Below are 144,179 nucleotides of genomic sequence, written 5' to 3'. Positions count from 1 at the left end.
AACCCCCTTTTATAATATATATATATATATATATATATATATATATATATATATATATATATATATATATATATATATATATATATACAAATATAGTTTTAAAAATATAGCGTTAAACTTGGCTAGTTCCCTGTGGACGAACCGGACTTACTAAAAACTACACTACTGTACGATTAAGTACACTGCCTATAAGTGTTGTAGCAAAGTTTAGGTATATTCACTCTATAAATAAATAAATAATTTGTGTAAAATTTTATCGTATTTAATAGTATTTCGTAATAAAAATATAACTATTTCGTACCCCTCTGCTTTAACATCAAGTATTTTTGGCGCCGCTGCCGGGGAACTTCATAATCGCCGAAAGCGAAACGCTATATAAAAAAATATTTTTTATTAAGTTTTAATTTATTTTTGTAAAAATATAAGTTTTTAAATATTAAAAACAAAAATATAAAAACATAAAAAAAAAACAACTGAACCTGCACGAATTCGACCTGCACCTCAGTTGAATCTGTATCATCCGCACTCGCGGAGCTTTTTGCCAGCTGGGATCCGCACTAGCGGAGATCTCTGACAGGTCAAACATTGGACATCATTAATTACGAAATTAGGGTTAAAATTAATTATTATTAATTAAAATTAGGGTTTTAATTTAATAATTAGTGTAAGTTTAGTTTTAATTAATTTTAAGTTTTAATTAGTTTTATTAATAATAAAACTAATATTTTTATAAAATAAAATTATAAAAATAATATTTTTATAAAAATTGTATTTTTATAACTTTAAGTTTTATCTTTATATTTTGTATCTTTTTATTTGTAATTGTATATTTTTCGCTCGTAATTAGTTTTAAGTTATAGTTTTTGCCATAGTTATTTATATTTCTAGATTTTTAAGTTTTGCCGTAAAATCCCTTAAGTGTTTTTTCTTTAGACTAAGATTTAGGTGCTTTAGAATTTTACGACGTTGTTTATCGCTTTAGTTTTTAATATATTTTAGTACCTTTTTAAGTTATTGCCGTTTTGGATATAGAATTTCTCTAAGCTTTAATACCTTTAGACGCAAGTTTTAATATTTAGTTTTTAGATTTTTAAGTTTCGACGCGCTATTTTCGCTTATTTTCTTATTTTTCGACCTTTTATTTTTCGACATTTTTCGACGCGCTCTTTTTCTTTCTTATTTCTCGACGCTCTAGTTTTTTTATGACATAGAATTTTCTATTTCTTCTCTAAAATTTCTTTAAACTTCGAAAAAAAAAATTATTTTAAGTGGTTAAGTTGATAGACATCCAAAATTTTCTGGTTCGTAGTAATAGTTCTATTTGTTAGTGGCGAGTTGTGGGCTTTCGATTTAAAGGGTCCTGGCTACCTGCTGCATCTATTGGCTATTCGAAACGTGGGTAAAATCAGAAAAGTCTATTAATTTGATAACTTATATAATTTTTATTTTTATAACTAATAGGATATTCAGTGAATGCACCGAGCAAAACGTTCACCACCTTTCACACGTTCACCACCTTTCATACGTTCACCACCTGTAACTCGATCAAGACATCTAGCCAATATTTTCGTCGTTGATTTTTCTTTAGAATCATCATCTAGTCGACCAAGTACTCCAATTCAAATTTCCAATAATCCATTTTTTGAACCCGACCTCACAATTGAGAATCCGGAGGATATTCAGGGACAATTCAGAGATCCTGAACCACTAATCATTCCTCCTGAACCACAAATCACTCATCCAAAGATTGTCGATGAAGAAACCATTAAGTCAGAATCCTCTAGTGATTCAGATTCAACAAATTCAATCATGGAAAATCTGGAACCTCTAAGTATGGAAGACCGAATGAGAGCTAAACGCACTGGCCAAGGTCACGCAATTACTCAACCAGATATTAATGCGCCAGATTATGAAATCAAAGGACAAATCCTACACATGGTAACTAATCAATGCCAATTTAGTAGTGCGTCGAAGGAAGATCCAAACAAACATCTTCGTACCTTTAATAGGATCTGTACTCTATTCAAAATCCGAGAAGTGGAGGATGAACAGATCTATCTCATGTTATTTCCCTGGACTTTAAAGGGAGAAGCTAAAGATTGGTTAGAATCGTTACCTGATGGGCGATTGATACATGGGATGTTTTAGTTGAAAATTTTCTTAAACAATTCTTTCCAGCATCTAAAGCCGTGAGACTTCAAGGAAAAATTGTTACGTTAACACAAAAGCAAAATGAAACTCTATATGAAGCATGGACAAGATTTGGAAAGTTATTGAGAGGATGTCCGCAACATGATTTAGACACTTATTAAATAGTACAAATATTCTACCAAGGATGCGACATCACTACACGAAAAGACATCGATATAGCAGCTGGTGGTTCCATTATGAAGAAAACCGCCATTGAAGCTTACAAAATTATTGATAACACTGCTTCCTGCTCACATGAGTGGCATCAAGAAAAAGATATCGTTAGATCATCTAAAATGGCTAGAGCCGATTCTAGCCATGACTTTGATTCCATTTCTGCAAAGATAGATGCTGTCGAGAGACGAATGGAAAAGATGACTAAGGATATTCACTCAATACGAATTAGTTGTGAGCAGTGTGGAGGACCACATTTGACAAAAGATTGTCTCAGCATTGAACAAACAATGGAACAAAGAGAGAATGTTTCATATATAAACCAAAGGCCTGGAAATAATTATCAGAATAATTATCAACCGCCAAGACCAATTTACAATTAAAACCAGAATTATAACCGAAATGTTCCATACAACAACCAACAAGGTCCTATTAATCAACAAGTATCCAATAATATTTACAATCAGCAAAGACCTATTTTTCAAAATAAACCACCACAAACCGATGATAAAAAGCCAAATTTAGAAGATATGATGTCGAAGCTAGTTGAATCTCAAACTCAATTTTTTACATCTCAGAAACAAACGAATGAACAAAATGCCTAAGCATTTAGAAATCAACAGGCTTCAATTCAAAATCTAGAACAAGAAGTGAGTAACCTAGCAAGGTTGATAGGTGAAAGAAAACCGGGAAGTCTACCTAGTGATACGAATGCTAACCCCCGGAATGAAACAGCTAAAGCCATTACCACGAGAAGTGGTATTACACTTAAACCACCTGAAATACCTGTAATTTCTGATGACGTTATTCCGACTCCACAAGAACCATAATCTGAACAAGAGAAAGAAACAGAACCGGTAGTTGAAAAGGTTAATGAAGATAATACAGTTAAGGCTAAACCTTATGTTAAACCATACCAACCACCACTTCCTTACCCGAGTAAAATGAGAAAAGAAAGACTTGAAGCCGAGCAATCCAAATTCTTGGATATGTTTAAACAAATAAATGTAAATCTTCCTTTCATTGATGTGATTTCAGGAATACCTAGATATGCTAAATTCTTGAAAGATCTAATCACAAATAGAGAGAAAATGGAAGAACTCTCGGCTGTTACTATGAATGCTAATTATTTTGTAGTACTGTTGAATAAGATACCAGAAAAATTATCAGATCCAGGAAGTTTCACAATTCCATGTTTTCTGGGTAGTCTTAGTTTAATAGAAGCATTGGCAGATTTAGGTGCTAGTATAAATCTAATGCCCTATTCACTATACGCTAAACTAGACCTTGGAGAATTGAAACCAACAAGAATAAGCATACAACTAGCCGATCGATCAGTAAAATATCCTAGAGGGATAATGGAAAACATACTAGTTAAAGTTGGAACTTTAGTATTTCCAGTAGATTTTGTTATTCTGGACATGGAAGAAGATTCTCGCATTCCTCTCATATTAGGAAGACCATTCTTAAACACGGCTAAAGCAATAATAGACGTGTTCGATAAGAAACTGACCTTAAGTATAGAGGACGAGAGTGTTACCTTTTCTGTTGATAGAGCTATGCAATAACCGCAATCTGCAGATGATGCATGTTATTACATTCAAACTATAAATTCACATGCAGAATTGTTAGAAGAATTTCCAGAATTACAAGGAACAGGAGAATGTTCTTTAGGAGAAGGAACTGAACCAACTGATGAAGCTAAAATGTTAGCCGCACTCATGGCTAATGATTATGAACCAACAATAGAAGAACTTTAAATGCTAAAAGAAGAAGACAGATATCGATAGAAGAACCACCGACATTAGAGTTAAAGCCACTTCCAAACCATTTGGAATATGCTTATTTATATGGTGAATCTGAATTACCTGTAATAATATCATCTTCTCTTACTGAAAATAAAAAATCTCAACTCATTTCTGTGCTAAAAACTCATAAACCAGCTATTGCATGGAAGATTTATGATATTAAAGGCATAAGTCCTTCGTATTGCACACATAAAATCCTTATGGAAGAAGGTCATAAAACGTATGTGCAATGCCAACGAAGACTAAATCCTAATATGCAAGATGTTGTTAAGAAAGAAATTATTAAACTGCTTGATGCAGGTTTAATTTATCCAATCTCTGATAGTCCATGGGTAAGCCCAGTTCAATGCGTACCTAAGAAGGGTGGCATGACTGTCATCACAAATGAAAAAATGAGCTTATTCCTAAAAGGACTGTAACAGGATAGCGTGTTTGTATAGATTATAGAAAATTAAATGACGCCACCAGAAAAGATCACTTTCCCTTACCTTTCATTGATTAAATGTTGGAAAGGTTAGCCGGAAATAGTTACTATTGTTTTCTTGATGGTTTTTCCGGATACTTTAAAATTCCAATCGCACACGAGGACCAAGAGAAAACCACGTTCACGTACCCTTATGGTACTTTTGCTTACAAATGCATGCCATTTGGACTTTGCAACGCCCCTGCAACCTTTCAAAGGTGCATGATGGCGATTTTTCACGACATGATAGAAGAATGCATGGAAGTTTTTGAAATGTCCCGTTCTTATTGATTAAAAACGTTCCATATTAATTGATTTCGTTGCGAGGTTTTGACCTCTATATGAGACGTTTTTCAAATACTGCATTCATTTTTAAAACAAACCATAACCTTAAAAAGTTTTACGTAGATTATCAAATAATGATAATCTAAAATATCCTGTTTACACACGACCATTACATAATGGTTTACAATACAAATATGTTACATCGAAATCAGTTTCTTGAATGCAGTTTTTACACAATATCGTATAAACATGGACTCCAAATCTTGTCCTTATTTTAGTATGCAACAGCGGAAGCTCTTAATATTCACATGAGAATAAACATGCTTTAAACGTCAACAAAAATGTTGGTGAGTTATAGGTTTAACCTATATATATCAAATCGTAACAATAGACCACAAGATTTCATATTTCAATACACATCCCATACATAGAGATAAAAATCATTCATATGGTGAACACCTGGTAACCAACATTAACAAGATGCATATATAAGAATATCCCCATCATTCCGGGACACCCTTCGGATATGATATAAATTTCGAAGTACTAAAGCATCCGGTACTTTGGATGGGGTTTGTTAGGACCAATAGATCTATCTTTAGGATTCGCGTCAATTAGGGTGTCTGTTCCCTAATTCTTAGATTACCAGACTTAATAAAAAGGGGCATATTCGATTTCGATAATTCAACCATAGAATGTAGTTTCACGTACTTGTGTCTATTTTGTAAATCATTTATAAAACCTGCATGTATTCTCATCCCAAAAATATTAGATTTTAAAAGTGGGACTATAACTCACTTTCACAGATTTTTACTTCGTCGGGAAGTAAGACTTGGCCACTGGTTGATTCACGAACCTATAACAATATATACATATATATCAAAGTATGTTTAAAATATATTTATAACACTTTTAATATATTTTGATGTTTTAAGTTTATTAAGTCAGTTGTCCTCGTTAGTAACCTACAACTAGTTGTCCACAGTTAGATGTACAGAAATAAATCGATAAATATTATCTTGAATCAATCCACGACCCAGTGTATACGTATCTCAGTATTGATCACAACTCAAACTATATATATTTTGGAATCAACCTCAACCCTGTATAGCTAACTCCAACATTCACATATAGAGTGTCTATGGTTGTTCCGAAATATATATAGATGTGTCGACATGATTGGTCGAAACATTGTATACGTGTCTATGGTATCTCAAGATTACATAATATACAATACAAGTTGATTAAGTTATGGTTGGAATAGATTTGTTACCAATTTTCACGTAGCTAAAATGAGAAAAATTATCCAATCTTGTTTTACCCATAACTTCTTCATTTTAAATCCGTTTTGAATGAATCAAATTGCTATGGTTTCATATTGAACTGTATTTTATGAATCTAAATAGAAAAAGTATAGGTTTATAGTCGGAAAAATAAGTTACAAGTCGTTTTTGTAAAGGTAGTCATTTCAGTCGAAAGAACGACGTCTAGATGACCATTTTAGAAAACATACTTCCACTTTGAGTTTAACCATAATTTTTGGATATAGTTTCATGTTCATAATAAAAATCATTTTCTCAAAATAACAACTTTTAAATCAAAGTTTATCATAGTTTTTAATTAACTAACCCAAAACAGCCCGCGGTGTTACTATGACGGCGTAAATCCGGTTTTACGGTGTTTTTCGTGTTTCCAGGTTTTAAATCATTAAGTTAGCATATCATATAGATATAGAACATGTGTTTAGTTAATTTTAAAAGTCAAGTTAGAAGGATTAACTTTTGTTTGCGAACAAGTTTAGAATTAACTAAACTATGTTCTAGTGATTACGAGTTTAAACCTTCGAATAAGATAGTTTTATATATATGAATCGAATGATGTTATGAACATCATTACTACCTCAAGTTTAGTAGGTAAACCTACTGGAAGTGACAAGAAATGATCTAGCTTGAAAGGATCTTGGATGGCTTGAAAGTTCTTGAAGTAGGATCATGACACAAAAACAAGTTCAAGTAAGATTTTTACTCGAATTAAGATAGTTTATAGTTATAGAAATTGAATCAAAGTTTGAATATGAATATTAACTTGAATAAGAAAGATAACCTACTGTATATAACAAAGGTTTCTTGATCTTAGATGATTACTTGGAATGGATTAGAAAGCTTGGAAGTAAATTAGTAAACTTGAAGGGATTTTTAGAGTGTTCTTGAAGTGTTCTTCCTATGATGATTATAGCTTGATTCTTGAAGTGATTTTTGATGAAGATGATGATTAACTACTGGAAAAATACGTTCATAATAGTGTGGGTGTGTTGAGAGAGAATTAGAAAGAGAATTGGAAGTGAAATGGAGTGAATGATGAGTGGTAATTGGTGAGTGTTGAGTGGGGTTAAAAGGAGTTCTAGTTAGTTGACTAGCTCATGGTAGAAGTTAAAATTGATTAGTCATACATGACATAATCAAGAGTGGAATCCCATGCTAGTTCCTATTGGTATATACCCATAGTAAGTACGTTTTGAAGCTGTGTATAATACGGGTAAAAATACGACTAGAATTCTTGATGAAAGAAAAGAATGGGAAAGTAACTGTAACCATTTTTGTTAAGTATGAGTGTTTTGATATATGTCTTAAAGTCTTCCAAAAGTATTTTAATACATCTAAATACACTACATGTATATACATTTTAACTGAGTCGTTAAGTCATCGTTAGTCGTTACATGTAAGTGTTGTTTTGAAACCTTTAAGTTAACGATCTCAATTAATGTTGTTAACCCATTGTTTATTATATCTAATGAGATGTTAAATTATTATATTATCATGATATTATGATATATTAATATATCTTAATATGATATATATACATTTAAATGTCGTTACAACGATAATCGTTACATATATGTCTCGTTTCGAAATCCTTAAGTTAGTAGTCTTGTTTATATGTATATAACTCATTGTTAATATATTTATGGAGATACTTACTTATTATAATCTCATGTTAACCATATGTATATCCATATATATATCGTCATGTCGTTTTTACAAGTTTTAACGTTCGTGAATCGCCGGTCAACTTGGGTGGTCAATTGTCTATATGAAACATATTTCAATTAATCAAGTCTTAACAATTTTGATTGCTTAACATGTTGGAAACATTTAATCATGTAAATATCAATCTCAATTAATATATATAAACATGGAAAAGTTCGGGTCACTACAGTTTTCATGGATGACTTTTCAGTCTTCGGTGATACTTTTGAAACATGTCTAGTCAATCTTGAACGAATGCTTAGTAGATGCGAATAATCAAATCTAGTACTTAATTGGGAGAAATGCCATTTCATGGTTAAAGAAGGCATCGTTCTTGGTCATAAGAATTCAAAAGAAGTAATTGAAGTGGATAGAGCTAAAGTAGATGTAATTGCTAAACTTCCACATCCCACCAATGTTAGAGGAGTTAGGAGTTTTCTAGGGCATGCCGGTTTTTACCGACGTTTCATAAAAGATTTTTCTAAAATTGCCAATCCTATGAATAAACTACCAGAAAAAGATGCTCCATTCATCTTTTCAGATGAATGCATCAAATATTTTAATATTCTTAAAGAAAAACTCACTAATGCGCCGATCATGATAACACCAAATTGGAATCTACCATTTGAACTCATGTGCGATGCAAGTGATTTTGCAATGGGAGCCGTTTTAGGTCAAAGGATTGAAAAACGATTTCAACCTATTTATTATGCTAGAAAGACGTTACAAGGAGTACAAATGAATTACACAACTACTGAAAGAGAACTCCTTGCTATTGTCTTTGCTTTTGACAAATTTTGTTCATATCTCGTTCTTGCTAAAACGGTGGTCTATACCGACCATTCTGCTCTTAGATACCTATTTTCGAAACAAGATGCCAAATCACGATTAATTCGTTGGATCTTACTCTTACAAGAGTTCGATATTGAAATCCGAGATAAAAAGGGAGCAGAAAATCTTGCAGCTGATCATCTTTCTCGTCTTGAAAATCCCGAATTAGAAGTTCTAAATGAATCGACCATACAAGATAACTTTCCTGATGAATATCTATTGAAGATAGATTATAATGAAATTCCATGGTTTGCAGACTATGCAAACTACTTAGTATGTGGATTCCTTGAAAAAGGATTGTCGTACCAAAAACGAAAGAAATTCTTTAGTGATATAAAACACTATTTCTGGGAAGATCCACATTTGTTTAAAAGTTGTCTCGATGAAATAATACGCCGATGTGTATTCGGGGATGAAGCCAGTCAAATCTTAAACCATTGTCCACAGGACCAACAGGAGGGCATTATGGGCCTCAACTCACAGCAAGAAAAGTTTATGATGCTGGGTTCTATTGGCCTACAATTTTCAAAGACGCACACCTTCTTTGCAAATCCTGTGATGCATGTCAAAGGGCCGGAAAAATAAGTCAACGTGATGAAATGCCACAAAATGTCATTTAAGTATGTGAAGTATTTGACGTTTGGGGTATTAACTTTATGGGACCATTTCCAAAATCTCATAATAATCTCTACATTCTCGTTGCCATTGATTATGTATCTAAATGGGCGGAAGCACAAGCTCTCCCAACTAACGATGCACGAGTTGTAGTCAACTTTTTAAAACGTCTTTTTGCTAGGTTCGGAACACCGAAAGCTTTAATAAGTGATCGGGGTACTCATTTTTGTAACAATCAACTTGAGAAAGTTCTCAAAAGATATGGAGTAACTCATAAAATCTCAACCGCTTATCATCCACAAACAAGTGGACAAGTTGAAAATACCAACCGAGCATTGTAGGATCAAATCCGAAGGAATGGTCCATAAAATTGGAGGATGCACTCTGGGCTTTTAGAACAGCCTACAAAACTCCAATTGGAACCACACCTTTTAGACTCGTTTACGAAAAAGCATTTCATCTTCTAGTAGAAATTGAACATAAAGCATTTTGGGCTTTGAAGACATGTAATCTTGATTTACATGAATCCGGACGTCTACAGTTAAGTCAATTAAACGAATTAGAAGAATTAAGACATGAAGCATATGAAAATTCGGTAATCTATAAGGAAAGAACGAAGAAATGGCATGATAAAAGAATCAGAAGTTCAAAAGAATTTAAAGAAGGAGATAGAGTCCTTCTTTTCTATTCCCGATTCAAGTTATTTCCTGGAAAATTGAAATCAAGATGGTCTGGACCATTCATAGTCAAAAGAGTTTTCTCATATGGAACAGTAGAATTAATAAATTCAAATGGGATTGAATTTAAGGTTAATGGTCACAGAGTTAAATATTACATAGATAATCCAATGGAAGTTGAAGATGAAGTTAATCACAATTTCGACACCACAGCTAACTAAGTGTGGGAAAATTTGAATCTTTTTAGGGTAATATGTATTTCTGTTAGAGTTAGATATTCTGTTTTCGTGTAGTTCTCGAGAATGGAATCCGAATGGTCTTTCCCTTGCAGACCCTAAAGAACTAGTCTTCTCCCTCCATTCTGAATTTTTATTTTTTTAGGTTTTACGAGATGAAGAATTCCTTTGATCTGAACCATGGTCTACTACTACACGCTATGATTACCAAACGTAATAATGACACACTCCCGAGTGAAGTGGTATCATTTATAAGAGGAAAAATGGACGAAGTGAGGAAAGAACTCAGAAAAGATCATCATAAGATACATTTTGGAAAAGGAAAATCAAAATCCGCAACAAAAAGATGAGCACGACACCTTGAAAGATGTTATAAATGCGGAAAATGGTCACACGAAGGTAAATGTTCAAACAATCAAACATATTCAAATACTGAATTTGTTACTCTATGCAGAGAAGGACCGTTCATATGTTTAGAAGAAAAGATATTGAAGAATCGAGGTTATGCTTATGTAGCTATGGAGAACCAAATCACACGACTCTCCTATGAGTCGGCTAAAGCAGGTCTCTGAGAATTCTTTCTCATAGGTAAGTATGTACAGTTTTTATTTTATTTTATTGCTTTTAATCTTTTGATAATAAATGCTAAATTGTTCGCTATAAAGTATTAAATTGGTATTCAATAAAATTAGGTATGCGAAACCGAAATTATTAATATCATACAAAAATTTATTACATCACTGCGAAATTTACCGTTTATTCTTAAGGTATAAATATCTTTAATTAATCAACCCAAAATATTTCAAAAATTCGTCAGGAGTAAAACTAGGTTATGGAACCGAAATTACTTTACCGAAAAGAGGGGCGTATATTTTTGTTAATATTTGATTGATTAAAGTGGGATAAAAGACCAAAAAGATTTTTTATTTTTTTTTATTTTTACATTAAACTACTATTAAATTAATATATAAATATTAAATTATTAATGTAAATTTAAAAAAAAAACAATATATTTAAGTTTGTAAATATTTTAAACTATTATTTTTAATATAAGTTTGTAAAATTAAAAATATTAATTATATTTAAATGAATTTTTAATTTTATGCATTTTAAATTTAAGTTTGGTGTGAATTTTTAAAAAAACAAAAATTTACTTTATTTCAGTAAGTTAAAAATATGATTTTTAAAATTCGTCGTGAGTTGAAGACTAGGTCGTTGAACCGAAATTGCTTTACCCGAGGGCGGGACGAGAAATTTTATTATCATTATTTTTAATCTTATTGAATTAAAGTATGCCAAAAACATTAAAAAAATTCAAAAATCTTTGCTTTTAAAACGACGCTTAAAAAGTGACAAATTTTAAAATTTTGTCGAGAGACGGACTAGGACAACGATCTGAAACGCCCTCATTCTTAAAAGAAACAAATTTTTAAAAATTATTAATTTATGTTTTATTAGTTAAAGATTTTAAAAAAAATCACCACTCGCGGTACTTTATAGGGTCCCACATCCGCACTCGCGGAGGTATCAAAATCCAGATGGGTTAACTGGTCGAACAGACCAGTCCCCAACACGCCCACACTCATTTTTTTTGCGAAAAACGCACACAAAACACTCTAAAAATCACGATTTTTCATCGTTAAACATCAATTTTTTTTTGCTAAAATCATGTTGAGAAGGATCTTACCAAGAAGTTTTTCAAGGAGATCGGTAATTTCTACATCTAAACACTCTTTAATTCGGATTTTTAGTGTTCTTGAATAAATTTATACCTAATTTGATTTTGATGATTTCTAGTTTAATTATACTCAAATTGTTTATGTATTATGCTTGTATAACCTAGATTGATGCTATTTAACATGATTAGAAGTCTTAAACTTCAAATTTTGAGTAATCTAGGGTTTGTGTTCTTGAGCAAAATTGGGGCTTTTTGATATAAACGGGTTATGGGCGAATTTTGTTGTTAGTTTATACTAAATTGAGTAGTGTAACATGTTTAGGTTGTAAATGATCAAAACTTTGATCCTAAACATGATTTTTAAGAATTAAAGTGGACTTTTTGAATAAAAAATGCATGAACTCGATTTAATTGATATGAATGCCATTTGGAACTTGTTTAATTGCTAGTAATGATTATTTTGACATGTTATTTGAGATAAAAGCTAAAGAACATTGTATACATTTTCATATATGTTTATTTGTAAAAGTGTAGAATTGTTAATATTGTGAAAATGCATATAAAGTTTAAAATGAATTAAACATGTCATTATAATTGTTTTGGTTTATGATTTTGCTAACACTTATATTTGGATGCACAAAAATTGTGTTTAATGTGTTTTACAGACTGAAAGGGGTGAATCTTCATTAGCATCTCAGGCTCACAATGCTCCTCCTGAGAATGCAGAAGAACAGGAGATTAATGACCAATATAGACAAAATCTACCGCATCAATTCATTTCATATTCAAATATAGAATTGGCAGATTTACATCCTAATTTAAGGTTTGACCGACATTGGATAGATTATCCAAAATACCAGAGAAACTTGCACACCCTTCAGTCTAATGTTGTTGAAGTACCCAGAGTAATAGATTGGGAACCGTTAGAAACAGTGGGATTGGCCGGTCCAATCAGAGAATTACTTACACAAAGGTATGATAATTCTACTTTTAATGATTGGGAACGTTTGTTTAATATACATAGGCATGTATATAGAGAATGGTGTGTGGAATTATTATGTAGTGTTGAAATAAATGATCGGGTAGCTACCTTAACCGATCGTAGTTTTATTAGATTTTTATTAGGAGGTGTGATGCGCCATATGTCTCTATTAGACATGGCTCAGGCTTTGTGTATATATACGCCTGAGGAACTAGCATATACTAATTGTCAAAGGTTGATAGTTAATAGTAGGAGGGTTGATGAAAATTTTGATATGAGTGGAATATGGAGTAGAATGACTAGGCATAACCGATTTCGTGGGGGGAATAACTCTTATACTGATATTGATAGAGCTGAGCTAAGAGTAATCCATAGGTTCTTAGCAAACTCGATTACAAAGCGAGGTAAGAACAAAGAGAAAGTAAATGAGAATGATTTATTTTATCTCATGTGTATTCGAGACCCACAGAGCGCTGTTAGTATACCTTATTGTGTGGGTTATTATTTATCGGCTATGGTTAGGAGTATACGGCCTAATGGTATAATAGGAGGTGGTATATTTGTTACTTTAATTGCTGAGTATCTCGGTGTCGATAGAAATCAAGGGGGATTAATAATTGCAGCACCAGAACCCCGTGATCCAATTGGTTTGAAAGTATATCATGGTGCTAAGGTTTTAAAGAAACGACATAACGCTGTAGCACCATATGACGGCCATCATCCACAGGTCGAAAGAGATTAGCTGCAAGGTAATGCGGGAGGGGGGAATCAGATGACAGAAATACAACTTTTTATGGCTCAACATGAGTATGAAATGGCTAGACAACGAACATTTCAAGATTGGCAGTATCATCAAAACCAAATCATAAGTCATTGTGCACACATAAATGCAAACTACATTGCTACTCCAATGCCCGTATTTCCTCCATGGACTATACAGACCCGACCACAGTACCCTACATATGACCCAGCTCAAGCATTCTACAGCACATACAGCTATGAATGGGATCCCTACTGGCACCATCCTCATCAACTCTAATTTCTTTTATGCCTATTTTTATTTATTTGGTAACTTGTAATTTTATACTTTTAATATTTCTTTTGATACTATAATAGTTTTTATAATTTTCTAAGTTTTATTATTAGATTTTTAATAATTTTTGAATATGGGGTAATATACCCAACTTCAAAAATATGTATATATATGTTTGTAGTTTATCTCATGTGCAAAACAGGGTAAAACAGCGCATTTTTAAAGACTGGCATTAAGTTCAGCAAAAGCAACTAATTTTGACGACAAGATGCAAAATATATGTGAAATAACAACTGCAGGAATGAACAAATGTTGACCACCATTTATCATTCAAAACAAACGCCAATATGATTGGAAACTTTGGTAAAATTTAATCATTTTTCTATGCTAATCACCCTCAATAATTTAAATTGTACTGATTTCTTGCAAATGAGGGCATTGCCAGATCTTAAGTGTGGGAAGGGGTTAAATTATTTCGGATTTTTAAAAAAAATTTGACTTATACACTTGGTTACCATTAAAAATACTAGTAACGCAGTAGTTGTATTAGAATCTAGTGCTCTCTGATAATAAAGAACAACCCTAGTCTTATATACTGACTACCCAATTCTAGTAAAATTTTTCAAAATTTTCAAATAAATTAATTCAAAATCATGTTTATACATATTTATGAACGATAAAACTAGGTGTTAACACCGAAATTATTGTTACCTCGGAAAGGACATAAATTGATAAACAACCCAAAATGTTAGAATTCATTTAAAATGGAATAGAGGAAAATAAAAAGGCAAAGAAAGGAAAATAAAAGCCAAGTGTGAGAAAAATTTACCAAGTTATTTAAAACATGTATCACATATTTTTGTACAAATAATTAAAGATACTTTTGTTTTGGACAATATTAATCTGTTTTACCCAGTTTATTGTAATATAAATGAAATTTAAAAGGAAGTAAAGTCTTCCGAGAAAAAGACACGCGCTTTTTGATTTAGGTCAGGAAGTTGTCGTCCAGACCAGTTGTAGAGTCTACGAAAAACCTTGAAAAGTTTTCTCAAAAATCAGCTGGAAATCCACGGACCTCAGCATCAAACAGGGTCGCCAAGTGGTCAGACTTATCCTAACCATGAGAGGATCTGTCTCGTACAATGGGGGCACCGTGCAAATTATCTTATAAGACTAATGAATCAGATCCCCAGAAAGGATAATCTCCTTAAAGATCAAAAATCAGCTTTTAAGCCTGATATTACTCAATCATTGAGATTGACCTTAAAGATTGAGAATTACAAACTCATGGAATTCAATGATATCTAAACTCGAGCTTGAATGAGAAAATATTTTGACCAAAATTACAAACCGATTTGTTTTCTAAAATCCATTTTTAATGCGTTCATTACCATTGAACGTAAAATTCTAAGAATTCACCGGAATTCATTAGGTCACCTGAACCAAATCAGGTGTCAACCGTAAGAACGGTGGTTGCATAGCATGGTCGAAGACAGGACCTTGTGCCAGACCGAATAATTATAGGGTGATCTTTACTATTGCTCCTACAAAGGATAGTAATTGTATCCGACACGATATAGACCATAATCAAAAGTATGTCATGGGACATTGCCTCAACAGTTGCTTGTTCAACGCTTTCCTTTATAACCGGACGGTAGTTTACCAAAAGGTAATATACGGAGCAAGTATACTGGATGTGTTGCTTTCCTAATACAAGGTTAGCAAGTGGGTGACACAAAACCATAAGTTTTGAGCTAAAAATTTCAAATCTGAAACCCACGTAACCGGTGAAGGATTATTCCGGAAAACTTTTCTAGGATAAAAGCTAGATTGAATTTTCAAAAAGGTCAAATGTTTTTATAAAGATCCAATTTCCTAAAGGATCTAAATTTTCATAGTCATGTGGGACTGTAAACCACAACGTTACTATCATTGTTCATACCGTCGTATTAAAATCACTGATGTACAAAGCGTGAAGAATAAAGAACTGATTCTAGTATTTTTATTTCAAGACTATATTGCTTGAGGACAAGCAACGCTCAAGTGTGGGAATATTTGATAATGCTAAAAACGAACATATATTTCATAGCATTATCCCTCAAGAAAGACAAGCTTTTAGTTGCAATTATTCTATTTACAAGTGATATTCGTTTAAATAATAAAAGGTGAAGACAAAAGACAGATTCGACGAATTAAAGACGCAAACGACAAAAAAGCTAAAAAGTACAAAGTACAATCAAAGTGGTTCAAATTATTGATGAGAAACGTCTAAAAATTACAAAGAGTACAAGCCGTGAAACACAAAGTACAAGATATTAAATTGTACAAAAAGGCGTTCGAAAATTTAGGAACCGAGACATGAATCAACTTTCAGCGCTCGACGCAACGGACCAAAATTTACAAGTCAACTATGCACAAGAATATAAAATTATATATAATTAATTATATATATATATTATATATTATTTTAATCAAAGCAGCCCACGTTGAATTCATTTGGTGAGCTGGATTCCAGACCTCCGCACTCGTAGAGCTTTTATGAAGGAAACATCCGCACTCGCGGAGATCTACAGTGAAATGTGGGGCTATAAAAGGTCGTGCATTCTGATCGATTTTATTCACTCGTTTTCAATCTCTCTCTCACGATATATATATATATATATATATATATATATATATATATATATATATATATATATATATATATATATATATATATATATATATAATTTATAATTTTAATTTTAATTTAAGTTTAATAATAATAAGGTTATAGTGGCGAATGTTGTAAGTGTGTAAGTCAAAATTCTGTCCGTGTAACGCTACGCTATTATTAATCATTGTAAGTTATGTTCAACCTTTTTAAATTAATGTCTCGTAGCTAAGTTATTATTATGCTTATTTAAATCGAAGTAATCGTGATGTTGGGCTAAATATTAAAGACGGGGTAATTGGGCTTTGTACCATAATTGGAGTTTGGACAAAAGAACGACACTTGTGGAAATTAGACTATGGGCTATTAATTGACTTTATATTTGTTTAATTGAATGATAGTTTGTTAATTTAAGTTATGTTCAACCTTTTTAAATTAATGTCTCGTAGCTAAGTTATTATTATGCTTATTTAAATCGAAGTAATCGTGATGTTGGGCTAAATATTAAAGACGGGGTAATTGGGCTTTGTACCATAATTGGAGTTTGGACAAAAGAACGACACTTGTGAAAATTAGACTATGGGCTATTAACGGACTTTATATTTGTTTAATTGAATGATAGTTCGTTAATTTAATATAAAGATTTACAATTGGACGTAATTATAAATAACCACATACACTCGATCGGATACGATGGGCGGGATATTTATAAGTACTAATAATTGTTCATTTAACCGAACACGGGAATGGATTAATAGTTAATGGACTCATTAAAATAGGAGTGAATTATGTACAAGGACACTTGGCGTAATTATTAACAAAGTATTAAAACCTTGTTAAAGTTTAAGTCCCCAATTAGTTGGAATATTTGACTTCGGATATAAGGATAATTTGACGAGGACACTCGCACTTTATATTTATGACTGATGGACTGTTATGGACAAAAACCAAATGGACATATCGAATATTCCAGGACAAAGGACAATTAACCCATGGTAATAAACTAAAATCAATAAGTCAAACATCATGATTACGAAAGTTTAAATAAGCATAATTTCTTTATTTCATATTTTATCGCATTTTTATTTACTGTCATTTTATTTATTGCACTTTTAATTATCGTACTTTTTAATTATCGCAATTTTATTTATCGCACTTTAATTATTGTCATTTACTTTACGCTTTAAATTAAGTTATATTTATTTTTAATATTTTACATTAGGTTTTAAATGCGACTAAAGTTTTAAAAACGAAAAACCGGTCATTAAACGGTAAAAACCCCCTTTTATAATAATAATAATACTACTTATATATATATATATATATATATATATATATATATATATATATATATATATATATATATATATATATATATACAAATATAGTTTTAAAAATATAGCGTTAAACTTGGCTAGTTCCCTGTGGACGAACCGAACTTACTAAAACCTACACTACTGTACGATTAGGTACACTGCCTATAAATGTTGTAGCAAAGTTTAGGTATATCCACTCTATAAATAAATAAATAACTTGTGTAAAATTGTATCGTATTTAATAGTATTTCGTAATAAAAATATAACTATTTCGTACCCCTCTGCTTTAACATCAATATATCATATTAAGATATATTCATACATCATAATATCATGATAATGTAATAATTTAACATCTCATTAGATATAATAAACAATGGGTTAACTACATTAAATGAGATCATTAACTTAAAGGTTTCAAAACAACACTTACATGTAACGACTAACGATGACTTAACGACTCAGTTAAAATATATATACATGTAGTATTTTAAGATGTATTCATACACTTTTGAAAGACTTCAAGACACATATCAGCTCTTAGTAGCCCTTGTGAGTCAGCAAGACATGTGGTAACCATCATTTGACAACTAGCAAGACTTATGAGCATGAAAACAAAAACTAGTAACCTTATATTGACTAAGCATTAGGAATTTTTTTCAAACAACACACACATCACATTTCTTTGATTTTCTAATCCAAATTCTCTCCATCTTAACTCTCTCTAAGCTTAAGAATGTCTATACTTCAGTAATATTGATCATCTAGGTCAATCTAGCTTCAATTACAATCAAGAAACATCATCATTCCAGAACACATCAAGAACACTTCACAAATACTTTCAAGCTTACTAGCTTACTTCCAATCTTGCAAATTCATTTCAAGTGATCATCCAATCTCAAGAAATCTTTGTTATTTATAGTAGGTTATCTTTCTAAATCAATGTAATACTCATACTCAAACTTTGATTCAATTTCTATAACTATAACAATCTTAATTCGAGTGATAATCTTACTTGAACTTGTTTTCATGTCATGATTCTACTTTAAGAACTTTCAAGCCATCCAAGATCCTTTGAAGCTAGATCAATTTTTTTCACTTCTAATAGGTTTACCTGCTAAACTTTAGGTAGTAATGATGTTCATAACATCATTTGATTCATATATATAAAACTATCTTATTCGAAGATTTGAACATGTAATCACTAGAACATAGTTTAGTTAATTCTAAACTTGTTCGCAAACAAAGTTAATCCTTCTAACTTAACTTTTAAAATCAACTAAATACATGTTCTATATCTATATGATATGCTAACTTAATGATTTAAAACCTGAAAATATGAAAAACACCGTAAAACCGGACATACCCTGTCGTAGTGAAACCGGGGGCTATTTTGGGTTAGAAAAATAAAAACTATCTTAATCTTTGAATTAGAAGTTTTTTTTCTGGAAAAATAATATTTCATATGAACATGATACTATATCCAAAAAGCATGGTTAAACACAAAGTTGAAGTATGTTTTTCAAAATGGTCATGAAGATGTCGTTCTTTCGACGGAAATGACTACCTCTTTAAAAAGTGACTTGTAACCTGTATTTCTGACTATAAACTTATAATTTTTCTGTTTATTTTCATAAATTTTAGTTCATTATGAAACCATAGCAACTTGAATCACTCAAAACGGATTTAAAACGAAGAAGTTATGGGTAAAACAAGATTGGAAAATTTTGCTTGTTGTAGCTACGTGAAATTTGTAACAAATCTATACAAATCATAACTTAACTAACTTATATTATAATATACATGTATTCTAACATATATTATGTAATCTTGGGATACCATAGACACGTATACAATGTTTTGACATATCATATCGACCCATCTATATAATATTTGGGAACAACCATAGACACTCTATATGCAGTAATGCTCGAGTTAGCTATACAGGGTTGAGGTTGATTCCAAAATAATATATATACTTTGAGTTGTGATCTAGCCTGAGACTTGTATACACTAGGTCGTGGATTTATTCGAGATAATATATATTGATTTATTTCCGTACATCTAACTGTGGACAACTAGTTGTAGATTACTAACGTTGGACTGCTAACTTAACAAACTTAAATCGTTAAAACGTAATAAAAATGTTGTGAATATATTTCGATCATACTTTGATATATGTATACATTTGTTATAGGTTCGTGAATCAACCCGTGACCAAGTCTTACTTCCCGATGAAGTAAAAATCTGTGAAAGTGAGTTATAGTCCCACTTTTAAAATCTAATATCTTTTGGGATGAGAATACATGCAGTTTTATAAATGTTTTACAAAATAGACACAAGTACGTGAAACTACATTCTATGGTTGAATTTATTAAACCGAATATGCCCCTTTTTAGTCTGGTAATCTAAGAATTAGGGAACAGACACACTAATTGACGCGAATCCTAAAGATAGATCTATGGGCACTAACAAGCCCCAGTCAGAGAATTTGAACTGATTTAGTACTTCGATTTTATCATGTCCGAAGGGAGTCCCGGAATGATGGGGATATTCTATATGCATCTTGTTAATGTCGATTACCAGGTGTTCACCATATGATTGATTTTTATCTCTATGTATGGGATGATGTTTATGAAAAATGGAAATATGAAATCTTGTGGTCTATTATTACAATTTGATAAATATATAGGTTAAACCTATAACTTACCAACATTTTTTGTTGACGTTTAAAGAATGTTTATTCTCAGGTGATTATTAAGAGCTTCCGCTGTTGCATGCTAATTTATGGACAAGAGTTGAAGTCAGCATGCTTGTATAATATTATTTAAAAACTACATTCGAAGATTTAAATTGATGTGTAATATTATTGTAAACCATTATGTAATAATCGTGTGAAAACGCTATATTTTAGATTATCATTATTTGATAATCGTCGTAATATTTTTAAACCTTTATCGATAAAATAAAGGTTATGGTTTGTTTTAAAATCGAATGCAGTCTTTGAAAAACGTCTCATATAGAGGTCAAAACCTTGCAACGAAATCAATTAATATGGAACGTTTATAATCGATATGAGCGGGACATTTCATAGCTTGTATAACGTATAAGCTGTAGTGACCCGAACTTTTCCGAACCTTTCTATGATTATATGATTAATGAAAACTATATTTACATGATTAAATGTTTCTAACATGTTAAGCAATCAAACTTGTTAAGACTTGGTTAATTGAAACAGAAATTTTGTAAACGTCTGATTACCCAGTTTGACCAATGATTCACGAACGCTATAAGTTGTATATGACATGATGATACATAAATGAATAAATATATATGTTTAACATGATATAATGATCATCAAGTATCTCATTAAAAATAGTAACAATAAGTTATATACTTAAAAAGGAGACTATTGACGTATGAAACTCGAAACGATACATATAACGATTATTGTTATAACCACGTCTTACTAAATATATGAATCATATTAATACATTGTTATATTATATATAACATGATAATATGATAATTAAATATATCATTAAGTGTATTAACAATGAACTACATAAGTAAAAACAAGACTACTAACTTAAGGATTTCGAAACGAGACATATATGTAACGATTATCGTTGTAACGACATTTAAATGTATATATCATATTAAGATATATTAATATATCATAATATCATGAAAATATAATAATTTAAAATCTCATTTGATATTATAAACTTTGGGTTAACAACATTTAACAAGATCGTTAACCTAAAGGTCTCAAAACAACACTTACATGTAACGACTAACGATGACTTAACGACTCAGTTAAAATGTATATACATGTAGTGTTTTAATATGTATTCATACACTTTTGAAAGACTTCAAGACACTTATCAAAATATTTCTACTTAACAAAAATGCTTACAATTACATCCTCTTTCAGTTTCATCAACAATTCTACTCGTATGCACCCGTATTCGTACTCGTACAATACACAGCTTTTAGATGTATGTACTATTGGTATATACACTCCAATTATCAGCTCTTAGCAGCCCATGTGTGTCACCTAACATATGTGGGAACCATCATTTGGCAACTAGCATGAAATATCTCATAAAATTACAAAAATATGAGTAATCATTCATGACTTATTTACATGAAAACAAAATTACATATCCTTTATATCTAATCCATACACCAACGACTAAAAACACCTACAAACACTTTCATTCTTCAATTTTCTTCATCTAATTGATCTCTCTCAAGTTCTAACTTCAAGTTCTAAGTGTTCTTCATAAATTCTACAAGTTCTAGTTACATAAAATCAAGAATACTTTCAAGTTTGCTAGCTCACTTCCAATCTTGTAAGGTGATCATCCAACCTCAAGAAATCTTTATTTCTTACAGTAGGTTATCATTCTAATACAAGGTAATAATCATATTCAAACTTTGTTTCAATTTCTATAACTATAACAATCTTATTTCAAGTGATGATCTTACTTGAACTTGTTTTCGTGTCATGATTCTACTTCAAGAACTTCGAGCCATCCAAGGATCCGTTGAAGCTAGATCCATTTTTCTCTTTTCCAGTAGGTTTATCCAAGGAATTTAAGGTAGTAATGATGTTCATAACATCATTCGATTCAAACATAAAAAGCTATCATATTCGAAGTGGTAAACTAGTAATCACTAGAACATAGTTTAGTTAATTCTAAACTTGTTCGCAATAAAGTTAATCCTTCTAACTACACTTTTAAAATCAACTATACACATGATCTATATCTATATGATATGCTAACTTAATTATTTAAAACCCGGAAACACGATAAACACCATAAAACCGGATTTACGCCGTCGTAGTTACAACCGGGGGCTGTTTTGGTTTGGATAATTAAAAACTATGAAAACCTTAGATTTAAAAGCTATACTTCTGAAAAAAATGATTTTTCTTATGAACATGAAACCATATCCAAAAATCATGATTAAACTCAAAGTGAAAGTATGTTTTTCAAAACAGTCATCAAGATGTCGTTCTTTCGACGGAAATGACTACCTCTTTCAAAAATGACTTGTAACTTGTATTTCCGACTATAAACCTATACCTTTTCTGTTTAGTTTCATAAATTCAAGTTCAATACGAAACCGTGGCCGCTTAAATCACTCAAAATGGATTAGAAACGAAGAAATGGCGAGCAAAACAAAATTGGTCAAAACTACTCATTTTAGCTACGTGAAATTTGGTAACAAATCTATTCCAACCATAACTTAATCAACTTGTATTGTATATTATGTAATCTTGAGATACCATAGACACGTATACAATGTTTCGACCAATCATGTCGACATATCTATATATATTTCGGAACAACCATATACACTCTATATGTGAATGTTGGAGTTAGCTAATAAGGGTTGAGGTTGATTCTAAAATATATATAGTTTGAGTTGTGATCAATACTGAGATATGTATACAATGGGTCGTGGATTGATTCAAGATAATATATATCAATTTATTTCTTTACATCTAACTGTGGACAACTTGTTGTAGGTTACTAACGAGGACAGCTGACTTAATAAACTTAAAACATCAAAATGTATTAAAAGTGTTGTAAATATATTTTGAACATACTTTGATATATATGTACATATTTGTTATAGGTTCGTGAATCGACCAGTGGCCAAGTCTTACTTCCCGACGAAGTAAAAAATCTGTGAAAGTGAGTTATAGTCCCACTTTTAAAATCTAATATTTTTGGGATGAGAATACATGCAGGTTTTATAAATGATTTACAAAATAGACACAAGTACGTGAAACTACATTCTATGGTTGAATTATTAAAATCGAATATGCCCCTTTTTATTAAGTCTGGTAATCTAAGAATTAGGGAACAGACACCCTAATTGACGCGAATCCTAAAGATAGATCTATTGGGCCTAAAAAACCCCATCCAAAGTACCGGATGCTTTAGTACTTCGAAATTTATATCATATCCGAAGGGTGTCCCGGAATGATGGGGATATTCTTAAATATGCATCTTGTTAATGTCGGTTACTAGGTGTTCACCATATGAATGATTTTTATCTCTATGTATGGGATGTGTATTGAAATATGAAATCTTGTGGTCTATTATTATGATTTGATAATATATAGGTTAAACCTATAACTCACCAACATTTTTGTTGACGTTTTAAGCATGTTTATTCTCAGGTGATTATTAAGAGCTTCCGCTGTCGCATACTTAAATAAGGACGAGATTTGGAGTCCATGCTTGTATGATATTGTGTAAAAACTGCATTCAAGAAACTTATTTCATTGTAACATATTTGTATTGTAAACCATTATGTAATGGTAGCATGTAAACAGGATATTTTAGATTATCATTATTTGATAATCTACGTAAAGCTTTTTAAACCTTTATTGATGAAATAAAGGTTATGGTTTGTTTTAAAATGAATGCAGTCTTTGAAAAACGTCTCATATAGAGGTCAAAACCTCGCAACGAAATCAATTAATATGGAACGGTTTTAATCAATAAGAACGGGACATTTCAGTTGGTATCCGAGCGTTGGTCTTAGAGAACCAGAATTTTGCATTAGTGTGTCTTATCGAGTTTGTTAGGATGCATTAGTGAGTCTGGACTTTGACCGTGTTTTCTTTAAAAATGATTGCTTAACATTTTTGTTGGAAACTATATATTTTTAACATGTGAATATTATGTGATATATTAATCTCTTAACGCGTTTGATATTATGTGATAGATGTCTACCTCTAGAACAAGTCCCATTGACTCACCTAATAATAATGAAGAGTCAAATGTAAATTGGAATGATTCGTGGACTGATTCACAAGTTCCCGAACAGGAACCGGAAGAAGAGTCGGAACCGGAAGAAGAATCGGAACCGAAAGAAGAATCGGAACCGGAAGAAGAAATAGAACCAGTGGGGGAAATAATAAAACGGTTAAGTAGAAGAAAATCCTCAACCAACCGACCAAAGTTAATTATGGTCAATGGTGTTTCCGCCAAGGAAGCAAAGTATTGGGAGGATTACCAATTCTCCGATGAATCGGATCCCGACAAGGATTCCGATGATGTTATAGAAATTACCCCGACACAATTTAATAAGGCAAAAGAGAACAATAAGGGAAAGGGCATAAAAATAGATAAATTTGATTCCAAACCCGATGAACTTTATATGTATCATCAACACCCGTATTTCTTAAGTTGTGACAATAACCCGGGAACCTCTAAACCACCAGGTTTTTCTAAACCAATGTGGAAAATGACGGCTCGTATTAGGGGAACATCATATATCCCTAGAAACTTGGCAAAACGAACCAAAACCGAAGAAGAAGAAACGAGCGAGTCAGAATAAGATAGTTGTATTCGTGTGGTGTAATATATGTAATATAGTGTGCTTATGCTTTATGATATATGTAAAAATTGCTTGTATTAATAAGTATTTTTGTTTATGAATCTAACTCTTGTCTATTTTACAGTATAAAAACACAAAATGGATAGACAACCCAATATTTTAAGAGACCTACTCGGAGACATGATTGATGAAATCTTGTCTAGAGTCGGTCAGAATTCCTCGGCACAACTATTTAAGGCGAGATCAGTTTGTAAGACATTCGAAGAACATTCCAAGAATGCCTTAATTTATAAAAGGCTTTTGTTCGAAAGATGGGGGATATCACATTGGAAAATCCATAAGTTACGATGTGTTTACTTTGACGCATATATTGCGGGGAACCCAAATGCTATTTTACGCAACGGGTTAAGAAATTATTTTGACTCAATATATCCGAATATAGGACTTCGTGATTTAGAAAAAGTGGCTAACATGCAACATAAAGAAGCATGTTATGCTTACGGGTTAGTAATGTTCGCTTCTCACCAAAGTAAGAACAAGAACATCGGGCTACAACTATTAAACAAAACGTTCCCACAAGTGACGGAGTCGGTAATTGGGGTAAGAAATGATGTTTTTAGGTTATTAAGAGCCTGTTGGTCATTACGTAACCTTCATCCTTTTGACGACATTACAACACATTGTCTTACTATCAGTCACAACGGTTATGTTCCATAAAACCAAGGATGAGAAGTGGTATTAGTAAAACCAGAATGCATGACTTGTTTCTGGACGTATGAATTACGTGTCTTTATTGCCTTTGCTGAACGCCTTATTTATTAACTAGAATTATCTTCGCAACTACTTTGTATCAAAGTTTTATGTGCTATATTTCATGCTATATGTAAAAAAAAAGCGGTATTGTAAGTTTGCAAGTTATTGTATAAAGGTTTGAATATGATAAATTTTTTTTTTTGATTAGTTTTTCATATAGAATTGTAGTAGTTGAAATGGTATGTTAGCTACTAAGTATGAACTTAACAGGTAGGTACTACCAGAATTAAAGAGTATAAAACGCTAATATGAAGAAAGCGCTTTTATAAATAAGTTCATATTACGCTATGAAATACTATTGACTACTCTTGATATTCTATATGATTAACTCGTTTCATTTGACTATTTTGAAGGAAATGGCACCGACTACTCGACACACCTTGAATATGAGCGAAGAGGAATTTTGTGCCTTTCTTACTTCAAACATAGCCGCAGTACAGGCTGCGCTACATACCAACAATAACCTTGGATCTAGCAGTACAGGAAATCGTGTAGGATGCACCTACAAAGAATTCACTGCCTGAAAACCTTTGGAATTTGATGGAACCGAAGGACCGATCGGATTGAAGCGGTGGACCGAGAAGGTCGAATCGGTGTTTGCCATAAGTAAGTGTACTGAAGAGGACAAAGTGAAGTACGCTACGCGTACCTTCACAGGTTCTGCATTAACATGGTGGAATACCTATCTAGAGCAAGTGGGACAAGATGATGCTTACGCACTACCATGGTCAGCATTCAAGCACTTGATGAACGAGAAGTACCGTCCCAGAACCGAGGTCAATAAGCTCAAGATAGAACTTAGAGGGTTACGAACCCAAGGATTTGATATTACCACGTACGAAAGATGATTCACAGAATTATGCCTATTGTGTCCGGGAGCGTTCGAAGATGAGGAAGAGAAGATCGACGCGTTTGTGAAAGGATTACTGGAAAGAATCCAAGAAGATATAAGTTCACACGAGCCCGCCTCCATACAACAGGCATGTAGAATGGCTCACAAACTAGTGAACCAGATTGAGGAAAGAATTAAAGAACATGCGGCTGAAGAGGCCAATGTGAAGCATGTCAAAAGAAAGTGGGAGAAAAATGGTGATAAGAATCACCAATACAACAACAACAGCAATTACAACAATAATCGCAACAACTATCCCAACAATCGCAACATCAATTGCAACTACAACAAACAGACCAACAACAACAACAACAACAACAACAGCAACTATAACAATCATCCCAACAACAATAACAACCGCAACAACAACAATAATCAGAAGCAGCTATGCCAAAGGTGTGAAAAGTATCACTCGGGGTTCTGCACTAAATTTTGCAATAAGTGTAAAAGAAATGGTCATAGCGCGGTGAAGTGTGAGGTCTACGGACCAGGGGTTAACAGAACGAAAGGAACAAATGGTATCGGAACGAGTAATGGTGGATCAAGTAGTGTCGGAGCAAGTTATGCCAATGTAGTTTGTTATAAATGTGGAAAACCGGGCAACATTATTAGAAATTGCCCGAACCAGGAGAACACGAATGGACAAGGCCGCGGAAGAGTTTTCAATATTAATGCGGCAGAGGCACAGGAAGACCCGGAGCTTGTTACGGGTACGTTTCTTATTGACAATAAATCTGCTTACATTTTATTTGATTCGGGTGCGGATAGAAGCTTTATGAGTAGAGATTTTTGTGCTAAATTAAGTTGTCCATTGACGCCGTTGGATAGTAAATTTTTACTCGAATTAGCAAACGGTAAATTAATTTCAGCAGATTATATATGCCGGAATCGAGAAATTAAACTGGGTAGCGAAATATTTAAGATTGATTTGATACCAGTAGAGTTAGGGAGTTTTGATGTAATAGTTGGCATGGACTGGCTGAAGAAGGTGAAAGCAGAGATCGTATGTTATAAAAATGCAATCCGCATTGTACGAGAAGAAGGAGAACCCTTAATGGTGTACGGAGAAAAGGGCAACACGAAGCTACATCTTATTAGTAATTTAAAGGCACAAAAACTAATAAGAAAAGGTTGCTATGCTGTTCTAGCACACGTCGAGAAAGTACAAACTGAAGAAAAGAGCATAAATGATGTTCCCATCGCAAAAGAATTTCCCGATGTATTTCCGAAAGAATTATCGAGAATACCCCCACATCGATCTGTTGAATTTCAAATAGATCTTGTACCAGGAGCTGCACCAATAGCTCGTGCTCCTTACAGATTCGCACCCAGCGAGATGAAAGAACTGCAAAGCCAACTTCAAGAACTATTAGAACGTGGTTTCATTCGACCAAGCACATCACCATAGGGAGATCCTGTTTTGTTTGTCAAGAAGAAAGATGGTACATTTAGGTTGTGTATTGACTACAGAGAGTTGAACAAACTTACCATCAAAAACCGTTATCCACTGCCGAGAATTGACGACTTATTTGATCAACTACAATGCTCGTCGGTTTATTCGAAGATCGATTTACGTTCTGGATATCATCAAATGCGAGTAAAGGAGGATGATATTCCAAAAACTGCTTTTAGGACGCGTTATGGTCATTACGAGTTTATGGTTATGCCGTTGGGATTGACTAACGCACCAGCTGTGTTCATGGACCTTATGAACCGAGTGTGTGGGCCATATCTTGACAAGTTTGTCATTGTTTTCATTGATGACATACTTATTTACTCAAAGAATGACCAAGAACACGGTGAACATTTGAGAAAGGTGTTAGAAGTATTGAGGAAGGAAGAATTGTACGCTAAGTTTTCAAAGTGTGCATTTTGGTTGGAAGAAGTTTAATTCCTCGGTCACATAGTGAACAAAGAAGGTATTAAGGTAGATCCGGCAAAGATAGAAACTGTTGAAAAGTGGGAAACCCCGAAAACTCCGAAACACATACGCCAGTTTTTAGGACTAGCTGGTTACTACAGAAGGTTCATCCAAGACTTTTCCAGAATAGCAAAACCCTTGACTGCATTAACGCATAAAGGGAAGAAATTTGAATGGAAGGATGAACAAGAGAAAGCGTTTCAGTTATTGAAGAAAAAGCTAACGACGGTACCTATATTGTCATTGCCTGAAGGGAATGATGATTTTGTGATTTATTGTGACGCATCAAAGCAATGTCTCGGTTGTGTATTAATGCAATGAACGAAGGTGATTGCTTATGCGTCTAGACAAATGAAGATTCACGAACAAAATTATACGACGCATGATTTGGAATTAGGCGCGGTTGTTTTTGCATTAAATACTTGGAGGCACTACTTATATGGGGTCAAAAGTATTATATATACCGACCACAAAAGTCTTCAACACATATTTAATCAGAAACAACTGAATATGAGGCAGCGTAGGTGGATTGAATTGTTGAATGATTACGACTTTGAGATTCGTTACCACCCGGGAAAGGCAAATGTGGTAGCCGACGCCTTGAGCAGGAAGGACAGAGAACCCATTCGAGTAAAATCTATGAATATAATGATTCACAATAATATTACTACTCAAATAAAGGAGGCGCAACAAAGAGTTTTAAAAGAGGGAAATTTAAAGGATGAAATACCCAAAGGATCGGAGAAGCATCTTAATATTCGGGAAGACGGAACCCGGTATAGGGCTGAAAGGATTTGGGTACCAAAATTTGGAGATATGAGAGAAATGGTACTTAGAGAAGCTCATAAAACCAGATATTCAATACATCCTGGAACGGGGAAGATGTACAAGGATCTCAAGAAACATTTTTTGTGGCCGGGTATGAAAGCCGATGTTGCTAAATACGTAGGAGAATGTTTGACGTGTTCTAAGGTCAAAGCTGAGCATCAGAAACCATCAGGTCTACTTCAACAACCCGAAATCCCGGAATGGAAATGGGAAAACATTACCATGGATTTCATCACTAAATTGCCAAGGACTGCAAGTGGTTTTGATACTATTTGGGTAATAGTTGATCGTCTCACCAAATCAGCACACTTCCTGCCAATAAGAGGAGATGACAAGATGGAGAAGCTAGCACGACTGTATTTGAAGGAAGTCGTCTCCAGACATGGAATACCAATCTCTATTATCTCTGATAGGGATGGCAGATTTATTTCAAGATTCTGGCAGACATTACAGCAAGCATTAGGAACTCGTCTAGACATGAGTACTGCCTATCATCCACAAACTGATGGGAAGAGTGAAAGGACGATACAAACACTTGAAGACATGCTACGAGCATGTGTTATTGATTTCAGAAACATTTGGGATCGACATCTACCGTTAGCAGAATTTTCCTACAACAATAGCTACCATTCAAGCATTGAGATGGCTCTGTTTGAAGCACTTTATGGTAGAAAGTGCAGGTCTCTGATTTGTTGGAGTGAAGTGAGGGATAGACAGATTACGGGTCCGGAGATAATACAAGAAACTACTGAGAAGATCATCCAAATTCAACAACGGTTGAAAACCGCCCAAAGTCGACAAAAGAGCTACGCCGACATTAAAAGAAAAGATATAGAATTTGAAATTGGAGAGATGGTCATGCTTAAGGTTGCAAGTTGGAAAGGTGTTGTTCAATTTGGTAAACGAGGGAAATTAAATCCAAGGTATATTGGACCATTCAACAACTCGAGGCTGTACATAACACTTTCCACGTCTCGAATTTGAAGAAATGTTTTGCTAAAGAATATCTCACTTTTCCGTTGGACAAAATCCAAAACAATGAAAAACTTCAATTCATTGAAGAACCCGTTGAAATAATGGATCGTGAGGTTAAGAGACTTAAACAAAACAAGATACCGATTGTTAAGGTTCGATGGAATGCTCGTAGAGGACCCGAGTTCACCTGGGAACGAGAAGATCAGATGAAGAAGAAGTACCCGCACTTATTTCCCGAAGATGAGCCAACACCTGCAATCGTTTAAAATTTCGGGACGAAATTTATTTAACGGGTAGGTACTGTAGTGACCCGAACTTTTCCGAACCTTTCTATGATTATATGTTTAATGAAAACTATATTTACATGATTAAATGTTTCCAACATGTTAAGCAATCAAATTTGGTTAATTGAAACGGAAATTTTGTACACGTCTGATTACCCAGTTTGACCAATGATTCACGAATGCTATAAGTTGTATATGACATGATGATACATAAATGAATAAATATATATGTTTAACATGATATAATGATCATCAAGTATCTCATTAAAAATAGTAACAATAAGTTATATACTTAAAAAGGAGACTATTGACATATGAAACTCGAAACGATACATATAACGATTATCGTTATAACCACGTCTTACTAAATATATATGAATCATATTAATACATTGTTATATTATATATAACATGATAATATGATAATTAAATATATCATTAAGTGTATTAACAATGAACTACATAAGTAAAAACAAGACTACTAACTTAAGGATTTCGAAACGAGACATATATGTAACGATTATCGTTGTAACGACATTTAAATGTATATAACATATTAAGATATATTAATATATCATAATATCATGATAATATAATAAATTAAAATCTCATTTGATATTATAAACTTTGGGTTAACAACATTTAACAAGATCGTTAACCTAAAGGTCTCAAAACAACACTTACATGTAACGACTAACGATGACTTAACGACTCAGTTAAAATGTATATACATGTAGTGTTTTAATATATATTCATACACTTTTGAAAGACTTCAATACACTTATCAAAATATTTCTACTTAACAAAAATGCTTACAATTACATCCTCGTTCAGTTTCATCAACAATTCTACTCGTATGCACCCGTATTCGTACTCGTACAATACACAGCTTTTAGATGTATGTACTATTGGTATATACACTCCAATGATCAGCTCTTAGCAGCCCATGTTAGTCACCTAACATATGTGGGAACCATCATTTGGCAACTAGCATGAAATATCTCATAAAATTACAAAAATATGAGTAATCATTCATGACTTATTTACATGAAAACAAAATTACATATCCTTTATATCTAATCCATACATCAACGACCAAAAACACCTACAAACACTTTCATTCTTCAATTTTCTTCATCTAATTGATCTCTCTCAAGTTCTAACTTCAAGTTCTAAGTGTTCTTCATAAATTCTACAAGTTCTAGTTACATAAAATCAAGAATACTTTCAAGTTTGCTAGCTCACTTCCAATCTTGTAAGGTGATCATCCAACCTCAAGAAATCTTTGTTTCTTACAGTAGGTTATCATTCTAATACAAGGTAATAATAATATTCAAACTTTAGTTCAATTTATATAACTATAACAATCTTATTTCAAGTGATGATCTTACTTGAACTTGTTTTCGTGTCATGATTCTGCTTCAAGAACTTCGAGCCATCCAAGGATCCGTTGAAGCTAGATCCATTTTTCTCTTTTTCAGTAGGTTTATCCAAGGAACTTAAGGTAGTAATGATGTTCATAACATCATTCGATTCATACATAAAAAGCTATCATATTCGAAGTGGTAAACTAGTAATCACTAGAACATAGTTTAGTTAATTCTAAACTTGTTCGCAAATAAAGTTAATCCTTCTAACTACACTTTTAAAATCAACTATACACATGATCTATATCTATATGATATGCTAACTTAATGATTTAAAACCCGGAAACACGATAAACACCATAAAACCGGATTTACGCCGTCGTAGTTACAACCGGGGGCTGTTTTGGTTTGGATAATTAAAAACTATGAAAAACTTTGATTTAAAAGCTATACTTCTGGAAAAATGATTTTTCTTATGAACATGAAACCATATCCAAAAATCATGGTTAAACTCAAAGTGAAAGTATGTTTTTCAAAACAGTCATCAAGATGACGTTCTTTCGACGGAAATGACTACCTCTTTCAAAAACGACTTGTAACTTGTATTTCCGACTATAAACCTATACCTTTTATATTTAGTTTCATAAATTCAAGTTCAATATGAAACCGTGGCCGCTTAAATCACTCAAAATGGATTAGAAACGAAGAAATGGCGAGCAAAACAAAATTGGTAAAAACTACTCATTTTAGCTACGTGAAAATTGGTAACAAATCTATTCCAACCATAACTTAATCAACTTGTATTGTATATTATGTAATCTTCAGATACCATAGACACGTATACAATGTTTCGACCTATCATGTCGACACATCTATATATATTTCGGAACAACCATAGACACTCTATATGTGAATGTTGGAGTTAGCAATACAGGGTTGAGGTTGATTCCAAAATATATATAGTTTGAGTTGTGATCAATACTGAGATATGTATACACTGGGTCGTGGATTGATTCAAGATAATATATATTGATTTATTTCTGTACATCTAACTATGGACAACTAGTTGTATGTTACTAACGAGGACAGCTGACTTAATAAACTTAAAACATCAAAATGTATTAAAAGTGTTGTAAATATATTTTGAACATACTTTGATATATATGTACATATTTGTTATAGGTTCGTGAATCGACCAGTGGCCAAGTCTTACTTCCTGACGAAGTAAAAAATCTGTGAAAGTGAGTTATAGTCCCACTTTTAAAATCTAATATTTTTGGGATGAGAATACATGCAGGTTTTATAAATGATTTACAAAATAGACACAAGTACGTGAAACTACATTCTATGGTTGAATTATCGAAATCGAATATGCCCGTTTTTATTAAGTCTGGTAATCTAAGAATTAGGGAACAGACACCTTAATTGACTAGAATCCTCAAGATAGATCTATTGGGCCTAACAAACCCCATCCAAAGTACCGGATGCTTTAGTACTTCGAAATTTATATCATATCTGAAGGGTGTCCCGGAATGATGGGGATATTCTTAAATATGCATCTTGTTAATGTCGATTACTAGGTGTTCACCATATGAATGATTTTTATCTCTATGTATGGGATGTGTATTGAAATATGAAATCTTGTGGTCTATTATTATGATTTGATAATATATAGGTTAAACCTATAACTCACCAACATTTTTGTTGACGTTTTAAGCATGTTTATTCTCATGTGATTATTAAGAGCTTCTGCTGTCGCATACTTAAATAAGGACGAGATTTGGAGTCCATGCTTGTATGATATTGTGTAAAAACTGCATTCAAGAAACTTATTTCGTTGTAACATATTTGTATTGTAAACCATTATGTAATGGTCGCATGTAAACAGGATATTTTAGATTATCATTATTTGATAATCTACGTAAAGCTTTTTAAACCTTTATTAATGAAATAAAGGTTATGGTTTGTTTTAAAATGAATGCAGTCTTTGAAAAACGTCTCATATAGAGGTCAAAACCTCGCAACGAAATCAATTAATATGGAACATTTTTAATCAATAAGAACGGGATATTTCATAAGCAAACAGAGGAAGACTTCTAGGATACTGAGAATAAACACGCTTAAAAGTGTCAACACAAAGGTTGGTGAGTTCATAGTTTTAATTGTAGCGACCCCGACAAATCGTCAAGTGACGGCGTCGACTACGTAGGTCCCATTACGTGGTCATAAGTCTTTAAAACAGACGTTTGACCCAAAATATGTCGCATCCATTCAAGTGTAAAGATTGTTTCAAAGTTTACAAAGATAATTGAACACAAGTTAAGTTACAACGTTATAAGTACAAATGAAAACTATGCGACACAGTTTAAATAAGTTCAAAAAATGCTCCAAAATGCATGTATACTCGACATCCAAGCAAGTATCAAAAGAGTGCGGAAGCATGTATCACTAAGCATTCAAAACCTGAGAAAACATAGAAGAATCTGTCAACGAAAACGTTGGTGAAATCATAGGTTTAGTAAGTATTAAACGTTGTTTTTGAACCACAAGATTTTGTATTTCCATAACGTAGATTATCCAAATCATTTGCATTCCAAAAGTGTTGTTATACGCGAGCACTCAATTATCAAAACTTAACCAATGTTACCTCATCACACAGTGCTAGAACCCATACTAAAACACAAAAATATATTTCATCCGCATAACGGTAGCGAACCGTCCGAATGAGGGTTTGTTAAACCCGTATGGCCACACAATATAAGTTCTCGCTTACACCCTGCAAGTGTAACTAATGATAATCGAATTGAGGCATTTTTGTTCTAACTCGCACGTGGAATGTTTGTTTTCACACTTGTGTTCAAAACATAAAAGTAAGTAGTACAAGATGTAACAAAGTATATGTTTTCTCAGCCCACGATTTAAAAGTATAAAAGTTGTTGAAAAGGTGGGACTATGATCTCACCTTGAGCGCGAGAGTTAATAAAGTACTTCAACAAGTAAACGCGTGCAAAGACAAAGCTAGTCTTGACCTAAACATATAGGTTATATCAATATCGGTAAGCACAAACGGTCAAAGATGTTCAATTAGTCCTATGGCTCGTTACGACTCGATTATATTAACATGTGAATCAACTAGTCAAGTTTCATGCAAGTTACAAGTAATTAATCATGTTAGAAAGGTTGCATAAGTATTTGGTTAAGTTTGACAAAAAGTCAAACTTGGTCGGGTCAAAGTCAACGAAAAAGTCAACATGTTCGGGTCGGGTCCCGGACTATTTTTCTATGCTAATTATTCATATACAAGTATATTAGAACAAGTTTCATGTGAATCGGAGGTCGGTAGCTAGTCAAACATTTCACGTGAAATGGGACAAAGAGGTCAGAATCTGACCAGGCCAATCCGCGCGCCGCGCGGGGATGGGGCGCGCCGCGCCACCATCTGGGCAGAGAATTCTGGTCAGTTTTTCAAAGTATGCACGAACCAAAACCTTTTCCAACCCAACTCTTGACCCGCAAACACTTATAATGCCTATCATATATCGTTGGAAAGGTATTTTGACGAGGAATACAACTAAGCACATTTCATCAATCAAACTTCCACTTACAACAACCAAAAACCGTAATTAAACATTCATAATCAAAGTTCAAGTTCCAAAAACGCATTTTATGATTCGGGCAACCAATTTACATGTATGTTATGCCGTTTCGAAGGTAATCAAACACACATTGCAACAAAACACTTAACAACAATATCTCATAGCATTTGGCGCATCAAAAGTTCATGTAAAGCTCATCAAACCCTAATCCAAGTTCACAAAATCATTAATCATGTTCTTGGAGTTTCCTTAATCAACCTATACATCAAAACGAAGCTAATGATACTAGTAACACTTTTAAAACATGCACTTTAACAATCTAACAACATTTGATCATCCAAAATCAAGAATTTAGCAAGTAATTTTCATATTGAACTAGTTACACCAAAAACAACGAATCGAGCATACAAATTACATACACGACATCACAATGAGCCATAGACACTAATTAACAACATTTCAAGTCAAAAACACGAATTTAGAGAAATCTAGAGTTTTAGAAATGTTACCCAAACTTGATGATATTGGTATCAAAATGTAGAGGATGAAGAGAGGATCACGAAAATGTAATTTGTTTTGATGTTTGCTTCTCCAATCGGATTTAGATGATGATTTTATGTTTGAGGGTTTTGAGTTCAAAAATGGGAAGTAGAGAGAAAGAGGAGCATGAAGGTGGGAGGTGGAGATGAAATGAATGGGTGTGGTAAGTGGGTTGACTAGTTGACCTAGTCAACTAGTTTGCCCATTTGGCAATCTCGGTCCCTCGAGTTTCAAAGCGGGTGCGGGAATTAACCCAACGAATATTTTAAAAACGTTCGAGTAACGGATGACTTTATAATTAGATAACGAGAATATTATGAACGTTAGTTAACGAAAGATACAAATTTGAATAACGAAAGATATTATATAAAAAAAAAAGACGGTGTTAAAATAAATTTAACGGAAAATCACGGGATGTTACATTATCCACACCTCAAAAGAAATTTCGTCCCGAAATTTAGTTGGAAGTAATAGTCGATGTCTCTTACTCGAGACCTAGTGTAGTAACTCTACGAATGATTGAAGGTACTTTCTTAGACATTCCACGAATCCGGATAGTCGGGGTGTTACGTTGTATTAGGGCTTGGTTTTACGATCCACAAGTTCAGCCGGTTTTTCCTATGAGGAGGAGTTTGTCATCAATAGTTGGTGCATCTAGAAGGATTGCACGTTCCTGTTCCGCAGGACACGTTTCTAAGTTTGTTACACGAAATGTAGGGTAAACGGAAACTTAATTGAGTCGGCCGTTCTAAATGGTAGGAAGCGGCTCTAATACGCCCCAAGGTTTCAAAAGGTTCAATATTGCGGATATAACCTTCCTCGATTTCCCAAAATGAATTACACCTTTCCAAGGTGCGGTTTCTCAATATTACGCGGTTACACACTGGGATTTGTGAGGTTTTCCTCTAAGTTTGGTATAACTCTTTTGGGCGACTACGGGTCGTCTCGAGCCCTTCTCGGACTTGGATTATCTCAATTGTTGTTTCTTGGATGAGTTAAGATTCGGTGTTTTGTTTGCCACATGCTTTGGTCCAACGAATAGGGGTATGACATTAGCGGTCATATAGGGTTTCGAAAAGTGCGTGTGAACACACGAGTGGTAACTACTGTTGTAAGAGGGATCTACTAAAAGCGACCATGCAAGTTTGAAACATGTCTTTCGAAGACGTAAATTGTTCGTTTGTTCGGTTCGTCTGTTTGTGGGTGGTACGCGGTACTCATGTCTAAGCGGGTCTCCAAGGTTTCTTGTAAAACTAGAAGTGAAACGAGTATTTTGATACGGGATAATTGACAAGGATACACCGTGTTGGAATAAAATCTCTTAAGATATGTTTGAACGAGTCAGTTAGGGTTCACAAAAAAAATGTTCGTTAGGACTATTCACCCTCGTGGCGAATACTAATGTAATGTGAGGAGTTTCTCTATCCATGGAGAAATGTTACAAGGAGTTTCAAACGGAAATGCGAGCGATAAAGATAGGAGTGAAATGAGGACTGAGAATAGGATGAGCTTACATCTCGAGGTTGCCATAACGCGCCTCTAGTTGTCGAAAATTGAAGTCTGGAAGAGAAACAAGATAGTACACGTAATTGTATAGTTCGGGGTTGAATAATAATTGGCCGATTATCAGAAACACAAGGACGTTAAGTCAAAGAAGAGTGAAGTATCGTTGGATTGTGTGTTATCTTAAATCCCAGTAATATCAGACAGTAACGGTGAAATAACAGAGGTATGTGTGTGGTACGTGATGACGAGAAAGTTGATCGGATCTACAGTTTAGTATTCGAATTCTTCGTGCAAAATAACGAATTTTAGTTACGTTAATTTTGAGTCGAGAGAGTATGCCTTTCGGCGTTCAAGTAGAAATATTTCCATGTTTGAGTTCCATCTAGTGCTATACGAATTTAGCTAGGAAGGTTTGTGTGAAGAATCACGTTCAAGGCTCAGTCATGAAGAGGTTTAAAGTTTTCCCTTAGTGAGTTAACGAGTTTAAAAGTTGTGTGACACCGTGTGATACCGTTCTGTAACACCCCAGCTTAACATGACCACAATATTGTCCGCTTTGCCCGCAGGCGCACGGCTTTTTCTTGGCGATAACACACGAGAAAAGTCAGAAATGAATCTTCGGTAACAACCGGTGAGATCTAATATTTTTACGAATATAAGTCTGAGTTGGGAGAGTTTCCTGATTACATGTGGCTTGATTTCGAGATTGATTGTAATGCCTTGACCATTAACATCATGGTCTAGAAAATTGGACTTCGTTCAACAGAAATTCTCACTCGGAGAATTTGGTATAGAGTTGCTCTTTTCTCAAAAGTTCGAGCGTAAGATGGTGATGTTGTTCGTTTTCCTTCTTTACTTAAATAAGTTAAGATGTCATCCATAAATACGATAACAGATTTGTCTAGATAAGTTGCATACGTGGTTTAGGAGGTTCATGAATACGGACGGAGTCCTAAATAAATCAAACGGTACTAAGAGAGATTTACAACTAACGTTGCGAGTTCGGAAAAATGGCTTAGGAGACATCGTCTCACTTAACCCCCAATTGATGATAACCGGAACGGAGGTCGATTTGGAACATACGGGATTCGTGCAAATAATCATGAGGTCATGGATGCGAGGGAGAGGGTATCGGTTTCCAACCGAAAATTTCTTAGTTCACAATAATCTATACATAAATGTAGGGCAACAATTTCTCCTTAATGAATAGGTTTTGAGTTCCTTAGTTCTATTGGTGTCGAGTTCAATTTCTTAACGTATATCCTCCGATAATATTTATAGGCACACAATATTTTCCGTCGGTCACTTAAATCGTCTAAGTAGTATCTGGGGGAAAGAGGTGGAATATAAAGAGCACGAGTCAAATCCTTGGTTATAAAACGTCTAACGGTACTCGAATCGAATAAGTATGAAATATACGGTTTGTTGTGAAGAAACGTACCCGTGACTAGTCCATCATCGTCTCGGGCATCCTAGGTGTCGATGTTGTAAGTTCAACGGCGCGCGTTGGTTTTTGCTTTATTCTTTGGGCATTCATTCCTAAAATGACCCGATTGGCCACATTTGTAGCAAATACTCGGCTTTGGTGCGTCGGGCCCCTTTTGAGTGACGGGGGCGGTACTTCCACAATACTTGGCAATATGACCACTACCTTGGCACCGATGGCAAATTAGCTTGCCACATTCACCAAAATGATGCTTGTGGCATTTGTTGCAAAAAGGTCGTGTCCCGGCATAACTTTTCTTGCCGACGGGGGTGAGAGGTTCCTTGGAAAAGTTGTTGTTGCAGTTACTCGATTGGGGGGCTTCCCATTTTCTTTTGTTGTCACCCGAGTCATCCTCGGCTTTAGGTGTCGGCACTTCAATCTCGTCTACCGTTTCGATCAATTGACGGGCCATATTCAGGGCCTCTTGGTGATTACTGGGTTTGGATGACATTACTCCTTGTTTGATGCTCTTGGGAAGACCATCCATGTAAAGTTCAACCCTTAGAGGTTCGGGGGTCACGAGGTTTGGGCACATCAAGGATAGCTCAGAAAATCGTTGATTATATGCCTTTAGGTCATTCCCGACCGCTTTTAAAGTTCTTAGTTCGTGTTCGAGCTTACGGGTCTCTTCGCGCGGGAAGTATTCGGTGATCATCTTTTTCTTTAAGTCGGCCCATGAGAGTGTGTGAGCTTCATTGATACCCACCGACAGCACATACGTATTCCACCATGTGAGGGCGATACCGGCAAAAGTGTGGGTGGAATATTTGACTTTGTCTTGGTCCCGACAACCGCTTATGCTAAAAACGGCTTCTGTTTGCTCAAACCATCGGGTGAGCACAACCGGTCCTCCGGTCCCATCGAAGGTGTGAGGTTTGCACCCCATGAAAGTTTTGTAGGAGCAACCCTCGTTTGAATTACCGGCTCCATGGTTGTTGTGGTTGTGGTTGTTATTGATGTCGGAGGAGATACTAGCCATAGCCGCACCTATGGCGGTGGCTATCATGCGTTGAAAAGCTTGTTCGGAAGTTTCATTACGTGGTCCGCGACGGGGAGGCATTGTTCCTTCAAGACACAAGAATATCGTTGATTAGTATTCTCAATAATACTAATCATGATAGGGAATGATGATGTACAGAAAATTTTCCTTGACTCGCCTTAAATTCTTTATGTCATAATGTCGGAATGTCCATATGAATCACCGTAATATAATCCCGGAAATTATATTACCCTGATTCTCATGTGCATTTAACATTACCTCATAAAGTCAAGGTGGCGCGTCAACAAAATTTATCAACGTAAGATCAAGATCGAATACGAGTTAGATATGATTGAAGAGTTCGAGTATAAATGCACAAATAGTCAAGTAATTCCTACTTCAGTCTATATGCCGGTTGTAGTCTAGATTCACCTATGTACCCTATGACTCGGGGTGGACACAAATGAACTCTAAATCCCTACAACCAAGGCTCTGATACCACTTGTAGCGACCCCGACAAATCGTCAAGTGACGGCGTCGACTACGTAGGTCCCATTACCTGGTCATAAGTCTTTAAAACAGACGTTTGACCCAAAATATGTCGCATCCATTCAAGTGTAAAGATTGTTTCAAAGTTTAGAAAGATAATTGACCACAAGTTAAGTTACAACGTTATAAGTACAAATGAAAACTATGCGACACAGTTTAAATAAGTTCAAAAGATGCTCCAAAATGCATGTATACTCGACATCCAAGCAAGTATCAAAAGAGTGCGGAAGCATGTATCACTAAGCATTCAAAACCTGAGAAAACATAGAAGAATCTGTCAACGAAAACGTTGGTGAAATCATAGGTTTAGTAAGTATTAAACGTTGTTTTTGAACCACAAGATTTTGTATTTCCATAACGTAGATTATCCAAATCATTTGCATTCCAAAAGTGTTGTTATATGCGAGCACTCAATTATCAAAACTTAACCAACGTTACCTCATCACACAGTGCTAGAACCCACACTAAAACACAAAAATATATTTCATCCGCATAACGGTAGCGAACCGTCCGAATGAGGGTTTGTTAAACCCGTATGGCCACACAATATAAGTTCTCGCTTACACCCTGCAAGTGTAACTAATGATAATCGAATTGAGGCATTTTTGTTCTAACTCGCACGTGGAATGTTTGTTTTCACACTTGTGTTCAAAACATAAAAGTAAGTAGTACAAGATGTAACAAAGTATATGTTTTCTCAGCCCACGATTTAAAAGTATAAAAGTTGTTGAAAAGGTGGGACTATGATCTCACCTTGAGCGCGAGAGTTAATAAAGTACTTCAACAAGTAAACGCGTGCAAAGACAAAGCTAGTCTTGACCTAAACATATAGGTTATATCAATATCGGTAAGCACAAACGGTCAAAGATGTTCAATTAGTCCTATGGCTCGTTACGACTCGATTATATTAACATGTGAATCAACTAGTCAAGTTTCATGCAAGTTACAAGTAATTAATCATGTTAGAAAGGTTGCATAAGTATTTGGTTAAGTTTGACAAAAAGTCAAACTTGGTCGGGTCAAAGTCAACGAAAAAGTCAACATGTTCGGGTCGGGTCCCGGACTATTTTTCTATGCTAATTATTCATATACAAGTATATTAGAACAAGTTTCATGTGAATCGGAGGTCGGTAGCTAGTCAAACATTTCACGTGAAATGGGACAAAGAGGTCAGAATCTGACCAGGCCAATCCGCGCGCCGCGCGGGGATGGGGCGCGCCGCGCCACCATCTGGGCAGAGAATTCTGGTCAGTTTTTCAAAGTATGCACGAACCAAAACCTTTTCCAACCCAACTCTTGACCCGCAAACACTTATAATGCCTATCATATATCGTTGGAAAGGTATTTTGACGAGGAATACAACTAAGCACATTTCATCAATCAAACTTCCACTTACAACAACCAAAAACCGTAATTAAACATTCATAATCAAAGTTCAAGTTCCAAAAACGCATTTTATGATTCGGGCAACCAATTTACATGTATGTTATGCCGTTTCGAAGGTAATCAAACACACATTGCAACAAAACACTTAACAACAATATCTCATAGCATTTGGCGCATCAAAAGTTCATGTAAAGCTCATCAAACCCTAATCCAAGTTCACAAAATCATTAATCATGTTCTTGGAGTTTCCTTAATCAACCTATACATCAAAACGAAGCTAATGATACTAGTAACACTTTTAAAACATGCACTTTAACAATCTAACAACATTTGATCATCCAAAATCAAGAATTTAGCAAGTAATTTTCATATTGAACTAGTTACACCAAAAACAACGAATCGAGCATACAAATTACATACACGACATCACAATGAGCCATAGACACTAATTAACAACATTTCAAGTCAAAAACGCGAATTTAGAGAAATCTAGAGTTTTAGAAATGTTACCCAAACTTGATGATATTGGTATCAAAATGTAGAGGATGAAGAGAGGATCACGAAAATGTAATTTGTTTTGATGTTTGCTTCTCCAATCGGATTTAGATGATGATTTTATGTTTGAGGGTTTTGAGTTCAAAAATGGGAAGTAGAGAGAAAGAGGAGGATGAAGGTGGGAGGTGGAGATGAAATGAATGGGTGTGGTAAGTGGGTTGACTAGTTGACCTAGTCAACTAGTTTGCCCATTTGGCAATCTCGGTCCCTCGAGTTTCAAAGCGGGTGCGGGAATTAACCCAACGAATATTTTAAAAACGTTCGAGTAACGGATGACTTTATAATTAGATAACGAGAATATTATGAACGTTAGTTAACGAAAGATACAAATTTGAATAACGAAAGATATTATATAAAAAAAAAGACGGTGTTAAAATAAATTTAACGGAAAATCACGGGATGTTACATTAATGTTGCGCATAATTTGTATATAAAGGTGGATCACAAGATTTCAGTAGTTTCATCTAAAACGTTTATCAAAATATTCTACGAAATTGAGCACCCTGGTAACTAAACTTTAACGTATATATAATAAGTACCCCTGTTTTAACATACATGCAACCTACATGTACAATACACGCAAACTAACGTGTACTAAACTCAAATAGCATACGTCTGCTTTATAGTTCAGGCTAGGGTCTCTATGCCTGAAACGGAAGGGGATGTCAAGCCCTATGGATCCATATACAACTACTCATACCCACCAGTTCTTATAACCGGCAGTTACTAGTTACCAAAGCTAAGAGATTTTTGGTTCAAACTCGGTGTAGAATTTAGTATGTACTTGTATCCATTGCGTTTAAAATAAAGTGCATGTATTCTCAGTCCAAAAATATAGATTTCAAAAACATTTAAAAAGGGAGCAAATGAAACTCACATATCAATATTGTGGTTCAATATTGCAGGAAAAGTATGCAGACACAACGATGATAACAATCTTAAGTTTGGCTTTTGATTCACGAACAATACCCCGAACAATGCCCATAACCTCCTTAGATAATACCCGTAAATTCTTTAGTTTTAACCCGTTTGAAAATCCATTTTTGAAATCACTCGAACATAACCCCGTCATAGTATTTTATGTATAATACTAATAATAATAATAATTATAATAATAATTATAATAATAATAATAATAATAATAATAATAATAATAATAATAATAATAATAATAATAATAATAATAATAATAATAATATAATAAGATTAATAATAATAATCTTTAATAATAATAATATAAATGAAAATAACAAAATAAATAAATAACTACGGAGTATATATATTTGATAGATAGATGTGTAAATGTATATGGGAATGTTATTGGCCGAAGAGGAGCACATATATACACACATATTCTTTGACAATAAGATAAACGGAGTACTATATATTTAACTTTTTAAACGTATGCAAAAACTTATCATCCACCTAATTTTTGGACAAATTTGACTAACACATAAAACATGATCCGTGATATTTTTAAAAGAAAACATGTTTCGTGGAAGGTCCCCAAGTTTCATGCCCTTCTTTTCTTTTTTTGAAGTTGACATGCAAAACAAAATTTTAGCCCTCTGCATTACGGACGTTTGGACTTTGGATTCACCGTTTTTCGAGTCTGTATGATTTAATTATGATTTTTCTCGTACAGGTGCGCAGATTTCGTGATTTCAATCATTTTAACTTATAGTTTTAAGATACGATGGTGTAGTCTTTTATTTCTCATTAGAAATCTTCATTTTGATTTACACTAAATAAATATGTTAAAAAAAATAAGTAAATACTATGGAGTAATGATGATGAGATGGTGAATATGAATTTAAGGCAAAACCAAACGTACACTTATTCTTTGGATCCTTTTTTTTATATATATAATAATATAATATTAATAATAAATAATTAAGAAAATGAAGACTTCTTAAACGTGTGGACCAATATGTTGGTTGCCACTTTTTGACAAAATTTCAATCTCGTGAGTTATGTTGTTATTTATTGTCTCCGTGTTTGTCACGAACTACTATTTTGGACCTCGTACCAATAATAAATGTCAAAAAGTCTTATAAAGATTCCAAAATTTAGGATAACGTTAAAATGTTTATCCTTTTCATGAAATCTAAGAAACGAATTGTTAAAAGTGGTGCTAGATATTTCTAAAGATTATATTCAGTTTTAAATAAAACTTACAACTCGAAATGTTATATATAAAATTTATAGTTATAAAATTATACTTTTTACAAAAATTAAAGTTTAAAATGGGTTAAGGCTACGGATTAGTTTTTAGTTTTTAAAAAATATGCGCCTCAGACAAGTTGACATGCAATACATTTTTAAATTCACACATACCTACATACTCACTAATTACATATGTATGTTAATTAGTTTAATATGTTGTCTAGACAAAAACATGCACCACTTTTAATTAATACCTCATGTTGTTTTAGATCAACTAGTAAACGTAGTGAAATTTTAATACTTGATTAGTCACAAGTATTATTAAATAAACCTATGAGAAACGAGTGGTAAAAAGTGTACCCATGTCTAAAATACTATATATGTTTGATTTAAGAAAAACGTACCACTCATAATGTAATATATGAAGTTTATAGTTTGTATATAACTAAAAGGATAATTATATTTTTATTAAACTTAAAGTTTTCAAAATCTTTTATTAACTCCCATCTTATAATATATATATATATATATATATATATATATATATATATATATATATATATATATATATATATATATATATATATATATATATATATATATTAGTTTGATATATAATTCGTTGATATAATTGAAAACGAATATTGTTATTATTTAATATACTTGAAAAGTATTTTAATAAAATGCATTATATCGTAACTTATATTATTTTGAAAATAAGTTCATATAATATTTTCATAAATAACTTTTATTTAAAAACAGTTGTTCGCGAATCGTCAGGAAAGTCAAAAAGGTATATGAATATATGAAAACATTTAAAATGCAACACAAAAATTTGCTTGTCTTGTCAGAATTATCAGAGTTTTAATTTGATCGAAATTTCCGGGTCATGACAGTACCTACCCGTTAAAAAAAATTTCGTCCCGAAATTTTATAGAGATCGTCATGGCTAACAATAAAAATGTTTTCATGACGAATATGAGTCGATAAATAGAGTTTTATCATCATTGATTAATATAGATAAAACGATTTGATTATGTGAAGCGTACGAGTGAAGCTGTCATAAAATATTGAGATAGAGATTTATCTTTGGACGTAGTCACGGTAGATTTCTGGATTTCAAGGGATTTAGAGGAAAATTTTCGTAATAAGTTTTGATTCTTCGATAGTTAAGGAAATTAGGATCTTCTTTAGTTAAATGCAATAATCTATTTCGATTGCTCTGTCGGATATTTTACTATAAATCTACTCCCTTCATTTCCTTATTTCCACAGCTCACACTTTCTATTCTTTCTCCCTCAATTCATACTTTAAAGTATTCGTTAATATGCTCCATCTAGTTCTGGTTCTTGATATACTCCTAACTTTCATATATGTCATTCTTCTTTTTCATCTGCCGCCGGAAGAATCTATTCACTTCTATTATACTCTTGATTTTGTAGTGTTTTTAGTTCTCCCGTGTCTTTATATTGCTATACGCATCAATATACACGGTTTGTAATTTCTGGGTTTTTGTTGGGGTTTATATCTTTCCTTATTTTTCGATGTCTCTTCTTCTGTCTTTCTATAATCATTGACATCCACAGTTAATGCTCTCTCCTATTTGCTGCGATTTATACTCTCATTTTTATTCCGTAGCTTCATGCTTTTGTTTTCTCTTCTCAAGTATTGGTCCAGAATTCGTAGGTATGGAGTTTCGAATGATCATAATATACAAAGCAGAAAGGAAAAGTAATAGCACGATTTGATTTGTCAAATTACCAGAATATTCGAAAAAGACCGAATCATCAAGAAAAATATTTTCTTGACATGTTTAGAGGTTAAAAAGAATGAAAGAGTTATGTACCATGGTTCATGATAAGGGTATGATCTATGAAACTTTATCACGTTCCATTAGAAACTCAGCATCACTTACTGTAATATAATCACGTTGATCAAGTGTCATTATATTATACTAACTCATGCATCAACTCCCAACACTACTTCAAAACATTCATATTTTAAACTCGAAGGTTTACAGAATATAGAAACTAAACAGTTTCCTTTATGATGTAATACAGATGACGCAAGAAGATAAATGATTTCAGATAAGGATAGTTATGAAAATATCTTCAGAAATATCGAGGATATTTATAATGAAAGATACGATGATATCTTAGAATTTATAATATCGAAAGGTGATGAAGAATATTTGTCTGCAAAGATTTAGAGTCAGGAGCAAGGTATTCGTTAACGACTTCAGTAGATACTGAATCATTTGAATTCTTTGAAGGCAGGTTTAGTCTTTGTGATTTGTCCACAGCCTCCTTCATGGTTTGCTCAATCCGTTTTTCAGTTCCAAACCTTCTCTTTTTCTGAGCTTTGCCAACACACTATTCTTTATGATCAAACTTTTGGCTGTTAAGATCGTTTACAGTTTTTGCTGCTTCATTAGCATTCAAATTTATCATAACCGAATCGTCGGTTATCAATCCGAGGTGTTTTCAAAAGTTTAAAGGGTTTGCATGAAGATTGTAATTGTCAAGATACATATGATGTTCTAGAATTTTGAATGATACCAATATTTTTCTGGGTTTTATGAATAGAAGTGATGTTCTAGCACAGTTTTGAAGTCAAAGTATAGCTTTGAAAGATGTAAGAATCTAAGAGTGATTTTTTCTGTTAAATCTTGGCTTGGATTCTGATTTTTCAAAATCAGAATATGTAATCAAATTTGAATGCGAATGGTTGTTTTGATTTCTAGGAAAGAATGTATATTGTTGTGAAAGTAGTGAGTATAGTTGATGATTTGCTGAATCAGAATCGAAGAATGTAACATATTATTTGTGAATTTATATACCTCTCGGGTATTACCTACCTGCTAAAAGTTTCACAAGTAATATTTTATACCAGAGAATTTTATTACAGTCTTTATGAAAATATATATATGTATATTTTCTTCAGATGTAATACAGATTTAATGAGTTAATATCATATTAAGCTCATTTAATTTTTAGCTGGATTAGAAATGAATAATCTCTAAAACATTAAAGATTTAATAATCTTCGCGGAGTATTTCACTAATGTAATCAATACTTCATTATTCAATTTTATTGATATTTCCTCAGTGAATCATGTTGGTGCTTATGGAACTCTTGCTAACTTCGCAAGGTACGAATGATGTTTTCTGGAAAGTTTCAAGTACATCGAAAATGAAAGTGTAAAATCAATCATGTATTTGAATAATACACTTGATTTATTATGAAATGGAATCTATTAAGTCGAAGCAGAGATTATAGTTAACGATTGTTAAGTCATTAACGAAGGATGTGCATCATAGCATATTAATAACACGAACTAACCGAGTAGTTAAGATTCACACGTAATAGCTTAGTACGAAAAGACTTATTTTGATCTCAAAATTCATATATATATATATATATATATATATATATATATATATATATATATATATATATATATATATATATATATACATATATATATATATATATAATTTCTTCAGAGGGAATGAGTTAATACTTCATAACTCGTTGATACGATATACGCGTTGTTAATTAGTGATGATGTTTGCGGTGATTATGGATCTGGCGGAACTTGTGATGTTGTAGATGCTGCTGATGCTGACGATGCTGACGGTACTGACGATGCTGGTGATGCTGACGGTAATGTTGATGCTGCTGGTAAAACAGGTCTAGCTTGTAAATCATGCACTATTTCGATCAAGGTTTTATTTCATCATTTATATTCACTCACTCATCTGGTTTACAATTAGACTAGAATAAGTAATCTCTAAAACTTTTAGAAACTACATATTCTCTGCAGAATATTTCTTCGATGAAGTTATGAATCAATACTTCATTGTTTGTTGTTGTTGGTATTCCCTGATATCTATGGTCCGTATGACGTTGATGTTCGAGGTACAGATTGTGATGTTGAGGTGTGGGATGCGGATGTTGTTGTTGGTGGTGATAATGATACTGTTGGTGTTGATGATGGTGATACTGTTGATGCCGGTGATGCTGCTGGTGCTTGTAATCTTTGCACCATATTCTCCAAAGCCACTACCCGAGCGCGAAGCTCGTTGACTTCTTCTACTACACCGGGATGATTGGCGGTTCGGACGAGCGGATGAATAAGATCCAGAATTTAAGATAGTATATAATCATGACGAGATACTCTGTAGATGAAAGAGAAAATGGTATTACGAACAGGTTTGCCGGTATTTGCTTCAGGTTCTTCGCCAATAGGGGAATGTGGTGGATGGAAGGGATCACCTTCTTCTTAACTCCAATGACTAAGTAGGCTACGAACCTATCCCTAATTCATCCAGAATAGGTGATGGCTGATTGGTTGATCCATTCTGGTTACACTATCTTCGGAGTTCAGGTGAATATCCATATCGGAATAGCTGTCGGAGTTTAAGGAATTTGAACTAGATACGTGATCCATCTTGTATAATTAGAGAGATGATTTTTGATATAAAATAGATTATAGAATTTAGATTGGTACTCTTCAATACATAATTTACATATGTATATATAATACCAAAATTTCATAAATCACGGAGGAATTTTCGAAAGATGTCAAGCAAAGTTTATAGTAATAGATATGCTAAGATATGACTACGTCTGTACACTATGTATGCAATAAATGTAGGAAATGTGTGTAGACTTAAGAATAATAAGCATGTAATTTCCGACAAGAAATGATAAGTAAAACTAGGTAAAAACAGATCCGGTCATAGTCCAGACTCACTAATGCATCCTAACAATTACCAGTTAAACACACTAATGCAAATTCTGGTTCCCTATGATCTCAAGCTCTGATACCAACTGTGATGACCCGTCCAAATCCATTTGGACGAATACATCATTCATTGATTTCATAGTGAGGTTTTGACCTCTATATGATACGTTTTGTAAACATTGCATTCTTTTGAAAAGGCACACCATAAATGAATATATAAATTCAAGGTTTTCAAAATCTAATGATTTCTACGTATAGGCAATCACCGTATATAATAGTTTTTAATAATACATCCGTTGACAATACAGTCAAATAAGATACATGGTGATGGTTTTGTGAATGCAAAGTTTTCTCGAATAAAGTATGTATGACTCCATGCACATAGCTTGTATAACGTATAAGCAAACAGCGGAAGACTTCTAGGAACCTGAGAATAAACACGCTTAAAAGTGTCAACACAAAGGTTGGTGAGTTCATAGTTTTAATGTTGCGCATAATTTGTATATAAAGATGGATCACAAGATTTCAGTAGTTTCATCCAAAACATTTATCAAAACGAAATTGAGCACCCTGGTAACTAAACTTTAACGTATATATAATAAGTACCCCAGTTTTAACATACATGCAACCAACATGTACAATACACGCAAACTAACGTGTACTAAACTCAAATAGCATTCGTCCGCTTTATAGTTCAGGCTAGGTTCTCTATGCCTGGAATGGACGGGGATGTCAAGCCATATGGATCCATATACAACTACTTGCGCTCACCAGTTCTTATAACTGGCAGTTACTAGTTACCAAAGCTAAGGGATTTTCGGTTCAAACTCGGTGCAGAATTTAGTATGTACTTGTGTCCATTGCGTTTAAAATAAAGTGCATGTATTCTCAGCCCAAAAATATAGATTTCAAAAGCATTTAAAAAGGGAGCAAATGAAACTCACATATCAATATTGTGGTTCAATATTGCAGGAAAAGTATGCAGACACAACGATGATAACAATCTTAAGTTTGGATTTTAATTCACGAAAAATACCCCGAACAATGCCCATAACCTCCTTAGATAATACCCGTAAATTCCTTAGTTTTAACCCGTTTGAAAACCCATTTTTGAAATCACTCGAACATAACCCCGTCGTAGTATTTTATGTATAATACTACTACTACTACTACTAATAATAATAATAATAATAATAATAATAATAATAATAATAATAATAATAATAATAATAATAATAATAATAATAATAATAATAATAATAATAATAATAATAGTAGTAGTAGTAGTAGTAATAATAATAATAATAATAATAATAATAATAATAATAATAATAATAATAATAATAATAATAATAGTAATAGTAATAGTAATAGTAATAATAATAATAATAATAATAATAATAATAATAATAATAATAATAATAATAATAATAATAATAATAATAATAATAATAATAATAATAATACTAATAATACTAATATAAATATAATAAGATTAATAATAATAATCTTTAATAATAATAATAATATAAATGAAAATAACAAAATAAATAAATAATTACGGAGTATATATATTTGATAGATAGATGTGTAAATGTATATGGGAATGTTATTGGCCGAAGAGGAGCACATATATATACACATATTCTTTGACAATAAGACAAACGTAGTACTATATATTTAACTTTTTAAACGTATGCAAAAACTTATCATCCACCTAATTTTTGGACAAATTTGACTAACACATAAGACATGATCCGTGATATTTTTAAAAGAAAACATGTTTCGTGGAAGGTCCCCACATTTCACGTCCTTCTTTTCTTTTTTTGAAGTTGACATGCAAAACAAAATTTTAGCCCTCTGCGTTAAGGACATTTGGGCTTTGGATTCACCCTTTTTCGAGTCTGTATGATTTACTTATGATTTTTCTCGTGCAGGTGCGCAGATTTCGTGATTTCAATCATTTTAACTTATAGTTTTAATAAGTAATTAAGAAAATGAAGACTTCTTAAACGTGTGGACCAATATGTCGGTTGCCACTTTTTGACAAAATTTCAATCGCGTGAGTTATGTTGTTATTTATTGTCTTCGTGTTTGTCACGGACTACTATTTTATACCCCGTACCAATAATAAATGTCAAAAAGTCTTATAAAAATTCCAAAATTTAGGATATCGTTAAAATGTTTATCCTTTTCATGACATCTAAGAAACGAATTGTTAAAAGTGATTCTAGATATTTCTAAAGATTATATTCGGTTTTAAATAAAACTTACAACTCGAAATGTTATATATAAAATTTATAGTTATAAAATTATACGTTTTACAAAAATTAAAGTTTTAAAATGGGTTAAGGCTACGGATTAGTTTTTAGTTTTTAAAAAAATATGCGCCTCAGACAAGTTGACATGAGCCACATTTTTAAATTCACACATACCTACATACTCACTAATTACATATGTATGTTAATTAGTTTAATATGTTGTCTAGACAAAAACATGCGCCACTTTTAATTAATACCTCGTGTTGTTTTAGATCAACTAGTAAACGTAGTGAAATTTTAATACTTGATTAGTCACAAGTATTATTAAATAAACCTTTGAGAAACGAGTGGTAAAAAGTGTACCCATGTCTAAAATACTATATATGTTTGATTTAAGAAAAACGTACCACTCATAATGTAATATATGAAGTTTATAGTTTGTATATAACTAAAAGGATAATTATATTTTTATTAAACTTAAAGTTTTCAAAATCTTTAATTAACTCCCATCTTATATATATATATATATATATATATATATATATATATATATATATATATATATATATATATATATATATATATATATATATATATATTAGTTTGATATATAATTCGTTGATATAATTGAAAACGAATATTGTTATTATTTAATATATTTAAAAAGTATTTTAATAAAATTCATTATATTTTAACTTATATTATTTTGAAAATAAGTTCATATAATATTTTCATAAATAACTTATATTTAAAAACCGTTGTTCGCGAATCGTCAGGAAAGTCAAAAAGGTATATGAATATATGAAAACATTTAAAATGCAACACAACAATTTTCTTATCTTGTTAGAATTATCAGAGTTTTAATTTGATCAAAATTTTCGGGTCATGACAAACATGCAGCAAGATCATATGGCAGTATAGGTAAGCAGTAACATGCAGCAGTAGTAAGCAGTAACAAGTAAACGAACAAGTTGTAGATTTGTCCTATTAATGAATCCTACTCGGTCTGGTCTAGACTCACTAATGCAACCTAAATCCCTACAACCTAGCTCTGATACCAAATGTGACGCCCTGTACAAAACCATCGTGTACGATTCGTCAACAACAGGATCTTTACACGGTCAAACACTATATGCTGTTTGAAAACTAGTTGCATTCATAAAAAGATAGCGTTTACAAATGATAACATGACACAGAGGTCATTACAAAGCCATTATTCAAATAATATAAGTTGTGAATGCAAGATAAAAGTTTCATGATTGAGACATCTCTAAGTAATGCAGCAGAAATCTAACACAGCAGGTCCATAACAGTAGGTCTATAACACCAAGACAGCAAGTCTATAATACCAAGACAGCAAGTCTAATAGCGGAAGTAACAATGTCTAAGCACCTGAGAAATACACGATTAAAAGTCAACACGAATATTGGTGAGCTATAGTTTGTTTGTTAACAGTAATGTAATGTAGACCACGAGATTTCGTATTCAAAACAATATGAAAAGTATATGCTTATCCGTGGGCACCCGGTAACTAACTTAACGTAATAGTAATAGCCCCTAAAAGTACACTTAGCGAGTGCGTATGTCCTCGAAGTATCAAACACCCGTTAAATGCTAGCGCGACTACCCGAGTGGGGATGTCAAACCCTATGGATCCATATCTAATATTCGAGTTCACCGGTTCAAAAACCAATGATTAAACGTTACCGTGCTAAGGGGAAAGTTTATGCCGTTATATAACCCACACATATGTAAAGTTTAAGTACTCGTGTCAAGTAAGTAAAACATAAAAAACACATGTATTCTCAGTCCCAAAAATAGTATAAATAAAAAGGGAGCTATAACTTACAGTGAATAAGCAGTAAAAGTCGATACGAGGTGAGAAAGAAAGTAAGTCGGTCCGAAAGGTCGTCAACCTAAGTCAAAGGTCACTAGGTCAGTATGTTGTCCCAAAAGGTTTAAAAGTGCATAAATTAAGTTTAAGTGTCATCATCATCATCATTCATCATCATAAAAGCTAAGTATGTTTAACAAGAATAGTGATCGAAACAAAAGGCTGACTTTGGACAGCTGTTACGACCTCTATACAAATTGAAAAGACGCGTAGTCAGTGGCTATGGCTTCGTATGTCAGTCCTCTAACCGCTGACCAATTTCAGAACCTAACTCGTCTTCGTTTGACCGTGGTGACGATTTAAGTGCGAGTAGGTCAGAAATTTCAGCACAACGTTACAAAGGCGTAGTGACTTTAGAATGGCTATAAATCCTAAACCGTAAATCGGATTAAGATGAGTCTTAAATGAAAAGTCATCTACTCAAAACGAAATAACTGATCAGATCCCAAAAACAGTAAACAATTGCTCTGGTGGGTTTCTTGGTGCTTGCCGCTCATCACGGTTCTCATCCTTGATGCTCGTAAGCTTCAAGTGTACAACTCATTGATGGGTTAGCATCACTTTGACCAAGATTCAACCATCAACACACAATATGTTAAGACCAACACTTTGACCAAGATTCAACCATCAACACACAATATGTTAAGACCAAGTAAGAACACAACTCATTTAAGAGTCTTAGATGGATGATGAACCAAAGTTACATCATATCCTTAGTCTTAACACAAATCCAAGTTCTATTTACAACTAAAGCTACACACTTTACTTCAATCAAACAAGTATGAACACAATCTTAATCAAATAAAGTAATGGAACCCTAAGCTAGAGAGCTTGGATCCTTTTCACACAAGTTATGAAATTACAAAGCTAGAAAGCTTGAATCTTTGGTGTTCTTGAAGACCTTGAAGCATAAAGCTTAGATCTTCAAGTTACATGAAGACCACAAACACAAGTTTTGATATTTATAACAAAATAATGATATCACAAGTTAGAAAACTTAGATCCAACAAAAGAAATGAAGACTCAAAGCTAGAAAGCTTGAATCTTGGTTGTTCTTGAAGATCTTGAAGCATAAAGCTTGGATCTTTAAGTTACATGAAGATTACAAACACAAGTTTGAATCTTTATAACAAAATAACAAGATTAAAGCTAAAAGATTTAGATCTACAAAATAGGTGAAGATTCAAAGCTAGAAAGCTTGAATCTTCCATGTTCTTGAAGGATTCAAATCCATGTTTGAATCTACAAGATGTAATCAAGATCAAAAGCTAAAAAGCTTGATCCCTTTGATGATGATGATGATATCGTGGGTGATGAAGGGAGAAGAAGAAGAAAAATCAAAAAATTACACTTTCTAGAAAGAGAAAGAATAAAGAGAGAATTAGAGAGTAAGTGTATGTAAGTTGCAAATGAGATCAAGTGTAAAATGGGTGAAATAAGGCTTGTATTTATAGGTGGTGAGGTGAGGGTGGGGTGGTGGTGGCCGTGATTTTGGAGGGGGGACAAGGGGGACAAACTTTTGCCTTTTGGTTAATGATTGTCTAAAGTTGGTGCTTATGTTAGGATCCCATGCAACATTAAGGATAATGCTTAACAAAAATGCTAGCATGTTCCCTCTAATAAATGGGCATTTGTCTTTCATTATTATGGGTCACTAACTTATTATAATTAGGCTAATTAAATAGTCCACTAGCTAGTGTAGGGTGGGCTAAAGTCCAACAAGGTAAAAAGTCCAATAAGACTAACTAGTGTGCTTTAGTAAATTACTAAGCGTAATTAAGCATCCAAAAATCCAAGTAATTGTTATTATAAAATAAAAATTAGTATTTCGTAGTCATAATATTCCGATTACGACAAAAGTTAAACGTATACACAGTACGCAGTTCGTTTTAAACGTCGAGTGACACTAACAGTCATAAAGGCTTCCGGGGTTCAAGTTAAGTAACCTACGTACTTAAAGGCACGTTTTAATATATAAATGAAAGTAATCAACATGCAGTAAGATCCCAGAGTATAATATAGCTCAGTACGCACAAATACGCAGTTTCGTGAAAACACAAAGCACAAAAGCAAGTCGAAAAAGTCGGGTCGTTACAGATATTTTCATGCTAGAAAATATATTTTATATCAAACTAAACACAAAATGAGAGTTTGGTAAATTTATATACAGTATAATTTTGAAAATGCCTTACGTAAAATTATAAAATGAGTTTTACTAAAAAAATTACATAAAGTTCAAAATCAAATTCCAAAACGAGTTTTAATAAATTATGAATTTGATAAACTCAAACCAAACTCTTGTATAAAGTTATAAATAAAATGAGTTTTATTAGAAACTAAAATTGATCTCAAGTTAGCGCACTCAATATATACATATTAATATAAGATATTAGTTTAAAATTGGACACGCCATGAGTGACTAAAATAGAGATTCTATAAACTCATGACCCACATATAGGATATGATTTATCTAAAGTATATGTATAACATATTGTTGAATGCATGCAACAATTATTATATAAAAATGTTTTGTAAAATTGAAATAATACAAAACATAAAATTCCTTTTAAAATGTAAGTTTATGCCATCCTTTTTGGGACACTCGCTTGTCACTTGTACGTCGTTGTGCAGAGAGCATCAGCTAACCACAATGATCATCTTATGATTACCGAGATGGTGCGTCACGATTTCCATGACAGTCTTGGGCCGAACATCATAGTTTTAAAATAGGACGACTTAATTGGTGCTTCTTGTGGAGAGAGCATCAGCCAAACACAAGAGGCCTAATGCATAGATGGGGTTAAACATACCAGTTGACAATTGTTGTTAAGGATCCCATTAAGATCTAGAAATTGCATTAGACATGCAATTAGTACTCGCTACCTACCTTATTGATTTAAACTTAGTGGAGAGAGCATCAGCCAACCACCCAAGATTAAATATAACTTGGATTTTAGCCTTTAACAGGTTCAATTTTTTTAGAAAAGGGTAATTAATTTATTAATACTAAAAGAACTTTGTTAATTTTGTAGATGTCACCCAATGCAACTACGCCCATTCACCACCTTTCTATAAGATCTATTTTAGAAAAGGAAAAACTCAATGGTACGAACTTCTTAGACTGGTATCGTAATTTGAGAATTGTTCTCAAACGTGAAAAGAAGTCGTATGTACTTGATGGACCCGTTCCCGAGGAACCTCCTGCTAATGCCACTAAGGGCATCAGAGATGCTTGGACTAAGCATACAGATGACTCGACAGAGATAGCTTGCCTTATGCTAGCCACCATGATTCCAGACTTGTAAAAAGGACCTGGAACATCATGATGCTTATGAGATGCTTCAGCAGTTGAAGGACATGTTCCAACAATAAGCTAGGCAACAACACTTTATAACTATCAGAGCGTTACATGCATGCAAGATGGCAGAGGGGAAATCTGTTAGCTCTTATGTTCTGAAAATGAAGAGCTCTATAGATCAGCTTGAGAGGCTTGAATCTTCCATTTGTCCTGAGTTGGCAATAGACTTGATCCTCAACTCACTACCAAAGTTATATGACCAGTTTGTCTTGAACTACAATATGAACAATTGGGAGAAATCTATCTCGGAGTTGCACTTGATGCTTAAGACTGCCGAGAAGAATATTCCATCCAAAACCTCTGAAGTCCTAATGATTAGGGAAGGAAAAGTCAAGAAACCACAAGCCAAAGGCAAAGGCAAAGGTAAAGACAAAGGTAAAGGAAACCTAAAAGTCAAGGCAACCACAAAGGCAAAAAGTGTGTCCCAAAGGATTCTATCAAGAAGAAAGAAAAACTTGCCAAGGATGCCACTTGTTTCCATTGTGGAAAAATTGGTCATTGGAAGCGAAACTGCCCGACTTACCTTGCAGACCTGAAGATTGCAAAGGCTATCAATGCTAGCACCTCAGGTATCTATATGATAAAACTATTTGCTTTTTCTAGTAATTCATGTGTATTTGATACTGGTTATGGAACTCACATTTGTAATAATGTGCAGGGACTAAGAAGAAGTAAGTAGCTGAAATCAGGCGATTTGGTATTGCATGTTGGCAACGGAGCACATGTTGCGGTCGTAGCAATAGGCACTTATGAACTTTTGTTACCAAATGGCATGTATATAATATTAAATAATTGTTACTATGTACCTAGCTTAACTAGGAACATTATTTCAGCTGCACGATTGTATGAATCTGGTTACTCGTATGCTTTTCCTAATGGTAATATTTCGGTTTTCAAGAAAGATGTTTTTTTATTTTGAGGCACGTCCTCACAATGGCATATATGAAGTTGACATACAAGATTCGTCCAATACTATTTCTATCTATAATATAAACACCAAAAGATCTAAGTGTGACATAAATCAAACTTATCTATGGCATTGTCGTTTAGGTCACATAAACAAGAAACACATAACCAAACTCCAATCTGATGAAATTTTGAAATCAACTAACTCCGAGTCATTTGATGTGTGCAAATCTTGTTTAAGCGGAAAGATGACAAAGGCTCCTTTCTCCGGTTCCGGAGAAAGGGGCAAAGGATCTTTTGGGACTTATACATTCCGATGTATGTGGTCCTTTTAGAACTATGTCAAGAAATGGTGAAAAATACTTCATAACATTTACTGACGATTTTAGTAGATTTGGTTATGTTTATTTGTTGAAACATAAACACGAGGCATTTGAAACGTTCACAGTGTATCAAAATGAGGTTCAAAATCAGCTCGGAAAAACGATAAAGGTCCTTCGATCAGATCGAGGAGGTGAGTACTTGTGTCAAGACTTTGACGATCATCTAAAGAATTGTGGAATTATTTCGCAACGCACTCCACCCGGAACACCACAACATAATGGTGTTTCTGAGAGGAGGAACTGAACCCTACTTGAAATGGTTCGATCTATGATAAATCATACTACACTTCCTCCATCCTTCTGGACCTATGCCTTATTATCTGTTGCTCGCATATTAAATATGGTACCAACCAAAAAGGTAAATAAGACACCATACGAGTTATGGCATGGAAAGCTTCCAAATTTTTCTTACTTGAAAGTTTGGGGTTGCGAAGCTCATGTTCGACAAGAAACTTCTAACAAACTTGATCCCAGATCTATCAAGTGCATTTTTGTGAGATACCCAAAGGATTCTATGGGTTGTTATTTCTACAATCCTATTGAGAACAAAGTATTTGTTTCTCGACACGCTACTTTTCTATAAAAGGAGTTTCTTCTTAAAGAAGTAAGTGGGAGTAATGTAGAACTCGAAAAAATTCGAGAACCACAAAATAGCACACCTGAGGTTGGCACTAGCTATCAATAAATCGTTGAAGAACCTGAACAACTGGTTGCTCATGTACCTGAAGTAACACAAGACATTCGTAGATCTAGTAGACCTCGTCATATTCCCGTAAGATATGATGAAGTTTTCTTAGTGGATGAAAGTGAGCCCACTAACTACAAAGATGCTACATCGGATCCTGAATCTAAGAAATGGCATGAAGCCATGAATGCCGAGATGCAGTCCATGTATGACAACGAAGTATGAGACTTAGTTGATCTACCTCCTAACAACAAGCCTGTTAGGAGCAAATGGGTTTTCAAGAAGAAAACTGACATGGATTGAAATGTACACACATTTAAGGCACGACTAGTGGAGAAAGGATTCACTCAAACTCATGGTGTTGACTATGACGAAACGTTCTCTCTAGTAAGCATGCTAAAATCAATTAGAATACTCATTGCCATAGCCGCATATTATGACTATGAGATATGGTAAATGGATGTCAAAACTGCATTCCTTAATGGACACTTAAGTGAAGATGTCTATATGGAACAACCAGAAGGTTTTGTAAATCCTAAGTATCCTAATAAAGTGTGTAATCTTAAGATCCATTTACGGATTAAAGCAAGCATCTAGAAGTTGGAATCTTCATTTTGATGAGAAAATAAAAGAGTTTAATTTTATAAAAAGTGAAGATGAACCATATGTTTACAAAAGAGCTAGTGGGAGCGTAGTAGTATTTTTAATCTTATATGTGGATGATATACTTCTTATTGGAAATGACATCCCAACTTTACAACAAGTGAAGTCTTGGCTTGGGAAGTGCATATATTGACAAGATCCTAAAAAGATTCAAGATGCAAGATTCCAAACGTAGATTTTTACCAATGTCATATGGTACAATATTGAGCAAGTCTCAATGTCCAAGCACAAGTGATGAGCTTAGACGAAAGAATGAAACTCCATATGCTTCTGCAATTGGATCTATTATGTATGTCATGTTATGCACAAGACCAGACGTATCGTATGCTTTGAGCATGACGAGTAGATACCAACAAAATTCCAGTGAAAGCCACTGGATGGCTGTCAAGAACATCCTGAAGTACTTACAAAGGACTAAAGATATGTTCTTGATTTATGAAGGTGTGGAAGAAGATCTTACTGTAAAGTGCTATACAGATGCTAGCTTCCAAACCGATCGAGATGATTCACGATCACAATCAGGGTATATCTTTATCTTGAATAGAGGAGCTGTAACTTGGAAAAGTTCTAAGCAGAAAGTGGTTACATAATCTACTACAGAAGCTGAATACATTGCTGCATCGGAGGCATCACAAGAGGCTGCTTGGATGAAAAATTTATTGCTGATTTAGGGGTTATGCCAAGCATAGAAGACCCTATAGATATATTTTGTGATAATGAGGGTGCTATTACGCAAGCAAAAGAACCTAGGTCATATCACAACACCAAACATATTCTCAGAAGATTCCACTACATACGTGATATAGTGGGAAAAGGAGATGTTTGTATTCGCAAAGTTCACACAGATCAAAACCTTGCTGATCCTTTTACAAAGGCTTTATCACAATCCAAACACGAAGGTCATGCGGCATAGGGCTTCGTTATGCTGGTGAATGGATTGATTTGTAATTTATGTATTTGGATATTTTGGAACATGTAAGCAACATTTATCTTAAATGATATGATATATTTGGATATAGCCATAGTCATTAATATTTGTTGTGTTCTATATTAGTATGTTTAAATCCTTGGATAACCTCATTATTCTAAAACGTCCATAGCCGATCACAATTATGGGAATAATTGTGAATTAAGACTAATGTGAATAAGTAGGTTGACTTTCATGGAGATGAAAATAGGGCAAAGGAGTTGTAGCCAATTTCATATGTGTTTGTTAGAGAACAAACATTGGACCTGACCCGCTTTCAAGATCACTTCATGGATCGATGTCATAAGTGATTCTTGAAAAAGGTAATATCTTTGTATCCTTAGACCTGAGATACATATTAGGTCTTAAGTGTGAGGATTGTTATACTTTGACATAGTCAAACATTGTTCTTTAGTCACGCAATCATAAAAGCTATTGTTAAGTATGACACGAGACACATGAGAGACGTATGTAGTCAATACGGGATTTGTTCCTCTCATTTTCGATGAAAGAATGACATATATGGGCCCCTCAATGATTCGACGTGGTTAATATGTGTAGCCAAGCTCAAACTAAATTGGTGTAATCAATGGTGTTTGAATTATCATTTCAATCTTGATCGAGTAACAGAATGTATGAGCTAATTATGAGATTGATTACTATCCATGTCTCATGCTCAACGAGATGTCAGTAACAAAGGGATAACTGATACCTTACCTATATATTGATTTGAATTTTTAACTTGAGAATCAATGGATGCTCAGAATGACATATTCATGTGTTGTTAGGGGCAGTGGCATGTTGCTAGACGTTTTGTAACATCCCGCATTTTTCCGTTAAATTATTTTAACGACCGTCTTTTTTTTTTAGATAATATCTTCCGTTATCTAAATTCGTAGTTTCCGTTGACTAACGTTCATAATATTTCCGTTACTTAATTATAACATCACTCGTTTACTCGAGCGTTTTCAAAATATTCATTCGGTAAAATCCCGCACCCGCTTCTAAACTCGAGGGACTAAAATTGACACGGGGCAAACTAGTTGACTAGGTCAACTAGTCCACCCCAATCACCACCATTCAATCATCTCCATCTCTCTCTCTTTCTCTCTAGCAAGAACACACACACATTTACCCAATTCAATCATTCATCATCTAAATTCGATCTAGGAGGCCAACATCAAAACAAATTACATATTTGGAATCCTCTCTTCATCCTCTACAATTTGATACCAACTTCATCTCGTTTGGGTAACATTTCTAAAACTCTAGATTTCTCTAAATTCGTGTTTTTGATTTGAAATGGTGTTAGTTAGTGTCTATGGCTCGTGTCTAGCATGAATATATGATTTACTTGCTCGATTTGTTGTTTTGAGTAACTAGTATGAACAATTGAAATGGGTGTGCTTAATCTTTAATTTTGGATGAGTTAATGTTGTTAAATTGTTAAAGTTCATGTTTTAATTGTGTTACTAGTATCACTAGTTTCAATTTGGTGTGTAGGTTGATTTGGAAAAACATCACTAACATGATTATTGATTTTGTGATTCTTGGCTAGGGTTTGATAGCTCTTAAAATGGACTTTTGATGATTTGAATGCCATGAAACATTGTTAGTAAGTGTTTAGTTGTATTGTATGTTTCGTTACCTTCAAAACGGCATATCATATGTATAAATTGGATTCCCGAATCATGAAATGCATTTTGCGAACTTGAGACTTTGATTATGAACATTTACCGATCTCTTGACGAGGTTTTTGTTGTTGTAAATGATAAACTCGATTGATGATATGTGGTTAGTTGTATCCTTTGTCAAAATACCTTCCCGATGATATAGGATACATGTTTTGATTATTTGCGGGTCATAAATTGGGATTGTTTGAGTTTTGGTTCGTGCATTTCTTTGTTGCAGCAAAACAACGCCTGGATACAGATCTGGACGCCGTCCAGATTCTTGGACGCCGTCCAGCCCTTCAGATTTGGACGCCGTCCAGGCCTTCAATACTGGACGCCGTCCAGCCATTTTGGACGCCGTCCAGATGAACTATCAGGGGCTGTCCAAAATTGTCGTTTTTCGTTTAATTCTAACTATGCTACGCACCTCCGATTAACATGAAACTTGACCAACATGCTCATATATGATTTCTAAGCTCAGGAAAATAGTTCGGAACCCGACCCGACCCCGTTGACTTTTTCGTTGACTTTGACCAAGTTTGACTTTTAGTCAAACTTAACAAAACACTTATGCAATCGTTCTAATCTTATTTTATACTTGATTCTTGCATGAAACTTGACAACGTGATTCACATGCTACATGATCGAGTCGTAACGAGCCATAGGACTAATTGAACACATTTCACCCGACCTTGTGTCGTAACCGGTTAATTGATACAACTTATTTGTTTAGGTCAAGGCTAAGCAACTTTCATGCACACGTTTACTTTGTGAAGTACATTTATACTCGTGCACTCGAGGTGAGATCATAGTCCCACCTTTTCAACAACTTTTTATACTTTTAAATTGTGGGCTGAGAAACATATACTTTGTTACATTTTGTACTACTTACTTTTATACTTTGAACACAAGTACAAGGAAAACAAACATTCCACGGCGAGTTAGAACAAAAATCCTCAATTCGATTATCATTAGTTACACTTGCAGGGTGTAAGCGAGAACTTATATTGTGTGGCCATACGGGTTTGACAAACTCTCATTACGGACGGTTCGCTACCGTCTACAGATGAAATATATTTTCGAGAAACAGTGTATGTTCTAACACTATTGTGATGGGGTTCTATGGAAGGAAACGTTAAGTCTTGATAATTGGGTGCTCGCGAACAATACTTTTGGAATGCAAACTATTTTGATAATCAACTATGGGAATACTAAATCTTGTGGTTCAAAAACAACGTTTACAAATACACCTATGATTTCACCAACGTTTTTCGTTGACAGTTTTCTATATGTTTCTCAGGTTCATACTCGGCTACTTGATACATGCTTCCGCACACTTTGATTACTTGCTTGAGGTCAAGCATACATGCATACGCTAGTGATAGCACTTTTGGATTAAACCTTAAAGCATACATACTTACGCTATTTATAGCAACTGTGATTTTCAACTTATATTATGTCGCAAGTTATTTCATTTATACTTTACAATTTTTGTAATCTTAAACTTGTTGTCGAATTGTTTGTAAACTAAACTTTGCAAGTCTTGTACGTTTCAAATGAATGCGACATAATTTTGGTCAAACGAGTCTCATATAGGGACTATGACCACGCAACGGGACCTAAGTAGTCGGCGCCGTCAATGACGATTTAGCCGGGTCGCTACAGATGGTATCAGAGTGTTGGTTGTAGGGAACTAGGATGTGCATTAGTGTGTCTGACAGAGTCGTTGGGACGCATTAGTGAATCTAGACTACAACCGGATAGTTAGCCATTGCATTCTGACATACATTTGCTATAGATAGCACTTACTTGACTACTTGTGCATTATACTTGAATCATTCTTAGGCAAACTTTTTAATGGTACCCAACCTTCATCATACGAACTCGTATTCCGCCACTTTTTGGTAACACACGTGAATTCAAGGTTTATACGCGTACGGATGACCACGACTTCGTTAGTCACTCCAGTTCGGGAATTCTGACTCCTTGGTTGTTATCCACCCCGTCTCAGCTTACTATCCACAAGTGTTGTAAAGTTTCCACCACCACTCTAGATGAGTATCGTCATCACTATTTATCACTACGGTTGCGTACTACTCGTTATCATGACTCGTTACTCTTTTCATACCTAAATACATTATTGTCTGACTCGAACCGCATTGACGTGAACAATCATTTATACACTTCCCTCGGGGAACGCTTCCTTAGAGTTGCAGAAATTCTTTCGATTTAATACGAGTCACGTTTGAGACGTCGTTACATTTTGTTCATATTAGATCTTCACAGTTACACGAACTTGATGTTATGGAGTGATGTGGGAATGGAGGTATGAGTTAGCGTAATATAACGACACTCGATCAACGTGGTTATATTACGGTAAGACATACCAAAGTTCTAATGACACGTGATGGTGGTTAGACTCGATCAACCTAATCACCACCATGTGCCATGTACATGACTTCATCTATTCATGTTTGGACATCTGAAAACTCCGAAAGTACTGACAACAACCATACCGGGGACACACCTTCGAATATTGTCGAACCATATTTATGCTTCCGAATGAATGACAAATTCTTTCAACATCAAACATATGTTACACGTGTATACTATCTCATTTTCGCACAGTTTTATTGGCGAACTTCAATATGTTTGTTATGCTCACATCGAGGTAGAAACTTCTCTCGTATTACACTCGTACTTCCGTATAAGGAAATCTTTGATTCTAAATTTTCAATGGAGAGATAGACTCTTCACGTTATACTAGTACTCGCCTCGAGGGTGAATAGCCCCGACGAACGTTTTCAGAGACCGATGAGAACTTGCTCCGACAAACGTTTTCGGAAACCGATAAATCTTTCGCGGCGTGAAATTCTTGAGAAACAGAAACTTGTTCTAACTAAAGTTTTCAAGTCCTAACAAACTTATTCAAATTTATCTTAAGGAAATGTACCTCGTTTCGGATCGAGATCCTCGTTTCACTTCTAGATTTAAGAGTGCCTTACAAAAGTCTCGGGACCACATTTAGACATGAGTACCGCGTATCATCCACAAACCGATGAACAAAGCACATGTACAATTCAACCTTGAAAACCGTAATACGAATTTGCGTTATCAACTTCAAATTCACTTGAGAAAAGTATTTGCCTTTAGCCGAATTCTAGTACTACAATAATTTTCATTCGAGTATTAACGCCACACCTTTCGAGAACTCGTATAGCCACAATTGTCATTTTCTAAATTGTTGAACCGAAGTAGTTGACATGCAAACTACCGGACCCGGACTCATTCATGAGATAACCGTTATGATCGTTCAAATCCAAGAAAGGCTCAAGGCGGACCGTATTCGCCAAAAGAGCTATGCCGATGTTAGACGTGGACCTCTCGAATTCCAAGTGGGTAACCGCGTAACGTTAAAAGTCGCACCTTAGGAAGGTGCAATCCGTTTCGGGAAACGTAGGAAGCTAAATCCGCGATACACAAAACCTTTTAAAATCCTGGGGCGTTTCGGACTCGTTACTAGCCGTTTAGACTTTTCAACTCATTCGAGTCTCCGTACATCCCACATTCTACGTATCAAACTTAAAGACGTGCCTTGCGAAACCAGGACTTGTTACCCTCTTCGACGAACCTACTATCGATGACAAACTTTCCTTCCTAGGAGAACCGGTTGAAATTTTGAATCATGAAACCAAACTCTGAAACAACGTAAAACCCCGACTGTCAAAGTTCGTTGAAATGCCCGATGAAGTATTTTCACTTATCCGTAGAATGGGCAACGCACGATCTCGATGAAGGAACAACTACTACTACTTTCAACTAAATTTCGGGGACGAAATTTCTTTTAAGGTGTAGGTAATGTAACATCCCGCATTTTTCCGTTAAATTATTTTAACGACCGTCATTTTTTTTAGATAATATCTTCCGTTATCTAAATTCGTAGTTTCCGTTGACTAACGTTCATAATATTTCCGTTACTTAATTATAACATCACTCGTTTACTCGAGCGTTTTCAAAATATTCGTTCGGTAAAATCCCGCACCCGCTTCTAAACTCGAGGGACTAAAATTGACACGGGGAAAACTAGTTGACTAGGTCAACTAGTCCACCCCAATCACCACCATTCAATCATCTCCATCTCTCTCTCTTTCTCTCTAGCAAGAACACACACATTTACCCAATTCAATCATTCATCATCTAAATTCGATCTAGGAGGCCAACATCAAAACAAATTACGTATTTGGAATCCTCTCTTCATCCTCTACAATTTGATACCAACTTCATCTCGTTTGGGTAACATTTCTAAAACTCTAGATTTCTCTAAATTCGTGTTTTTGATTTGAAATGGTGTTAGTTAGTGTCTATGGCTCGGGTCTAGCATGAATATATGATTTACTTGCTCGATTTGTTGTTTTGAGTAACTAGTATGAACAATTGAAATGGGTGTGCTTAATCTTTGATTTTGGATGAGTTAATGTTGTTAAATTGTAAAGTTCATGTTTTAATTGTGTTACTAGTATCACTAGTTTCAATTTGGTGTGTAGGTTGATTTGGAAAAACATCACTAACATGATTATTGATTTTGTGATTCTTGACTAGGGTTTGATAGCTCTTAAAATGGACTTTTGATGATTTGAATGCCATGAAACATTGTTAGTAAGTGTTTAGTTGTATTGTATGTTTCGTTACCTTCAAAACGGCATATCATATGTATAAATTGGATTCCCGAATCATGAAATGCATTTTGCGAACTTGAGACTTTGATTATGAACATTTAACGATCTCTTGACGAGGTTTTTGTTGTTGTAAATGATAAACTCGATTGATGATATGTGGTTAGTTGTATCCTTTGTCAAAATACCTTCCCGATGATATAGGATACATGTTTTGATTATTTGCGGGTCATAAATTGGGATTGTTTGAGTTTTGGTTCGTGCATTTCTTTGTTGCAGCAAAACAGGGCCTGGATACAGATCTGGACGCCGTCCAGATTCTTGGACACCGTCCAGCCCTTCAGATTTGGACGCCTTCCAGCTTTTTGGGCGCCGTCCAGGCCTTCAATATTGGACGCCGTCCAGCCATTTTGGACGCCGTCCAGATGAACTATCAGGGGCTGTCCAAAATTGTCGTTTTTCGTTTAATTCTAACTATGCTACGCACCTCCGATTAACATGAAACTTGACCAACATGCTCATATATGATTTCTAAGCTCAGGAAAATAGTTCGGAACCCGACCCGACCCCGTTGACTTTTTCGTTGACTTTGACCAAGTTTGACTTTTAGTCAAACTTAACAAAACACTTATGCAATCGTTCTAATCTTATTTTATACTTGATTCTTGCATGAAACTTGACAACGTGATTCACATGCTACATGATCGAGTCGTAACGAGCCATAGGACTAATTGAACACATTTCACCCGACCTTGTGTCGTAACCGGTTAATTGATACAACTTATTTGTTTAGGTCAAGGCTAAGCAACTTTCATGCACACGTTTACTTTGTGAAGTACATTTATACTCGTGCACTCGAGGTGAGATCATAGTCCCACCTTTTCAACAACTTTTTATACTTTTAAATTGTGGGCTGAGAAACATATACTTTGTTACATTTTGTACTACTTACTTTTATACTTTGAACACAAGTACAAGGAAAACAAACATTCCACAGCGAGTTAGAACAAAAATCCCCATTTCGATTATCATTAGTTACACTTGCAGGGTGTAAGCGAGAACTTATATTGTGTGGCCATACGGGTTTGACAAACCCTCATTACGGACGGTTCGCTACCGTCTACGGATGAAATATATTTTCGAGAAACAGTGTATGTTCTAACACTATTGTGATGGGGTTCTATGGAAGGAAACGTTAAGTCTTGATAATTGGGTGCTCGCGAACAATACTTTTGGAATGCAAACGATTTTGATAATCAACTATGGGAATACTAAATCTTGTGGTTCAAAAACAACGTTTACAAATACACCTATGATTTCACCAACGTTTTTTGTTGACAGTTTTCTATATGTTTCTCAGGTTCATACTCGGCTACTTGATACATGCTTCCGCACACTTTGATTACTTGCTTGAGGTCAAGCATACATGCATACGCTAGTGATAGCACTTTTGGATTAAACCTTAAAGCATACATACTTACGCTATTTATAACAACTGTGATTTTCAACTTATATTATGTCGCAAGTTATTTCATTTATACTTTACAATTTTTGTAATCTTAAACTTGTTGTCGAATTGTTTGTAAACTAAACTTTGCAAGTCTTGTACGTTTCAAATGAATGCGACATAATTTTGGTCAAACGAGTCTCATATAGGGACTATGACCACGCAACGGGACCTAAGTAGTCGGCGCCGTCAATGTCGATTTAGCCGGGTCGCTACACGTTTACCACTGTCTGTGTTGACATATGTTGAATCTTGTGCAAGTGGGAGATTGTTGATTATTAATGCCCAAGACTAAACTTATGTTTACACTACTAACACATGTGAACCTATAGGGTCACACACATATAGAGCAACTAGATACCAATCATGTATTTAAATGTGATTTAAATATAATCAACCATAATATGTATGATGACATTATTATTTAGATGAAATAAATATGTAAAATGAAGTAACAATATATATACACATATTACATATGCACATCTAGTAATGTTTCAAGTAATATTGAAATGTGTTATATTTGTTTGACAAATATATAAAAATAAGGGCAAGTGTATGTAAGAGATTAAAGTAGGTCATGTCTTATACAAGTCTACACACTAACTTTGTGCGTAGAGATGGTAGTCACATGACCATACTCTTAAGCCATCACCATATGTCTTGTATGCATTATTGGCTATGTATGTGTGTGTAAGTATTTCTTATAAAAGGAGACTTACATACATTTTTGAGTGGTGAACTTACACACATACTTGAAAGAAAACATTCATGTATTCTTTCATCTACTCTCATACAATCAACTTTCAAGTAAACTAATCTTGTTACTAGTTTATGTAAGATAGTTAAAAAGGAGCAAAAAGGAAGAAAGTTGTTCTTCATATTATTTGTTCATTAAAGGTTGATAAGGACTAGCATCCATTTGGTATTGAAACTTTGCTCAAGTGTGGATTTTCAATAGAGGGAGGCTACTTTGGTTCCTACATTCTTAGCATCCATTTTCTACTCAAGTTCTTGTCTTCAAAGGTTGTAGTCTTGAACCCACTCTTTAACATTTTAGTTTTCTTAACATCATGCATTTGGATCCTTGGTTGGGAGTTTTAAAAGGTTTAAAAATTATTGTACATGCTTCCGTTGCTAAATCATTTTAAGTTATTTCTTACGAACCCTTCACTTTGATCTAGGGTTCTGAGAGTTATTGCCTCGGAAGCGCCGCTTCCTCAATGAAAGCACCGCTTTGACTTGTCGGTCTAGAATATTATAAATACAAACATTAGATTTCTCGAACCATATGCAAGTTTAGAGCAACCCTATCCGCTAGGGTCGCGATTTTGGGGGGTTTTAGGGAGTTTTCAAGGCGTTCTTAACACCTTTTAATCATCACGGAACGAGCTATAATCACAAATTCAAGAGATCACCATCCAAGTTCTAGGTTAAATATTTGTCTAAGATGAATTGTATCTTTGGTTTTTTGTTTTGATTTCTAATTTACAAAATGATTATTGGCTAGTTTAGTTATGTTTACTTGAACCAAGTACTTGTTTGTGTTAGGATTAAATTTATTGATTTATCTTATTGTATGATTTAGTGTTTGAATGAAAGAGTCACATGTATCTTAATAGTATATATTCAATTCAATTCAATTGATTGTTATGTTTGTTTTCTTGAATTGACAACTTAATAGTATTCATTTCAACTATGGGAGAATCGATGATTCTTCATTTGTTTTTACTTAAACTTCAGATACTTTTTGCTCAGCATTTGTAAAAATAAATAGTAATTTCTTAAATTTTTATTATCTTTTTAGAGAACTTGGAAAAGAGCAAAACTTGCTTCCACATTTGAGTCAATTGGGTATGTGTCCTTTCTTAAGGCTCTATTAACGTAAGCCAAAATAGGTCACATTGGTTGAAAGTTGCCATTTTGGCCATATGCAGTCTTATGGCATGTCAATTGTTATGTTTGGATGAGAGATTTTAGTTTCAGTTTTTATGAAAAAGCTAGTATTTAATAAATAAAAAAAAATTTGTTTAAAAGAGCTTAAACTTTTTAGATAGAGGGAAAAAGTTTAAAGCTACTAGAACTAGCGTTTGAGGAAAAACTCCTAGCTTTTCCTCATTTAATCCTTTTTTTAACGGTTCCAGCCAGTGGCGATTCCAGGATTAAAATGCAATGGGGTCCCGAATTTTTTTTCGCTACTAATTATATTTAAATGTCATTTTAGTTTTAATTTACTTTCAAAAAACTTCAAACTCAAAAAATATATGGTGTCCGAGTAGTTAAATTTAATAGTGTTTAAAACAATTCGAAAGAAAAACTATAAATTTAAAAAATATATGGATCCTGCGGTTAAATTTAGTGGTGTCACATACAATTTAAAAAGTATTTTCTACTAAAAATTTTCAAACTAGTAGTATCCCGTAACCCCACGTATATACACTTAGAGTCGCCACTGGTTCCAGCTACATCTAAAAAGCTAATAGCTACCAGATATAGCTAAAAGCTACCGGCTAGTTTTGCCAAACATACCCTACACCTAAATGTATCAAACTTCAATCAATTTGCTATTGTATGTAGCGAATAATTTGAATCGTGAATAATAAACCACTTTGTTAAACTATCAAAACTTGCCGTTGTATATATCTAGTGACCTTTATAGGTGGTAAGATGCATACAGTATATTAGCATGTGATTTTTCCCTCTTACATTTGCAAATGCTCTCAGTTAGAGATACTTTTCATACTTTGTCCGAACTGATTTTAGTCAACATACTTGTTTTTGGTTGCATTAGTTGTGTGCTATGATAACGAGAGGATTGCGAATATTGCTGTCGTGAATTTGGCGCAGATGTGATAATGACATCTGAATTATGTCGTAACGGTAAGGTTCTTGTTTTGCATATGTGATCAATTATTCTTTTTTACAAAGTCAAAACTCCGAATTTGTGTATGACCAACTTGCAGGAACTGAACGCTGCTACGAAGCACTCCAAAACCTTAAAAATAAATTTGATATTGTTGTAAATATTCAAGGAGCCGCTTATTGAGCCTGAGATCATTGACGGGGTTGTTAAAGCTTTGAAAGTAAGTTGCAAAACCTAAAACAACCATGTGTTCTTGATAAAAGCCGTTGTTAAACATCATAGCATCACACCCTCGTTTTTATATATCATGATTCATTTTGTTTGTTATAATTAGAATAGACTTTTGAATCCAACATGGATACTTTTTTAAGGATGTTCTCTGCATCTAAAACTGATAGCACAAACTTCGTAGACTTTGAAAGATTTCTAGATATAAGTTCCATCTTCATTATAGGATTTGTTTTTTTTTGTTTTTATTCTTTTGCATTAATTCATATTTCCGTGCATTTTCAGGCGGCTCCTGATGCTGTATTCAGCATTGCTGTCACATCCTTAAAACCAGAAGATGCCTCTGACCCGAATCGAGTGAAATGTGTGGTGGATAATTGTGGCTATGCAATATATTTTTCAAGGGGACTTATCCCATTCAACAAGTAATCATCATGACTACCAACCTACTGTTATTGTTGCGTACATCTAAAGGTGGTAAAATGGGTGGATTGGAAAAGGTGGTAAAGTGGGTGGGTGGGATTATGGGTTTAGGTCCAAACAGGTCATTATCGGCACGGGTTGACCCAAAGCACCTCTTTGTCGTGTTTTTAGTGTGTCAAATATGATTACAAAGTTATATATCAATTAATGATAGTATAGTTCTACCCATTTTACATGTTTTCCTTAAGCTAAATTTCATGCTACTTGCTTGACCCGTTAAAGCTATGGTTAAAACTACAAATTGGTCATATACTTTCACTTTTGTTCTGATGTAGGCTATATACCTGAAAAACTACTAGCAGAGGTGTCTTTGAGCATAGGCAAGATAGGCAACCGGCTAGGGCTCACAAATTTTGAAGGACCCAACATTTTGAATATGTCAATATTTTTCTCAATATATTTAATTAATTCAAATAAAAATTTGTCAATTAAAGTTAAAATATATTTTTTTTAATAGTTAAATACAATGTAAGTAAATAAACAGATAAATAGGAGTATTAGTTTTTTATGCGTAGTAAAAAATTTTAACGTATATGAGAGCCGATTTTTTTCCGTCTAGGGTCTTATATATATATATATATATATATATATATATATATATATATATATATATATATATATATATATATATATATATATATATATATGTGTGTGTGTGTGTGTGTGTGTATGTATATATAAATAATAATTCAAAATATAATTTGAAATATTATATGACATTGTTACTAAAAATTAATAAAATAAAAAAATAGGATATTATAATAATTATTATTTAAAATATATAAATAAAGTATACTAAAAATAAATATTAAATGATTGTAATACTCGTTTGATGTTCCGATTGATATTAATCAAGTTAAATTTTACTTATGTGATTTTTAAAATAAACGGTGATCCGAAACTAAGTTCTATAAATTATAGACTTATTAAAAATAAAAATGTATTTAGGAGCTATTTATAAATTTTAAAACTTTTTACATTTTACCCGGGATCGAGCGCGGACAGTGATTTAATTTTTATCTAATAATTAATGACCAATTTTACACCCTAACAGACTGAAATGAATAAATATAGTTAATTTAAAATATGGGATATTTCGGAAGACTTTACCCGCCACTGATTAATAACAGAGTACGATTTAACACTGCGTGAATTAAAAATATCTAACTCTCACTGTGCTTAATTGATAATAACTTACTGTTTCTAATTGCAATCATGTTTCATTCATTGAATGTGAATGTAAATTATTATTAATATTATATTATTATAATTAATTATTAGATTAAATTTATAAATTATAATTAGATATATCTATCTATATATATATATGCAGTGCATACATAAACATGGATACATGAACACTTATTTTCTTTTATTCCTCCCTTTCTCCTTTACTTTTGCACGATATTATTTCTCTCAAATGCCATTGTGATCTAATGCTGCAACTATTTGAGAGACACCACCACCTTGATCAAAATCACACACATACACTAACCAAAACCCAACTCAACCCTCTTAATTATATTTTGAACCGCCACTTGTTTGATAACTACTATCATTCATCATCACCTTATACCAAACCCACATCGCCATCTTCTATTCGTTGTTGCTACTGCTTATGTTTTCTATTCCTAATTCAAATCACCATCTCCACCACAACCATCAAGAAACTTGCTCCCTTGTTCCTCTCAAACCCACTTCACCTTCATGTTTCTGTTTTCAATGATAACCATCGACAACACCACCAACCAAACCGTAAACCCAACACCACCGAATACTACCATAACAACCACCACTATTGAAACTCATCATCTTGGAAACCCTCACATACTTTCTGTCTTGCGGTTATAAGAAATCACACCCGACACACCACAAACCAAACCCTCCTGCTACGCTTTGCTCGATCACCATCACAAGACAACTATTGAACACTCATTACCTTGTTGCCACTGTTATTCTGTTAATATCACCACAACTGTCACCTGCTACGATTGCCATAAATGCTTCTCTGATGTCTGTTGATCGAAAGGAAACCTGTTGAAGATGTGTGTTGCTGTAACAGTTCGGTCAGAAGCAAAAACCGGCACCCTTCAAAACCACATCCACAAGAACACTTAAACCATTACCTATTTCAACATCCACTAATATGATCACCACCACCGCCATCATAGAATCACCATTTAAACCCCGGAACAACACCACCTTCCTCTTGCTCCGGCTACTGTTCTCGGTTATATATGAGCAAGATCAAAACCCAAATACATCTGCAACACCGAACCCACTTCAAACTCGATCTTTTCTTTTTGTTATTGTTTATGATTTCACCGATACTACTGCAGTTTAAATTTCTGTTTTCTAATCTATTCGAAACCCACACACCTTAAACCTGCAACTACGTGTGTCTGTTGCTACTGCAGAAGTACACATCTGTTTCTATTTCTATTACAGTAACGTGATTGATGATGATGATGATGATTATGATAATGGTGAGGATGATGATAATACATGATAGAGAATGTTAAATAATGATGACGAGTGAATTATGATGATGATAACGATATGAGATGATGACTAGATTCCCACTAATTATGTAAGACATCTGTTTCTTTTAATAATCACAAACTGGAAAAGAACTTGGGCCGTTATGTTTAAACTTAATAGGCCGAGACCCAATTATTATTTCGATTGGGCCAGTGGTTTGTTGTAGTTTCCGTATAAAACACAAACCATATTGCATGGTGAAAGTCACGATAGTAATGTTGATGATTAGGAGGATATCGTATGATGTATATGATGATACATGATAAATAACGATGATGAAGGAACATGTAGATGATAAGATGATGACGAGAGATAGATGAGATATATGAGATAGATGAGTTAGATTACGGATGATGAAAAGATATGATAACAATGGTTAATTGTAGAAGGGGTGATAATTAGTGATGATAATTAGGAGATTAACAATGATATTGTTGAAGATGGTAAACTATTTTGGACACACTCTAAATAATTAAAAACGCGGGTATTAACCGAATAGACTAAACGGTTCAATGGATGAGGAGTGTGTCGTGTTAAAGAGAGGTCTCGAGCCCGGTCCGAAGCATTTTTTTTGAAAAAGCTTTAAAGGTAGTAAATTTATATTTATTATTATTATTATTATTATTATTATTATTATTATTATTATTATTATTATTATTATTATTATTATTATAATTATTATTAATGTTGTTATTATTATGAGCCATAATTATAATTAATATTATTATTACTAATAAAAAAATATAATTGTTGTTATTATTAATACAAGTAACATTATAATTATTATTATTTTATTAGTATTTTATTAAATATTATTATTATTGTTAATATTATCATTATTATAATTATAATTATTACATATATCATAAGTATATCTAAATTATTATTTTAAGATAAAAGAAACATTTATAGATATATATAACAATTGAAATGATATAAAATAACAAATAAAATCACTAATAATATATATATTTATTCGATTACCATTACATGTATTAATATACATGATTGAATATAGGTTCGTGAATCCGAGGCCAACCCTATTTTTGTTCAATGTCGTCATATGTATTTTTACTACAAAATACAGTATGGTGAGTTTCATTTGTTCCCTTTTTAATTGCTTTTGCAATATATATTTTTGGGCTGAGAATACATGCGCTGTTTTTTTTATAAATGTTTACGAAATAGACACAAGTACTTAAAATATATTCTACGTTGAGTTGTACCACTGGCATATTTTCCTGTAGCTTGGTAACTACTATTTACATGTGTATTGTAAACGCGAATCCTGTTGATAGATCTATCGGGCCTGACAACCCCAACCGAACTGGACGACCAGTATTCAACGGTTGCACAGTACTTCGTTTCGGTGACTACACTTGGTACGGTGTAGTGAGATTTCATAATAAAGGGAATATGCGACGTTGATTAAATGTTAAGTATGGTTACCAAGTGCTCAACCACTTAGAATGCTTTACATACACTTGCGAGTGTATTATGTTTATAATTATGAAATCTTGTGGTCTATTGAAACTATTGATAACTGTTGTTACGATAAACCTATGAACTCACCAACCTTTTGGTTGACACTTTTAAGCATGTTTATTCTCAGGTATGAAAGAAATCTTCCGCTGTGCCTTTGCTCATTTAAAAGATATTACATGGAGTTATTCATGGCATACTTAGGACAGTACCTCGCAATGGGACCAGATGTTGAGGACTTCGTCCAGGTGGATAAGGACGGGTCTTTACAGGTGGTATCAGAGCGATGGTCTTAGCGAACCAGGTCTTACATTAGTGTGTCTAACTGATAGTCGTTAGGATGCATTAGTGAGTCTGGACTTTGACCGTGTCTGTGTGTCAAAAGTTTTGCTTAACATTTAGTGTTGAAAATTATTTGCTTATCATCCATAAAGTCTAGACACGTCTTACTGCCTCTATTGCATAGACAGTGTATAGATAAATTCATATCTTAGCGTATCTGTTATTGTTACCTTTGCCTGACAGCTTCCGTAGATTCTTCCGTAACTTATGGGATTTTAGTATTATATATGCATATGTAAATTATGTATTGCAGGGTACTAATCTACATCCTATAATCTATTTCTTATCGAAAATCTTTCATCTACTCGTACGAGATGGATCCCTCAACCAGTTCGAGTCCCTCAGATTTCGATAGCTAATCCGACAGGGATGTTCACCTAAGCTCCTGAAGCGGCGTCACCAGAATGACTCAACCAATCAGTCATCCCCAATTCATCTGATGGGTTCGTAGTCGACTTAATCAATGGAGACACGAAGAAGGCGATCCCTTCCACCAACTGAATTTACCTCTTGGCGATGAACCTGAAGCACTTACCGGCGAACCTGTTCGTAATACTATTTTCTCTCTCATTTCCCGAATATCTCGCCATGATTATATTCTATCTAAAATTCTAAACCTCATTCATCCGCTCGTCCGAACCGACAATCATCCCGGCGTAATAGAAGAAGTTAATGAGCTTTGCGCTCGAGTAGTGGCTCTGGAGAATATGGTGCAAAATGTACCAGCTTCAGCAACATCACCGGCACCAACAGTACCACCAGTAACAGCACCAGTACCATCAACAATCCATGCCTCAACATCTCATCCTATATCTCGAGCATAATCATCATTCTACATGATGTTCTATATCATTTATCTTCGTTCTACATGACGATTATGTAATCTCTAATGTTTTAGAGATTATATATTCTTGTTCTAACAGTAAATCAAATGAGATTAATATCATATTAACTCATTAAATCTATGATTACATCTGAAGAAAATATATATGCAAGTATATTTTCATAAAGATTGTAATTAAAAATTCGTTTGTACAAACTGTTAATGGTGAAAATATTTTAACGGGTAGGTAATACCTGAGGAATATTTAGATTTCACATTAATAAGTTGCACTGTACATTCTTCGACTGATTCAACAGTCAGTCACTATTCTACTTGTATCCATAGATATACGTATCCGTTCACCACAGAATCCATTTTCGTTCAATTTCATATTTGGATTTTGACCTATCAGAATCCAACAAGTGGCATAATGAAGAAAACAGCGCACAAAGTAAAATTTGTTAGAAACAAACGAACTAACTAATTGAAATATTGTTAAGAATCCACGCTAACTGTTCCTAGCTAACTGTTCCTAGCTAACTGGTTACATTTTATTTCTCGCAATTTACATTCTCGCAATTTACATTCTCGCAATTTTATTTATCGTCATTTAATTTCTGTATTTATTTTACGCACTTTAAATAACGGGACACGTATACAAGGTTTCGACATATCATATTGACCCATCTATATATTTATCTTGGAACAACCATAGACACTCTATATGCAAATGACGGAGTTAGCTATACAGGGTTGAGGTTGATTCCAAAATATATATATATATATAGTTTGAGTTGTGATTAATACTGAGACCGGTATACGGGTTACGATACGTATTAATTAATTCGAATATTATATATTAAACTATATATGAATTATTGGACTGTTACTGTGGACTATCGACTGTGGACTATCAAGATTGGACAATTAAAATGAATTAAAATATTGATTATAACATATGAAACTAAATACTTCTTCAAGTTTGCCACTTGATTTCATCTTAAACCTCATTTGAATCTTGACGATTCCAATTCATGTTCACATCTTTCATGATTCTTGAAAACACCTTGATCGAGAGGATGAACCAGCCGCACTTCATCTACGGAAGAAAAGATTTATTCATTTAGTTATGCACCTGAAAAACCCTCGGAACTTAAGTAAACATCTAACACATATCTGTGCTAGCACCTTTGGCGTTATTATTACCCAAAATAACTTTGCAATTCCTTTCCAAATTAGCCAAATTTTGTCACAGCTCCAGCAAGTTGATTTCACTTTTCGTTCAAAACAACCTTATTATAACCTCGGAATATATACGTGCTTATTTATTGTTACCAGAAAACCTTTTATATTCCACCATACTACCATCAGCGTTTAATCATCTCAAAACGCAAATCTCCTGAAAACACCTTGATTTGATAACCAATGATCCTGATCCGTTAATTTTGAAAATGCTGACGAAGCAGCATGTAGTAAATAGTCTTAATGGCTAAAAGTGATGGTGAATAAGGAAGTGTTGAAAACGCTCAATAAAAAATTTAGTACCAAAAAGAGGATTATGCAAAACTATGAAGGAGGCTGTGGACAAATCACCAGAACTAAAACCTATACTGATGATTCTGTATCTGATGAACTCTTTAGCGAATACCTTGCTCCTACTTATTCTAAATCCTTGCGGAAGTATTTTCTTCATCAACCTTCGATCTAAGAAATTCCAAAATATCGTCATAAATATCTTCGATATTTCTGAAGATATATTCATAAATATTCTTGTCCGAAATTATCTATCTCTTCGTGCTATCTGTGTTACATCCTAAAAGAAACTATTTTAGTTTCTATATTCTTTAAAATTCAAGTTAAATTATGAATGATTTCCTAGAGAAGTGTTGGGAACTGAAGCATGGATTAGTATAATATAATGACGCCCGGCCAACGTGATTATATTACAGTAAGTCATGCTGAGTTTCTAATGAAACGTGATGATTATCAGTACCATCATCATGTGCCATGTTACACAACTCTTTCATTCTACTTAATCTCTAAGCATATCACGGAAATATTTCCTTTGATATTTCTGTTCTTCCGTAACTCCGACAATCTGCTAAAAAATCGTGCGATAACATTTTCTTGCTGATTAGAAGATTTTCTTAAATTCCTTGAATTCCGAAAATCCACCATGCCTACTTCAAAAGTTAAATCTCTATCCTTTGTGATAGCTCCACTCATACGCTTCAAGTAATCAAATTGTTTTATCCATATTACGCAACAGTGATAAAACTCTATTTATCAACTCATATTCGTCATGGAAAACATTCTTATTTTTAGCCATGACGATCTCGATAAAATTTCGGGACGAAATTTCTTTAACGGGTGGGTACTGTCACGACCCGAAAAATTTCGACTAATTTTGAACCAAACTCTCGATACGATATGGTATTTTGACATGATAAGCAAAGTCTGTTAGGTTGAGTCTCCAAAATTTTGAACTGTTTTATTTCATTCATTTGACCTTCGACCATTCTCGATGATTCACGAACAATTAATTGTATATATATATATATATATATATATATATATATGTGTGTGTGTGTGTGTGTGTGTGTGTGTGTGTGTGTGTATGTATATATAAATAATAATTCAAAATATAATTTGAAGTATTATATGACATTGTTACTAAAAATTAATAAAATAAAAAATAGGATATTATAATAATTATTATTTAAAATATATAAATAAAGTATACTAAAAATAAATATTAAATGATTGTAATACTCATTTGATGTTCAGATTGATATTAATCAAGTTAAATTTTACTTATGTGATTTTTAAAATAAACGGTGATCCGAAACTAATTCCATAAATTATAGACTTATTAAAAATAAAAATGTATTTAGGAGCTATTTATAAATTTTAAAACTTTATACATTTTATCCGGGATCGAGCGCGGACAGTGATTTAATTTTTATCTAATAATTAATGACCAATTTTACACCCTAACAGACTGAAATGAATAAATATACTTAATTTAAAATATGGGATATTTCGGAAGACTTTACCCGCCACTGATTAATAACAGAGTACGATTTAACACTGCGCGAATTAAAAATATCTAACTCTCACTGTGCTTAATTGATAATAACTTACTGTTTCTAATTGCAATCATGTTTCATTCATTGAATGTGAATGTAAATTATTATTAATATTATATTATTATAATTAATTATTAGATTAAATTTATAAATTATAATTAGATATATCTATCTATCTATATATATATATATATATATATATATATATATATATATATATATATATATATATATATATATATATATATATATATATATATATATATATATATATATATATATATATATATATATATATGCAGTGCACACATAAACATGGATACATGAACACTTATTTTCTTTTATTCCTCCCTTTCTCCTTTACTTTTGCACGATATTATTTCTCTGAAATGCCATTGTGATCTAATGCTGCAACTATTTGAGAGACACCACCACCTTGATCAAAATCACACACATACACTAACCAAAACCCAACTCAACCCTCTTAATTATCTTTTGAACCGCCACTTGTTTGATAACTACTATCATTCATCATCACCTTATACCAAACCCACATCGCCATCTTCTATTCGTTGTTGCTACTGCTTATGTTTTCTATTCCTAATTCAAATCACCATCTCCACCACAACCATCAAGAAACTTGCTCCCTTGTTCCTCTCAAACCCACTTCACCTTCATGTTTCTGTTTTCAATGATAATCATCGACAACACCACCAACCAAACCATAAACCCAACACCACCGAATACTACCATAACAACCACCACTATTGAAACTCATCATCTTGGAAACCCTCACATACTTTCTGTCTTGCGGTTATAAGAAATCACACCCGACACACCACAAACCAAACCCTCCTGCTACGCTTTGCTCGATCACCATCACAAGACAACTATCGAACACTCATTACCTTGTTGCCACTGTTATTCTGTTAATATCAACACAACTGTCACCTGCTACGATTGCCATAAATGCTTCTCTGATGTCCGTTGATCGAAAGGAAACCTGTTGAAGATGTGTGTTGCTGTAACAGTTCGGTCAGAAGCAAAAACCAGCACCCTTCAAAACCACACCCACAAGAACACTTAAACCATTACCTATTTCAACATCCACCAATATGATCACCACCACCGCCATCATAGAATCACCATTTAAACCCCGGAACAACACCACCTTCCTCTTGCTCCGGCTACTGTTCTCGGTTATATATGAGCAAGATCAAAACCCAAATACACCTGCAACACCGAAACCACTTCAAACTCGATCTTTTCTTTATGTTATTGTTTATGATTTCACCGATACTACTGCAGTTTAAATTTCTGTTTTCTAATCTATTCGAAACCCACACACCTTAAACCTGCAACTACGTGTGTCTGCTGCTACTGCAGAAGTACACATCCGTTTCTATTTCTATTACAGTAACGTGATTGATGATGATGATGATTATGATAATGGTGAGGATGATGATAATACATGATAGAGAATGTTAAATAATGATGACGAGTGAAATATGATGATGATAACGATATGAGATGCTGACTAGATTCCCACTAATTATGTAAGACATATGTTTCTTTTACGAATCACAAACTGGAAAAGAACTTGGGCCGTTATGTTTAAACTTAATAGGCCGAGACCCAATTATTATTTCGATTGGGCCAGTGGTTTGTTGCAGTTTCCGTATAAAACACAAACCATATTGCATGGTGAAAGTCACGATAGTAATGTTGAAGATTAGGAGGATAGCGTATGATGTATATGATGATACATGATAAATAACGATGATGAAGGAACATGTAGATGATAAGATGATGACGAGAGATAGATGAGATAGATGAGATAGATGAGTTAGATTACGGATGATGAAAAGATATGATAACAATGATTAATTGTAGAAGGGGTGATAATTAGTGATGATAATTAGGAGATTAACAATGATATTGTTGAAGATGGTAAACTATTTTGGACACACTCTAAATAATTAAAAACGCGGGTATTAACCGAATAGACTAAACGGTTCAATGCATGAGGAGTGTGTCGTGTTAAAGAGAGGTCTCGAGCCCGGTCCGAAGCATTTTTTTTGAAAAAGCTTTAAAGGTAGTAAATTTATATTTATTATTATTATTATTATTATTATTATTATTATTATTATTATTATTATTATTATTATTATTATTATTATTATTATTATTATTATTATTATTATTATAATTATTATTAATGTTGTTATTATTATGAGCCATAATTATAATTAATATTATTATTACTAATAAAAAAATATAATTGTTGTTATTATTAATACAAGTAACATTATTATTATTATTATTATTATTATTATTATTTTATTAGTATTTTATTAAATATTATTATTATTGTTAATATTATCATTATTATAATTATAATTATTACATATATCATAAGTATATCTAAATTATTATTTTAAGATAAAAGAAACATTTATAGATATATATAACAATTGAAATGATATAAAATAACAAATAAAATCACTAATAATATATATATTTATTCGATTACCATTACATGTATTAATATACATGATTGAATATAGGTTCGTGAATCCGAGGCCAACCCTACTTTTGTTCAATGTCATCATATGTATTTTTACTACAAAATACAGTATGGTGAGTTTCATTTGCTCCCTTTTTAATTGTTTTTGCAATATATATTTTTGGGCTGAGAATACATGCGCTGTTTTTTTTATAAATGTTTACGAAATAGACACAAGTACTTAAAATATATTCTACGTTGAGTTGTACCACTGGCATATTTTCCTGTAGCTTGGTAACTACTATTTACATGGATATTGTAAACGCGAATCCTGTTGATAGATCTATCGGGCCTGACAACCCCAACCGGACTGGATGACCAGTATTTAACGGTTGCACAGTACTTCGTTTCGGTGACTACACTTGGTACGGTGTAGTGAGATTTCATAATAAAGGGAATATGCGATGTTGATTAAATGTTAAGTATGGTTACCAAGTGCTCAACCACTTAGAATGCTTTACATACACTTGCGAGTGTATTATGTTTATAATTATGAAATCTTGTGGTCTATTGAAACTATTGATAACTGTTGTTACGATAAACCTATGAACACACCAACCTTTTGGTTGACACTTTTAAGCATGTTTATTCTCAGGTATGAAAGAAATCTTCCACTGTGCCTTTGCTCATTTAAAAGATATTACATGGAGTTATTCATGGCATACTTAGGACAGTACCTCGCAATGGGACCATATGTTGAGGACTTCGTCCAGGTGGATAAGGACGGGTCTTTACACTGACTACTAGTGTCGGCTATAAACATATTATCTATGTGTCATTATGAACATATGTAAAGTTTTGACCTAATAAATTTTTTTGAAGTTACGTGGCAATGACATGGTATATACATGGCATCTTGGTGGAATTTTGTTGCCCACTTGAAATTAAAAATAAGGTATTTATTAAACATGCTCTTTCTTGAATTTATTTATCAAAATTTGATAATGTTATAATTTTTTTTTATAAAGTTAAAAAATAAACAATGTTAAAGTTAACACTTTCTTTTATCATGTTTATATCTAAATGGGGTTACTTGTAACGACCTGACTTTTTCGACTTGCTTTTGTGCTTGTTACTTTTTGCGAAACTGCATATTTGTGCGTACTGAGCTATATTACATTCTGGATCTTATTTCATGATTAATTACCTTCGTTTATACCATACAACGTGCCATTAAGTACTTAGTTACTTAACTTGATCCCCGAATGCTTTTACGACCGTTAGTGTCACTTGACATTAAGAACGAGCTATATGTTTTGGTACACGTTTAACTTTGGTCGTAATTGGAATATTACGACTACGAAATACTAATTGTTATTTTTGTAATGACAATTACTTGGGCTTTTGGTTACTTAATTACGCTTAGTAATTTACTTATGCTCACTAGTTAGTCTTGTTGGACTTTCTACCTTGTTGGACTCAAGCCCACCCTACTCTAGCTAATGGACTATTTAATTAGCCCAATTTTAATAATTTTATGACCCATATAAATGTAAGACAAATGCTCATTTATTAGAGGGAACATACTAGCATTTTTGTCAACCATAATCACAATTGTTGCATGGGATCCCAACATAAGCACCAACTTTAGACAACCATTAACAAAAAAGTAAAAGTTTGTCCCCCTTGTCCCCCCCATAACCCACGACCACTACCACCATGCCACCCCATCACCTCCTATAAATACCATGCTAATTCCACATTTCACATTTGATCTCATTCACATTTCACACACTTACTCTCTTATTCTCTCTCTAAAAATTGTAAGTTTCAAGTTTTATTCTTCTTCTTCTCTTCTTCTTGTAGTTGACATCATCATCATCATGTGGAGATCTAGCTTTTTAGCTTTTTGATCTTGTTATATCTTGTAGATTCAAACTTGGGTTTGAATCCTTCAAGAACATGAAAGATTCAAGCTTTCTAGCTTTGAATCTTCATTTACTTGTTAGATCTAGCTTATGATTTCTTTATTTTGTTATAAAGATCAAAACTTGTGTTTATGATCTTCATGTAACTTGAAGATCTAGTCTTTTGCTTTAAGAATCTTCAAGAACATTAAAGATCAAAGCTTTCTAGCTTAGGGTTTTATTATTTTGTTAAAGATCTTAGCTTTTTAGCTTATGGTCTCATTACTTTCATTAGATCTTAACTTTCTAGCTTATGGTCTCATTAATCTTGTAAAGATCCAAGCTTTCTAGCTTAGGATTTTCTTAATACTTGATATCTAAGTTATTATTGTAGATCTCACTTACTTGGAACCTTTTTGTGTTTGTTGTGATGATAAACATCAAGTCTTCATCATCACATATGATGAAGATGCATAAACTTGTGTAAAAAGGACAAAGGCTGAAGCTTTATTGGATTTATGCAATAAAGAGGCAATTTTGATGTTCAAAACTTGTAGAATGATAGATTTTACTCTTAATTGTGTGTTGATGGTTGAAACTTGGTCAAAGTGATGCTAAAACATCAAAGAGTTGTACACTTGAAGCTTACACGCATCAAGGATGAGAACCTTGATGAGCATCAAGCACTAAGAAACGCACCGGAGCACTTGTTTGCTTTTTTGGGATCTGATCAGACTCCTGGACTTCTGAAAAATTTATTTTCAGATAGTTAGTTTCGATTAGATGACTTTTCATTTAGGCCTCGCCTAAATCCGATATACGGTTTAGGATTTATTGCCTTCCGAAAGTCACTACGCCTTTGTAACGACGTGCTGAAATTTCTGACCTACTCGCACTTAAACCGTCGCCACGGTCAAACGAAGACGAGTTAGGTTCTGAAAATTGTATAGCGGTTAGAGGACTCACATACGGAGCCTTGGCCATTGACCACGCATCTTTTCGTTTTGTATAGAGGTCGTAGCAGCTGTCCGAAGTTAACCTTTTGTTTCGATCTCTATTCCTGTTGAAAACTTGCTTTATCTTTTACGATTGATGATGACGATGATGATGTCTAGGACTTTACTTATGTACTTTTAAACCTTTTGGGACAAAATACTGACTTAGTGACCTTTGACTTAGGTTGACGACCTTTCAGACCGACTTACTACCTGCATACTTTTCGCATCGGCTTTTACTGCTTATTCACTGTGAGTTATAGCTTCCCTTTTTACTTTAACTATTTTTGGGACTGAGAATACATGCGCTTTTTATGTTTTACATACTAGACACGAGTACTTAAACTTTACATATGTGTGAGTTATATAACGGCATAAACATTCCTCTTAGCACGGTAACGTTTAATCATTGGTTTTTGAACCGGTGAACGCGAATATTAGATATGGATCCATAGGGTTTGACATCCCCACTCGGGCTAGTCGCGCTAGCATTTAACGGGTATTTGATAATTCGAGGACATACGCACTCGCCAAGTGTACTTTTAGGGGGTATTACTATTACGTTAAGTTAGTTATCGGGTGCCCACGGATAAGCATATACTTTTCATACTGTTTTGAATACGAAATCTCGTGGTCTACATTACATTACTGAATACAAACTATAGCTCACCAACATTCGTGTTGACTTTTAAGCGTGTATTTCTCAGGTGCTTAGACGTTGTTGCTTCCGCTGTTAGACTTGCTGTCTTGGTGTTATAGACTTGTTGTTACAGGCTCGCTGTGTTAGACTTCCGCTGCATTACTTAGATATGTCTCAATCATGAAACTTTTATCTTGCATTCACCACTTATGTTATTTGAATAATGGCTTGTAACGACTTTTGTGTCATGTTATCTTTTGTAAAACGTTACCCTTTTTGAATGCAAAACTTGTTTTAAAACAGCATGTAGTATTGTACCGTGTAATGGACCTGTCGTTGACGATTCGTACATGATGATTTTGTACGGGGCGTCACATTACTTTTTAATTTAACTTTAGTATTATTTAATTATTTTCTATGTCATTTCTAATTAATTTTATGGAATTTTACCAACATCGTTCTCCAACAATAGAATTCCACCAAGATATCATGTATGTGTCAAGTCATCGTCATGTATGTTTGACTCATAAACAATAAGTTTATAGCCTACACATACTAGTATTTTGTTTTTGGATATATAGAACAAAAACAAAAGTATATAATCAATTTGTAGCTTTAAACCTTAAAACAATTTTAAAAAAATGGCAAGTATTACCGGTCTAGCAGGTAACCGGTTACATTTTGTTTACGTTAACTTGTATTTTGAACGTTTATGAGCTACAATGGTAAATTTTGGGTATAAAGCCAACATAGGAACAACAGGAACAAAACTGAAAGTATATAACTAATTTGCAGCTTTAACCCTTAAAAGATAAACAAAACCCAAACTCATTCATTAGTAAATGAGCCAAATTTTCTACCTTTAACAGAACTGTTAATCAGAAACATCATTTTTTTTTTTTTTTTTTGGGTACAGGTTTGAGAAGGTGAACCCACAGTTTCCTTATTTACTTCATCTTGGCATCCAGGTAATGATAAAATGATGAAAGATTCAATACTTATTTCTGACTATTGATAGTGTCTTTCGAAATGCTCACTTGGCGTTTTAGTTTGTAACCATGTTTTTGGCCTTTACATTGCAAAGTAATCACTGTTCTTGTGAAAATGCTACAAAAACGCTATATTTATTGCAGACTGTAAATATAATTGTAAAATGATGAAAGATTCAATATTTATATTATTTTTGTTTTCAATGAGCGCGCAGAGTTATGACACAAAGTTTCTAGAGTTATATTCCGAACTTCCGCCTACTCCTCTGCAACTAGAGGAAGATCTCGAACAACTAAAAGTCTTTGAGAACGGTTATAAGATGAAGGTGCAATTCTCTATAAATTATTCTCAATGTTAGTGTACGTTTCTGATATACTACTATCTGATTGATCAAATTATTAATCGACTATGTGGACATTCAAAATTGAATTTTTGAATGAATTCCACTGTTTTAGTGTAACTTGTAACATTCTTGTTATTTTATGCTTAGAACGATTTATAGTAAACTTTCATTTTCAAAATGCATAATTCTGAAAAATCGTGTGGGTTATGTTATCTCAGATGATTAGAGTATAGAAGGATGACCTTTAACATTATTTACGGATGATTAGTTTCTCTTGAAGCAATCTCTTTATCCGTCGAATAAAGAGAGGGATGACTTTCTCTACTCTTGAGAGTATTTCACTCTGGGTGGAGAAATGACTTGTCTTTATTCTCGGATAGGGGAAGGATTGTCTACATCTTACCTCCCCCATACCCCACTTATGTGGGATTGGGTTTTGTTGTTGTTGTGTTGTTGTTGTTGATTAGTTTCTCTTGGTTAGGTACATATATTAACAGTTTTTACCATTTACTGGAAGCACTATTTGTGTGTGCAAAACAATGATCCGTGCACGCTATTATTCTTACATTACATTTTAACAATTGTGTACTCTATCATTAGTGTCTTACTTCAACTAGTGTGTGGTAACATTTTATTTATTTTAGAAATAGGACCACATGATATGAGAAATCTGTACAATGGAATTTAAAGCTAATTCGCAACTTTAGCAGGTCATCAAGGTTGATCATGATGCTCATGGCGTCGGCACTCCTGAAGATGTTGACAAGATAGAGTGTTTGATTCGTGAAAGAAACTTATTGTAGTTTTTATTCTGCTAAAAAGAAACTTATTCGTTTGCTTGTACAAGCAACTTAAACTTGTATAATTACTTTAGACGTTACGCTAAATCTTAACCTAACATGAGATATATGAACAAAAATCCTAAGATGTTGTGTAGTTTTCTTTACCTAAATGGAACAGAAAAATGCATTACATGATTGATTCAAAACAATGTATAACTAAGATTGATACAATACAAATAATTATGGTATAGTTCTTTGTTATGACACAGTAAAATATTACTATTAATACTAAGTATATAAAGATAGAAAATAAACAATGTTTGATCCTCTTTGATATCTCCCCAGTGAACATAAACATAAACATTTGATATAATATTAATGCATGTAACACTACAAAATTTGGGCATGTGTGGCTTATAATTATATATGATAATAAAGAGAGAGTGACATAAACTAATCTTTAAATGCAACCAAATTAAGAACATTGTTGAGTGAGTAGAGTAGAAGCAAAAAGTAAACGATGACGGCAACAAAGCCTGCGACCAGCGATATGGTAACATGGTGGCAAAATTTAGGAACTTGGTCACAGATTGGTAGCCAACCGGCATGCGTATTTCCCTGTTTTCCCAATTGCCCTACTCCAACTGCTGCCGAAAAGCTTGATATTAAGAATGACATTACAATCTACATAACGAAAACAAAACAAAGTTTATGCATGTTTATTATGTCGTTTCAGAACACGAAAAGTGAGTTTTGAGACATATATACCATATCGAGAACAAGAACATGACGCCTTAATTTCTTGGGAGGAACGAAGAGTGCTAACAAACTATAAACCGTCGTGATTATGCTAACTATCACAAAATACCTACACAAACATTTTCAAGTCAACATTATACCACACACCTATATACAACAAAAATATTGAATCCAATAGGTGTAACATATTTAACCGATTCTTGATAATCCTAAACGCGGATTCAAATAAAGGTTTCAACTATCAATTATGTTAAGAACTATGAAAAAGATGATTATGTTGGAGATTTATGTTTTGACTTACTTGAGTGTAGGTGAGTTGTTATACTTGGCTTGAAAGGTCATGCCCAAGACTTTGGCTGAGTCATGGCTAGTGACCATAACAATAATGGCTACAAAAGTTGCAACCAAGGCTACAAGCCTTAGGAAAACAATTGGGATCCATTGAGACTTGTTCATGGAGATCAAACTCCAAAACTAAAATAAAGAAGATAATGACAGATAGAGAATAATATAGTAAGAGAGTTGGAATTTGATCAACAAAATATTTATCAAACTTGCATGCTTGCTAAGTGTTCTTTATAACATGGTTTGATTAGCTCACTTTCCAGAGTTAAATTTGCTAAATATAGAGTAAAAACAACTTTTTAGGCATAACGTACAAGCTGTCATAATATCTGATCTGGATTTAAAAGTTTTCTACCATTATAAATGGAATAAGGTAGATGATGACATGTTAGGCAAGGTTGGTACATATTAAGTTCTTTGGTGACCTAATAACTTGTTTAGTGCACATATATCCTCATGCTACCATGTGTATTTGGAAACAGAATACATAATTTTAATATCCTGGCTATGAAATTATTTTCTATTTTATTAAATTGTTTGGTTTTATTTGATGATATTTAAGTACACGTTTTTATAATACTCCGTACAATTCAAGTATTCGCATTTATAACTAAAAGGGCTTTTTTTAACAGCGATATCGTCATCGAATACTCTCATTTGACACAGCGTTAGGAGGAAACCCAATTTGCGACGATGTTGGCAGTACCATCGAAGGTTGGGAACCCAGAGACCTTCCCAAATCACATTGATGTTGATAGTATCATCAAAGGTTGGAAACACCCTACTTGAAGTGAGAATTGAACATGGGTTTGACGGGATCTCAAGTTAGATCCCACCTCTTACCACTTAAGTCAAAGTAACTAAAAAGGTTATTGATCAGACCATAGATGACCCTTTCAGTCATAAAATTGAGGGTTAAGTCTTGCCTCTAACAAAAAAGTATACTCATTTATATAGTTTCAAGCCACTTAAGCAATTAAACTCGTGTTTACACATGGGTTCCCATTAAATTATAGGCCTCAACATCTTTATAATTAATTGTCGGTATTCTGTTATAATTTCTCGATTTGGAGTGCTTTCATTTTTCGTGAAAGTGTTGTCGTTATAAAATCTTTGTTATTTTTATTAAATTAATTGAGTCATGAACTATATGTGTAATATTTAATCTAATATTTTGATACGTGTGAGAAAAATAAATAAATTATGTAATAATAAACATCTACGAAGTAATTATAATTATCAATATGGCCATCATGATTAATCATCGTATAAGTACACGTCCTTGTTGCCTATTGGTACACTCAACATCTTGTGTGTTAGATGGGAGTGGGAGGTCACAAGTTCGAATCCCCTCACTTAAAAGATTTTAGAGTAGTTACCTGATCTATGGAGTGATCCCAGATAGGTTTTGCTGACCCGTATTTAAGGATTTCGGGCCGCTCCGCCTGCCGGCCCCTCGGATGGGTTAAGGATTGGGTCTCTGTAATACGGTTTGATTTTTCGCCAGAAAGCGTGTGTGTGCGTGAAAATGATGAAGTGGGTGGGTTATTCCCCGGTCACTAATTCTATATACTATTTTTTCAGATAAAGAAAAAAAAAAGATCGTTTAACAAGTGACATTTGTCATAAATATATATTAAATTCAATAATTTTTTTGTAAGGGTCACTTGCTTTAAGACGATAGTATATATATCAAGTATAGATAAAATCTTGGTTTCAAAATTATTTATTAAAGAGTAGGGTTTTACTATATACTAGTTAAAAGATCCTTGAATTTACGGGTTTGTTCAACAAAAACATATAAAAAATCGAAGTATAAACGGAATCATAAGTTCAATCCATTTAAGGTGGCAATTCGAATCCATTAATGGTGTATATCTACATAATAACATCTAAAACTAAATTATAATAATATGTTAACGTATTCAATCATTGCAATTTCAAGAAAGAGTAGAACATGATGAACTTATAGTGATCCACATTCAAATGACAATTATCTGTGATATTATTGCATCAGCCACACCATCTGTAGCATATCTATGATGTCCCGTACAAAACCATCGTGTATGAATCATCAACAACAGGATCATTACAAGGTCAAACACTATATGCTATTTCAAAATACGTTTGTATTCATGATAAAAGATGATGTCTTAACCAACATCAATGTTTAACAACCAAAGTATGCTTCAATGAATAGAAGTAAAGATAATAGTATGTGACCCATAGGTCGTTACAAATCATAGTTTCAAAAGTAATAAAGTTTATGAATGCAAGATAACGTTCATGCAGTGACATCACTAAAGCAGCGGGTGTCTACAGCAAGACTAGTACACAGCGGAAGCAACCTTAAGCACCTGAGAAAAACATGCTTAAAAATGTCAACACAAAGGTTGGTGAGCTATAGTTTAAGTATAACAGTATGTAAGGTAGGCCACGAGATTTCGGTGCTACAAAGAGCGTTTCAAAACAATATGATAAAGTATATGTTTAACCGTGGGCACTTGATAACTAACTTAACGTTTATACCCCCTGAAAGTACACTTGGCAAGTGCGTATGTTTACGAAGTATTAAAAACTCGTTAAATGCTAGCGCGACTAGCCCGAGTGGGGATGTTAAACCCTATGGATCCATATCTAAGATTCACGTTCACCAGTTCAAAAACCAATGACTAAATGTTATCGAGCTAAAGGGAATGTTTATGCCGTTGTATAACCCACACATATATAAAGTTTAAGTACTCGTGCCTAGTATGTAAAACGTAAAATGCGCATGTATTCTCAGTTCTCAAAATAGTTAAAGTAAAAAGGGATGTTATAACTCACAGTGGTAAAGTAGTGGTAAAGTCGAGTCGGGAGATAAGCAAGTACGTAGGTCCGAAAAGTACTCAACCTAAGTCAAATAGTACTAAGTCAATAAATCGTCTCAATAGGTTTAAAAGTATATAAATTAGGTCTTAAAGGTCATCATCATTCATCATCAAACAAAAGGTGTAAAGTAAGTTTTGTTCATGAAAAGAGTTTAAAACAAAGGCTGACTTTGATCAGTCACCACAGCCACTATACCTACTGAAATAAGGTGAGACCAGTGGTCATGGCTCCGTATATGAGTCCTTTAGTTGTGGTAAAAATTTCAGAAGCAAACTCGTCTTCGTTTTACCGTGGTGACGGTCTAAGTGCGAGTAGGTCAGAATTTTCAGCACAACGATAAAAGGACATAGTGACGATCGGAGGGCCATAAATCCTAAACCGTAACTCGGATTAAGACGAGTCCTAAATGAAAAGTTATCTACTCAAATAGAGCTAACTGAAAATCATCTTTACAGTAGCCCAGGTCGTACTGATCAGACCCAGAACAGTAAAACAGTAGGTTCCGGTGGGTCTTGGTGTTCGATGCTTATCACGGTTCTCATCCTTGATGCATATAGCTTCAAGTGTACAACTCGTTGATGTGTTTGAATCATCTTAACCAAGTTTTGACCATCATAACACTTGTGTAAGTGTAAGACATGTAGCACAACTCAATTAAGTGTTGTATGTAGTTTGATGAACCAAAGTTACATCAAAGTCTTAGATTTAACACATACATGAACTATAAAAGTAATATTGAACTATAAATTTGAAAGTAAACTAACTAATCAAGATCTTAAGATGTAGAACATAGTTCTTAGTTAGATCTTGAAGATCCAAGACCCAAAGGTCTAGATCTAAAGTTATTAAGTTAAATCTAACACAAGTGTATGAAGTTATAACTAAAAAGTTATACTTCCATGTTCTTGAACTTATAAAGTTAATTTTAGTTCAAGAAAAATGAGATCAAAGTTAACTAGTAACACTTGACCAACAACAACATGATTCATGAATTTAAAAAGTGCAAGAATGAAGTAATAAAACAAGTAACTAGTTCATTGTTGTTCATATTTTAAAGATTCAAGCCAAAGTCTTGATCTTTAAGAATGTAAACTTTTAAGTTTACAACATGAATTACAAGTATGACTTACAACACATGAACTTACAATCTTTTAAAATATTAGATGTAGAACATAAACTAGAGAGTTTAGCTCTTGTGTGTTCTTGTAAATACAAGATAATATGAAGAATTAAACTAAAAAGTTTGATTCTTGATAACTAGTAAGTAAGCAACAACAAGTAAGTAAACAACTACAACAAGTAACAAAACAACAATCAAAGACAAGTAATCAAACAAGCAAAGATGATGATGAAGGTGTGTGTGTATATGCTTCGGTTTTGCAAGGAAAAGAAGAGAAGAAAATGTTCATATTACTTACAAGTATTTGAGAGAAAAAGAGAGAAAAAGTTGAGAGAAATTGTGAAGTGAGTTTGTGTGTGAAAAGTGAGATGAATACAAGTAAGTAAGTAGTGTAAAAAAAAGATTTTGAATCCCCTTGTATCCAAAAATGTCGACGGTTTTAATGGGGGGAGGGAGAAGAAAATTGCCCACTAGATTATTGCATGTAAAGACTTAAAAAAAGATGGTTATAAGGAAGCTTGCATGGGAACTAGGTATAAATGACAAGTAACTAGATTCCTTCACATAACTAATCAAGTTAATCCTTAATCTTAATACTTACATGAAAGTAGTGGGTTAATTAATCCATTTAAGTGAGTAGGGTGGGCTTCTAAGCCCATGTACAATTATAAAGCCCAAGTAATTAACTAGTAACCTTAGTTAATTAAAATGATTAATAAAACTTAATCACGAATGTAAATAATATCTGAAAATATTATTCGTGTAATGTACGTGTGTCACAAAGACGTTTCGGGCATTTAAAGTCAAGTTTGGTAACAAGTAATGTATAACAATACATTCGTTTAATCACAAGTATTAATAATAATAATTAATAAGTAAACGTTGGAAAATCCAGGGTCGTTACATTACCCACCTGTTAAAGAAAATTTCGTCCCGAAATTTTAAGCTGAGGTAGTTAGAGGAGTCGGGAAAAGGTGAGGATACTTCTGCATCATTTGATCCTCTCGTTCCCAAGTAAACTCAGGTCCTCGTTTGGTATTCCATCGTACTCGGACGATCGGAATCTTGTTGCGTTTTTAAGTTTTGATCTCACGATCCATAATTTCAACAGGTTCTTCCACAAAGTGGAGTTTATCATCAATTGTAAGTTCCTCAAGTGGTATGATAAGTTCGGGTGCAGCAAGACACTTCTTCAAGTTTGACACGTGGAAGGTAGGATGAACTGAGCTCAATTGTGCTGGTAGATCCAAACGGTAAGCAACGGGTCCAACACGTTCCAAGATTTCAAAAGCACCAATGTATCGTGGGTTCAACTTTCCACGTTTTCCAAAGCGAATGACACCTTTCCAAGGTGCAACCTTCAACATCACACGGTCACCAATGTTGAATTCAAAGTCTTTACGTTTAAGATCGGCATAACTCTTTTGATGATCGCGGGCAGTCTTAAGTCTCGCTTGAATCTGAGCAATCTTCTCCGTTGTTTCATGGACTACCTCGGGTCTGGTGATTTGCTTTTCGCCTACTTCGGCCCAACAAATAGGAGATCGGCACTTGCGGCCATACAATGCTTCAAAAGGTGTGGCATTAATGCTTGAGTGGTAACTGTTGTTGTAAGAAAATTCGGCGAGTGGCAAATGCCTTTCCCAGGCCTTTCCGAAATCAATGACACATACACGCAACATGTCTTCCAAGGTCTGAATCGTTCGTTCACTTTGCCCGTCGGTCTGTGGGTGATATGCAGTACTCATGTCGAGACGAGTTCCCATGGCTTCTTGTAAAGAACGCCAAAATCTAGAAGTAAAACGGGGATCGCGATCTGAGATGATCGATAAAGGTACGTCATGACGAGATACAACTTCTTTGATGTATAATTGAGCAAGTCTCTCCATCGTATCCGTTTCCTTCATAGCCAGGAAGTGCGCAGATTTGGTAAGACGGTCAACGATAACCCAGATAGTATCGTATCCACCCACCGTCTTTGGAAGCTTAGTAATGAAATCCATTGTGATCCTTTCCCACTTCCATTGCGGGATTTTCGGTTGCTGAAGTAACCCAGAAGGTCTCTGATGCTCGGCTTTAACCTTCGAGCAAGTCAAACACTTAGCAACATAAGTTGCAACGTCCTTCTTTAGATTCGGCCACCAATACTGTTCCTTAAGATCGTGGTACATTTTTCCCGCTCCGGTATGAATCGAATATCTCGATTTGTGTGCTTCATCAAGTATAAGGTTCCGTAGATCTCCATAAAGAGGTACCCAAATTCTTCCGACATAACATCAGAGTCCAGACTCCCTAACCTCGAATCGAGAGACAAGAATGTTCAAATGTTCATGAGATATATTCTCCTCCTTGAGAGCCTCATCTTGGGCTACTCTGATCTGGCTGTTGAGATTCGAATGGATGGTGATGTTCAGAGCCCTAACACGAAGAGGTGCCGTCCTCTCCTTTCAGCTTAAAGTGTCAGCTACAACATTGGCCTTGCCAGGATGATAGCGAAGTTCACAATCATAGTCGTTTAGCATCTCGATCCATCGACGTTGTCTCATATTCAGTTGCTTCTGATCGAAGATGTGCTGGAGACTCTTGTGATCGGTGAAGATAGTGCTCTTAGTTCCATACAAATAGTGTCTCCACAATTTGAGCGCAAAGACAACGGCTCCAAGTTCAAGATCGTGAGTAGTGTAGTTCCGCTCGTGAATCTTCAGTTGGCGGGAAGCATAGGCAATAACCTTTGATCTTTGCATCAATACACAACCAAAACTACTTTTCGAAGCATCGCAATAAACGACGAAATCGTCACTACCTTCAGGAAGAGATAGGATAGGTGCGGTGGTTAACTTCTTCTTCAAAGTTTGGAATGCTGATTCGTGTGCGGGTTCCCAAATGAACTTCTTGCCCTTGTTAGTCAGTGCGGTCAAAGGACGCGCAATCAGAGAAAAAACTTCAATAAACCTTCGGTAGTAACCGGCGAGACCTAGGAATTGGCGAATGTGAGTTAGAGTAGTGGGAGTCTCCCACCTGCTGATAGCTTCAATCTTGGCGGGATCAACTTTGATACCCTGGTCGCTCACAACATGACCCAGAAATTGGACTTCCTTCAACCAAAATTCACACTTGGAGAATTTGGTGTAAAGTTGCTCTTGTCTTAAGAGTTCAAGTACTAGTCGGAGGTGTTGCTCATGCTATTCTTCGCTCTTAGAGTAGATGAGGATATCATCTATGAAGACAATAACGAACTTATCCAAGTATGGTTTGCAGACACGATTTATGAGATCCATGAACACGACAGGTGCGTTGGTTAATCCGAATGGCATCACGAGGAACTCATAATGACCATAACAAGTTCTGAACGCAGTTTTCATCATGTTACTTTCCTTCACCCTCAACTGGTGATAACCGGATCGCAAATCGATCTTTGAGTAAACGCTCAATCCTTGTAGTTGATCAAAAAGATCATCAATTCGGGGAAGAGGATACCGGTTCTTGATTGTCAATTTGTTGAGTACACGGTAGTTGATACACATACGGAAGGATCCATCCTTCTTCTTCATAAACCGAACAGGTGCGCCCCAAGGCAAGAAACTGGGTTGGATAAATCCACGGTCAAGTAGTTCTTGTAGTTGGCTCTGTAACTCTTGCATCTCGGAAGGTGCGAGTCGATAAGGTGCGCGAGCTACAGGTGCAGCTCCTGGCACTAAGTCGATCTGAAACTCTACTGCTCTCGGCAATAGTAATCCAGGTAATTCTTCAGGGAAGTCATCGGAAAATTCGTTCAAAATTCGAACATCGTTCACACTCTTCACCTCGGTTTCTACCTTTTTCACATGTGCTAGGACAGCAAAACATCCCTTCTTCATGATCTTTTGCGCTTTCACGCAACTAATGAGGTTCAGCTTCAAGGTACATCTCTCTCCGTAAATGATCAGTGGCTCACCATCTCCTTATGGTATACGAAGAGATTTATCTCTACAGATAATATTGGCTCTTACCTTGGTCAACCAATCCATACCGATAATAACGTCAAAACTTCCCAATTTGATAGGTATCAAATCAATTTCGAAATCTGCACCAGCTATGTTGATAATAGCTCCTCGACTAATATGGTCAACTTTCTCAAGTTTTCCATTGGCGTCCTCGAAAAGCATACTCTCTTTTAACGGGACTAATGACCAATTAATCTTATCGTAAAAATGTCTACATACATAACTTCTATCGACACCAGTATCAAATAGGACAGAAGCTAATAAATTGTTGATAGTGAATATACCTGTCACCAAGTCGGGATTCTCGTGTGCATCCCTTGCATTAACGTTAAAAGCTCTACCACGGGGTGGTCCGCCGTCTTTTCTTTTGTTGGGCCATGCATTTCTGAAATGGCCCGTCTGTCCGCATTCGTAGTACTTTTTCGGCCCATTGGTGTTCAGCTTCCCATTCAAAGTGGTGACCTTGAAGTCTTTACCGATATGTCCAGTCCGTTGGCACTTTTCGCAAACAACATTACAATACCCAGTATGGTGCTTGTAGCACCGCTTGCATTGTGGTAGGGTTCCCTTGTAGTTCGGGTTTAAGTTGGTGTTCGGATTGGGGTTTCCACTGTTGTTGCTTCCTCTGAAACCCTCATGTCGTTTCGCCGGGTTTTGATCATAGGTCCTTCCCCTGTTGTTATCCCATTTGCGCTTCTCACTACTACCCGCTTTAGACTTAGCCTTCTCCAGTTCATCGATGATAATTTGATTCATTAAAGTATGCGCCATGCGCATCGCTTCCGGGACATTAGGTAGCTTGGACGAGGTGACGTTTCTCTTAATGCTCTTAGGAAGTCCCCAGAAGTACCTTTCCATACGCTTGAATTCCGGTGTGACCATGGTCGGACACATCAGGGCTAATTCCAAAAACCTCCGGTTGTAACTTTCAAGGTCGTTCCCAACGGCCTTTAACTGCATAAATTCAATCTCCATCTTCTGGATTTCGGTCCTAGGGCAATATTCCTCAATCAGGGCCCCTTTGAATTCCTCCCATGAGGTAGCAAACGCCTCATCGATACCCTTTGCTTGAGCCAACGTGTTCCACCACGTGAGTGCGCCGTCAGACAACGTGCATGAAGCAAACTTGGTCTTATTCGCTTCCGAACAGTTACTAACTCGAAACACAGATTCTAAATTTCTCGAACCATCTAGTGAGACCAACCGGCCCCTCTGTTCCACCAAAGTTGTGGGGTTTGTAGCTTTGGAACTCTTTGTACGTGCACCCATTACGAATGGGTTGAATAACCGGTGGCGGTGGTGGTGGAGCTTGAGGTTGCATTTTCGCAATGGCTACGGCTACCCTTTCGGCAATCATCTCCTTAATTTGGGTTGCGGTAGGTGTTGATGTTGATCGTCCGTTGGCCATGGTGTTCTAAACAAAAATTTTGACTCCAGTCAAAATCCAGTATTCAAATAGTAATAATACAGTATATGGTAACCAACATGGAATCAACACATCACATGTTTATTAAGCAACACATCTAGGTACAAATACCACAGAATCATATAGAAACGTAAATAGAACACCGTGCAAGAATTAAATAACGCAAAGTTCCATTCATTAATAATAATAAGTTACATACATTCGCATAGTTTCGTACAATACATAAGTGAAACATAAAACTACAACTAGATTACATAATGAAATCTACTACAAAAGCCCTATGGTGAAGGTGGGTGTAGGATGTCCAATACATGAGACATCTGGTCCTCGAGCTCAGTTACCCGAGCACGGAGGATCTCCACCTCCCTTGTCAGTTCCTCGACAGAGGGAGTGGGTGGGGCAGGCGGTGCAGTCGGCACGGGTGGTGCTGGTGGTGCTGATGGTCCGGCTCCAGAAGTAGAGGCTGCGAGGCGGTAAGGCTTACGAATGAAGGGATCTGCATGATACGGCACAAGCCGCTTACGGGCCGTAACCCTACGATGCCGACCAAATGCGTCAGTGAATGCTCGACCTCCGTTGATCCTCGGAATAATGGTGCCGTCGAAACGGTACCGCTTCTTCGGCGGGGTGGAGGGTGGCTGAACAGGTGCGTCATCAAGGTCCTCCTCGTCGGAGTCATCGTCACTAGAGTCATCTGTGGATGAGTCGTCAGATGACGGGTCATCAGAATCATGTGGAGGTGGCTGCACGAGTGGCTGTACTGGCTCTCCTTGGGCGGCCATCATCTGTCGGTATCTAAAAGGTGGGATCGACACGAGTCGTCCATCAGGAGCGCGTCGGCACCAATGACGATACTGATTACGGAATGGACCTTCCCCAAATTCTGCGGGAATCACAACACCACCGGGATGGTGTTGTGGCTCCTGAGGTACCGGGGCAAGTGGAGCTGGAATCTCCAGGAGGTCCTGGGCTCCGTCTGCAGTACCCACTGGGGCAGGCGCATGGCTGCTAGCTCCGAAAAACGAAGCGCCAAATCACTAGAGGGTGTCACCGACGGGATCGGTGGATCGGCAACAGTGGCAGGTGAAGTGGCTGGAGTGTCTGAACTGCCCAAAATGATAGCAGGTGGAATATCCGACATCTGAACAAGGAAAAATAAATTTTCCATGTCAGTAATTCATAAAGCAAGCACGTATTAGGCCAACAGTCTAAATCATGTATAATGGTAAATAGCATGGCAATAACAGTAAATCGTACAGAAGTAGCATGCAATCGAAAGTAAGTAATATCATGCAGTAGTGAAATCATGTAGTAGCATACGGCATATAGCAGTAAAAGTAAGCAGTAGCATGCAGTAAGTTCAGCGGAAACAAGTAAACTAGCAAGTTGTAGATTAGTCCTATTAGTGAATCCTAATCGGGTCGGTCCAGACTCACTAATGCAACCTAATTCCCTATAACCAATGCTCTGATACCAAATGTGATGCCCCATACAAAACCATCGTGTACGAATCATCAACAACAGGATCATTACAAGGTCAAACACTATATGCTATTTCAAAATACGTTTGCATTCATGATAAAAGGTGATGTCTTAACCAACATCAATGTTTAACAACCAAAGTATGCTTCAATGAATAGAAGCAAGGATAATAGTATGTGACCCATAGGTCGTTACAAATCATAGTTTCAAAAGTAATAAAGTTTATGAATGCAAGATAACGTTCATGCAGTGACATCTCTAAAGCAGCGGGTGTCTACAGCAAGACTAGTACACAGCGGAAGCAACCTTAAGCACCTGAGAAAAACATGCTTAAAAATGTCAACACAAAGGTTGGTGAGCTATAGTTTAAGTATAACAATATGTAAGGTAGGCCATGAGATTTCAGTGTTACAAAGAGCGTTTCAAAACAGTATGATAAAGTATATGTTTAACCGTGGGCACTTGGTAACTAACTTAACGTTTATACCCCCTGAAAGTACACTTGGCAAGTGCTTATGCTTACGAAGTATTAAACACTCATTAAATGCTAGCGCGACTAGCCCGAGTGGGGATGTCAAACCCTATGGATCCATATCTAAGATTCGCGTTCACCGGTTCAAAAACCAATGACTAAACGTTATCGAGCTAAAGGGAATGTTTATGCCGTTGTATAACCCACACATATATAAAGTTTAAGTACTCGTGCCTAGTATGTAAAATGTAAAATGTGCATGTATTCTCAGTTCTCAAAATAGTTAAAGTAAAAAGGGATGCTATAACTCATAGTGGTAAAGTAGTGGTAAAGTCGAGTCGGGAGATAAGCAAGTACGTAGGTCCGGAAAGTCCTCAACCTAAGTCAAATAGTACTAAGTCATAAAATCGTCTCAATAGGTTTAAAAGTATATAAATTAGGTCTTAAAGGTCATCATCATTCATCATCAAACAAAAGGTGTAAAGTAAGTTTCGTTCATGAAAAGAGTTTAAAACAAAGTATGACTTTGATCAGTCACCACGGCCTCTATACCTAATGAAATAAGGTGAGACCAGTGGACATGGCTCCATATATGAGTCCTTTAGTTGTGGTAAAAATTCCAGAAGCAAACTCGTCTTCGGTAGACCGCGGCGACGGTCTAAGTGCGAGTAGGTCAGAATTTTCAGCACAACGATAAAAGGACATAGTGACGATCGGAGGGCCATAAATCCTAAACCGTAACTCGGATTAAGACGAGTCCTAAATGAAAAGTTATCTACTCGAACAGAAATAACTGAAAATCATCTTTACAGTAGCTCAAGTCGTACTGATCAGACCCAGAACAGTAAAATAGTACGTTCCGGTGGGTCTTGGTGTTCGATGCTTATCACGGTTCTCATCCTTGATGCATATAGCTTCAAGTGTACAACTCGTTGATGTGTTTGCATCATCTTAACTAAGTTTTGACCATCATAACACTTGTGTAAGTCTAAGACATGTAGCACAACTCAATTAAGTGTTGTATGTAGTTTGATGAACCAAAGTTACATCAAAGTCTTAGATTTAACACATACATGAACTATAAAAGTAATATTGAACTATAAATTTGAAAGTAAACTAACTAATCAAGATCTTAAGATGTAGAACATAGTTCTTAGTTAGATCTTGAAGATCCAAGACCCAAAGGACTAGATCTAAAGTTATTAAGTTAAATCTAACACAAGTGTATGAAGTTATAACTAAAAAGTTATACTTCCATGTTCTTGAACTTATAAAGTTAATTTTAGTTCAAGAAAAATGAGATCAAAGTTAACTAGTAACACTTGACCAACAACAACATGATTCATGAATTTAAAAAGTGCAAGAATGAAGTAATAAAACAAGTAACTAGTTCATTGTTGTTCATACTTTAAAGATTCAAGCCAAAGTCTTGATCTTTAAGAATGTAAACTTTTAAGTTTACAACATGAATTACAAGTATGACTTACAACACATGAACTTACAATCTTTTAAAATATTAGATGTAGAACATAAACTAGAGAGTTTAGCTCTTGTGTGTTCTTGTAAATACAAGATAATATGAAGAATTAAACTAAAAAGTTTGATTCTTGATAACTAGTAAGTAAGCAACAACAAGTAAGTAAACAACTACAACAAGTAACAAAACAACAATCAAAGACAAGTAATCAAACAAGCAAAGATGATGATGAAGGTGTATGTGTATATGCTTCGGTTTTGCAAGGAAAAGAAGAGAAGAAAATGTTCATATTACTTACAAGTATTTGAGAGAAAAAGAGAGAAAAAGTTGAGAGAAATTGTAAAGTGAGTTTGTGTGTGAAAAGTGAGATGAATACAAGTAAGTAAGTAGTGTAAAAAAAAGATTTTGAATCCCCTTGTATCCAAAAAAGTCGACGGTTTCAATGGGGGGAGGGAGAAGAAAATTGCCCACTAGATTATTGCATGTAAAGACTTAAAAAAAGATGGTTATAAGGAAGCTTGCATGGGAACTAGGTATAAATGACAAGTAACTAGATTCCTTCACATAACTAATCAAGTTAATCCTTAATCTTAATACTTACATGAAAGTAGTGGGTTAATTAATCCATTTAAGTGAGTAGGGTGGGCTTCTAAGCCCATGTACAATTATAAAGCCCAAGTAATTAACTAGTAACCTTAGTTAATTAAAATGATTAATAAAACTTAATCATGAATGTAAATAATATCTGAAAATATTATTCGTGTAATGTACGTGTGTCACAAAGACGTTTCGGGCATTTAAAGTCAAGTTTGGTAACAAGTAATGTATAACAATACATTCGTTTAATCACAAGTATTAATAATAATAATTAATAAGTAAACGTTGGAAAATCCAGGGTCGTTACAATATAAATCATTGTAATTACAGTCGCTTTTTAATATCACTTTTTTACTTGCACCAAAGTAAAAAGTGACTGTAATTATAGGAGTGTACTTACATCTGAAAACTGATGTATGCAGTGTTTCAAAACTCGGCCTGCTCGGCCGAGTAATCGGCGACTAATCGGTTTGAAGAGAAAAATTAAAAATTGATCACAGAATCGCTTATAAATCGGTCAACAAAAGTCAACGAATCTAAAAAGGTAATATACGTTCAATTTCTAGGGTTTCTTCAACAGTATCACTTTTTCTTCTTCTTTGGCGACTACAGGCGACTACAGCGACTACGGCGACTACTCTTCTTCTAGGGTTTCGTTCCAATTTGTCTGGTTTCTTTTCAATTGTCCATCTTCTTCCTCTAATTATCTGGCCGCTACTATCCTCTTGATCCACTTATTCTCTGGCCACTACACTTCTTCCAATTTGTCACTCAACAATCAACATAGTTGTGACGACCCGGGAATTTCCAACCAAAATTTAAACTTAATCTTTATATGGTTTTGACACGATAAGAAAAGTCTGTTAGGTTGAGCCTCAAAAATTTTGAACAACTTCATATATGCAATTACCCTTCACCTATCTCCGACGATTCACGAACCATTAATTGTAAATAAATGTGTATACATATAAATATAAATATAAATATAAATATATGTATATGTATATATATATATATATATATATATATATATATATATATATATATATATATATATATATATATATATATATATATATATATATATATATTGGTTTTGTTTCATTCTTCCCTGCAAAACACCACGATCATCATGCCACTTCCATTTAACCATCATCAACGGTCACTACAAACCTTGATCTCTACCACCACATCCACTCCATTCCGACACCCATGACCACCATAAAACCACCTTCAAACCACTATCGTCACCACAATTCGAATATGTTTCATTTGTTTTTCTTTTTCTTCTATCGTGATCAATCATAACCACCATAATACGATCACCATGGTAAACCAATTTAAAACCCACCATCTACCTCACCCCCACCCCCCCCCCCTTTCGTACAATCACACTACATAAAATCAAAGTCACACCTTTTCATTTAGTGCTCGATAGTTCACGAGATTATAAGGTTAGTTTACATTTCCTTTGAAACTCCACCTATTTCTCGAATAGACATACGTACACCCATATCACTTTCCATAACCCACACCCGTGAGCCACCAGATCGAACCCATGAACCATCTACACCCACACCATAACCAAAACGCCACCTTCGCTATCTATTTCTTTTGTTTCGAATGACAAATACCCACAACCCAAAACCATCACCTTTAACCATCATCGACAACCACCATGACTCACAACAAACCGATCAAAATACTATTCCTGTCACTCCTGGTTTGTTGTTTCTGTTTGAAAAACGCCACGAAGAAACACCACTGCAGCTGCCATTCTACTCGCTACTATATAATTCTAATTGTTTTTGCTTCATTAAACCAAATCCAGATCACCATTGCCACCTGCTACAGTTTGTTACGTTGTGATTATATTTCGTTTTGGTTAGTTCAAACCGCCACCACTATCATGAATTCATAACCACTATAGCTACTACTGAGTATGCATCTGTTCCTGTAGAAAAACCATCGTGAAAACCAACCACCACTATAAACCGAAGAAAATCGATTATACTTCACTGCAGTTTCTATTTTTTTTTTTTTTTTTTTTATAAAAGCTGTAAACAAATGAGGTGGAGATGATAACGTGGATGAATGTTATGATAATGAGTGTTTTTTTTATGTCCGACACTTTAGAACAAGAAACCCCACTTCCAGCTCATTCAACAAATCTAAAACTGTTTTGGGTGTTCAATTCGTTTATCGTAGGGCTTTTGATTGAAACTTTGGGCCGTGTTTGTTTATATTGGCTGTTGGGCCATAATGTATCTGTTTTTACGATTGGGCCGTGCACTTATTTGGTTGGGCCGACAACTATTGTTCTATTGGGCCGTATAAACTCAATGATTAATGATGCATGATGTAATGGAAGATGATTACACAGCGATTTATATGTTAAGTATGTAATAAGGAGAAATTAATCAGAAATGCACGATCAGAGGAATGGTTAGGGAGTATTTCGGGTTATCGAGAGGTTACGGGTTCAAGCCCGGTCTCATGCATTTGTTTTTAAAGAAAACTTATTTTAAGGTAGTCTCATTTTATCTTTATTATTATTATTATTATTATTATTATTATTATTATTATTATTATTATTATTATTATTATTATTATTATTATATTATTATTATTATTATTATTATTATTATTATTATTATTGTTATTATTATTATTATTGTTATTATTATTATTATTATTATTATTATTATGATTAAAGGTTATTAAAATGTTAAGATTAAGATTTAAGATAGGAAGATAAGACTAAATTATGATTTAAAATATGTTAAGTACGAAGTTGATTATGATCATAAGATATTAAGATGAATATAAGCACATATATGAGAAAGAGAATAATAATTAAGTTAGGATTATGATTTGAATATAATTAAGTATGATATGAATATAGATATAAAATAGGTATTGATAAAAGATATTTTTATATTACAATATTATTAATATTTCATATCACTATATTTTTATTATGAAAATGATATTAACTAAGCTATATATAAAATACATCAGTTAATATATAAACTAGGTATGTGGGCCGCGCTTCGCGGTGAATTTTGGTACGCCTTGTCGAGATTGACAATTACCGAATTTGAAACCACCTTGCAATGCGTTAGGGTTACAGTACATAAAAAATGGAATGAGTGATTTAATATTTATACAAAACACAATTGTTGAACAACACAACAGTTGCGCGTTGCTACGGGTACTTTTTGATTTTAGTAGTGGGTCATAAACTAATATTATTCGATAACGTTATGCGTAGCGTCGGGTATTTACATGAACAAAATGGCTATGGTCGCGCGTTGCAGCGAGTGAAACCACTCATAAAACCTTCTATTCCCTCTTTTACCTATGGCGTTCCCGAACCTAAGTTTCGCTCCAAACCTTTGTTCTTAGTCGTTGGTCGATATTTATATATGTGGATCAATTTTAACTCTAAACACTCAAGTAAATAGTGACATCTACGTTCAATTTCTACTTTATGTATACTCAAAAGCACTCAAATTTTTTTTTTTTAACGACAATTTTTCGCATCGAATCCTCTCATTTGCGACCCACATACGCTAGGTATGAAACTTTAAAGGATCATCCCGGGGTTGTTCGACAACTAATCACCGGAACTGAGTTGCTTGACAACTAATCGCAGTGTTTACGCTTCTCATATTTTACATGGTTTGCATACCATGAATTGTACAATTGTATTCTCATTTTAGTTTTAAAGAAATAAAAGTAGTAGTGGTATTGTATAACAGAGGCCAGAGAGTAGTCACCTCAAGTTCTCACTCCACTCATATTTCTATTTTGCATTTTCTTTTTTGAAGTGTACTATTAAAATTCACCCACCTTCTTTAACACTTTCTTTGACATTTATACTCTGTTTCACTTTCTCTCTGCTAGTTCCAACCACCAACCTTAATTCTAACTTGTAATCCTTCTTTTCCGGCGATACCACCGACCTTTCGGAGTGTTTACTTTTGGTGTTCTTTTCTTTTATTCACTTAGATCTGCTTTCTTGACCGCTCGATCGGAGTTTTTGATTTTTTCGGCAACTATTTTTTTCTCGAATCCGGCAGCAGCGGTGAGTACGTTGAGTTCCTTCACGAACTATGCTTTTGGAGGTTGTTTCGTGTGAGTTTCTTTGCGCCGGCAACTCTAGCCGGTCTCTTTTCTTTTTCTTCGCGGACGGCGAATCCTTTTACGGGCTGTGTGTTTTATTTTGAAAATTGGGCTGCTTTTTGGTTGGGTCGTCTCTTTATTCCAGCCGGCGGCCTGAGGGTCTGAGTTTTTTCCGGCGTTTTTGCCGGATTTGTACCGGTATTTCTTTCATTTTTCAAAAAATGTTTTTTGTTTTGTTTTTTGGGCTGCCGAACTCTCCTTTGCTTTTTTTATTTGTTCTGCACCATAAGTTGTCCCTTTTCTTTGTGGCAACTCGCTTACCGGAGTTCTGCTGGAGTTCGGTCGGCGGAGGTTTATCGTGCCCGGCGACGGAATGAGGTAGTTTGTGGTGGTTGCAACTAGCGGTGTTCGGTGGCAATAAAATTATGTACAGTAATTGTTAAGAATTTAGGAAGAAAAAAAACCGCTACAGTTGAACAGTGGATTTAAGGGTAGAAAAAATTACGCTAATTAGTATATAGTTAAATATATTAGTATCATATAAAACCCTAATATAAATTTTTATTATTAATAAACTTGTTCGATTTCGATTATATGTTTTAATATATTTAATTGATATAGGTTCGTGAATCCGAGGCCAACCCTGCATTGTTCAATTCCGTCGTATGCATATTTTTACTACAAAATATCGTATAGTGAGTTTCATTTGCTCCCTTTTTAAATGCTTTTGTAATATATATTTTTGGGACTGAGAATACATGCGCTTTTATAAATTTTTGACGAAATAGACACAAGTACTTGAAACTACATTCTATAATTGAATTATTTGGAAGCCCTAGTTCTATTTTTAGATACATGTATTCGGCCTTGAGCAGACCGGCATAGATGGTTCTCTTTTTAGATACATGTATTCTGCTGTGAGCATACCGGCATAGATGGTTCTCTTTTTAGATACATGTATTCGGCCGTGAGCAGACCGGCATAGATGGTTCTCTTTTTAGATACATGTATTCGGCCGTGAGCAGACCGGCACAGATGGTTCTATTTTTAGATACATGTATTCGGACGTGAGCAGACCGGCACATATGGTTCTATTTTTATATACATTTTTTCCGACTAATATACTAATTGCGATTGCCGGTATATTGGTAAAATTCTCACCATGTGTTCATCATATGAATGGATTTTATAGCAGTGAGCAGACCTGCACAGATTGATTATGAAAAATGAAGTCTTGTGGTTTATTAAAATATTGAAATGATTGTTATGATAAACCGATGAATTCACCAACCTTTTGGTTAACACTTTAAAGCATGTTTATTCTCAGGTATGAAAGAAATCTTCCGCTGTGCATTTGCTCATTTTAAAGATATCACTTGGAGTTATTCATGACACATTTTAAAAGACGTTGCATTCTAGTCGTTGAGTTTATCAAGAATATTATTAAGTCATTTATAGTTGGATTTATTATGAAATGGTATGCATGCCGTCAACTTTCGATATGATGAAAGTTTGTCTTTTAAAAACGTATGCAATGTTTGTAAAATGTATCATATAGAGGTCAAGTACCTCGCGATGTAACCAAATGTAATGTATTCGTCCAAATGGATTAGGACGGGTTCTTTCAGTTGGTATCAGAGCGGTGGTCTTAGCAAACCAGGTCTTGCATTAGTGTGTCTAACTGATAGTTGTTAAGATGCATTAGTGAATCTGGACTTCGACCGTGTGTGCATGTCAAAAGTTTTGCTTATCATTTCTAGTCGAAAATCATCTGCTTATCATCCTTAGGAAATTATCTGCTTATCATTCTTAGTATAGACACATCTTACTGCATTGATTGCATGAATAGTGTATAGACAAAATTCATATCTTAGCGTATCTGATAATTCATATCTTAGCGCATCTGTTACTATAGACTTGCCTGACATATGCCGTAAATTCCTCTGTAATCTACGAAATCTTTTGCTCTATATATATAGATACTCTATGTAGTTAGAATATCATCCAGTATTCAAAAATCATTTCATATCTAAAAACCCTTTATTCAATCGTACGGAATGGAACTCGCCACTAGTTCAAGTCCCTCGGATTCCGATATGGAATTTCACTTGAGCTCCGGAAGCAGTGTAACCGGAATGGATCAACCAATTAGCCATACTCTATACTGGATGAATTGGGAATGGGTTCGTAGTCGACTTAATCAAGGGAGACGCAAAGAAGGCGATCTCTTCCACCAACCGAATTCACCTCTTGGCGAAGAACCTGAAGCACTTACCGGTGAACCTATCCGAAACACCATATCCACCCTCATGGCCAGGATATCTCATAACGATTATATGATATCCCAAATTCTGAACCTTATTCATTCGCTTGTTCCAACCGCCAATCATCCCGGAGTAATAGAAGAAGTCAACGAACTTCGTACTCGAGTAGTGGCTTTGGAAAATATGGTGCAAAACTTACCAGCTTCAGCAGTATCACCGACACCAACAGCACCACCAACATCAACACCAAAACCACCAACAACTCAAGTCTCAACATCACACGCCTCAATATCTCATTCTGTACCTCGAGCATAATCATCATTCTACGAATCGTTCTACATCATTTATCTTCGTTCTACATGACGATTATATAATTTCTAATGTTTTAGAGATTATGTATTCTAGTCCTAACGATAAATCAAATGAGATTAATATCATTTTGACTCATTAAATACATAGTTACATCTGAATAAAATATATATATACGTATATTTTCATAAAGATTGTAATTAAAAATTCTTTTGTACAATTTGTTAATGGTGAAAATATTTTAACGGGTAGGTAATACCCTAGAAATATTTAGATCTCACATTAACATGTTACACTGAACTTTCTTCAAATCTGATTCAACAGTCATTTACTATCCTACGTACATTCACAGATATACGAATCCGTTCACCACAAAATAACCATTTTTATTCAAATTCATATTTGGATTTTGACCTATCAGAATCCAACAAGTGGCATAATGAAGAAAACATTTGACAAAATAAAATTTGTTAGAAACAAACAAATTAACTATGAGAAATTTTATTAAGAATCCACGCTAACAAAATCCTAGCTAACTGTTCCTAGCTAACTGTTAACTCTGCATTACATTTTATTTATCGCAATTTATTTATAGCAATTTATTTATCGCAATTTTAATTCCCGTAATTTTATTTATCGTCATTTAATTTCTGTTATTTATTTTACGCACTTTAAATATCGTCGTATAAATCGGGACACATATACAATATTTTGACATATCATATCGACGTCATCTATATATATTATTTGGAATAACCATAGACACTCTATATGCGGTAATGCTCGAGTTAGCTATACAGGGTTGAGGTTGATTCTAAATAATATATATACTTTGAGTTGTGATCGAGTCTGAGACATGTATATAATGGGCCACGACACGTATTAATTAATTCGAATATTATATATGTTAGAACACTGGGAATTGCATAGATTGTGTGCTAAGCCTTGTAAAGGTGGGATATAGACGAGGGCTATATATATCCCACAAGGCAACCTTAGAAGTGAGTCATTCACACACGTAGCCAAAGATATATAAAAGTGTTCAAGGAAGTTGTGGAATAGAATTCTAGTTTTCTCTCTACAATCTTCCTACCTTCACACACATTCATACGATATTCATCCTATTACACCCCATCAATTGGTATCAAGAGCAAAAGCTTTTAGCATCGATCTAAATATCGTGTGAATCTTCATATCACATTCAAACCGAATCTTCAAATCTTCATCCAATCTTCATACACATCTTCATATCTTCATCAAATTTTTTTTACCGAATCTTCATATCTTCATATCAAATTTTTGTTACCGAATCCTAAAAAATTTCAAATACGAAATCTCTATCTTCTCTCCTATAATCACGTGATCGCTACAGTGCACAACAACAATACAAAATAAAAAAAATAAAAAAGAAGAATACCGAATCTCATAAAAAAATCATCTACAGAATCCTGACATCTACAGTACCGAGTATCCTCTCTCTCTCCTCAATACTACTACACATCGATCTATCATCTCTCTCCTATACATAAATACAGATACATGCATCGACAGATTACCGAATCCTATTCATCATCGATCATCATCGATTAACACCTTCAGATCATCATCATCTATCTCATATCATAATCTCAAAGCAACAACAAATTGAAGATTAGATCTACTGTTCATATTACAGTACCGAATAAGTAAGATTGAACACTTTGAAACGATTCAACCTTTCTCAGATCAAATTGATGACTGATATTGATTCCTAATTTCTTCTTCAAGCTTCGTAAGGCTTCAATTCGAATTAGAAATAACAGGAAATCGCTGATTCAGATTGGTTTGACTTTCAACAAAAGTCAATGATCGATGAATTCGTGAGTTATTGTTAAGATTTGATCTTTATTTCTCCATTCAAGTGTTGGAACAGTGATTTGCAATCATTTTCGTGAAGAAATCTAGGTCTAAAAACCAGTTAATCACAAAAAATCAATTTTATGTTCATATTGAAGAAACCGTCACTGTTCATGGTTAGATTCATCAATTTTTTGTTATTTTGATTTTGATTCCGACATTTACAAGTTGAACGAGGCTCCTGGAATTTATTTCCTTTGATTTTGAGCCTTAATTTGGATGTTTGATCAAATTGTGTGATTTGGTGAAGAACACATTCGGTATCCTTCAAAAAATCATATCGATTCGGTATCCATCATTACATTCGGTATTGAATCAGTTACTGATTTGGTTACACACTCGGTATATCTGAGTTGGTTACAAACAAGATTGAAGGTACGCGCTACGCGGCTATACATTATAGAAGAAAAATCTATAAGTAATATTATTATACACAAACCATGTTACAAAATAAGTTACATCACAAATTGTTAAGATTACAATAAGTAAATTAATTTAAAAAGTTTCAATAAGTAATATTATTATACACAAACCATGTTACAAAATAATCCGCACTAACAATTATTTTGTAGTGTAAGTTACATCACAAATTATTAAGATTACAAACCATGAAAAGCTTGCGTTTACATAACGCCTAACCAATGAGCCTCTCGATATTTGCAATTGATATTTTCTTATCAGATCCAAAAATATACAAACGAATTCACTCGAAACATGATTTACAATTATATACTACTTTGCTGGTGTCTCATCCCGCCCATCCATCAGCTATAATATTATATATTATATTATATGTACTATTTTATACATAGCTACCAATTTAACATAAATCTAACGCCATTTCACTGTCGGGAATGCTTTGCTTGAACTGGCTACAACCAAATTGAGGTATTAGAAGAACATTATATTCATTAATTTTCGCAGTCATGAAATAGTTGAGCAAATTCATCCCACAAAGTGCACTTTAACTCCACACAACTACAAAACATAAAACGAAGAATTAGTTATAAAACAAATTCATGATCAAAGATACAATGTTAGAATTTCGGTTAAGGGTGAAGCCAAACCCATTGAAACCACATTGCCATGACCTGTCATATCTTCTCTTAAGAGCAGGCGTATAATTCTTTCCTTCATTTGCTCTATATCTACACAAAAAAAAAAAAAAAAATAAAGAACTACAACTGATGCTCACCGCTTATGTTAATTTACCGAAAAGTGGAGAACTTTTGAAATAGAAATCTGAAAAGTAATTCAAAGAAGAAGCTGCATTATAGGAAAACACAAAAAATTGCATAAATTGTATTATAAGCTGCAAATGAAATCTAACTTTTTATTAAGACATTTTAACGAACACTTATGTTGCATTTAAACATTGACTATTTCTTAAACCATGTCGTAGCTGATGTTTATCGTAAAATCTTAAAGTATTTTCACCACTATAACTAACATGAACTTAATCAACCCTGAACACTGAACTTTCTAAAGAATAAATTAACCAAATAAATACAATATAATTGTTAGTGCGGATGCAATTTAGCAAACCTAGGTGATGAATGTATGTGAATATTGAGGTGGTTATCAACTCTTTCCACACCACTATGTTTAAGGGATAAAAAAGAGAATATAAAGAGGACGAACTGGTTCTATCGAACCATACCAGTACTAAAAAATGAATCATACCAGCATATGAACCAACATCAGTCATCGATAGCAGCATCATACTAAAATAACAATAGCATTTACTACATTTAAGCACTTGTGGGATGAACAAATAGTTAAACAAAAAATAACTTACATTGTTGAACAATAGCTCCCACTCACATTCAAACAAAAAAAGTGCAAGGCTTTGTCCTTTCCCTGTAGCTAGATAAACAAACACATTATACTACAATAAACAACATACAGTATCACATATTCCTAATGTATAGTTAAACAAACTCAAATACACATTTCTTTATCCACCTTCATAAAAAAAATGAATATAGAAAGTAAAATTTTAATAACATCAAGCCAGCATAGAAAAGTAATACTTACTAAGAAAAGCAAAACAATCATTATTATTATACTGCCAAAAAAAAAAAATTCAAAATCCAAGTGGAGAAACTAATATCATTACTAATTCTGCTTCTATACAAAAACATAAAGACCACACAAATTAGTACTTATCAAATTACACAATGGATATACTAATAAATAGGTCAATTGTAAAAACAAAAACAGCTTCATATAACCAAGTGAAATTGAGACAAAATTCAAGAAAACATACTTGTTCTTATGGTGTCTTTCCTCGCGTCGAGATCTAACCTTGTTGACCATTTTAATTATCTTCAGCGTATTCTCAGTGCGGTTTCTATCATACCTCTCTTGTCTGTTACGCTTCCTTTCAAATTCGAAAGTCGAGTCCTTTAAAGTTCAGTGTATTTAGCAATTAGCAACCAACCATAGCATTATGCCATGACATCTAATCAACAAAGGACGAATAACTAAACCAATAAATCTTACCTTCTTCATCTAGCAAATTTAATTCATCTGAACTTCCCTTTGAATATACTGAGCTGCTAACTTCCAACTCCCTACATCATCTGTCAATTTAACAAAAGTTACTAACTTTAACCTGATATTTTGAATTATAAGCACATTTATGCCCTAATATGTCAACATCAGTTAAACAGCCTTCAATATATATATATATATATATATATATATATATATATATATATATATATATATATATATATATATATATATATATATATATATAAATTATGATTAAGAATTACTAACGAAAAATCACATTTCCACAACACAACATTGAAATGTTTAAAGCTAGTGTAATAATGTTAACGGTTAAAAAAACAAATATTATTATTCTTTTAATTATTGTTTTTACCTGACATTATTTGTGAGGTGGTTGTCATATGGCCACCTGCAAGGGAGCATACCATTGAATCAAACTCAAATTACCTATAAACTGAAAAAAATGATAAAAATAAATTATAAGATTACAAACACACATTACCCATGATTGAATGCGAACTTTATAACGAAAATTGATCAAAAATGTATAACTCTATAAATAACAAACTAACAATGGTTCTAGGGAGAACGTACGGAAATAGAAAGCCTAATTTTTACCCCCAAATCTCGATAATTGTTGACCACGATTACCAGATGAAAGAACCCTAATTATTTCTCTCAGCGACGAAGATGAAGTTAAGTTTTCAGATGACCTGGTCTATGCAATTGAAGTTACATTGAAGTTAAAAATGGCCACAAACTGTTGGGTAAACGTGATGGTGGGTCTGCAAATGCAAAAAGATGATATTGATGTGTACCTGAGTCATGTCCTTTCCATGAAACCGCCTATAAGATTTAGTCCATTTCACATTACGAGGATTCCTCTTCATTTTAAAGTTCTTGTGACATTTCGATCGACCAAATCTAAAGATCTGCAACAAAGTTAAGATCCCAACAAATTAAAAGCATATAATTATCAAAGTTCAATAATAAGTTGTTCAATGAATATGAACAGACACATAAAAGATTCAATTAATCTTCCGAATAACAAAAACACACCATTAAGAATTATACCCTCTTATTTCATCCTATCCACTCAGTTCAGTAATTCTTTTATTTTCTACTTCTCACAATAAGTAAGCAGAACTCTATCGCCACATGCGTCCTAATGGCAATATATAATGTCCTAATGGCAATATATAAGTTGAACCACAAAAATTGTAATACCTAAAATCTAGTAATATACATTCATACCTAAATGCTTCTTACCTCACTTCCCACATTGAAGTACATCTTGTTTTTCTAACACTTATACAAAATACAAGCATCTAATATTTTATATAAGCCCTAAGCACCTAATTATCTAACAAGTTTCTATCCAGTATAATAAACAAAAATAGTAAATACAAATTGTGATCAAAATTAGATTCATTACCTCCAGTCTATCGCCTTTCTCCACAATATCAATTTTTAGCATCAAATCAGCTTCTCGTTTTTTCAAATTACACACATTCTCTGAAATCTCAGTTATATCGTACTCTAAAATGTGATACCAAACAATAAACAACCAAAATTAGGCCTCAAAACAAATGATCAAGTAAATCATAGTCCTAATAATATCAAAAATCACAATACATATAAAAATATGTGAAATTATATATATTATTTGTTTTATAAAAACTCAGTGAACAAATAAAAAAAAAATACTATTTTAACTTTTTTTTAGTTTAGACATTTCATCAAACACATAGTGTGCATCATGTTCATGATCAATAAAACAAACATTTGTGTCAGTCTCATAACCTTAATATTTTACCTAAAAAAATTAATGTATACTAAAAAATAAACAAATCTATTAAAGTTACTAAAAACCCATAGACAAGTAACAAAGCAAACAAACATGTGTTACACATCGACTAAAGAACATTCAGTGATCAGGAGCAAACCGCAACAACGAACCCTAATTTTTTCATCAAGATCATAAATTAAAAAAAAAACCAGAGCGGGTAAATCAAAGAAGTGTAAACGTAACTTACAAAATCTAGAACCCTAGAAGGGAATAGAAACTATGACGGAGGTTGGAGGAGACGTTAATAGTGGTTGTGGTAGTAGAGGCACCATTTTCAGCGATGATTTTGCCTCCCCCCAGGTGTTGATCTTCTTTTCCTTTCGAATTGAGTTGACAAAAGATAAAAAAGTGGAGAACAGAAGATATGACAAAAGAGATGGAAGAAGATATGAAAGACAAAGGGAGAAAGATATGGGAGGAGGCATGGGAGGAGGTGAGGCAGAAGATATGGAGCTGGAACAGGAGAGTGTCGGGTTTTTTTTAATGGAGAAAAGTGAAAGAAAAAAAAGGGGAAAAAGAGGGAAACCGTGAGCAGTAAACATTGTGAGGGGGAGAGGAGACGTGGACCAATGGGGCTTCAAGGTCTACTCTTCTTAATAGTAGATGGGTAATTCGGTATAAGCTTCAGTATCCTAATTAGCTTCAATATCTGGATCAGTTACTAATTCGGTACAAGTTATTGAAGGATTGTTAATTGGTTCATTAAGTGGGCAACCTGAATACTTGGCCCAATAAGTTACCGAATCTGATTTACTTGATAAGTGGGCTTACTGAATTACAAGGCCCAACAGATCTTATTGGACTTACCGAATCTGAGAGGACTTTTGACAATTTTAGTCCCTGAAAGTTTCAGGATTTTGCAACAGCAGTCCTTTACCGAATCTTAGTGACAAACTGACACTTTTGGTCCCTGACAGGATTCAGAATTTACAAGGACAGTCGATTACCGAATCTAGACTAACGAGGACTTAACGAAAGTCAACGAAATGTTCAAAAACAAAATTTGATTCGCCGGAATCATATTTTGAGGAGGAGAAAAGGCGATAATACTTGATATTATTCAACGTTTCGTGATGATGAAGCGTGTTACACAAGATTTACCTCCAAAACCCGATTTCATTGAACGATTCAATCATCGAGACAATATATGTTCTTGTTATTACAACACTCCCGAAAAATGTGCTTTTATCAGATTTGTGGAAGCGACAAAAGCTACAAATCTTGAGTCGATTGCTTTGTTAATGACTCCACCCGAACCATCGTCTGTTGAAGTGACTGAACATTATGAATATGGTTGTTCATGCCACAACAGAAGCAAACGTTCCAATTGTATCTTTATACAACATAAACTTCATCAACAACTTCAAACAGAACTTCAACAAATGAGAGAACAAGAAGATCAAACGACATCTTCAGAGATTTCCAAGTTGCAAGCTCAAATCATAGAACTGGAATCTCTCGTTGTATACAGTAAATCAGAATCTGAAAAGCTTCAAAAGCAAGTGACCACTCTTCAAAGTGACTTAGAGAGTCAAGCAAAGACTTACAAAGAAAAAGATGAGAGTAACGCTCACATCATCCAGGATCTTCGTTCACAGGTTGTTGAAAAACTAATACTTTCCAAGGAACGTGAGCTTGATTCAAAGATCATCACTAAACTTCGCAATCAAAATTGAACATTAATGTGTGACTTTGAGAAACGCATGTCTGAGTTACAAAAGGAGTTTGATGTTAAATCAACACCAAATCCGAAACCCAAAATGGTGTCACTAGGAGTTAATACTGATCCGATATCAGTAGTGGATGCATCAACGACGACGATTCCGAAGTCTCCTCAAACGGTTGAGAAGAAGGTCATCAAGACAAAATCCACTCCTCCTACAGTTTCGAAACCCAAGATAACATTTTCCTCGAGCAAAAAGATTTATTCCGGTTACAAAACCAACGTGAATCGTCCGTTTCTGAAAACCACATACGGGGAGAATGGAGAAATTACGGGTTATCGCGATCAATATGGTTGGTTTCCACACAAAACCAAGAAGTCATCCATTAGTCTGAGAAAAACCCCTCACACCAAAGTTGACCTAGTTTCTAAAACTTCAAAGATTCAGTTTCCGAAACAAGTGTCAATCAAACCTGGCACCACACCCGTTTCCGCAACAACAACAACAACAACCAAATACTCTTTTCAAGAGTTGTTCAAGTTTAAGCCAAGATCCGTGAATATGACTAAAAATTCATTCCCTTCTGTACCACCAGAACTATTCTCAAAAGCTAAATCAAGTGTCCCGACAAAGTGGAGTGAAGAATCTATAGATGCAATTGATAATACCTACTAGTGGTATTTCAAACGACGACGATTTAACTTCACTACGATTTCCATATACTTTTGTATGGGACCCACTCTTCAAAGAGATGTTAAACATCATACCTTGGCCGACGTAACTTGTCAAGGGGAGAAAGTGTTCTTACTTCCAGGAGGAGCACCAGTTATTCTTTCCAGGGGGAGTGAACACATGCTTACCACTATTCCTGACTCTGATACCTTGATTAAGTTTCCGCATTAGTCAAGGGGGAGCTATGCATGAAGATTCAACGCCGATTATCTTTGCGTAGGCTCTGATACCCTTTCCCTCTCAGATCAAAATATGCTTAAGAGTTAATCACATTTTGAGGGGGAGATATAAGGGAAAGTACGAGATCTTCAATAATTTGCAAATTCAAAGAAGATTCTCAAGAAGTCCGTTGAAGTTCCAAGAATTCAAGAAATTCAAGATCGTCAACAACGGCAACATACATAAATCGAAGACTAGACTAGTAGGTTTAGATTTTTGTATGTAATTAGTAAGGTTGCTAAATTTTTGCACACAATCAATGCAAAGGGGGAGATTGTTAGAACCCCGGGAATTGCATAGATTGTGTGCTAAGCCTTGTAAAGGTGGGATATAGATGAGGGCTATATATATCCCACAAGGCAACCTTAGAAGTGAGTCATTCACACACATAGCCAAAGATATGTAAAAGTGTTCAAGGAAGTTGTGGAATAGAATTCTAATTTTCTCTCTACAATTTTCCTACCTTCACACACATTCATACGATATTCATCCTATTACACCCCATTAATATATTAAACTATATATGAATTGTTGAACTACTAATTGTGGACTACTAATTGTGGACTAATAACATTGGACAATTAAAATGAATTAAAATATTGATTATAACATATGAAACTAAACATTTCTTCAAGTTTACCACTTGATTTCATCCTAAACCTCATTTGTATCTTGACAATTCTAATCTGCGTTCAAGCCTTTCACGAATCTTTTAAACACCTCAATCGAGAAGATGATCCAACCACACGTTATCTACGAAAAGAAGGACTTATGTATATAGTCATGCATCTGGAAAACTCTTGGAACCTAAGTAGAAGTTATGATTCCTTGGCATTGCTATTACCGAAAATAACTTTACAACCCCTATTCAAATTAGACAATTTTGTCACAGCTCCAGCAAGATAACTTCGACTTTTCATTAGAAACAACCTTATTATAACCTTGATATATATGCGTTCTCATTTATTGTTACCGGGAAACCATTTATATCCCATTACATTAGCAGTAAACTTACCAGCAACTTCATTACTCATTGGCTTGAGGCTCTCCGGAAAAAAAAAACACCATTATATTCGTTCATTGAAATCCTATCATGTAGTCATCGATATCTTGTAATGATAGTTGCAATACCAAATACCGGGAAGCATTAATCATTAATTCTCGAATTTCGCAGCGTTCCTACGTCAACAGATATATATCTATATATAACGTATATCTTCTGGTCTGATGAATTTCAATTCGGAATCTCTGAATTCCTGAAAAGCACTCTAGCTTATGAATCAGATCTCTGAGTTCTTAAAAAGCTGATGAAGCAGCGAAAACTGAAGACTGTTTAAACAGTCAAAAGTTTGATAATAAAGAGTGACATACTGAAAAAGCTCAAAAGTTTTGATACTGAAAAACGAATTGAGCAAATCATGAAGGAGGCTATGGACAAATCACAAAGACTAAACCTGCCTTTAAAGAATCCAAATGATTCAGTATCTACAGAAGTTATTAATGAATACCTTACTCCTGACTCTAAATCCTTACGGACAAATCTTCATCATCATCTATCGATATTAGAAATTCTAAGATATCATCGTATCTTTCATTATAAATATCCTCGATGTTTCTGAAGATATTTTCATAACTATTCTTATCTGAAATCATTTATCTCTTTGCGATATCAGTGTTACATCAGAAAGGAAACTGTTTTAGTTTCTAAATTCTAAAAAAAAAAATCGAATTTAAAATATGAATGTTTTGAAGTAGTACTGGGAATTGAAGCATGAGTTAGTATAATATAATGACACTTGATCAACGTGATTATATTACATTAAGGCATGCTGAGTTTCTATGGAACTTGATGATTCACAGACCATAACGTCATCGAGTGCCATGTTACACGACTCTTACATTCTATCTAATCTCCAAACATATCAAGAATATATTTTCTTGATAGTTCTATCTTTTCCGTAATTTCTAGTAATTTGACTAATCAAGATCGTGTTACTTCAATTTCTTTCTTAGAACATTAACTATGTTCATTCCAAAATTCATATCAACGAATTTTGGATCATTACCTGCTACTTAAAGTCGAGAAGAGAAAAAAAAAGTTTGAATTGAGGGAGAAAGAATAGAAGATATGAACTGTGAAAATAAGGGAATGAAGAGGGTAGATTTATAGTGAAATATCCGACAGAGAAATCAAAGCAGATTGACCGCATTTAATCAAAGGGGATCATAATTTCCTTAATTCCCGAAGAACTAAATCTTATTATGAAGATTTTTGCTAAATCCCTTGAATTCCGGAAATCAACCGTGACTACATCACTGGTTAAGACGAACTTGCATTTACTCATTTCACTCTTTTATGATAGCTTCACTCGTACTCTTCACATAAACGATTTATTTATTCCATATTACTCAATGATGATAAAAACTCTAATTTCTAGCTCGTATGCGTCATGAGAACATATTTATTGACAGCCATGACGATCCCAATAAAATTTCGGGACGATATTTCTTTAACTGGTAGGTACTGTGATGACCCGGGAATTTCCGACCAAAATTTAAACTTAATCTTTATATGGTTTTGACACGATAAGAAAAGTATGTTAGGTTGAGTCTAAAAAATTTTGAACTGTTTCATATATGCAATTACCCTTCAACTATCTCCGATGATTCACGAACCATTAAATGTAAATAAATGTGTATACATATAAATATAAATATAAATATAAATATATGTATATATATATATATATATATATATATATATATATATATAATAACTAAAAATAATAATAATATATGATTTAATCGTTAGAACTGAAAATATAAAATAATATATGATATAATTAAATTATTATTAAAATAAATCTATATATATATATATATATATATATATATATATATATATATATATATATATATAAAGAGAGAGTATATCAAATATAATTATTTAATAATTGTAATATTCGTTGGGCGTTTCGATTATTATTTAGAGAAGTTTAATTCGAACTTATATGATTTTAAAATAAACGGTAATCCGAAAATGAATTCTATAAATTTTAGGCTTAATAAAAATGTATTTAGGATCTAGTTATTAAATTTTAACACTTTTTATATTTTACCCAAAACCGAGCGTGGACAGTGAGGTAATTTTTATTTAATAGTTATTAACCAAATTTTATACCATAATGACTAAAATAAATAAAGATAATTAACATAAAAATTTGGGATCTTTCCGTGTACTTTTATCCATTATCATCGGAGCACGAATTTCAGCCCGTGAATAAAATAGTAGACGACGGCTAACTTATTCACACGTTTATATTATCAATTGATATTATAAAGATTATTATATTATTATTTATCACTGTTGTTGCTTTTCCTTTCCATAACACGGATTACTATGATATTTGGTATATATTTATATATAGATATTTAGAGAACATATATACAAGTGTAGTACACTTGTCTGATTCACATTTTCATCATATGGAGGACCATCATACCACTATCACCTTATATATATATATATATATATATATATATATATATATATATATATATATATATATATATATATATATATATATATATATATATATATATATACATTCTTCCCTGCAAAACACCACGATCATCATGCCACTTCCATTTAACCATCATCAACGATCACTACAAACCTTGATCTCTACCACCACATCCACTCCATTCTGACACCCATGACCACCATAAAACTACCTTCAAATACTATCGTCACCACAATTAGAATCTGTTTCATTTGTTTTTCTTTTTCTTCTATCGTGATCAATCATAACCACCACAATACGATCACCATGGTAAACCCATTTAAAACCCACCATCTACCTCACCCCCACCTTCGTACAAACACACTACACAAAATCAAAGTCACACCTTTTCATTTAGTGCTCGATAGTTCACGAGATTATAAGGTTAGTTTACATTTCCTTTTAAACTCCACTATTTCTCGAATAGACATACGTACACCCATATCACTTTCCATAACCCACACCCGTGAGCCACCACATCGAACCATGAACCATCTACACCCTCACCATAACTAAAACGCCACCTTCGCTATCTATTTCTTTTGTTTCGAATGACAAATACCCACAACCCAAAACCATCACCTTTAACCATCATCGACAACCACCATGACTCACAACAAACCGATCAAAAAACTATTCCTGTCACTCCTGGTTTGTTGTTTCTGTTTGAAAAACGCCACGAAGAAACACCACTGCAGCTGCCATTCTACTCGCTACTATATAATTCTAATTGTTTTTGCTTCATTAAACCAAATCCAGATCACCATTGCCACCTGCTACAGTTTGTTACGCTGTGATTATATTTCGATTTGGTTAGTTCAAACCGCCACCACTATCATGAATTCATAACCACTATAGCTACTACTGAGTATGCATCTGTTCCTATAGAAAAACCATCGTGAAAACTAACCACCACTATAAACCGAAGAAAATCGATTATACTTCACTGCAGTTTCTATTTTTTTTTTATATAAAAGCTGTAAACAAATGAGGTGGAGATGATAACGTGGATGAATGTTATGATAATGAGTGTTTTTTTATGGCCGACACTTTAGAACAAGAAACCCCACTTCTAGCTCATTCAACAAATCTAAAACTGTTTTGGGCGTTTAATTAGTTTATCGTAGGGCTTTTGATTGAAACTTTGGGTCGTGTTTGTATATATTGGCTGTTGGGCCATAATGTATCTGTTTTTACGATTGGGTCGTGCACTTATTTGGTTGAGTCGACAACTATTGTTCTATTGGGCCGTATAAACTCAATGATTAATGATGCATGATGTAATGGAAGATGATTACACAGCGATTTATATGTTAAGTATGTAATAAGGTGAAATTAATCAGAAATGCACGATCAGAGGAATGTTTAGGGAGTATTTCGGGTTATCGAGAGGTCACGAGTTCGAGCCCGGTCTCATGCATTTTTTTGAAAGAAAGCTTATTTTTAAGGTAGTCTCATTTTATCTTTATTATTATTATTATTATTATTATTATTATTATTATTATTATTATTATTATTATTATTATTATTATTATTATTATTATTATTATTATTATTATGATTAAAGGTTATTAAAATGTTAAGATTAAGATTAAGATAGGAAGATAAGACTAAATTATGATTTAAAATATGTTAAGTACGAAGTTGATTATGATCATAAGATATTAAGATGAATATAAGCACATATATGAGAAAGAGAATAATAATTAAGTAAGGATTATGATTTGAATATAATTAAGTATGATATGAATATAGATATAAAATAGGTATTGATAAAAGATATTTTTATATTACAATATTATTAATATTTCATATCACTATATTTTTATTATGAAAATGATATTAACTAAGCTATATATAAAATACATCAATTAATATATAAATATATTAGTATCATATAAAAACCCTAATATAAATTTTTATTATTAATAAACTTGTTAGATTTCAATTATATGTTTTAATATATATAATTGATATAGGTTCGTGAATCCGAGGCCTACCCTGCATTGTTCAATTCCGTCGTATGCATATTTTTACTACAAAATATCGTATAGTGAGTTTCATTTGCTCCCTTTTTAAATGCTTTTGCAATATATATTTTTGGGACTGAGAATACATGCGCTTTTATTAATATTTGACGAAATAGATACAAGTACTTGAAACTACATTCTATGATTGAATTATTTGGAAGCCCTAGTTCTATTTTTAGATACATGTATTCGGCCATGAGCAGACCGGCATAGATGGTTCTCTTTTTAGATACATGTATTCGGCCGTGAGCAGACCGACATAGATGGTTCTCTTTTTAGATACATACATTCAGCCGTGAGCAAACCGGCACATATGGTTCTATTTTTAGATACATGTATTCGGCCATGAGCAGACCGGCACAGATGGTTCTATTTTTATATACATTTTTCTGACTAATATACTGATTGCGATTGTAGGTATATTGGTAAAATTCCCACCAGGTGTTCATCATATGAATGGATTTTATAGCAGTGAGCAGACCTGCACAGATTGATAATGAAAAATGAAGTCTTGTGGTCTATTAAAATATTGAAATGATTGTTATGATAAACCTATGAACTCACCAACCTTTTGGTTGAAACTTTTAAGCATGTTTATTCTCAGGTATGAAAGAAATCTTCCTCTGTGCATTTTCTCATTTTAAAGATATCACTTGGAGTCATTCATGGCATATTTCAAAAGACGTTGCATTCGAGTCGTTGAGTTTATCAAGAATATTATTAAGTCATTTATAGTTGGATTTATTATGAAATGGTATGCCTGCCATCAACTTTCGATATGATGAAAGTTTGTTTTTTAAAAACGAATGCAATGTTTATAATTTGTATCATATAGAGGTCAAGTACCTCGCGATGTAACCAAATGTAATGTATTCGTCCAAATGGATTAGGACGGGTCCTTTCAATAGTCGACTACTATTGAGGTAATATTACTAATCAATTAGTTGTTTGTGAATAATCAGTGCATATTTGTGAATATTTTGTGAATTTTGGAATTTAATGTGAATACTCAATAATTGGCTAGTCTGCTACTGCTATAATGTGAATTTGGGTCTGCTACTGCTAGTCTGTACTGCTATAATGTGAATACTCAATATTTTGTGAATTTTGGAATATAAATGATATATGAAACTGCTAGTCTGCTACTGCTATATGGAATTTTGGTCACTTGTACAATGTTACATATAAATATAAATGATATTTGTTTGTTACTGCTACTGCTATATTGAATTTTGGTCACTTGGTCACTTGTACAATTTTAGTCTGCTACTGCTACCATTTATTTGTAAGTATTAACTTGATTAGTGAATCTGGTCAATTGTATAGAATGTCAGGAGCATCTACGGATCAATCAACATACTCTAGTGCTGCTATTATTGAACTCAAGAGGAAATCGGGTGTGGGTGGGATTATGCAATTTTGATTGACAAGAATAATTTCCAGAAAGTGAAATGCACGCTTTGCGGTAAGGTTATGCCGGGTGGTATTCATAGATTGAAACAACATGTTGCTCAGATAACAGGAAATGTCTAATCATGCTCTAAAGCCAACAAAGATGATATATCAAAATGTCAAAAAGCAATTAATGATATTGGTGCTAAAAAGAAAGCTAAACAAGATCATGATGTATCTGTGAGAATGGAGGTAAGGAATGATATGAAAAGCCCCATTGACCTTCATGAGAGTGAAGAATTTGTTAGAGGATCGAATCCACAATGTTCTTACGGTCCCATTGATAGGTTTACAACTTTTGATAAAGGAAAGAGTATACAAACCAATCTTGATAGTGTGATGAGAAAAGAAAGTGGGGATCGTTTAGATGCTTATATTGCTAGGTTGGCTTATCAGCATGTGGTTCTATTTAATGCAGTTGATAGTGATGAATTCTTATGTATATTAGAGGCAGTTGGTCATTATGGACCTAATGGTAGACTGATATGATTGAAACAGACGGTTTTATTTATGCAGTGTCGTCAGTCCACAAGGCGTCAGAATCAGCTGCCAAGAGGGGGAATCAATAGTTTTAAATTTATATTTAGCGGGGATTAAATCATACTACTCCTTATTATGAGTAAGGGAAGTGTGACCTAGGGTCGTATTTTTAAGATATCAGTAGAATCAAACCTATAATTAAAGCTTAAGATAATTTTAAAGTAAAGGAGTAGCGGTTTATACCTAATTTTTGGGGTTTTCTAGTTTATAAGATAAAGTAAAGTAAATGCGATAAAATTTGTAATTCAGATAAGGTTAAAACAAGCGTATGCTATGATATCATCAGTTACTTTACCGAGATTATGGAATGCTGACTCATAAATAGGTAGTGACCTTGTATTCATTACACTGGTCCTAAACGCCCCTGTCATAAGACATGTCACTGGGTAATGCGTTAGGCTTGAGGATTCTGAATAGACAGCAACGTCCCTTACCCCCGACGCCCGTGCAGTCTGACTACATGCATACACGTTCAGAGGGCTCATCCAATTGAGCGACTCGGTTAGGTGACGTATTAACATTCCACAAAGGTCTAAACTTTCTTAAGCATAATAGAATACAGGGTTTGCCATATCCGTGAGGTGTGATGTGTTTCGATGCTTTCGTTAATGATTGGGTTAAAAAGATAGTTAGGCCCTTAAAAGAGTTCAACCATAAAGAACACCATGGCCAAGTCAGGTTTGACTTCCATGAACACGTTCGATTATCCTAACGGTCCAATCCTTTATGTGTTTAAACAAATAGTTCCTTAATTAACTAAGAATCCCTCAAGCGGGGTGCAATGCTTGAGACTGTGTTATGGTGAAGTGTACTAATCAGCACTGATCGAGTTCCATGGCCTTACGTAGCAGAGGTACAGCTTACAACAACCGGTGTGCTTCAGCGTGTATGTACGAAGTTTATATGTTTGGTGACTACACTAGCATGGTCTAGGACCGACAATGTACTAGGGGTCTAGTTAGATATTTCACTATGAAAGAGTCCTCAGTTGGAATCCAACGCTCGGTGGACTTACTACAACCGGTGTGCCTCGGTCAAACTTACATTGTATCTGATAGACTTCTCTTACCAAGGGGTGACACAGATAGTGTACTCTGAATCGGGGTTCGCGACTTCCCAATAACAGAGCCGATAACTACGTTCTATTAGTTGAAAAAGCGATTGAGTTTAAAGCATAATCGAAAAGCATCTTAACAACATACACAAACCATAATATTATTTCGGCATTATAACTGACTACATCGTAGCATTCACTTAAAGATAACTACTCGCTAATCATGGCAACAATATCACAAAGCATAATAATGGAAGACATTGTATAAAGATAGATGATAGAAGTACCAGTAGATTAAACGAGTTCTGAATACAAAAGTGACAACTTCAAACTCCAGACCGCTCCTAATACAATCTTCGACGTTCTTCTCCGGGTAGTAGGTTTCCCACACGGAGTCGAAGACCTTGAAAGTATGACTAATATTGTAGAAATAGAGACAAAGAAGTGAATTGAATTGTGTGTAAAAATGGATGTCAAAGACCCTTTAAATAGACTTGGTTTTGGCCTGCATACGGCTGGTAAGCCGTATGGCAGGCCATTTGTGGTAGCCGTTTACACTAGTCAGCCGTTTTGCCTGGCTGTTTGCCTTGGCCGTATGTGATATTGCTCCAAACGAACATATATTTAATCGCAATATCGTCCCAATATATAAAGTTTTTGGTTGTAATTATTCTATTTTTAAGTTGTAATCATTTAAATAAATAAATGTGAAGACGAAGCACGAAGATTGAAGAATTGAAGAAAAAGTGCCGCTAAAGCTTGAAAAGTGCCACTAAAGCCATAGTGCACTCAAAAGTGCCACTAAAAGTGATTTAAAGACTTGCGCGGATTTTGGGAGTTAAGGAAAATAATTTTTTTTGTGTAAATTACAAATTGCAAAATGCAAAGTACAAGATATCTATACGTACGAAAGGACGTTCAAAAATCTGGAACCAAAACATGAACCGAGCATCAACGCGCGAGACAACAGACCTAAAATTACAAGTCTACTATGCACAAGAATATAATATAATATATATAATTATATAAAATTATATATATTATATTATATAATAAATAAATCAAGCCGCCCATGTTTTAATTGACAATGTGAGCTGGGACAGCTGGCCATGCGATCGCATGGCCAGGAAGGAGGAAAATCATGCGATCGTATGACCCCATAAATGTGGCCAAGTCCTATAAATTGCAACGAATTCAGTCGAATGAGAACACACCTTCACACACTCTTTCTCTCTTCAGTTATATTTATATTTATAATTTTAATTTTAATTTTAATTTAAGTTTAATAATAATTGGGTTATTGTAAGAAATGTTTTACGGGTTTTAAAGTCGGAGTTCTGTCCGTGTAACGCTACGCGATTAAATACCACTGTAAGATATGTTCTTCCTTTTTAAATTAATGTCTCGTAACTAAGTTATTATTATGCTTATTTGAGCCGAAGTAATCGTGATGTTGGGCTAAATATTAAGATGAGGTTATTGGATTTTGTACCATAATTCGGGTTTGGACAAAAGACCGACACTTGTGGACATTGGACTATGACTATTAATAGGTGGGGGGTATTGTCTAATTGAATGACAATTCTTTGGAACCTGTCGAACCTATCTTCAAATTAGTTAATCTAATAATTATTAAAATGATTACGTATGTCCTATTTAGTGACGTTTATATGACATCTTTTACGATCATTTAATTAATTATTCGGGTTGGGTAATTGATTATTCATTATGAACAAGTGGGTAAATTAATATTCATGTCTCATTAAAACATGAGCGGATTACATACAAGGATAATTGGTGTAATTGTTAACAAAGTATTAAAACCTTGGATTACACGCAGTCGATAACCTGGTGTAATTATTAACAAAGTATTAAAACCTTGTTACAGTTTGAATCCCTAATTAGTTGGAATATTTGACTTCGGGAATAAGGTTAATTTGACGAGCATTTTATAATTATGTCCGATGGACTATTATAGACAAAAACCAGATAGGTATCAAATAAACAAGGACAAAGGACAATTAACCCAGAGTAATAAATTAAAATCAAAACGTCAAACATCATGATTACGGAAGTTTAAATTAGCATAATTTTTTTATTGTATTTCTCATCGTACTTTCATTTACTATCATTTTATTATTCGCAATTTTATATTTCATCATTTAATTATTGTTATTTATTTTACGCATTTTAATTATCGTCATTTATCTTTACGCTTTATTTAAAATCGACAAACCGGTCATTAAACGGTAAAACCCCCCTTTTATAATAATAATAATACTACTATATTACTTTGTGTATATATATATATATATATATATATATATATATATATATATATACAAAAATATAGTGTATGCAATAAGCCGTCTCCCTGTGGAACGAACCGGACTTACTAAAAACTACACTACTCTAAGATTAGGTACACTGCCTATAAGTGTTGTAGCAAGGTTTAGGTATATTCCATCCGTAAATTAATAAAACTTGTGTAATATTTCGTCGCATTTCGTAGTAAACAATAATAGTATTTCGTACACCTCCGCTTCACACATCAAGTTTTTGGCGCTGTTGCCGGGGAAGAAAAGCGAAACGCTATATTTTAATATATATATATATATATATATATATATATATATATATATATATATATATATATATATATATATATATATATATATATAATCTATTTTTGTAAAAAAATATATAAGTTCAAAAATATAAAAACATAAAAATATATATATATATATATATATATATATATATATATATATATATATATATATATATATATATATATTTCTATATTTTTAAGTGTTTAAATTAAAACATTTATATTTTTTTATTTCTTTTGTTAAAAGTTTAAAAAAAAAACTAACAAGTAATATTTTTTTTTATATATATAAGTTTTATTATATAATACTTTATATAAATATAATAAAAAAAAATATAAGTAATCGGGTCTGGTACTGTAGCAGCCCAAGAACTGTCCTGGTATTCGAAGCCATGCGATCACATGGCCCAGACATGTAAACCTCATGCGATCGCATGAGGCTGTCTGACAGCTAAAACCCTAGCATTTATTACGGAATTAGGTTAATTATTATTATAATTTAAATCATTTAGGGTTAGATTTAATTATTATTATTATTATTAATTAGTTTTAATTAGTTTGTTTAATTAAATTTTTATTTTAAGTTTTAATTAGTTTTATTAATATATAAATCAAACCTTTTATAAAATAATAATATAAAAATTAATATTTTTATAAAAATTGTACTTTTATAACTTTAAGTTTTATTTTTACTTTTTGTATCTTTTTAAACATTTAATTTGTAATTTGTATATTTATTGTTCGTAATTAGTTTTAAACTTAGTATTTTGCCATAGTTATTTTATATTCTTAGATTTTTAGGCTTTGCCATAAAATCCCTTAAGTGCTTTTTCTTTAGATTAAGATTTAGGCGCTTTAGAATTTTGCAACGCCGTTTTAAGTTTATAGATTTTAGTACTTTTTAAGTAATTGCCGTTTTTGATTTAGAATTCCTTTTAAGCTTTAATACCTTTAGACGCAAGATTTAATATTTAGTTTTTAGACTTTTAAGTTTCGACGCTCTACTTTCTTATTATTGTTTTTCGACTTTTTATTTTTCGAAGTTTCTTTTTCGATTCTTATTTTTCGACGCGTTTTTTCTTTCTCATTTCTACGCTCTTAGTTTTTAAGACATAGAATTTTCTATATTTTCTTTAAATTTCGACGAAAAAAAATTATTTTAAGCGGTTAAATTGATAGACATCCAAAATTTTCTGCTTCGTAGTAATAGTTGGATTTGTTAGTTGCTGAGTTGTGGATTTTCCGACTTAAAGGATCCTGGCTCCCTGCTGCATCTTTTGGCTATTCGAAACGTGAGCAAAAGCAGAAAAATATATTAATTTAATAACTTATATAATTTCTAATAGGATATTCAGTGAATGCACCGAACAAAACGTTCACCACCTTTCATACGTTCACCACCTGTAACTCGATCAAGACATCTAGCCAATATCGTCGCCGTTGATTTTTCTTTAGAATCATCATCTAGTCGAACGAGTACTCCAATTCAAATTTCCGATAATCCATTCTTTGAACCCAACCTCACAATTGAGAACCCGGAGGATATTCAAGGACAATTCAGAGATCCTAAACCACTAATCATTCCTCCTGAACCACAAATCATTCAACCAGAGGTTGTCGAGGAAGAAACCATTAAATCAGAATCCTCTAGTGATTCAGATTCAACAATTTCAAACATGGAAAATTAGGAACCTCTAAGTATGGAAGATCGAATGAGAGCTACACGCACTGGCCAAGGTCACGTCATTATGAAGCCAGATGTTAATGCGCCAGATTATGAAATCAAAGGACAAATCCTACACATGGTAACTAATCAATGCCAATATAGTGGTACGCCAAAAGAAGATCCAAACGAACATCTTCGAACCTTTAATAGGATCTGTACTCTATTCAAAATCAGAGAAGTTGAGGATGAACAGATCTATCTCATGTTGTTTCCCTGGACTTTAAAGGGAGAAGCCAAAGATTGGTTAGAATCGTTACCCGAAGGAGCGATTGACACATGGGATGTTTTAGTTGAGAAATTTCTTAAAAGATTCTTTCCGGCATCTAAAGCCGTAAGACTTCAAGGAGAAATTGTTACGTTCGCGCAAAAGCTAAATGAAACATTATATGAGGCGTGGACAAGATTCGGAAAGTTGTTGAGAGGATGTCCTCAGCACGGTTTAGACACTTATCAAATAGTACAAATATTCTACCAAGGTGTCGACGTTGCTACACGAAAAGACATCGACACAGCAGCTGGTGGTTCCATTATGAAGAAAACCGCAACTGAAGCTCACAAAATTATTGATAACACATCCTCCCACTCACATGAGTGGCATCAGGAAAAAGATATCTTTCGTTCATCTAAAGCAGCTAGAGCCGATTTTAGCCATGACTTTGATTCCGTTTCCGCAAAAATAGATGCTTTCGAGAGACGAATGGAAAAGATGAATAACGATATTCACGCAATACGAATCAGTTGTGAGCAATGCGGTGGACCACACTTAACGAAAGATTGTCACATCGAGCAAACGATGGAACAACATGAGAATGTTTCCTACATGAACCAAAGGCCGGGAAATAATTATCAAAATAATTATCAACCGCCAAGGCCAAACTTCAATAAAAAATCAAAACATTCTTTACAATCCAAATAGACCCAACAATAACTCGTACAACCAACAAGGTCTGAATAACCAACCAACTCAAAACAACACTTTCAATCAACAAAGACCTAGCTTGTATAAACCACCACAACAAACCGAAGAGAAAAAGCCAAATCTGGAAGAAATGATGGCAAAGCTTAATGGAATCTCAAACACAATTTATTACATCTCAAACCCAAACAAATGAGAGGTTTGATCAGTCATTAAGAACTCAACAAGCTTCCATTTTGAATCTAGAAAAACATGTAGGTACTCTTGCTAGCATGATGAGTGAGAGGGAACAAGAAAAACTACCGAGTGATACTGAAATAAATCCTCGGAATGAGAATGTTAATATGGTATCAACGAATTCTGAAAAACCAGCATCAGAATATGGGAAGGTTTTAGATGTGAGTAACAATGAAGAATTTACAACACCACCACCACCCGAGTATGTAAAGCCAGTGGTGGCACCATACAGACCACCCATCTCGTTTCCAAGAAAAGGAGTTGAGTATGAGCAAGTAATAGGTAATAAAGTTTGTGATACCTCGGGAAAGAAGAAGAAGAATAAGAAAGTCCAAGAAACTAAAACCATAGAAGTAAACCCGGTGAAGACAGTTCCACCAAAACCTCCACCCAGGGTGGGTGATCCGGGTGAATTTATTGTTCCTTGTCTACTTAGTGATTGTGTCATGTATGATGCACTAGTAGATTTAGGTGCGAGTGTGAGTGTTATGCCTCTTTCATTATATAAGAGATTAGAAGTAGGTGAGTTAAGTCCAACAGAGATGAGTGTTTGACTCTTTGATCAAACCATTAGGCACCCAGTTGGAATTGCTGACAACCTACCCGTTCAAGTGGGTAATTTAACCTTTTTAGTCAAATTTATTGTCATTGACATAGAAGAGGACTCAAACGTTCCTCTAATTTTAGGTCGACCATTCTTAGCTTCCACCGGGGCGTTATTTGATGTAAGAGAGGGTAGAATGACACTTAGTAATGATGAAAAATCAATCACCATTGTGAGTCGAAAGGCTAAATCTCCACCAACCAAAACCGTTGAACCAACAAAAACGATTGGTAAGAACCATATTGTTTTACCAACTCCAACGGTAATGCTTAACAATAATAAAACTCCTAAGTGTAGGGAAAATGAAGTAATACCTAATGATGACTTGATAACAAAGAACCCCATTGTTGATGCGAAATTAAATGACCCCGTTATTAACAGTTCAATGAAGAAACTTATTAAACGGATTCGCGATGCTAGAACCAGGGGGAACTTTAAGTTGTGTAACCGGTTAGTATCCAATCTATCGCCTAAAAAAAGGCAAAACTAGTTGAATTTGTGGATATTACACAGGAATCTGACCACTGGCTTAAAGCAAAAGTCACAGATATGAAAGTTGATTATGGTCCAAGAGAAATTGACGATGAAGTTAATCACAATTTCGACACCACAGCTACCTAAGTGTGGGGAGATTCAAATGTTCTAAAAAGAAAATGCTGTCTAGATTTAGTTGTTCTGTTCTCGTGTAGTTCCGAGAATGGAATTCGATTGGTCTTTTCCACTAGCAGACACTAAAGAACTAGTTTTCTTCCCCCCATTCTGAATTTTATTTTGTTTTGTAGGTTTGTATGAAATTATTATGCTTTTTAAATTTAAGGTTTTGTGTGAATTTAAAAACAAAATTTACTTTATTTCATTAAGTTTAAAAAATGATTTCTAAAATTCATCGTAATTTGAAGACTAGGTCATGGAACCGAAATTGCTTTACCCGAGGGCGGGGCAAAAAATTTTGTTATCATTATTTTTAATTTTATTGATCTAAAGTATACCAAAAAATTAAAAAACCCAAAAATCTTTGCTTTTAAAACAATCGCTTTAAAAACGACAAATTTTAAATTTAATTTTGTCGAGGGACGGACTAGGTGAACATACCGAGCCTACCTAAAGTAAAACGAAACAAAATTTTAAAAAAAAATTATTCATTTAAATTGTTTTAATAAATAAAGGTTTTATAAAAAAATATAATAAAAATATTATGTATGTTTGTAGTTTATCTTATGTACAAAACAGGGTAAAACAACGTACTTTCAAAGACTGGCATTAAAGTTTAGCAAAAGCTACTAATTTTAACGACAAGACGCAAAATATCAAATGTGATATAAAATAATATGTTTGAAAACTCGGTATTTTTAATCACTTTTCTACACTAATCACCCTCATGAATTTATAATTATAGTCTGATTTCATGTAAATGAGGGCATTGCATGATCTCAAGTGTGGGGAAGGGTTATAAATTCTCTAGGGTTTACACTTAGTTTAATTGCCAAATTTTGTGAAAATTTAAAAAAATTTCAACTAAATGAATTCAAAATCATGTTTATACATATTTATGAACGATAAAACTAGGTGTTAATGCCAAAATTATTGTTACCTCGGAGAGAACATAAATGGAGAAACAACCCAAAACACTTGAATTCATTTAAAATGGAATAGAAGAGAATAAAAAGGCAAAAAAAGAATAAATAAAAGCTAAGTGTGGGAAGAATTTACCAAGTTCTTTAAAACACATATCACATATTTGATACAGATTATTGCAGGTACTTTTGCTTTGGACTAAACTAATCAGTTTTACCCGATTTATTGTAATACCTTTGAAAGAATAGATGGATCTACACGATGAATCAATTCCATCATTAAAAGGAAGTAAAGTCTTCCGAAAAAGACACGCGCTTCTTGATTTAGGTCAGGAAGTTGTCGTCCAGACCAGCTGTAAGTTGACGAAAAATCTAGAAAAGTCATCTCTAAAATCAGCAGAAAATCCACGGACCTCAGCATCAAACAGGGTCGCCAAGTGGTTAGACTTATCCTAACCATGAAAGGATCTGTCTCGTAAAATGGGGTGGGCGCCGTGCAAATTAGCTTGATAAGACGAATGAATCAGACCCCCAGAAAGGATAATCTCCTAAAAGATCAAAAATCAGCTTTTAAGCCTAATATCACTCAATCCTTGAGATTGACCTTAAAGATTGAGAATTACAAACTCATGGAATTCGATGATATCTAAACTCGAGCTTGAACGAGAAAATATTTTGATCAAATTAAAACCGATTTGTTTTCTAAAAATCTATTTTCAATGCGTTCATTACCATTGAACGTAAAATCCTAGGAATTCACCTGGAATTCATTAGGTCACCTGAACCAAATCAGGTGTCAACCGTAAGAACGGTGGTTGCAAAGGATGGTCAAAGACAGGACCTTGTGCCAGACCGAAAAATTATAGGGTGATCTTTACTATCGCTCCTACAAAGATAGTAATTGCATCCGACACGTTGTGGACCATGAACAAATGCATGTCATTAGACATTTCCTTAACAGTTGATTGTTCATCGCTTTTCTTTACAACCGGACGGTAGTTTACTGAAAGGTAATATATGGGACAAGTAAACTGGACGTGTGCTTTCCTAATACAAGGTTAGCAAGTGGGTGACACAAAACCGCAAGTTTTGAGCTAAAATTTTAAAATCTGAAGCCCACACAACCCACAAAAACATTTTGCAAACACCGGTGAAGGGTTATTCCGGAAAACTTGTCTAGGGTAAAAGCTAGCATGAATTTTCAAAAGATCAAAAGTTTTCATAAAGCTCCAATTTCCTTAAAGGATCTACATTTTCATAGTCATGTGGGACTGTAAACCAAATCGTTACTATCATTGTTCATATCGCTGTATCAAAATCACTGATGTACAAAGTGTGAGAATAAAAAAGTAATTCGAGTGAAGTTTGTTTTATTTCAAGTTCTGTATTGCTTGAGGACAAGCAACGTTCAAGTGTGGGGATATTTGATATTGCTCCAAACGAACATATATTTAGTCGCAATATCGTCCCAATATGTAAAGTTTTTAGTTGTAATTATTCTATTTTTAAGTTGTAATCGTTTAAATAAATAAATGTGAAGACGAAGCACGAAGATTGAAGAATTGAAGAAAAAGTGCCACTAAAGCTTGAAAAGTGCCACTAAAGCCATAGTGCACTCAAAAGTGCCACTAAAAGTGATTTAAAGACTTGCGTGGATTTTGGGAGTTAAGGAAAATAAATTTTTTTGTGCAAATTACAAATTGCAAAATGCAAATTACAAGATATCTATGCGTACGAAAGGACGTTCGAAAATCCGGAACCGAAACATGAACCGATCATCAACGCGCGAGACAACGGACCTAAAATTACAAGTCTACTATGCACAAGAATATAATATAATATATATAATTATATAAAATTATATAATAAATAAATCAAGCCGCCCACGTTTTAATTGACAATGTGAGCTGGGACAGTTGGCCATGCGATCGCATGGCCAGGAAGGAGGAAAATCATGCGATCGCATGACCCCATAAATGTGGCCAAGTCCTATAAATTGCAACAAATTCAGTCGAATGAGAACACAGCTGCACACACTCTTTCTCTCTTCAGTTATATTTATATTTATAATTATAATTTTAATTATAATTTAAGTTTGATAATAATTGGGCTATTGTAAGAAATGTTTTACGGGTTTTAAAGTCGGAGTTCTGTCCATGTAACGCTACACGATTAAATACCACTGTAAGCTATGTTCTTCCTTTTTAAATTAATGTCTCGTAACTAAGTTATTATTATGCTTATTTTAGCCGAAGTAATCGTGATGTTGGGCTAAATATTAAGATGAGGTTATTGGATTTTGTACCATAATTCAGGTTTGGACAAAAGACCGACACTTGTGGACATTGGACTATGACTATTAATAGGTGGGGGGTATTGTCTAATTGAATGACAATTCATTGGAACCTGTCGAACCTATCTTCAAATTAGTTAATCTAATAATTATTAAAATGATTACGTATATCCTATTTAGTGACGTTTATACGACATCTTTTACGATCATTTAATTAATTATTCGGGTTGGGTAATTGATTATTCATTATGATCAAGTGGGTAAATTAATATTCATATCTCATTAAAACAGGGGTGGATTACATACAAGGATAATTGGTGTAATTGTTAACAAAGTGTTAAAACCTTGGATTACACGCAATCGATAACCTGGTGTAATTATTAACAAAGTATTAAAACCTTGTTACAGTTTAAATCCCTAATTAGTTAGAATATTTGACTTCGGGAATAAGGTTAATTTGACGAGCATTTTATAACTATGACCGATGGACTATTATGGACAAAAACCAGATAGGTATCAAACAAACTAGAACAAAGGACAATTAACCCAGAGTAATAAATTAAAATCAAAACGTCAAACATCATGATTACGGAAGTTTAAATAAGCATAATTCTTTTATTGTATTTCTCATCGTACTTTCATTTACTGTCATTTTATTATTCGCAAATTTATATTTCGTCATTTAATTATTGTTATTTATTTTACGCATTTTAATTATCGTCATTTATCTTTACGCTTTATTTAAAATCGACAAACCGGTCATTAAACGGTAAAACCCCCCTTTTATAATAATAATAATACTATATTACTTATATATATATATATATATATATATATATATATATATATATATATATACACACAAAAATATAGTGTACGCAATAAGCCGTCTCCCTGTGGAACGAACCTGACTTACTAAAAACTACACTACTCTGCGATTAGGTACACTGCCTATAAGTGTTGTAGCAAGGTTTAGGTATATTCCATCCATAAATTAATAAAACTTGTGTAATATTTCGTCGTATTTCGTAGTAAACAATAATAGTATTTCGTACACCTCCGCTTCACACATCAGTATGGCAGGCTGTTTTCCCTTATGGCAGGCCGTATGGCAAGCCGTATGGCCTGCTTTGGTTTGCTGATTTCACTGGTTCGTAACCTGATTTCCTTGATCGTAGATTGGTTTCTTGTCTTTTGCCGTTTTCGCTCTAGAATCTTCGTTTTAGCTCCGATTCTTTTGATTCTTTTTACACCGTCTTCGTAATCACTTGATCTTCAATTTTAACTGACAAAGCGGGCATTTTGGCGATAAAGCTTGGAACTTTATTTCTTTTGGGCCTTAATATCGGGGTGAAAAAGTGACTTTTTAGCCGATATCAAATATCCCACATTTAGACTTTGCTTGTCCTCAAGAAAACTTCTCGTTTTTACCTTATGAAATCTTTTCAGAGTTTTTTTCAAAAAGCCTAAGCGGTTTGCTTTTTATTATAAGGGCGAAAAAAATAAGGTGAGTCATCTATGTTAGGGTTAAAACTATCTCTGCAAACATGCGAGTAGGTTACATGACTTAGGCTAACTTTCATGGGTCACTCAAATCACACAAGTGTTTAGGGTTCCCTATAAATCTAAGAAATGAATTTCACTCATAGCTAGTCTTGTTGCACCCATCATCATAGGCTTGATAAAGACTTAAATCCTTGCTACTAATGTGAAAACGGTAGTAACCATATGTGACGACCCCGTCAAAACACTTAACGGATCCGTCAGTTGGTCCCATAGCTTGATCGGACTTAAATGAATTAAATAAACAAAGTTGCATTCTTTTATTTCAAAATGTTGCCCAAAAAGGAAACAAACCCAATTAAGTAGTTTAAAATCAACCAACCATAGTAATGAACCAAAAGTTTTAAGTTTAAAAGTTCATCGGGTCGTATCTTGAGCCACGGGTGTCGGTTTCGGGCAAGCCACATATGCAACTTCACCTACTCAAACCACCCGACACAATTATGAACTCAAGAACACTCCAAGAACAGTCCCTAGGTCGTGGATATCAGCCATGACAACATTTAGGAAATCAATTTACTCAAAACAGTAATTCGGGCACAACGGGTGAACCGTGGCTCAGATTTAGGTGACCCGAACATGAAAATTCGTCTCACCATCAGTCCTAACCAAATGAAACACCCTAAAGAAACCAAGGATGGTCACAAAGTCGGACCCAACCTTGTTCATGCCAAGAACACCTTTCAATCTTTAACAAAAATCAAATTAAGCATATCTAGGGCTCCGGGAATCGAAACGACATGAATCCGGAGTCTAAAATTAATGTCTTGATGAGAGGAACTCATTTATGTACTTTATTTTAACATTCATATCAGTTACAAAGTCAGAAAACACGAATCAAACTGCTGTCCAAAATTTACAAACCGAAAACATATGCAAACGAGTAATTCTACGCATCCAAACAACATTACAACAACTAATAAACATCATACTAATAATATAAACACAAAATACAGAAATATGAATAGAAATTAAAAGTTCTAGGGTTAGGGTTTATACCCTAATCGAGAATCAAAGAATATAGATGTGTAGAGGAGATTGTGTAGAACGCGTTGGTGTTAATTGTTTCTTGATCCAAGCAATTGTTGAAGCAAAATGATGATGATGATGGGTGTGAAGGGCGACGGCCACAAGAGGGAGAGGAGAGGAGAAAAAGTGCAAGTTAGGTTTAGGGAATTTTTGTGAATTAAAATTATGTGAAACAAAAAATGAGAAGCAAAGGGATACACCCCCTCCCATATTCGGCCGATTTTGAATGGGGGTGGGCCCCTTAGTGGGCCAACTTGTCCATTATTGAAAAACGTGCAATTCCTGATGGCCCGAAAGCCCGAACGAATCCCGAAACTCGAAAACACGCTTACGCGATTAAAATTTCGGAAAGATAACAAACGCGCGACGAAAAATAAATATAAATACACCTATTAATAATATGATCATAAAATATCATATTTAAAATATTTAGGATTTAAAAATCCCGAAAGCTCGACCGTTGGTTTAAAAACCGAAAAGATTCGCCGGATGGAAATCCGCGAGACGTAGAAACGTATAAATTAAAATATGAATACATATATTCACATAACACATAATAATTATTATATATATATTATTACAAAAATAATAATATAGGTCATAGAAATGACGTGGCACACTAACAGTTAACGGTCGTTAAATAATTAACGGAAAAAGATAACGGAAAAAGTAGGGTCGTGACAGTACCTTCCCGTTACGGAAATTTCGTCCCGAAATTTAAGCAGGCGCAGGGGTTGACTCGGCATCTGAGAACAAATGCGGGTACTTCTGCTTCATTTGATCCTCACGCTCCCAAGTGAACTCGGGACCGCGTCTAGCGTTCCATCGGACCCGAACAATAGGAATTCTGCTTTGTTTAAGAGTCTTAACCTCTCGGTCCATGATCTCAACTGGCTCCTCAATAAAATGCAATTGCTTGTCAACTTGAAGTTCCTCCAAAGGAATAGTCTGATCAAATTCAGCCAAACACTTCTTTAAGTTCGAAATATGGAAAACATCGTGAACAGCACTGAGTTCTTGTGGCAACTTCAAACGATAAGCCACCGGTCCAACTCTTTCAATGATCTCAAACGGTCCCACGAAACGAGGACTTAACTTCCCTCTTTTACCAAAACGAATAACACCCTTCCAAGGCGAAACTTTTAACATAACACGATCACCAACTTGAAATTCAACATCTTTCCTTCCTTTGTCGGCATAACTCTTTTGCCGACTTCTAGCAGTTCTCAACCTTTCTTTAATTTGAACAATCTTCTCAGTAGTCTCGTGAATAATCTCTGGACCTGTAAGTTGAGCATCCCCAACCTCATTCCAACAAATAGGAGACCTACATTTCCTACCGTACAAAGCTTCAAACGGTACGGCTTTAATACTTGCGTGATAACTGTTGTTATAAGAAAACTCAGCTAACGGCAAATACTTATCCCACCCATTCCCAAAATCAATCACACAAGCTCGCAACATATCTTCTAATGTCTGAATGGTCCTCTCACTTTGACCATCCGTTTGAGGATAATAAGCGGTGCTCATATCTAATCTAGTTCCCAAGGTTTCCTGTAAAGATCGCCAAAACCTCGATACAAAACGACTGTCTCGGTCCGAAATAATGGATACAGGAACACCATGCCTAGAAACAATCTCCTTCAAGTACAAACGAGTGAGCTTCTCCATTGAATCTGTTTCCCTGATTGGCAAAAAGTGAGCCGACTTAGTGAGTCGATCTACAATCACCCAGATAGTGTCATAGCCACCCGCAACTCTCGGTAACTTAGTAATAAAATCCATTGTAATTCCTTCCCACTTCCACTCGGGAATCTCGGGTTGTACCAACAGTCCAGACGGTTTTTGATGTTCAGCTTTAACCTTAGCACAGGTCAAACACTTAGCCACATACGTAGCCACATCACCTTTCAAATTTGGCCACCAATACAGCTCCTTAAGATCATGATACATCTTTCCTGAACCAGGATGAATAGAGTACCTAGACTTATGAGCCTCATCCAAAACAAGTTGTCGCAGTTCACCAAACTTCGAAACCCAAAGACGTCCTACAAAGTACCTAGTACCATCTGCTCGAATCTCAAATTTCTTAGCCATACCTCTTACGTTCTCTTTCACAAAATTCTCTTCCTTCAAGGCTTCTTGTTGTGCCTCAAGAATCTGCCTTGCGAGGTTTGTTCTAATTGTCATATTCAAGGCCCTAAACCTGCGAGGTTCAGCCCTTTCTTTACGACTCAACGCATCCGCCACCACATTGGCCTTACCCGGATGATACAAAAGTTCACAATCGTAATCATTCAACGTCTCAATCCATCTTCGTTGTCTCATGTTCAACTGTTTCTGATCGAGGATATGTTGAAGACTTTTGTGATCTGTGTACACAGTACTCTTGACCCCATACAAATAATGTCTCCAAATCTTAAGTGCAAAAACAACGGCCCCCAACTCTAAATCATGAGTTGTATAGTTCTGCTCGTGAATCTTCAACTGACGTGATGCGTACGCAATAACTTTCTTTCGTTGCATCAAAACACAACCAAAGCCTTGACGCGAAGCGTCACAATAAACAACAAAATCATCATTACCCTCAGGTAGTGACAATATCGGAGCGGTAGTCAACTTCTTCTTTAAAATCTGAAAAGCAGTCTCTTGTTCATCCTTCCACTCGTACTTCTTCCCTTTATGCGTTAAAGCAGTCAGAGGTTTCGCGATACGAGAGAAATCTTGTATGAACCTTCTATAATAACCTGCTAATCCTAGGAACTGACGAATCTGAGTAGGAGTTTTCGGGGTTTCCCACTTTTCAATCGCCTCAATTTTAGCAGGATCAACTTGTATTCCCTGTTTACTAACAATATGACCAAGGAACTGAACTTCTCTTAACCAAAAAGCACACTTAGAGAACTTAGCGTACAACTCTTCTTTCTTTAACAAATCAAGCACTAACCTCAAGTGTTCTTCGTGCTCTTCATCACTCTTAGAATAGATAAGGATGTCGTCGATGAAAACAATAACGAACTTGTCCAGATAGGGTCTACACACACGGTTCATGAGGTCCATGAACACAGCAGGTGCATTTGTCAATCCGAACGGCATAACAAGAAATTCAAAGTGACCGTAACGGGTGCGAAAAGCAGTTTTTAAAACATCAGATTCTTTAACACGCAACTGATGATAGCCAGAACGAAGATCAATTTTTGAATAAACAGAAGAACCCTGAAGCTGATCGAACAGATCATCAATTCTTGGAAGAGGATAACATTTTTTAACAGTGAGCTTATTCAGTTCACGATAATCAATGCATAAACGAAAAGAACCATCCTTCTTCTTAACAAACTGGACAGGAGCTCCCCAAGGGGACGAACTAGGACGAATAAAACCTTTGTCTAACAACTCACGGAGTTGACTTGACAATTCTTGAAGTTCAGAAGGCGCAAGACGATAAGGAGCACGTGCTACAGGAGCAGCGCCGGGAACAAGATCAATCTGAAATTCTACCGCGCGTTGCGGCGGAAGGCCAGGTAAGTCATCGGGAAACACCTCGGGAAAATCCCTAACAATATGAACGTCATCAACGTTCTTTACTTCCTTACTAGGATCAACAACATGAGCAAGGATAGCATGACAGCCTTTGCGGAGATGTTTACGAACTTTCATACAGCTAATAAGGTTTAACTGTGTGCATTTCTTATCTCCAAAGACCATCAGTGGCTCTCCAATCACATCAGTAATACGAATAGCCTTATCATAACACACGATCTCAGCATGGTTCGCAGACAGCCAATCCATACCAATAACAATATCAAAACTACCAAGTTCAATCGGTAGCAAATCTATCTCGAAATCCCTACCACCCAGATTAATGTTACACTTACGATGTACAGTCTTAGCAGTAAGTTCCTTACCATTAGCTACTTCAACAACATAAGTATTGTCTAAGAGAGTTAACGGCGTTTTGATTCT

General features: G+C 34.1%; 1 protein-coding gene and 1 pseudogene across 1 annotated transcript; one reads left to right on the top strand and one right to left on the bottom strand.

The window, feature by feature from the left end:
• The first annotated feature begins 60,262 nt into the window (after positions 1 to 60,262).
• Positions 60,263 to 88,932, top strand: LOC139900020 (3-deoxy-manno-octulosonate cytidylyltransferase, mitochondrial-like; annotated as a pseudogene).
• Positions 88,933 to 89,364: 432 nt separating this feature from the next.
• On the bottom strand, positions 89,365 to 90,131 carry LOC139900015 (CASP-like protein 1C2). Its single transcript, XM_071882833.1, has 3 exons — positions 89,972 to 90,131; positions 89,680 to 89,779; positions 89,365 to 89,595 (listed from the first exon to the last, which is right to left on the bottom strand). The coding sequence occupies exons 1-3, from the start codon at positions 90,124 to 90,126 to the stop codon at positions 89,365 to 89,367; spliced, it is 486 nt and encodes a 161-aa protein (XP_071738934.1). The 5' UTR covers positions 90,127 to 90,131.
• Between the last annotated feature and the right edge of the window lie 54,048 nt (positions 90,132 to 144,179).

This window comes from Rutidosis leptorrhynchoides, chromosome 1 (genome assembly GCF_046630445.1).
Source record: "Rutidosis leptorrhynchoides isolate AG116_Rl617_1_P2 chromosome 1, CSIRO_AGI_Rlap_v1, whole genome shotgun sequence".
NCBI lineage: Eukaryota > Viridiplantae > Streptophyta > Magnoliopsida > Asterales > Asteraceae > Rutidosis > Rutidosis leptorrhynchoides.
This window is presented reverse-complemented; position numbering and strand designations above follow the sequence as displayed.

Coding starts and splice junctions, on each gene's coding strand:
- LOC139900015 (XM_071882833.1), bottom strand. CDS start 90,126: ATGAACAAGTCTCAATGGATCCCAATTGTTTTCCTAAGGCTTGTAGCC. Junction 89,780..89,971: donor AACAACTCACCTACACTCAA/GTAAGTCAAAAC, acceptor ATGTTTGTGTAG/GTATTTTGTGATAGTTAGCA. Junction 89,596..89,679: donor ATGTTCTTGTTCTCGATATG/GTATATATGTCT, acceptor TTCGTTATGTAG/ATTGTAATGTCATTCTTAAT.